Source organism: Solanum verrucosum, unplaced genomic scaffold (assembly GCF_900185275.1).
Source record: "Solanum verrucosum unplaced genomic scaffold, falcon-dt-bn FXZP01000278.1, whole genome shotgun sequence".
NCBI classification, from domain to species: domain Eukaryota; kingdom Viridiplantae; phylum Streptophyta; class Magnoliopsida; order Solanales; family Solanaceae; genus Solanum; species Solanum verrucosum.
In genome coordinates, this window is record NW_026020332.1 from 3,535,704 (window position 1) to 3,653,148 (window position 117,445).

At 31.9% G+C, this 117,445-nt stretch overlaps 9 protein-coding genes, 1 non-coding gene and 1 pseudogene across 10 annotated transcripts; 4 read left to right on the forward strand and 7 right to left on the reverse strand.

Moving 5' to 3' along the window:
• Positions 1 to 12,062: 12,062 nt before the first annotated feature.
• On the reverse strand, positions 12,063 to 13,352 carry LOC125836221 (BOI-related E3 ubiquitin-protein ligase 1-like). The gene is made up of 2 exons (XM_049515338.1): positions 12,889 to 13,352; positions 12,063 to 12,794 (listed from the first exon to the last, which is right to left on the reverse strand). Exons 1-2 carry the CDS (start codon positions 13,282 to 13,284, stop codon positions 12,219 to 12,221), a joined length of 972 nt encoding a protein of 323 aa, XP_049371295.1. The 5' UTR covers positions 13,285 to 13,352; the 3' UTR covers positions 12,063 to 12,218.
• A 28,662-nt stretch (positions 13,353 to 42,014) lies between these two features.
• On the reverse strand, positions 42,015 to 57,058 carry LOC125836397 (uncharacterized; annotated as a pseudogene).
• Positions 57,059 to 61,702: 4,644 nt separating this feature from the next.
• Positions 61,703 to 62,575, forward strand: LOC125836272 (uncharacterized). Its single transcript, XM_049515444.1, has one exon. It carries the CDS (start codon positions 61,754 to 61,756, stop codon positions 62,573 to 62,575), a length of 822 nt encoding a protein of 273 aa, XP_049371401.1. The 5' UTR covers positions 61,703 to 61,753.
• Positions 62,576 to 67,235: 4,660 nt separating this feature from the next.
• On the reverse strand, positions 67,236 to 74,003 carry LOC125836479 (cleavage stimulating factor 64-like). Its single transcript, XM_049515652.1, has 10 exons — positions 73,776 to 74,003; positions 73,495 to 73,573; positions 72,709 to 72,883; positions 70,268 to 70,301; positions 69,898 to 70,118; positions 69,647 to 69,724; positions 69,353 to 69,388; positions 68,606 to 69,037; positions 67,823 to 68,122; positions 67,236 to 67,584 (listed from the first exon to the last, which is right to left on the reverse strand). Exons 1-10 carry the CDS (start codon positions 73,810 to 73,812, stop codon positions 67,447 to 67,449), a joined length of 1,530 nt encoding a protein of 509 aa, XP_049371609.1. The 5' UTR covers positions 73,813 to 74,003; the 3' UTR covers positions 67,236 to 67,446.
• A 766-nt stretch (positions 74,004 to 74,769) lies between these two features.
• On the reverse strand, positions 74,770 to 80,430 carry LOC125836235 (vesicle-associated membrane protein 722-like). The gene is made up of 5 exons (XM_049515395.1): positions 80,028 to 80,430; positions 77,623 to 77,764; positions 77,413 to 77,533; positions 76,083 to 76,145; positions 74,770 to 75,190 (listed from the first exon to the last, which is right to left on the reverse strand). Exons 1-5 carry the CDS (start codon positions 80,218 to 80,220, stop codon positions 75,041 to 75,043), a joined length of 669 nt encoding a protein of 222 aa, XP_049371352.1. The 5' UTR covers positions 80,221 to 80,430; the 3' UTR covers positions 74,770 to 75,040.
• A 1,619-nt stretch (positions 80,431 to 82,049) lies between these two features.
• Positions 82,050 to 86,710, reverse strand: LOC125836207 (leucine--tRNA ligase, cytoplasmic-like). Its single transcript, XM_049515325.1, is given in 3 exon segments — positions 82,050 to 83,619; positions 83,621 to 85,480; positions 86,534 to 86,710. Coding segments are annotated over 2 exon segments (3,240 nt in total). The 5' UTR covers positions 85,453 to 85,480; positions 86,534 to 86,710; the 3' UTR covers positions 82,050 to 82,211.
• A 722-nt stretch (positions 86,711 to 87,432) lies between these two features.
• LOC125836208 (peptidyl-prolyl cis-trans isomerase FKBP17-1, chloroplastic) lies at positions 87,433 to 90,871 on the reverse strand. Its single transcript, XM_049515326.1, has 5 exons — positions 90,553 to 90,871; positions 90,239 to 90,361; positions 88,804 to 88,920; positions 87,933 to 88,133; positions 87,433 to 87,527 (listed from the first exon to the last, which is right to left on the reverse strand). Exons 1-4 carry the CDS (start codon positions 90,844 to 90,846, stop codon positions 88,011 to 88,013), a joined length of 657 nt encoding a protein of 218 aa, XP_049371283.1. The 5' UTR covers positions 90,847 to 90,871; the 3' UTR covers positions 87,433 to 87,527; positions 87,933 to 88,010.
• A 6,870-nt stretch (positions 90,872 to 97,741) lies between these two features.
• On the reverse strand, positions 97,742 to 97,813 carry TRNAK-UUU (transfer RNA lysine (anticodon UUU)). Its single transcript has one exon. It is a non-coding gene; the product is annotated as a tRNA-Lys (tRNA).
• A 147-nt stretch (positions 97,814 to 97,960) lies between these two features.
• LOC125836712 (uncharacterized) lies at positions 97,961 to 106,800 on the forward strand. The gene is made up of 16 exons (XM_049515929.1): positions 97,961 to 98,221; positions 98,800 to 98,844; positions 99,256 to 99,296; positions 99,394 to 99,475; positions 99,860 to 99,904; positions 100,193 to 100,249; positions 100,584 to 100,643; positions 100,741 to 100,868; positions 102,505 to 102,772; positions 102,852 to 102,918; positions 103,506 to 103,576; positions 103,650 to 103,739; positions 105,094 to 105,202; positions 105,663 to 105,754; positions 106,102 to 106,207; positions 106,389 to 106,800. Exons 1-16 carry the CDS (start codon positions 98,090 to 98,092, stop codon positions 106,511 to 106,513), a joined length of 1,518 nt encoding a protein of 505 aa, XP_049371886.1. The 5' UTR covers positions 97,961 to 98,089; the 3' UTR covers positions 106,514 to 106,800.
• Positions 106,801 to 108,131: 1,331 nt separating this feature from the next.
• Positions 108,132 to 111,271, forward strand: LOC125836714 (cathepsin B-like protease 3). The gene is made up of 11 exons (XM_049515931.1): positions 108,132 to 108,193; positions 109,117 to 109,170; positions 109,262 to 109,342; positions 109,419 to 109,575; positions 109,662 to 109,666; positions 109,758 to 109,832; positions 109,918 to 110,043; positions 110,125 to 110,343; positions 110,532 to 110,645; positions 110,728 to 110,763; positions 110,975 to 111,271. Exons 1-11 carry the CDS (start codon positions 108,134 to 108,136, stop codon positions 111,101 to 111,103), a joined length of 1,056 nt encoding a protein of 351 aa, XP_049371888.1. The 5' UTR covers positions 108,132 to 108,133; the 3' UTR covers positions 111,104 to 111,271.
• Positions 111,272 to 111,794: 523 nt separating this feature from the next.
• LOC125836713 (cathepsin B-like protease 2) lies at positions 111,795 to 116,670 on the forward strand. The gene is made up of 12 exons (XM_049515930.1): positions 111,795 to 111,799; positions 113,060 to 113,138; positions 114,219 to 114,272; positions 114,370 to 114,450; positions 114,685 to 114,841; positions 114,952 to 114,956; positions 115,051 to 115,125; positions 115,339 to 115,464; positions 115,575 to 115,793; positions 115,926 to 116,039; positions 116,138 to 116,173; positions 116,374 to 116,670. Exons 2-12 carry the CDS (start codon positions 113,070 to 113,072, stop codon positions 116,500 to 116,502), a joined length of 1,065 nt encoding a protein of 354 aa, XP_049371887.1. The 5' UTR covers positions 111,795 to 111,799; positions 113,060 to 113,069; the 3' UTR covers positions 116,503 to 116,670.
• Positions 116,671 to 117,445: the final 775 nt, after the last annotated feature.

The window sequence follows — 117,445 nt, forward strand, 5'->3', positions numbered from 1 at the left end:
AAAGATATTAAAGTTAATAGGAAAAAATTGTTAAAAGAAAGGTTAAATAACATAGAGAAAATATCATTCTGGCCAAAAAGATTTTTCCATTTCGTTTAATGATGATTACAAGTTGTAAAATATTTTCATTATGCTTTAAGTGCAATGGACAATTCAGACAAATATAATGACTTTAATTCCTAGTTCAAACCAAAAGACATGTTAGTTATAATGAAACTTTCACGTTTGGTGTGGGAAAAGAGAAAAAATTACTTACATATTGTCTCATGTCAGTCATACTTTCACTTTCGATATTAATGCATTTCCTATGAAGTTCTTGTTAGTCATAATTTTATGGTTTCTAATTTAAAAACTTTTTTCCTCAAATATATTAAATTCGAAACTCAAAGTTTGAATAAGTCGACGAATATCAATATAATATACTTTCACTTTTTTTTCTTTCTCACTTTCTAACGTGAAAAAGAAGTTGAGTTGAGATCTCTAAAAAAAAAAAGTGAAAATAAAAGGGTGCCAGCAATATACACAAATCCAAACATGCCTTTGCTTTAAGTTGTTAACCTTTTGGAGGGAAAAATAAATAAATCCAAAACAAATAAAAGTAGAAAGAATAAAATGAAAATACAAAACAAATAGTAAAATGGACTTTTTTCATAATTAAAGATGAGATATTCCATGTTCATTTATAGAGTGGATGGGTCCCAATATTTTGTGTGCATGTGTTTCTTGAACATCAATAAAAGTATACAACAGTCGAAATATGTAAATTATCTCAACCACTCTTCCACCACTTGCCTTTTGGTATTATTTATAATAAATATTAAATGCAAGGAGAGTGACTTTTCTTATCAACAATGCCTTTAATTTATGTCTCTTTTCTATAAACATTAAAATTATTTTGGTTGAGAGTCATAAACAACCTATGAGTGAAATTATGATTCTTAACCTTTCAACAAAAAAATAAAACATTTATTAGATTCCTCTTCCCTCTCTCCACCATTGATCCCTTCTTCTTTAAAGGTACTTTAGCTATATAGCTATACGACTTGACTTATTTCTTAAGAAATAGGAGTATAAAATAGAATAACATTGAGAAATGACTAAAGTTAATAATATCTTAAGTAAATGGTTGAACTTTTTTTTTAAGATCTACGATAATTAATGGTGTAATTGAAAATATCCTTTATGACAAGTAATTGTCAATAATAATATTATGTTCACCTAGAAAAACATGGACATATCATGAGGAAGGCACGAACCTAATATATTGATTTCTTACAAGGAATATCATTTCATGAGTGGAGCCTACATGAGCAAAAAGGTAACGGTCCAAGTATATTGGCCCATATTTGTGCCCAAAATCTTAGATGAAAAAGATGGGTGTGGCCCCAAGAAAATTATAAAGAAATGGAAAGGTGTGTCACACAAAAGTTGTCCACTTTGGTGATTTATCCATATTCCCCTCCCCCCCCCCTTCATTTGACTTATAAGATAAGAGTTTTTCATTTTGAAAAAAGGGATAGATGGAGGGGACAAAACTTAGCACAAAGTATGGGATACAATAAAAGAATCATTAGGGCCCAAGATGTGAAACTTAACTTTCCTTATTGTGTCAGTAATGGTTAGGGCACATATCTACTCTTCTATCAACCTTTAATTTGATGTTGCTTCCTTTGTGCTTTTGCAGCACATATGATATATACCCCTTTATGAAGTGGGGTATGTGTACTAAAGATAGGCCCTACTAATACACCCACTTGAGAGGGAGATATGAGGGATATCGTTTGATGGATGATATTTCTTCATCCTTAGAAAGTATCGAGAATCATCTTCAAAAAGAGAAATGCTTAATATGGAGTATTTTTCATTTAACTAAACTTTGCGCAATTTGTATTTGCATTAATTGAATCAATGAAATCTCAATATCATATGATTTTGATTTTCTTGTCTTAAAAAAGAAAGAATTTACTTAATAAGTGGTACAAAATCTGTCTTTAATCAAAGGTCTTGATTAATTACATCAAGCCAACTTACTAAGCTTTGCACTAGGGGCGGAGTCACCTTAGGGCTAAAGGGGGTGGGGGTTAATCAAACCTCATTTGATATACAATTATAATATTTATGTATGACTAAGATTATATCTTGTATATGTTTAACATATCTTGAACCCTTTAATGAAACTTTCGATTATGTCATTATTTTTTGAATAGTATTTTAGATTAAAATTTCAAATGTGAAATGATTATGAATCAAAAAGGAAGAGAATTTGTGTGTGTTGGTGGGGGGGGGGGGTGAAGTGGAGGCAACCATGCCATGCCACACACACACATCTAAAATAATGACACTTCCACAATATGTTTCCTTTAAATGGGAATTTTGATGACTTTGTCATAGGCATCCTTTTTGGTGGATTCGGACGAATAAGTAAAAAATATGGAGTGGAACAAAAGCTAGGTAAAGGTGATTTGTTTGTTTATACTAATCCCCTTAGCTAGTTGAACCATCAAAACCAATAAAGATGATGGATGGACTTGTTGGAAAGTGAAAAAAAATTAAAGAAAAGAAAAGAAGAACAATCCAAACTATTCTTTCTATGGCAAAAATGTGACAGATGGTTGGTGCATACATCACTTTCTCCCACTATTCCATGTGCTAAGTTCACAAGATTTCTTGCAACACATTATTTGTGGGGTTCCCAAAGTGCATTGCATACATCACTTTCACTATTACATAATTACTTAGTAGTTTAATAAAAGTTGTCATATATTTTTTTGAGATTTTATGTTGTAACCTAGTTAGCTTTAATTTGTACACCATCATTAGTTAGGTCTCTTCTTATTGTTTCACTTTAACAACTTATTAATTAAAAAAAATGAAAAGATAAAAAAGAAGAATACTTCCCATCTTGAATAACACAATTACACCTAAGCGTTTCATCATTAAGAATTATAGTGAATGGATTGGGATCCTTTTAAATTAATCAGATTTTTTGAGTTCGAACTTTATTAATAATCTTTTTGATAAGAAGCATGGATTTCAGATAAAATAAATTCAAATTAATTAAATTATGAAGTAAATATCAGATATCGAATAAAAAAAATCTACAAAAAAATATATAAATATAGCTTTTCCGTAAAGTAAAACCTTAAATTTCTATTCAATCCACTATAATTCAACAAACTAAAATATTAGTGGGGGTATACTTTTTCCTTGTTGGATTGAGAGGGATGTGATAGTATGAACTATAATATATAGTCTTGCATTGTAAGTCTAGTGGGTATCTATTACTCTCATTAAACACTAACTACTACTTTTATTATGTGGAAATATATTGATAGTACATAAAGAGAAACCAACATGATCTTGCTACTTATATTTTATTAAATAAATAAAAAAGAACACTTGAGAATTCACGGCCTCAAGGGCACTATAATAATGTACTTTTTTTCCGTAGAAATAGCACACGATTTGGAAAAATAGATAATGGCTATGATGAAAGTGACAAACATAAAGTAACTCACCACCTTACTTTATTATTGTACTACTATACTTTTTAAATAATTTAATCCACAATTTCTAAAGCTTTTAACCTAGCTACAAGCACTTTTACTTATAATGAGTAAATGGTGCAGCCATTATTGACTACCAACATATCAATGGAAATCTTTGAGAGCAACAAGCACTTAGGATCCTCATTTTGGTCATTGGACACACTCAATCAAAAGCTTGAAAATAAATAAATACCTATCATGCTTACTTATATTATAGAGGAAAAACTTATATGATAGATGGGCTATTCATCTTATTATTATAAATGCAATAAATAGGATTGCTAACACTACAAGAAAATGGTGAATTACATGAGGATTTTCCTGTGATTAATATGAAAATTTGCAGGAAAATAAGTTACCTGCGGATTTTCATACTAATTTCTAGGAAAATCCTCATGGAATTCACATTTTTTCTGTAGTGTAAGGTAATAAATTAGAATAAAATTCATAAATAGTTATTCTTTTAGTTTGTATAATTGAAAAATGGTTATTATTATAAATGGAGAAATTATTTCTTATAATAATTTTTTTATTGTGAGTTGTTGTTTGTCATGACTCATGAGTAGTTCAAAATTTTGGGGTGTGGGGTTGAAGTGGACGTGGGGTGGGGATGGGAAAACCGTGAAAATTAGGAAATAGGTTGAGAGGGAGCCATCTATTTGTACTTCTCGACAAATATCATCTGTTTTATTATTTTCAAGCGGGTATTCAAATTGAAACTATGAACATGATCAATAAACAATCTTTCTCAAATGTCATTTTCATAATTAATGAAATTAAAGCAAAACCAATTGCCTCTCAAAATTTCCAACTTATCATCCTAATACAGCCCTCCTTCACATCACTTTCACAAATAAATTGGCACAAATTATGGATAATCTTGACAATTTAATAATATAAGCATATAGTTCTAGTACTTGTTTTTTTTTTCTTCACAAAAATAATTTAAATAGTTGGGAGAAGCTATCTTATGTCGTAATGCTGATTAAAGAATATTTTGAAGTTTATTATCGAAAACCAATAATTGATTTTGTGATACCTCACATTTATTTGTTGGAAATGAAAACAATAAATAAGTTATATATTTTCAGCAACAAAATCATATAAATGGTCTCTATGATTTATCTGTAATACCTGATCAGAGATGTAATTCAAAAGCCAATAAAGCTTAAATTCTTAGAAACTTACAGTAATATAGGGAAAATTACCGATATATATATATATTCTTTGATCAACTAGTTTATCAATATGATCGAACTATATGTAATATATATATTATCAATGTATATATATGTATATTATATGTACACTTAATATAAAGTATATATTATCTTTACATGTTATATATATTTTGTAAATTAGATAGTCGAACATAGTCATCCCAATTCCCAAGTATGTACTTATCGTCAAACAAGTGTGTTTAGGTATTGCATTTGAAAGTTATACACATTTAAGATTTACAAAACTTCTAAATTTCGACAAATTAGAATTGTTTTATTAGGCTTGATACTTACTAATTAGGTGATTATGTGTGCACATATAATAGTGCTTACTTAATTAATTAGTCAAAGAAATAAGGCTATCAACACCATCTTACCCCACCACTCAACGCTCCCATAAAGTATAGAACACGTTAATCTATCTGATAATACATTTTAATAATTGATAAATATTTATTTGTAATGATTTCATTGAACGACGATATAAAACCAAAAAATAATTAGTCATTCATGTTTCACCTAAAATCAGTCTCGATCGATTACACTTTTGACACCATTGATAACAACATCCTCCAACGTTCATGAGTACGTTTATTTTTATAATCAACCCAATTTTACATAAAAATTTGATTAATCATAATTAATTATGATTTTCCATTCTTCAAGTAAAGTTAACCTCGAAGGTCCAAATTAATGTATCCTCCGAAAAGGGCTATTCAACAATCAAGAAAAAAAAAATCACTTCCATTCTCATCCTTAAAACAATCTCAAAAGATGCATCGATTTTCTATAATAAATAATTAGTCAATTTTGGCATTAGATGAATAATATACGTTACTTTGAAGTAAAACTTTTTAAAAATGGACTTTGAGTTTCGAATTAATTTAATATATTAATGATAGTCCAAATATGGTCCTTCATCTCATAAAAACGTGCTATTTATTAAAATAATAATCAAAACGTTAACTATTTTTTTTGTTTTTCACTCGATGTCCGGAGTCCACATTGAAACTCCGACTAACTTTGGATCGCGTTCTGCAGAGCCCATTCGGGGGTGACACTACCAACAGAATTTTCTCCATGTCTAGGAATAGAACCCGAGACCTCTGGTTAATGGTGAAACACTCTCACCAGTACACCACAATCCATGTTGGTGTATTAGTAATATTTGATTTGGCTTTCCCTGCAAGAGAAATATTTTAAGTATTAACGTGTAAACTACCCCTTTGCTGGTACATGTACTTCTTTTATTGTGGAGTACTCAATATGTCCAGATTTATTTTATATCAACATAAATTTGACTTGTAAGTATAAGCATCAAATTCATCTTAATTAATGTCATATATACTAGTATAGGTTCAATTAACCAATATTTACACTATGAAAAGCCTCCCGCACATGCATATTGATATATTTTGGTAATGGAGATTTTTAGTAGCTTATTTAAATTTTCTCTGCTCTTATATAATAACTTGGAAATCACATCGAACAGGTAAATTGCACTAGACAAACATCGTGTGACTAGCTCGATGCGGAAGGTCACCTACTTATTGTTTTAATGTTCACCTTCATTAATTAATGAAAATAACTATGGAAATGAAACAATCAAATTAAAACGGAGAGTAGATAATAAATGAAAAAAAATGAATAAAATAATATAAATTTTATAGTGATTATGTATGTTGGTGATAGAAGAGACAAAATTGTGTGTGATCAAAGGACCCACTCCGGAAGATCCGTCACTCCCCCACTAAAGTTAAATTAACATTAGCAGATATTGCTTTTTCATGTGCCCCACACTTTGTTTCATCATTTACCAATCTATATCTATCTTATCTGACATTTTATTATTCTATTTAATTACTTTATTTTCATATCACTATAAACAAAACAAGAAAAAGTCAAATTAGAAAAATAAAGACAAAAACATGAGTGGGACCCATAATTGATGGTCATATGTTGACACAGAACTAACAACGAGGTAATGCAGATACTGCATATATTGTTGCTTTTCAAAAATATATATTAAATAAAAAAATCACCATTTCATTTTAGTCACATAGTATATAGTAATCGCTTCGTCCACTTTTACTTTTTCAATATTTTACTTAATTTATTTGGTGACATATTTCTTAAAATAAAAAATATAAATTTCATATTTTTAAAATACATTAACAATAGTTTTACTAAAGTCAGTAATATATTATTTTTAAATTTTTAGAATAAAAAATATATTTAATTTTTAATATAATATTCAAGTAAAAGTGGACGGTAGGAATAGTATATCTGTATCATTATTATTCAATTGATTGAGGGTATCTTTGATTTCTGATATATATATATATATATTTCTCATTTGCTCGGCTTTTGTCTTCGTCCTGAGACTTAGATTTCGGCATATTCATACTTACCGTCGAGATGTTTTTAACACTATATATATATATATATATTATTTCTTTATGTTTTTGATTAACATAGAAAGACAAATGATTCATAAACTTCCGTTATGTCATGAATTTTTCAAGTTGAAAACTTAAGTTGTTGAATTTATATTTGCATATGTATTTTATTAGGAAAAAAATTCCAAAAATCTCTAAGTAAAAATAAATATTTATAATTTTGACCGAATTTGTTGTCAATTCTTAGAATCTAATCAAATTTTAAGATTGTATATTAATAGAAAACTTGGAATCTGATTAAAAACTATGTCAAACGCTAATTAAAGGTCTTGATTAATCAATTGTATTGCTATCTTACAATGAAATTTAAGTGGTATAAATTTGAATTAATTAGTGTATTTCGAAAACTAAATGATAATGTCAAAACATAATTAGATTACAAAAAAAAAAAAAAAAAATGTCTCAAACTTATTCCTATATAATAATGAATTTTGAGATAATACATGGGAGCATTAAGTACATGATATCGTGTGATGTACGCTTTAAAAATACAATAATAATAAATTATTATCAGGTACGAATATATGAGAGATGTTGTGAGTCAATACAAGTTCTCATAAAGTAAATAGGAATAAGAAAAAGAGTTGGAAATTACGAAGGCTTTAAGAATTCACGTGGAAATGATAATATAAGAACAAAGCAACATTTGTTTGATAATAAAAAACTCTTTAATAGTCGATGTCGATGGCCTTAATATATTCCAAGCAAGCCATCATTAAAGTAGTACTTATTTGATTATAACTACTACAAAAAGGAATCATAACTGTTACAAGGAAAGGAACATTATTTATTGAATAATAAGTTTCGTTCATGATTACTTGTTTATATTAGATTCGATATACATTTTTAAAAGCAATAAGAATTATTTATATATTAGTTTTGTTTAATTGAGTGAATAAAATTGGATGGAAACATAAAAAATTAAAGATGAATTTAAGGAAATTTCTTTCGTAACTTTTTCATAAATTTACTTGAAAATAATCTCAATGGAGCCAAGAAAAGCACTCTAACTTGTAACGTAATACATAATGACGTGTGTAACTCAGTAATTAATGAAGTGAATTAAGAATTACCTAATCTCAAATTTAGATTCTAATTAATCAAGTGATTTTTTTTACAATATCAACGAACACAAATAAAACAGTTTTGTTTGTATTAGGAGTAAGGCTGTTGTCCTATTTTCTTAGCGCAATTCACGCCAAATCACAATCTTCTTTTAAATGGATATTAACATCTCAAAGTGTGTGGTTTAAAATCCAAGTCCCAATATATATATAAAAAAAAAGAGTAACTGTGTTTATTTTGTGATTTCTAAACGGAATTGATTTCAGTTTTTAAAAATTATCCTTATTTTTTAATAGACAGAGTTTTATATCATTGAAGAAATGAAAATAGTTTATTAAGAGTACTTCTAAGTTAAAAAGACCACTTATTTTTCAATGAATAGACTCTTCTCTATCCTAATTTATGTAATGTAATTTAACTTGAAATAAAGTTTAAATAAAAGGAGACTTTTGAAATTTTGATTTAAATTAAATCTTAAATATTTTTATTAGCCGTAAAATGAATAAATATTTAAAAATAATATAGTGAATAACTATAATTAGACGGAGAAAAAAAAAAGGTTAAAAATCTGATAGTAGTAAAAAAAAACAAGTTTGAGGGAGGGAACATTGAGTGGAAAATAGTTGTGATTGTGAGTACCAAAACCGATCTTCACGGCTCTGACATGAAGTAACGTAGGCCATCATTATCTCTCTCCTTCCCCACCGGCGAATTTCAAGGCCACAGACACAGACACAGGCGTGTTTGATACAGTGTACGAATTACCCTCAACTCAACCACCCTCCTTTATCTTTGGCCTCACCTTTACATTTTCTCTTCACACGTGGTGGGTCTTTAACATTTATTCCCATAACCTTTTCTTTATTAAATTTGAATTTGCGCATTATTGAAATCATAACAATAACACTATCTAATATCAAATTTGATAAATAAATTGAAATAGATCTTAATTTAGTTGAGATAATTTTTAAATTATTCAATCAAACGATTCCAATTAGATAATGGTGAGATCCATCATTTTGAGTAGTAACCTCTTATCTAATTATATTTCGTTTGGTGTATTTGTGAATGTGACGTGTCAGAATCTTGGCCGGCACTTTGGGACACCATTCTGTTTACAACATGCACTATAATACTAATATATTTATAGGACTGACAAAAGGCAAAAACTATCTAAAAACACCCGTGGAATAAATATAAACAAAAGTTTTCCCAACTTTCTATTTTATTATTTTTAACAATAATTTCGATTTTTATTAAAATTCAGTTTACACTGATTGGTGCGTAAAAATTAACAGAGAATTGAAATAATCTTATGATTCTGAAAGACAGTAAACTCAATTTTAACTAATCCATGGATTTATCTTTCAAGTTACATTATCATTAAGTTATTGTCTTCTTTATTCAGCATACCTCTGATATTACTGTAAGCTTGTCAATTTATATATTTATTAGGTTTTTATTATTGTCCCACCCTTATCGGTCCACCTTTCGTCATAAAATTGGCAGGTAGTCCCAAGTAGATGATTTTGGATTTGAATAATATAAAGTATGGACAATGAAGAAAAAAATAGTGATTAAAATTTTCAAAGAAGTGAAATTGTTGGAAGATGGGTTGTGGTAGCATTAAAAGGAATGGGACGTTAGGGAGAGCCATCATTGTTGAGTAATCCTTTCGTCCCTTACCCAAACTCTTTAATTTACATCAACAATCCACAAACAAACAAACAAACAAACAATAAATAAATGGACTAGTCATAATAGGGACAAATAATGTGAAATGTGCCACATTTTCCACTGACATTTTTGTCTTTACAACACCTATAAAATTGTGCCTCATAATGGAAGATTCCAAGAAATGAACCACCCCAAAAAGAAAATCAATACACAAGCTTGTCCTGATGGCTCATTGAATCTGACCATCACCAGACTGACCACTACTCCTGCCTGCTGTCCCAAATCAATGCATTACACTACTCAACTATCTCTCTACTTTATTATTGTCATAATTTTTTATTAAAAAACTGCCTGTCCATTAACTTATACCTAGATACTAACAGTTATGCAGATATTAGTTATATAGGATTATAAACGAATAATCACATGATATTTGGTATGCTAATTATCTATATAGCAACCAAATAAGATATTTCGTTATAAATAATTAACTTCCTAAGCAACATCAGAATAAGCACCTTATTGGTTACCTTGTGCCAACCCTAGAAAGGTTAATAATAATACATTGAGCTTTAGGAGTAGCGAACGAAAAATACCAATAATGATTTTAAATACTCTATATACACATACCTATCACCGAACCAACTACTTGAATTTACAAGCAATCAATTTTAATACACACAAAAGAAATAATCATTTCATTAAAGGTGACAATAACTTACAAGGATAGCTAAGGTGTAGGAGAAACCTAATTTAATTATATAGCAAAAAGTTAGGACATAAAAAAGAAAAGTAAAGTTAAATTATTAGTCAGAAGCAGTTGTTTTCACAATCACTATATATGCCTGCAAAGTTAGGGGGATTTGCTTGTATTTGGGTCCACTTTGTTTTTTTTTTCTTGAATAGCTTTTGCTAGTACTAAGTACTAGTACACCAAAAAACTAAAATTAAGTAAAAAATACAATCTTGTTTTATTATTATTTTTTCCAATAGGTTGACATCTCACCTAAGCAAATAAATAGTAGCAGTAATACTAATAGTCTCTCTTTTCAATATATTTATCTACTATTTACTTTATATGTTTTTTAATAATTATAAATAAAAGAATAATTTTACTATATCATTCTTTAAATATAAAAAAATATAATAAAAAATGATTATAATGAAAAATAAGGTAAATAAGGAACTAGTATAAAATTATCAATTAATTTCATAAAATGAACAAATCACAAAAAGAGTGATTATATTAACTAACAATTTAAGAAAATGTTTATTTTATCCTTAATGAAATGATTTATAGTCACACAAATTTCTAACATTCATTTTGGATCACAAGAATTAAAAGTATTTTCTTCTTTCTTAAATTTCGTACCGACTCGAACTACCTCACATAAAATGAAACGAATGGAGTATTAGATAATAGGTAATGCCAAATGACCAAAAAATTTGGCTAGAAATTTAAAATGTTATTAATATTCTTTTTATTTTAAAATAAACTAATCTTTTTCCCATTTTTTAATTGAAAGATATTTAAGTTAAAAGAATAAAAATGTTCTGATCAAATTTTTTGACGAAATTTTTTTTTTCCTTTTAAAATAATATAATGAACAACTATTATAAATAGTCCATTATTATAAATAGACTGACATTTATGCAGCAAAATTCCAAAGGAACACCACACCTCTCAAATGAAAGTATCTCTCTTTATATTTATCACAATTAAATGTTAGAAACAGTCAGTACAGTACCTAATTCAATACATATACGGACCACAATGTGTGAGAAATCACTAAAGTAGGATTCTTTGGCAAAAGTTGGCACGTAACATTTGCTTTTTCTGCTCATTTCATTAAAACTAGTAACCCCATAATCTCTCCCTATCAAAGTCAAGAACTAAAAGTTACTTCATGTTTAATCCCACCATACACACCTTTAGTTTTTTTACTTCCCTTCCGATAAAATTCGAAAATAGAATGTAGGAAGAGATCTTAATGAAATTATTTTTGAAAGAACTTTTGTATACAATTGAACTATGAAATTCCAATACCATCAATATGACAATGGTGAATTAAGAACATATATGGAGATAAAAAGAATGAACAATTTGCATGTCACAATTACTAAAGAAATTTACAAACTAAAAAATTCTAGCATTTATCTCTACATGAAGAAAATTCTATGGTTTCTTTTCCTCTTCCTAGAAATTGTTTCATCTCTTTTTTTTTTTTGGATTTTGATTGATCGATCAATCAGGAAGACATGTTAACATGCACAGTGGCATTCATGTTAGAGTTGCATACAGGGCATGTATGAACTAAACTTGATCCACAAACAGCACACAGGCAAAGGTGCCTGCATGGCAATAGCAGAACACATGATTCCCTCTCACCACACCTTTTGCACATCCTGTTATCCTGCGCTTCACCGACTACAGTGCGCCGGCCTTCAATTTCGTCCTCTTCTTCCGCTGCAGCCCCGTGGTCGCTGCTGCCGCAGCAGGATTCGGCGTCTTCCTCAACTGCTGCTCCGGCGAGGATACCGCCGGCAGAGATTCGTTCATCGCCGACGTGAGCCAATACTTGTTCTAAGTTGTTGCGAAGGGAATTTGCTGTTGCTTCGTTTGTTTGTGCCAAATCCCTCCATAACTGATTTTCAACGAACAAACTTTTCACTTTTTCTTGAAGAACCATATTGATTTTCCCCATTCTTTGAATCTGTTCATCTTTTTCTTTCAGTTTTTTTGATACACCTTCTCCGATTGCTGCAACCAACACCCTCGCTTGATGTTTCTGCCTTTCTTCCAATTCCATCCTTACTTTCTTAGTCTGTAAAAACACAAAATAAAAAATTCAAATTAGCCCCAAAACACCAATAAACAGAAAACGGCATTGAAATTCAATTTTTCATCAGAAAACTTACATGAAGCGAAATAATCCGATCGATATCACACTGATATTGTTGTAGAAGTGGCAAAACGTCATCTCCAACAAACGACGTAGTATTACAAGTATTAAACTGATTAAACGAATCCCTCGACCGCTTCCTCGTCGCCGCTACAGCGGCAGCAGTGGTAGCGTTAACAGTAGTGGGAAGATTGAAAGTGAGACCACTATCAGTATTCACCGACGTTTTTTGCCGAACGGAATCACACATCAAACTCTGATTAAACGGCAAAAAACTATTCTCCGGTGTCGGTAACGGCAAAATAGAAGAACCACCCATCTGGGTATTGTAGGAAAACCCATTCCCTTGATTCGAAACCATTTGCTGTTGTTGTTGAGTGAAAAGATTGAGATGTCTTGCTTCAACTGCCATTGAAATAACTCTGCTAATGGATTTTTTTGTTGTTGAGAGAAAATGGAAAGAGAGAGATTTAGAGGTGGCGACTAGAGAAAAAGAATGGGGTTTCGGCCTTTATTTAAGCGTTTGGTTTTGTGGATAGAGAGAGAAAGTGGGGTACAGGAAAGTCAAAAAGAAGTTGTAGAGAGAGAAAAGAGTATTAAATGCTTATTTGAAAATTAGTAAAATTAGGGGATGGATGAGATTTTACATCATTATCATAACTTACCAATTAAATACTCTTCATTTACTTAATTTGTTTGAAAAATTAATATCTTACGTTTTAAGGATGCTTATTTATAGAATCACGATATTTACTCTAGTGGTAAACGAAAAATATTGCATCATAAATCGCATGGGCTTATTATAACGGGTAATATGTCTTATTTTTTTATTTTTACCTTAAAAATACATTTATATAAAAATTTATTTTAGATGAGATTTGAATGTATAAACATTTATTTTTGAATATTTAATTATGCAATTATGGGTGTTTGTATTTAATTTTAATAATAAAAATAAGTGAAAGATGTAACATAAAAATAGAATAAGAATATACAATTAAAATTAAAGTAAATTAGTTAAGGAACTTAGTAAATTTGTGCAAAATTATTTATGGTAAAATTGATAAATATTTTTCAACTTTTAGGAATAAGCATTAAGTCGACCAATTTTTCTTGTCAATCAAGAATTCACACATATAAAAGTAGAAATCGTGATAATAAGAAAGTTGAAATGACTATGTGACATATCAAAATGATAAAATTAACTAGGAAGATATTTGAAATAAGGTAAAGTGACCTTAGTGGTAACTAAGATGAAAAAAACAAAGTTGAGATGATAATTCAAATATATAAAGAGCTTAGCCACAAATAATCTAAAGAAAAATGTGACAGACTTGCCATGACGAAAATTAAAAATAGTTGAGTCCTCTATTAGTTAGTATTATTTTATTATTATATGTTATTGAGTCGTCTTTTTTTTTTCCTCAATTGATTTTAACATGTTTTTTAACTCGCACATTACCTTTTTAGATCTCTCATTTTATGGAATTACACCAAATTCATTATTGTTGTAAATTGTAATATTGACTTATAGATCTTAGTGAAACTTCCCTTCTTGTATCAAATATCACAGCTAGAGTCTTAAATCTTGTACAACCAATTTTCAAGTCAAACAACGATATTTTTCCGTTTAATAAAAATTATTCACTATACTATTATAGGATATTTAATAATATTGGTCAATTTGATTAAATCAATGGATAATATATTATATTCAAAGAAAAATATAATAAAATTATTCTTTAATTTATAATTTTTTTTAAATATGCAAAAATCAATAATGTACAAATATTCTTGAATTGACAGAATATTATTTTTTAAACTTAATTCGCAAAAATCATAATTGCAAGATCATCTTTTACTAGTTACTCCATATGTCCCTAATTACTTGTCCACTTTTTCATTTATAGTTGTCCATTTTGACAAATCAAGAAAGAACAATTTTTTTTTTATCTATTATACCCTTAATTAAATGATTAATTACTTTGAAAAATACAAAAAAATTCATCCACTTCATAATTAATAGGGTAAAATGATAAGCTCACTATTGCATTAATTGATTTCTTAATAGGTGTGTCAATTCAAAAGTTGACAAGTAATTAGGGATATGGAGTATCTTTCAAGGAAAATTTACCACCAAAAGAGTGAATGTATCTTCGAGAACAATATTTAAAAGGAAAAATTACAGAAATCCCACATTATAGTTTACTTATTACCATTATCCCCTATAAGTTTTACAAATCTCCAAAATCCCTCATTTTCGCGCATTAAATTAGTGTATCTCGCGCATCAGATTAGTGTATCATGTATAAAATGTAATGTGTCTTACTTAACAATTAATGTATCTAGCGCATCAGATTAATGTATCAGCGCTTATATTATTATATCCGTTTGAGGAATTTTTGTAATTATAAACTTTTAAGGGATAGATTGTAATTTTTCCTTTAAAATATGTGATTTCTGTGATTTTCCCTTAAATATTTACGTGTCTTACACTAAATTTTATTTTCTACGCATATAAAAAATACCTTAATATTGTCAAATTTTCCTATTTGAATGCCTTGTATAATTCCCGTGCAAAGTGTAACTAAAGAAATATGCATTAAATTTGTGTCCATCATCTTTCTACTTCTACTTTCTTGTCCTTGATTTTCTCAAAACTCCACTATCTCTCCATAAACAAAAAGAAATCACCCACTATATTTGGATCTTTTCTACAAGTAAATTTAAATTTAAATTACTAATAGGTTGGATCTTTTCAACAAGTAAATTTAAATTTAAATTACTAATAGCAGTCACTCAAATCTGCTCATTAAAATAAGTCCTTCTAACGTATCTACTTGATCAAATCTTTTCTTTTTAACTATTAAAAAAATAAATACATTTCAACATGTTACAAATATCTAATGTGAACATCCCATGTGATATGTTAAAATTTACAAGAATTACGGATTTCGATATATATTGGATATTTTTAATTTAAAATTATAAAATTTAATTTATTTATTTTTTGCGGTGAATATGAATAAAATAAGATAGAGGGTGCACTTGTCCTTATTTTCGTGGAAAGTGTGGTACGTGAGATTAATTATTAGGAGCAGTAACTGACATTTTGGGGTCTATGCCACGTTCATCAGATGCCCACGCCACCCTTACACTACATTATTCTTCATATCCTTTTTTTTTTTTGTATTTTTCCTCCTATTTTATTATGAAAATAATAAGTACTAATAATGATGATTTCGAGAGGGACCTCGTTGGGAACGTGAGGGGTGGGTTTCTTTTATTAAAATTTTTATTTGTCTTTTTCCTTTTCTCTACTCTAAGGTGCAACCCACACTGTCCCACTTGAGGTGACTCCTCTTCAAATCACTATATCTTGTATTCTACTTACCTTTTTTGACTACCGTAAATAATTAGGTTTAATTAGAATTTGTTAGTTAGAGTGATTTCTAGTCCTAATTTTAATTTGATTTTATACTTTTATAAATATGAATATTACAAGTTATTTTCAATATATAGAAAATATAGAACTTTTGAGTTTATAAATAAAATATTTTCATTCAAATTTGAGTTTATACAAAATCCTCTTTGCAAAGTCCTTGGTTATTTCTTTGCTCTGTGCCTGCCAGAAAATTCGTCCTTCGCTATGTTGGTGATGATCATGACAAGTCTGGGCGAGATGTTAGTAGATTTGCTCACCGATCGATGCCTTGTGACGTGCAACTAACAAATCATAATTAAAGTAAAAATAAATAAAATTAAACTATGATTAGGAACCGTTCTAACTAACAAATCATAATAAAACATAAATAATAAATTCTAATCAATTTAATATCCTACTCCAACATTGAATTATTATTTCCAACATTTTCCCGTAATAATTCAAAATTCTACACAAAACTTTTATCTTTTATGAAATAGCCTCTATTTTAGTTGTTTGTGTTGATTTACATAATATTTTACATGAACATCAAAGTCGTGATGAAATATTCAGTGAATATGAAAGTGATGATATGGTTGTTGATAAAAATGACGAACAATCGGCTCAGATAACAAAGTAATGTACTATGTTATATCTATGTTAATTTTAATAGTTTTTAAAACTTATGGATATAAATCATATTTCTTTAAAACAGTGAAATATATTTTCTAAATACTATGACTAAACTGAAATTTCATCTAAATTTTCATCCGAATAATATTTGTAAAAATATTTAAAAATCTATTGTCAAACACTAGCCGGATAGAAAGTGTGTTGCCACGTTTGATGGGAGGGCATTAAAAGGTAGTACGAAGTGGGACCCATTTAGATTTATATTTCATGTGCGGATTTCCCTGTTTTGCTACCTTGTCCCTAGTCCTAACTGGTTCCTGTCTCTGTACGGACCACCCACTTATTTTAAAGGGAAAAAATCACCTGCACTCATAGTGCACCATTCAGTTCGTGTTCTCTTTTTTCTTTTTCTTTTTCTTTTGTTGATTAAAAAAAAACTTATACTACTTGTAATAAAAAAGATGCACTTAATTAATGGTTTTGTAATGACATAATAATCATGATAAGAATTGGTATTAAAATTAGTGACACATGCATGGTTGTTAGCCAAGTTCAATTCTGACTTAGATGATAACTAAAAAATATATAATGTCAAATGCATATTTTGAGATAATACATTGTGCTAAGCATAATGATACATATTGACTAAACTATACAACTATTATTTTTTGAATCTTTTTCTAAAAATCAAATTACGCCATCTGATAAGATACTATTTCCTCAAATTATCTGTCATGTTTTTCTTATACACGTCTTTAAGAAGTATGTTAATTAAGAGGATTTAATGATTATTTTTTCCATATTTTTATTTTAATATAGTATAATCTTTCTTTATTAAAAATTATTTTGAAAATCACAATCAATAATTTGATACAAGAAAATAATACAGCTTTTCTATCTTTGACAAAATGCCGACAACTCGTGTAGAATTTCTATTTTTTCAATCTCTTTTCTTTTCTCTTTTTCTTTTTCCTCAACTGGTCAAGTCAGCTAGCAATAAAATAAAATATTGATCATTTTTATTTTAAGGTTTTAGATTATTTGACTTTTCAAATTCATGTCACGTTGTTTCTTTAAATGACATTATTGGTGGGCACAACTATTGTGGCACCCTATGCTAAATTTATTTGAAACTTCAAAGGTAAACGATGTTGAAAATTAAAGCTTTACATAGACATTATCTTTGCCTTGGATTTGTTGGAAGATTAATCAAACTATATATCCCACCTTTCATTTCTTTCCTTAAAGTAAAAGCAACAAAGTCAAGTAGAAGAAAGAAAAAGAATATTAATTTGTGATTTTTTAGAAAATAGATTCATTCTTTTTAAAGATATGTGAAAAGTCCATAGAGTTATTTTACCAAAGAGGCTTAATAACGATGTTGTTACTCATGGGCGGAGCCATCTTAGTTCAATCATAAAATTATATAGTGTCCATAATATATTTAATTTGGGACGCCCTTAATATACATCATTCGTTAATCCTGATTCTAGCATTATACCGTTATTATGTGTTGAGTTTGTCTGTTCAATTATTATCTTTTGTTTCTAGTTTGATTTGTAGTTCAATAAGTATTTTTTAAGTTTTGATTGCCTCCTCCAAATGACTATTCCCTAAGCCAGCTTTGACAAATTAATTAAACAACATTATACATATGTTGCATGTTGGGCACTATAATTCACTTCTCCTTTTGACAAAAGAAAAGTAATCTATTTTTTAAAAATTGTTGCTTACACATGAAAACAGTTACAAATAAATAATCAAATAACTAAAAGAATAATTTATGCATTATTAGTCAGTCAATTGCGTATGTATCAACGACCAAGAATAAAATGTGAAGAAGGCCTGCATTATCGAAAATAGTTGCTGGCTATTGTGGGTTCTAGAAAACCAAGCTACCTTATAATAAATTAGTAATACATACTAACTTTTATTTTTTATATATATGTATTAAAAGAATTTACTAAATTTTATAAATATTTGATTATGAAATCAATTATTATTATATTAGCTAGAGTTCACTATAGAAACTCATAAACTTTAGATTTTAAATCCACCCCAGTCAGGGGTGAATGTTCAGAGTATATATGAAAATTTTGGTTTGGATAGTTGGTTTTTGGATTAGATATAAAAAAAAAATTGTTTGAATCTTTAATTTTCATATTGAAGAAACTACAAGCAAAATTCGATGCACTAAGCTCGGGTTGGATTGGATTTTTTAAGTTTGATTTGAATTAACTAATTTAATATTTCAATTATAAATTTAAGCCTTTAAGGTAGGTCATAACAATTAACAACCTCAATTCACCTAATGGTATACTCCTTAAAATGTATAACTTTCTACGTTTAATAAAAATTAAGTTCACCTTGCCATCTATATTATATATTCCATATTGAAATTAATACTATAATGAATAGAGCAGTAGGATACTAATCTATTAGACCATTGAAAATTGAACTTAGTAATATTTGACACATATAATATGAATAGACCTAACTATAAGACATAAAAATTAGATATTATCTTAAAAAGAAAATTCAAAGCTCAATCTATAATTCAAACCACATATTAAAAATAAATCGAATTTAAATTTGAATTTCGTGTTTGGCCCAAACTATACCCGCCCCTAACAAGGTCCATGATAATGACATATTTGGAAAGAATATTAGAATAACTTCTCACCATTTATTCTCCATAAATCATGATGATAGTATAAGGTATCAACCTGCTGTAGGTAGGAAGGTTGGGGTTAGAGTAATTGACCCTTCACTTTAATGGCAAGCTTAAGAGAAATTAATTATTTGAAATTATATTTTTCCCTTTTTGACCTACCAAAAGTATTTAAAGACAAGAAAGGATGAATTTTCAAATAGCATAATTATGATGTCAATGCTCCAATAAATAATGCTTATCTATTTAATAAAACTAAGTATAGGTGAACATTTTTTTTTTGAAAAAAAAAAAATTATAAGTGGGGAAGGGGTATATGAACCTTTGGTTAATTAAACATTTAAATACAATTGTGCTTTATATCTTTTTGTTTCTACTTGTGCAATGTATAAATAAGTCAAATAAATTTTCTAGACTTTGTACTCAATCAAATGTTGTCACATTTAATTGGATGAGGAAGTATTATATATATACATGATTACTTCACTTGTTAATTAATTATCAGTTTATTTAAAATGAGAAATGCTAATCACCCAACTAACACCAAGATTATAAATAATGGAAAGAGATCGTCCAAGTAAAATGATTCCAAACAAGAATAAAGCAAAGAAGTCACTATCAAATCTTAAGTGAGAATATTAATAAAAAAGAATAATTAATTAATTTCTCTATCTTGACTTAAAAATTAAATTAATTCCCCTTTTTCCTTTTCTTTTAATATTATGATTGGTTAAAACGTCATATGCCATGAGCATCCTTCTTTATTAAATTAAATTATCAGGTTGGCAATCTCCAACTTAAAGGCCATGAAATTTATATATTTAAATATTAAGATGGACACTAATTAAAGATTTAGTATTAAATTAATACAAGTTCCAAGTGTGTTGATACCTTTCATGACAACATTTTTTGACATGTAAGACCAAGCATAGTTAGCTCACTGGAGATTGCACTAATTATTATTTATTTCATTATACAATTAATTTTATCTGCCTACTTATATGGAATTATTAATCTTGCATCTCTTGTATTCATTCATTTAAATAATTTGAAAGATCAAAAGAATATCCTCTCAAATTTTAAATTCATGTAAAGAGTCCTTCTTGACCAATTTTTTTCATTAATGAATGTATCGTACATAGATGTAAATGGGTTAATTGAATCCTTTACAACTTAAACAAAAAAATGTAAAAATTCTTGGGAATTATTTTTCGTCTGTTTTTGCTAAAAATATAAAACTAATCACAAATTTATAAAGCCGAAAGATAATCATATTACTTCTTATGTTATAAGGTATATATATAGGAAACATAGAGGTTTTATAAATTTCGAAACAAATTTCAAATACGTATATATGTTAAGCATCACATCATTTCAAATCAAATGAGTAAAGAATCCATAATCTTCATAAGTAGACTAATAAGTTTTTTTTTTTTGTGTTGATAATTAGAATCTTAAATGTACTAATATATCAGAAGATAAGTTGTTCCGAATTGTTCCTAAATCAGCATATAAAATGGATTATAATGCTAAGGTATATTTAAGGAATATATGTTAATGTGTCCATTTAATGTTCACATTGGCCCAATTTATTCTTTTGCCATTATGGCAAATGCACTAATAACTTCCCAAAGAAAGTTAACCACAAACCCAATGAAACTTAAAGAATGTGAGAGAGCACTTATATTTTCAAACACAGTGAAAATCAAACACTTGTTATGATGCTATCTTCTTTTATGGCATAGCGCGCTCTCCGTCATTTTTACTTGTTCACTATATTAAAAATAATTTTTATTTATTTATTTAATTTTAAAAAAATAAAATAAAATTTATCACTTAATTTCTATTTTACCTTAATTATTAACTAGAGTCGTTTCTTGGCATTTATATTTATGCCAAAAATAGATATTTCATTTTACTTATCCATTTTAATAAATTTAGCGAGTTTTATTACTTTTTCCCCATATTACTCTCTTAATATTGAATAACCAAATATAATCGTAGTAGCCAAATTTAAAATTACAAAACATCATTATTAAGATTAGTTTAGTAAAATATATATATATATATATATATATTTTATTTTATTTTTATTTTTTATTTTTTTTAAAATGGTGTATCAGGGTGACCACGTAATATGAAATGGATGAAATAAAAGTGAACATAGCATGTATAACACTAATTTAATTGTTGATGGAATCCGACCCAGAAAAAATTAATGATTTTCTATAAAAATCAATCTTAGAGACATAATCTTCACTTCCACTATATATATATATATATATATATATATATATATCACACTTTTTAGCAAATTATTTGCCGGACAGCTAATAAATTTGTACATGCACCTTCGAAGTATTTTAGATATATAATCAATGGAGTAAATGAGAAGTGGGAAAATTAGAATAAATTAAAGAATAAGAACAGAAAAGGGGCAAGAAGGAAGAAAAGAATCTTAACTATATACTATATACTATAAAGATCAGGCCCAAAGCTTTTGAGGAGAATATATACTATTGAAAAATGATTTTTTCTGACTAATATTTTATCCTATTACATGTGTGACACAAATTTTATATCAACCAAGAAGAATATTCCCGAACCATAAATCTCTATCGTTTATCCGATTTTGAATCTCAATTTATATTTTCCACAACGGTTGGTTTTAAATTTCCCATAACGATTGATTTTAAATAGATATAGTCTTATATTCGAGTTTTACTATATGTCTATTATATATCATTAAAAAAGATAAGTTTCACGTATTTAGTTCACACGAATAAAAAAAACGCGTTCTACACATTTAGTAAATATTAGCTAGTCAATATAAGCTTATATAGCACTAATAATAACAAGATGGGACTTTAAGAATCATTCCAAGACATATGTGTTTTCCATTATATATTTGTAGTGCTATTTCTAGCATTAGCCACATCCCTCCTTAATGCTTAAAAAAGGTTCAAATAGGAAAGAGAAAAAAGAGGATCAAACTTCATCATTGACACACAATTCTTCCTCAATTGACTAAATCACCACAAAAAATTAAGATTCCCACTTTGTGTCACTTCTCTATGGGAAAAAAAGGAGAAGAAAATTCCCTATTGAAGGGGTTCTTTTTTTAATAATATTTTAAGGATAAAAAGTAAAGGTAAACATTATTTCACATATGGCCATGTCATAAACGAACTAACCCTTTGATGATTCGAAAAAGCTTTAAAGTGCAAAAAAATATCAATCATACCGAAATTGAATATATATATAATATGACCATCCTTTTTTTTTTTTTAATAAAACACAAGTCGCTCCTAGACTATGACAAAAATCTCAAAAACATATCTTAACTAAACTAATGTTCTATTACCTTCGAACTCATTTTTTTGTAATTTTGTACACTTTTTTTTCTACGTGGTCCCCAAACATCTCCAACACATCTCAACGAAATGGAGTTACGAAGTGTGTCATGTAAGTAAAAAAGTATCATGTAGGACCTTAGTTTAGTTAAGGTCTGTCTATGAGATTTCAGTCATAGTCTAGGACAGTGGCGGATCCAGGATTTTCGTGTAGGAGATTCGAAAAATAATAGTATGAATGTGTAAATAAGCCAACAAAACAAAATTTCAAGGAAGTAGTAGTATATAGTTTTACACTCTGTTTGGATCATTGTTACCCGTTGTTTCATAATGTATTGTATTGTATTGTACTCTATTGTACTGTAATGCATGGTAGATACAATGTTTGGCTAGACTGTATTGTTGTTTGTTGTTTAATAACATTTTAATTGTTTGGTTTGATTGTATCGTACTGTATTGTTATTTATAAATTTACTAAAATATCTTTAATTATTCTAGGGTATGAGGTTTGACTAGAATTAAATAATATAAGGTAAAGGGTAAAATAGTATTTTGAAATATTATGTAAAAATATAATTGGAAAAAAAATTAAGTAACATTGGGAACACACCAAATTGGTTGTTCCATTTAATAGGGGTTTTCATTGTTACGTAACAACGAAATTTAACAATACAATACAATACATTTTAAGTAACAATCAAAACAAATATTGTAGGTATAGTAACGATACAATACAATACAATGGGTAACAATGATCCAAACAGAGTGTTAGTGGTGGACCGTTGAATTTTTTGGATTTAAAACCACACTTTTAGCATGTTTTATAAAATAAAAAACTAAATAAAACATGAAAAACAGAACTGAAACTAAAAAAAAGAGACTGAAACTAAAAATAGAACACTAACAGAGGGAATCAAACCCTCAACGTGTAGCTTACTTTCAAGGAGACTTGCCACTAGGCTATCAATTTCTCTGTCATTGAGGGGGTTCAAAATATATATATCCACATAAATACAGAAAATTTACCTTATATATACCGTGTAATTTTTTACCGAGTGGGTTTGGGTGAACCCCTGGAACCCATGTGGGTCCACCCCTGGTCTAGGAGTACTTGTATCTTATCTCGTTTCTTTTACCTATTTAGTGTTTTGACTAAATTTGAAGCACGCACTTTATAGCTCATTCGATAGTGACACTTCCAACAATTTTTTTTTATATTCATAATTCAAATTCGAGACCTCTAATTAAGAGTAAATTATTCTCACCACTTCAGTACATTCCAACCGATGTTTGATAATATATGAGCATCTTTCACATAAAAGGTTTCATAAGGAAAAGGTAGAAAATGAAAAAGAAAGAGATAAGAGTATCTTTTCTTTGAAGTAGTGATTTAGTTCTATGGTGCCAAACTTCCACTAATTTATTGATATGGTGGCCACAAAACTATGCTTTCTCACTTTTTTACAATTACAATTTGAGTTTTTTTTATTTAACCTTTTTTTAAAATTATTCTTGGAGTAATATTTGAGATGTAAAGAGGGGGAAAAGCAACCACCCAAATCATAGTTTTAATGGGAGATGCAAGTAAAGTCCTCATGCTTTTCCTTTTTCCAGAAAAAAGAAAAATTGTCAAAGGAAAAAGCTAATTACTTAGATCCTATCATGCTAACATTTATAATTTGACCAGTCGTGCAAAACTAGCAACATTTTAGACTTATCATCACGGGCGGCTTAATCAACTTGGTGATTTGAAGTCAAATTATAACGAAAGGTCTTAAATATTTTTCAATATATTCGTAAATATTTTTTTAAGTATACTTTCTTAATTTGTTTTATTACCTGCTTCATCCAATAGTCGATACTACTTATCATGTCAATGATTTATCTCGAACTCATATATTCAAACATTAATGATCATTAAATACAAAAAGAAATTTAACTATAACGTGGGCCCCATTGTTAAAAGAGAAGAAAATAAATTACTTACGAGTACTCATAGTTCACAAGATAATTTAGTAGGTAAATTTAAACGGCCAAAGTCATCTGCGCCCCCTCAAAGTTGTTCTCATTATTCATTTACACCTCAACTATATCTAGTACCTATTGAACACCTCTACCACCCCGAATTTGAACCATCTGAACATTTTTGCCTACATGGCACATTGTTTGTGATTCACCCAAAATAGGCGCGTTGGAGATCTTTAGTTAGGCATTTTTTTGTGGAAAAAATGTTCTTTCTTCTTCCTCCCCTCTTTGCCGATCACTTCCTCAATCACACTAGTTCACCACCGCCATTCATCAATCTTCTTCCTCGTTATTTCTCCGAATACTTAACTTCTTCCTTCATCATTGTTTCATACTAGGATTGGCGGTACATACCTTCATTGCCGCCATGGCAGCCACCACCATTATCACCATTGAATTTGTGGAGGCTTGAAGTTTGAAATTTTTTCTTTGTTGTTAAGATAGTGTTTTGGTGTTAAATTGATGTAGATTTGTGTGAATTTTGTTAACAAATTTTCTTATTTATTTTTTGCTTTAAATTGATATATATTTGTGCGAATGTAAGAGTGTTCTTCAATCGAAAAAAGATCAACTATAGAATTCGAAACAAAATTCGACTTAACTCAATTTTTTCCGACAATGTCCATCGGAACTGATTAATTTTCCGGCGACTCCGTCAAAAATGGAACGAAGAAGACAGTTAATTTTTTTTATTACCTATTGCCAACTCTTCCACAACTCATCAAAAATAGCAATAATTTTTTATTTTTTTACTTGAATTCTATGTTGCAGATGAACCAAGAAGGTTCGAAAATAGCATATTTACAGCGGTGGGTTGTCGTGTTGGGGGTGGGGCACCGTAGAGGGAGAGGAGTTGTGTGCTCTAATGGAATAGATACAGGATTTCTTTTTAAATTTTTAACTTAAAAATAATTTATTTTTTCTTTTACTTTATAACATATTTTTAAAATATTTTTTTGGACTAAAAAATACCAGATGTCAGTATTTAATTCGTCAAATAGCCATGTCATCGCGAGTGTATTTCACACACTTTATACTTTTAGCTTATTGTCAAAAAAATGTTCAAATGGTTCAATTTTGAAGGGGTAGAGGTGTTCAATAGGTACAAGTCTTAGTTAAGGTGTCTAAATGAATTATGTGGACAACTTTAAGGGGCCGTTGATGACTTAAGCTTTAAACAAGGTTTATGTTCACGTTTACTAGTCTATTGACATAACTTATATAGATATACGATACAAAATAAATTGTTTGTTACTGCTATCAATAGTGACAATTACAAATAAAAATTCATTTTTACAATTATAAACAAGTAAAAATAAACGAAAATAGTTATTTTCTGGTCACGATTACGTACAAAAGATATGCAATAAATTTGTACCTAACAAAAGGACAACCACTTGTGTGGAGAGATAGGACATAACATAACATTGATACAAAATGTGTACCTAACATATGTTTGTTTTCAAGTAAGAAGAGCTAACATCACCCAATGTAGCTGAAAATGACGTCTGTGTTATATAAACATTATAAATAGTAATTAATTATAACTAAATATTTTTTTTGAAAATATTATTTTTAGAAAAACAATTAAAAACGGAAAGATGGTGGCATGTCATTGCTGATGAATGCGAATATCAACATGACTAAGCAATTTTATCGTTTGTTAACAATATTGGAATTGTTTTACTCTTCTTTCTTTTATCATTTAAAAAAAAAAAATTATTTTCTCCATTTAAAAATGAAATTTTAGTTAGCAAACCAAATATTTGATTCTTTTCATACGTAAAATGGGGGAAACAAATATTCATTAGTGCATTTCTCAAGTGTTAGTGCCGTGTTAGAAGTTTATTTGGGTAGCTTTTTTCCTTTCTTGGATTTTTATTAATTGCAACAAAATATTAGTGATCTTAACTTAGGATGTTCATATATCAGTTTGGCTTAGTTTGACTCCGTCCTATAATATTTATCTGTATTATTAAATATATTTAGCTCAAATTATTTGTTAATTTACAAATCAAAATAGAATTGATCAAAAAATTTCATTTTACCCTTAGAATTAATTGTGTTTAAAAGTATAAAATTGTAAAATCACGATAACTTTTTTCATTGTTAATCTTGATGTTGATGGATAAGACACATAAATAGGTGTATTAAAAAAAGTTAAAGGGTAAATTAGTAAAAATATCCTTTGTATTTGTGATTTCTTGAGGGATTATAAAGGAGAAAGTGAACAAGTAATATAGGATAGAGGAAGTATCTAATTTGTAAATGTCACTCATTTTAAATAGTCTTCGGACCAATTTTCAAAATTCAATTTATCGTTAAACGGTAAAGTTGAATAATAAACTAAAATTTGTAAGAAAACAAATCCATATTTGAAAAAGGAAAATTCAAATATTAACTATACTGTGATTTTGGAGTCATCTAGATGCTATGCTCGTGAAAAACAACAATATATATATGCCATCAAACAATAAATTCATGAGCATTAAATAGTAGGACCATTTAAATTTTCAAATTTGACATACAAGTCAATATAGTTGATCAAATTTAGTAAACCACAAAAAAATTGGTAAAGTGAAATTGTGACGTTTCTATCCACAAATATAATGTGTAAGTGACTAAAATCATATGGTACATTGATTATCTTCTTAATTTTGGCCCACAATTAAAGTTAAAATTGACTTTAACCATAATAATATTCTAGATACATCCTAGGTTACATAAATTATTAACAGATCCTAGTATACTTTTCCAAATGTGAAACAATAGGTTATAGTTTATTCTTATACCCATAATGAAAGTGAAGATTGACTTTAACCTCAATCACTTTACGTGCTTCCAACTTTCAAGGCGAACAAAGGGAAGCAAATTAAAGAAATAAATATTCCTATATTACTTGTTCATGTTGTTAAAAAGTATCTATCCCAAATTAATAAAATCAAAATAGAATATATATTTTAAAATTTTTTGCCATTAATTGTTGTTTGAAAAGTCTAAATATTGTAAAGTTCTAACAACTTTTTCCATTGTTATTTTTTATATTGATGAATAAGGCACATAAATATATAGTGTATTGAAAAGAGTTAAAAGGGTAAATTAGTAAAAATAATAATTTATTTATGATTTATTGAGAAGCATGTGAACGTGAAGGTGAAAGTGACAAATAATATAGGACGGAGAGAGTAACTAACACTAACTTAGTATATATTTGATCTTCTCTCTTGGTTGATTTTCAACTTTGTTGACAGGCAAAATCAAATTCAATTTCATATATTTTTCTCACGACGAGGTTTTAGATGAATCATTTGTGTCCCTATAGCTCAATTCATCATTATTCAATTAAAACCAATCTAAACCAACACATCATAAATATTAGAAGAAGTAACATTTCTTGGTCATTTACTAAGTGAATAGAAAAAACTAATATTTTTAAATCATTTATCTGTAGAGATGAAATCTTTTGGAAAAGTAATATAAAATTAAAAAAATTTGCAAGTGACCTACAAAATCAATTCTCCTAGCACGAAATCCTTTCCTCTTTGGGGATGTGAGGAACTTCTAACAGGATATACATGTGACTCGTTTATATCATGAGCTAGCACAAAAACAAAAAAAAAAGATTTTTACATTATCAATTATCAACACCAATGATAGGATAGGATGGGAAAATAGAAGAAACTTTAATTACTTTATATATATTTTTTTCATATCATTTTATTGTTTATGATATATATGAAGTGTTTGATTTTGTTGGTGTAAATCTAATGATAAGAAATTAATTCTCCATCTGACTAATTATATTCACCCCCCATGTGTACCAATAACAATCAGAAAAGTTATGCTGCCAACTAGTATTGCTAAATAATCCAAATTTTTAAAAAATTGTTTATTTAAAGTATTATCAAAGTTTTTAATGAGTTGGAAATTGACAGGGGAACAAGATGGATTAGTGATAAGACCTCTCTTTCACTTATATAATTAATTAAAATAATTAAAAAGCTTATCGATTAGGGGCTGCTAGATTAACATGTAGAATGTAGAATATAGAAAATTACTTTTTGTTTATATATTAATTATAGCTTTTTGATTTTTGTGATCCAATAAATATCATTGGTGGGCCAATTCAAGAATGGATGTTGTACTTGATGTTGATATGTCACATATAAATACAAAACTAGTATTGTTATTAATATTTTAAAGCAAAACTCTTGAGTTAAACTTGGTAAAATTGAAAACAACAACTTGTTAGGTAACCTTAATTGAATGAATATGATGTGGTAGGTTTTTTTGTCATATTCATTGACATATCATATGTAGAATGTGATCAAAGAATACTGATAATTAATTACAAAATTGAAATTTTATTAATTTGAATTGAAGTTCTTTCCTTTTTTGACCGCTAATTATTTTGCTCTAGTCCAAAAATGTCATTATTGATATTGAAATATAGAAAATGAGTTTCTCGGTAATTGACATTTTAACTTTTAGCATTTTATTGTCATAAAAGATGAAAATTTGATCACTTCTAGAAAATAATATTGTCGATATATGCAAAAAAGTAAAATAAAAAATAATGGAAAATATGTCGTTAAATTTTTAATTATACAGCAGGAAAAATGTTTCGAATAAAAAAATAAAAATACCAAGACGCATTTTAAAAACTTGACGCACGATCAACTTGGATGGTAATAGAAGAGAAATATTAATCTTTAATGATTCACCAATTTTTGTTAATCCTCAATTCGTTATTTTTTGATTAATACATTTTTTTTTCAGTAGGAAAAAAGAAGAAGAAGGGACCCTAATTCTTTTTTTTTTAACCACCAAAGGATGTAGTTTAGTGAACGAGACTATACCTCCCTTAATTAGAAGTTTCATATTCCAGTCCTGATTTTTTTTAACATTTCTTATAAATGAGGCCTAATGCAATGTGAATAGTGGAAAATAATGAAAAATCTAGATATAATTTGAAATGACTATTATTGGTTCACACAATGACAAAGAAATGTGATAAATATGAATCCATTTTGACAAGTCATATCTAGAGGTTTATTTTATTTTCTTTCCAAATAAAAGACTATATTAGTATAAGTTATTTGTTGAGAAGCACATGACATGAACCATTGTGATTAAAGCTCTCAACTAATACTTTCAAGTACAACTAATTAACTAGGTGGATGTCATGTCAGACTTCCTAATTCAACAAAATAAACAGGATTGAGTACACATAATTAATTCATCTGGTCCACTTCTAACTAATAAAAACAAATGCCACAGTTTTGTGCCATTATTTTGAGGAGTTGGCAGGACTTTTCAGTGTCCAAATTAATTGATGAACAAATCTAGGACGTATTAATTGTTTTTTTTTAAAGACAAAAGATGCACAAAACAACAAAAAACATCAAATGTCATGTCCTAACCCATTCACATGATTTCCAGAGGAAAGGCCATTGTTTATTTTGACAATGTCATGTCAGAATTATGGTATTTTTTATTTTTAATAAAATTTAAAAGAGGGCAGGATAACTAAAAATAAATATTGTTAAAAGAATGGCATAATAATGGAAATAATATGCATAGAATTAACAAATAGGTATATGGTGTGTAAAATCTCTAGTTGATTTTGTTTTTTGAAAAATAGCTATTGTAATCGAGTTTTAAGTTGAGGGAATACTAGATGTTTGGTGATTTCTCCTCGATCAAAATAATAAATAATTTAATCAATATTCTATGGATATCTTGTTCACATAAATTGCATAGTTTCATAATTAGCCATCCATGTATTACCATGTCTCCATAAGAGTTTATTAACAAAAAATACAAAATTTTTGGTCTCAACTTCAATACATAAATATATCATATAAGACTAAAATATAATTTGAAATTTCCTTTTTATACTTCTTGGTCATTATTACGGTTATTAGTGTAATTTTATGATAGTGGCTATTTTTTCAAATTATAATAGGTATCGAATCGGCTATCAGGCTGTGAGAATTTTAGGGTTCAATGGGCCAGATTCAAGGTACAACAGATACAAGTCCAATGGGCCAGATTCAAGGTATAGCAGAAACAAGTCCAATGGGCCAGAATGTATGATGTCCGAAATGACAAATAGAGTTGGTGGACTTTTTCCTACTAATTAACAAGCCCAAAGTGGAACATCAAATAGAAACTCAATAAGTATTAGATAAAATTTCAGAAATAGCAAATATAATAGTTATAATAATCCTCTATAACTATAGTTTCGATAATTGCGCTCCATAGCTATAGTTCCATTTGTTATGGAGGTTGGGGTTGTATATTTCTGTCTATTTGTATATTTCGTTTGCAAATATACAAATAGGATAAGTATATACAAATTTTGTATTTATATATTTAGGATTTTTTTCAGAATTCCGTTGGTATAGCCAATATACAAACAGAGTAATTTATTATGAATCTTTCATAAATCGTATACAAATAGCTAGGGTAGGCATATACAAAATTCTGAATTTATAGAATCAGAAATTGACTTTTCAATTCTGATCTGCTTAAAAAATTTTTAATTTTTGCCCATAAGATAGTGAACCTATCCAATTGACTAGAAATTTTGCCTTATAGGTAAAAGTTATAACTTAGGTATGTTTCCCATCAAACATAAGTTCTAACTTTTAGCTAATGTTCAGGATATTTTTAAGAGAGTGAACTTACTCAATCAACTAGAAGTTTTACCTTAGATTAGAACTTATTATGTTGCCATCAGGCATATTAAGTTCTATCAATTTGTCCATAAGGCAAACATTTAGGATGTTCCAAGACAGTGAACCTGTTCAATTCCCAGAAGTTTCATTTTACATGTAAAAGTTAGAACTTTGGCATGTTGGCTATCAAATATAAATTTTAACTTTCGCCCAAGAGATAGACATTCATGATATTTCAAGACAATGAATCCGTTCAATAGACCACAAATGTTGCCTTATAGGCAAACGTTAAACTTGCATGATAGGCAACATAAATTCTTCCCAACAATTTTTTTCTAGTAAAAGCCATTTACTAAAGATTTTATTCAAAAGGACACAAATTTAAGATCAAACGCTTTAGGAGACACTAGACGTAATTTCCTCATCATCAACTCAAGTCGATGGATTTCAAAAAGCACACAATAACCAATTGAGTTTATATTTGTAAAATGTTATTCATTTTGCATGAAGCGCGCAACAGAAAAGATTAGTGATATTTACAGATTATTAATTAGTAAATTGCATTAAATTGCAGAATCCAAAATTCTAATAAAGGGATTAAGAAAATGTCAAACTTGGAGTTGACTATTGAGCATTGACTAAATATACAAGATATGTTTGTGATAAATACAAGATTATCTCTAACATTATTAACACATACCTTGTTTAGATATTTATTGACGAGATCTAATTACAATCAATTTTTTTCCTTAAATAGTAAACACCGGTAATATAACATTTGCTATAAAAACGTAACGTTAGCAAATCCAATAATTATAACCAAAATTATATATGGCAAAGTCTTTAGAATCCTTGTGTTGTATTCTTTTTTATGTTTCCCTCATCCTTGGTAATTTAAATCTATACGTCCACTTTCTTTTGAGATACTGCTTTTTAATTTCCACTAATATTTTATCTCTGTTAGAATTTGAATTTGATTTCACCGAACTATTTCATTGACTACTAGACAACAACAACTATGACAGCTTGATTAAGTATTTTTTTTTTTTTTTTGCAGTTGATGAAAATATTGGGAGAGTGGAAGGGAAAATTTGTTACAAAGAGGTGCATGAGATAATTTGCAAGAATGATGATCCAGAACCAGATTGCTTGCCTGCATGTAAACATTTATTTGGAGGTGGAAATGGAGCAACTTGTACACCTCAATATAATGGACCTAGCATTTGTGCTTGTGTATATCAATGTTGAATAAATATTTATTAATTAAATACTCCTATTTTGGTCCTTTAAATATATGTCATGATGCAACTTTTGATTGTGACGAAAAAGGGTAAAAAAAATATCCTTATATTATGGAAAATTGAATAAAAATGTTATTCGTTAGTGGTTCAATTAAAAATGCATTATTGTTTCGGTCAAAAAATCCCCCACCATTAATATTTTTTTGTCAAAAATCCCCTTTTCTTATAAACTTATTATTTCATTTCTTTTTTGAACACATTATACTTATAATAAAATATTATTTTGGAAGCACTTTTTTCTATTTTTCTCTCTCTCTTAAACTATCTTTAGCTAAAATAAAAGTGATTTTTTTTCTTAATCTCTTTTTATCAATTAAAATAGAAATACTGCATATAGTACTTTTTAAATCGATAATATAGGTCAGATATATAAGATTATGATAATTTTATCATTAATTTTCACAAAAGTAACAATTAAAAAGAAAACTCCTAATAAAATAAAACTTATTTTTATTTCTCAATCTTTTCGTAAGTGAAGTAGGATAAACAATTATTACTATCTTTCTTGATTTCAAAGGTGATGTACAAAAGAATTGACGATAACTCAATTTGAAGCAATGTAATAATCTTTCGTATTTTATGGCATTATAGTTGTGATATCTAAGATTTATATTAACGAGTTCTCATTTTTCTTCAATTCGAAAAATATATTAATTTTTTTTATCGTTATCTAAATTAAAATTATTGATGAAGTATTATGATCTTATATATAAAAGAAAATCAATGATGGATCAGTTTGCAACAAATTTTAAACTGACAGAAAATAAACTGCAATCACAATAAAATAAGAAGAAACATAACTTTATTGATAAATATGCGGGTAGAATTCTGTTCCTCCCTTGAATCTACTCTCCTAAGATATATTCATGATTCGAGGGCCGATAGTGGCGTATTTCTCGAACTAGGATGATTTAGATTTGATCTCTATATGAATCTTTCATGACTTTTGTGGAATATTCGAGATCTTGATCTTTTAAATTACCTAAGACTTTATGGGATATTTTGAGATGCCTCTTAAGAGAATTGTGTACCCTTTATATAGTCATAAACTAGGGTTTAGGGTTGAGTAGCCTCCAAGAATTCTAATTGAAACTGAACATACCTTCCAGAGTCCCAATTCGAATTGAACACGTCTTGTACAGTCCGCAAAATTTAAATGTCTACAAATGCCCCCTCTTCAAGGCTTGTTGGAGTATAGACTCGATGATTCTCAAAGACGAGGCTTGAAGCACTCATTCTTCCACCTTTCCAGCTTCAGATTTTCAGATTTGATTTAAGAGATGAAGGGCAGATTTGGTCCCATTGGGCGTGCCAATTTGTTTGCCACAAATTTAAACATATGGAAAATAAATAAACCACACAAATAAAATATGAAGAAACATAACTTTATTGATAAATATTCAGGTACAATTCTGTTCCTCCCTTGATTCTACTCTCCTAAGATTTATCCATGATTCGAGGGCCGTTAGTGGCGTATTTCTCGAACTAGGATTATTTATATTTGACCTATATGAATACTCCATCAATTTGCGGAATATTCAAGATCTTGATCTTTAAAATTACCCACGAGTTTATGAGATATTTTGAGATGTCTTTTAAGGGAATTTAGTATCCTTTATATAGGCATAAACTAGGGTTTAGGGTTGAGTAGCCTCCAAATATTCTAATTGAAACTGCACACACAATCTAGAGTCTCAATTCGAATTGAACACATCTTGTACAGTCTGCAAAATTTCAATGTCTACAGGATCATAATATTTTTACTAGGAAAATAATTTATTTTTAAAAGATAAGAACAATTTATTTATTAGAAAAAAAAAACATTTTTCAGCTAAAGTAATAATAAAGATATTTTAAAATCAAATTATAAACAAATGACATTTTATTCTATTTCATATAGTTTAAGATATTTTGATCATTTTCTATTGATAATAAGCTAAATAATAGGCACATAAGACGTGCCAGCAAATGGAAAATGAGAGCAAGAATGGGTGAGCAAAATTGCACAAAACACTACGTAAACTAGCTAGACATCGGAGCCTGTGCTAGCACGGGCCCAATATGTATCATTTTTTGTTTAAATTTATATGACAAAGACAAAATTAAAGAGTTAATCAAACTTTAATATTAATTTAAAATAGTTTAATTTTTAATTATTGTTAACTATGGTAAAAAAAAAATTCTATGTCTTTTAAAATAGTTGTATGCTTTGTAATATCTTTTACGCAATTTTGAAATAATAAAGGTTATTTCTTCTTTCTCAATTTATGTGGTACTAATAAAATTTCGAGATTCAATCAATTTTTTTGTCTTTAAAATATTCTATTGTTAATTACTGTAAATTATTGTGCTTTCTAAGTAATTTTCAAATAATATATATTATTTCATTTGTCCAATTTATGTGTCACCGATAAAATTTGAAGAGTTAATCAGATCTTTTACATATTTTTATATCTTTTGAATATCTAAGTAAATAATTATTGTGATTTATAATATTTTATACAATTATTTAAAAAAATTAAACAACAAACAAAACAAATTCATCATAGGAAAATTACCAAAGCATCCTTGAATACATCAATAATGGGTCCCACTTTTTGTTTAAAAAAATATGCATATTGGGAGGATATTTTTGTCCAAAGTGGAAATAGAATAAGTATAAAACATTAAAGTCTTCTAAAATTTTAAATTGTTAATTCTTATTGTATGATTTGTAATATTTTTACGTCATTTTCAAATAATAGAGGTCATTTCTTCTTTCTCAATTTATGTAGTACTAAATTTTTTTTGAGATTCAATCAATTTTTTGTCTTTGAAATATTTTTAGCTGTTAATTACTGTAATTTATAGTACTTTCTAAGAAATTTTCAAACAATATATATTATTTCATTTGTCCCAATTTATGTGTCATCGGTAAAATTTGAAGAGTCAATCAGATCTTTTATATATTTTTATATCATTTAAATATTTAAGTAATTAATTATCGTGATTCATAATATTTTATACAATTATTTAGTATAGTAAAATAAATTTAAAAGAAACAAACAAAACGAATTCATCATAGGAAATTACCAAAGCATCCTTCAATACATCAATAATGGGTCCGACTTTTTGTTTTTAAGAAATTGCACATTCGAAGGATATTTTTGTCCAAAGTGGAAATATTGTGTAAAAAATGTGTATTTATTGTGATTTTGAATGTTTTGTGGGGTAATAGGACGCACGCAAAGTTAAGGTGTTTTTTTGAAAGTCTGGGACAACTTCAACTATCACTTAATGTTTTTTTCTCAAAATCTAATTTACTTTCGTAAACTATGTGTCAGATCAAAATCAGATTAACAAATTCAAAAGGAATGAGTAATAAATAGCTCATACAATGACATATTTATTATTTAGTCATATTTATTATTTAACTAAATAATAAATATGTAACTAAAAATGTTGTTAGCTTTTGGTTGAAAGCTAACAAGATAGTTACAATGTAACTAAATACTTTATATATATATTTGCATTGTGGCTTATTATATATACTAGTGAGAAAATCCCGGGCGATGCCCGGGCCCAACATGAGCAAAGTATTATTGTAAATTTGTAAAAGGAGATACAATATGTTATTCTTAGGTTGATTTGTAGATTGGGTTGGGTGCATTTTCTTCACTAATTACGTTTAGTTGAAGTACAATGAAATGCCGTGTAATCGTCTTCATCACAGCTATAACATGTTCTCAGAGTGTTATCCACAGAGTTAAAGTACCTGAAATCAAAAGATGAAGCAAAAATTAGTTTGGTTTGGAAGGCACAAGGTGTACTACAATGTGCATATATGATGATATCTTTTGGGTAAATTTTTATTGTAGTTGACTCCAAGTGAGGTAGAAGTGAACGGACTGTTATAATGGTATAAGTTTAGTCGTATTTCTCTTATTCTCTACATTACCTGCACGTCGAAGGAATGATGCTTTGTCTATTCTCAAGCATTCTAAGATTCTCGATGCCCACCTAGAAGGGTCAATTCAAGCAGCGCTGTAGTAACTCCAGCCTCAATCCTTGCTCGTCTATCTCCATATGACATGAATCGAGTTTCTGAGACCAATTTTCCTTGGTTGACAAATTCTGCTAGCTGATAGAGGATGAAGTCAATCACGCGATGAATAAATTTCATCAGGTAATACCATAGAACTCGAAATACATATAATAAGAATAACTATGTTTCAATCCCAAACTCAAGTTGGGGTCGGTCATATGAATCCCGACTTAGCATATAACTCCATTTTAGAATATTTCAGGCTAATATTATACAAAAATTAGAACATTAATATAAATTTGAAGAATGTGTCTATATTTTGTACTGGTATATATCTTGACTTCGGACAACAATATAGCCTACAAGACTGACTTATAACTTCCACATTGAATGCCATGTTTGTTTAGTTGATCCAGTAAAATGTAGAATCTTGAAGGAGAAATCTTCACTGATCTTAAAATCTGATATCTCGAAACAAAACCATTGTAACAGACTCAGCACTTATTTGAGATGAGGAAGAAGGTTAACGAAGTAAAGAAAAATAAAAACGATCGTGATCCAACTTCATGTTCTTACAGAATTTAGAAAAACATTGCTACATGTCATATCGAAAAGGATCAATAGCATCAGTTTGTGGCAATTGGGGAAGAATTTTGATTTCTGAAAAAGTTATCAAATCCAAACACCATTGAAACAGAGAGCGTGAATTGCATATGTTTTAATAAACGAAGAATTACTAAAAATTGATCAGATAACCCAATAAGTATAATTTTGCTTAAGGAGTTTCCAGTGCTTTGACAGCAAGATGTTGCAACGGCAACCTACTTCGCAAACAACTTCTTTACATCAGTAATTCATTCCAACTGGAGATCTGAACTATTTTTGGTATTGCACTCATAATATTTTGGCATGGAAAACTAAGTCCTAAAACTACAAGGACCACACTACATCCAAAAGAATAATAAACTACAGGAATTCATGCTCCTACATAATTTTTCAGCACTTAAATCACAATAGGTAGGATTGTAAAGGAATGTACATCATATTTATTGATTGCTAAATTGCCAAAAATACAAAAAGTTAATTACCTCATTTTCGTAAGAAATATTCAACCTTTTCATCAGGTACTTTTTGAAGAACAAACTGGGAACTTGTTTGTCCTTTGATTTTAAAATTTCAATTTTCATTAGAGGACATGCGATTGTAAGTAGTGATTGGTCTGATAACATCTTGATTGAACTGCAAAAGGTGGGAGCCAGAGATGTCTTAACTCACAATATTTATTTCAATATGGAGTTTTGCATCCATCCAAACCAAGCCAAGAAAGAAGGTGCGGCAATAAGCTCATTAATACATATGTAATCGATAGTAATATAACAAAACAGAGTGATGCTTTCTTTAATTCCAAATTTACTTTTTTTAAAATAGTCTAAGAGAAAACTGAATTAGCAAATGCCTGCCACAATTCATTTACCTGAAACCATAACTAATACATGGAGCAACAACTGTTAGAAGAACAGAAGAAACGAAAAGATAAAATATCCATTGTGCCGCCTGTTTATAGCAAGAAAATCAAACGTCACCAGTGGAATCCATAAAGTCACTCATGTCTAGCAATTAAACAAATTCCTAATGACCTCGATCAAAACATACACAATCCTTTTATTTTTTATTTTTTTTTAAAAAAAGAGCAGTAACAGAGTACATCAAGAAAAACAGAATTGGATTTAACAGGTTGCAACAGACTTCAAACTCGAGTCAAAACAAAGAGACCAGAGAAGATTAACGTCCACTCCTCTTGCCCGAATCCCAATCGAACCTAAGTTTATCCAAACCTCAACCATCATATACAAAACGTCAAAGTTAAACTGTTGCATTGATATATAACTTAACACTTGTAAATCTCAATCATAAAAGGGAGCCAAGCTACTGTCACAACCCGACTTAAGATAAGATGAGGATAATCCTAAATAAAGCCACATTAAGTCTCCAAATCACATGAAAGAACTTCCATCAGACATTAATCAAAAGAAAAGTAAACTAAACAACTAATCTAAGGCAAATTCCTAACAAATTGTTTTGTCCATGACTGATGGATATGAACTTTATACCTATGATTATCACGAATTGAACTATAATCAAATCGAAGCACAAATGAAAAAATCATACAAAATAATCTTATATATTTACGCAACAAAAAACCTCTGTCCATACACGATTACAAATTTAGAATTCTGATAACATGAAATGACAACAAAACAGTAATTAAATTAGTGTTTTAGGTGCGTCATCTTTTCAATCTTACGGCTGAACGATTACAAGGTTAGTTTAGCAGATTGGTTAGACAATCATACAAAACAAAATTCAAAATCGAAGATTAGTCCACTGTCAGGCTTGTTTAGTATTCTCACCTTATCCGTAACACAGTAATAAAATCTTCAAAGAAAATTACCTGTCAGTAATTTGAATTTGAAAAGAGATTAGCGTAGTCTTAAAACAAAATTTCTCTAGCCAGCATGACAGTAACATCAGTAAATACACAAAACAACATAACAAAGCAAAAATCCTAACGACGAAACCTCAACCACCTTATACAAAAGATAAAATTAAAGGGTTGCACTGATAACTCAACATTGTGAACCTTAATTATATAAAGGAATCAGGGTAAAAAAATGACCAGCTAAAGACGTAAGAAAAAATGAGGGCTATCTTAAAGTAAAAGACACATAAAAGCTACTAAACAACTAATCTAAAGGCAAATTGGCTGATAAAGTAAACCAAACAACTAATGTAAAGGCCAATTACCTACTTATGAGCAAATGAGAAAAGTATACATAATGAACTTATATGTTTAGTCAGTTAAAAGCCTCGGTTGATACCTTTACATTAGTTGTTCAGTTGATCTAGAATAAAAAAGTAGAATATTGGAGGAGAAATCTTCACCGATCTTAAAATTTGATATCTCAAAACAAAAGAATGGTGACAAATTCAACAGTCATTTGAGATGAGAAAGAAGCTCAACGAAGTAATGAAAAATAGAAACGATTGTGGTCCAACTTCATGTTCTTACAGAATTTAGCAAAAACATTACTACATATCATAAAACTCTGTTCAGAGTTAAAGGAGCATCAGCTATTGTAAGGGTTTAACACGTATTGCAATTTTTAACGTGAAATGACCAAAATGCCCGTTGGTCGGCAAGCTGGCAAGAGAACCGAGAGGTATTTGTCAAGCCGCTTATATATATATATATTAAAATGAAAATTAAAAGATTCAAACTTGAACAAATTGCTTACAAATTTCATGTGATCACAACTGTCAAAAGTATGTTAATGAGATTGTGTGCAAATAGTTCATGAAAATTAACCATTAAAGCTATTATCACGTCAACAGCTTGGAAGCTATACAGAAACTACAAAACATATCCAAAGATGAGGAGTCTTTATAGTGATGGAAACACAAACAAAATAGTGCAAAAAATTAGTTACTATTAACAGTATATAAAATTTAAACTCAAAATATAAAGGTACATGGTGTAACCTTGTACTAATCATCTAGAGTGAGCTTTCATGAATCAATACAATTGATGATGGCAGCATACAAACATCTTAACTGCCATTCCACACATTAATTAAGTCCAACATCAAATCTTGTTACCGACTTCCATAAATAACGATTATATGTCCTGTTCTCTTTCGACTTTTCCCCTTCACCTAGAAAAAAGAAAGAGACATATGACCCATAAATAACAATCATATGTTTGTTTAGACTAGGATTATAAGATAGAATAAAAATTAGGAAGCAAGGACATTAAACTTTAAACAAAACATGGAACATGCCTTTTACAACAGCTGCCCTCCCCTAATTTTATCTCAAACTGTGATCATTTAATACACCAGTCAATATAAAAAAGTAAAACAAACATCAGTAATTGATAGGTATAGTATCAAACACCCTTGGTGCACTAATGATACTGAGAATTTATTAGTAAAGATGAATGAGTAAAATAGAAGAATATGTGTAAAATACAATAGAGATCAACAACCTGAAAGATCCATTTCAAAAAGGTTGATCCTGAATTAATTAAAAGGGCACACTATGCTACCTCACCTTACGTTACAATACTTTTTTCTCTTCCTCTAGCCTCTTCTTTTAATATCAACACTCTGTTTTTTACTGTGTAAGAAAGTAAAAGCAAGGATTGAAAGTATGATAAAATTTAGAGTATTTAAACTTGGAAGGCATTAGTAAGAGCTTAGACATTAACAATTCTTTAATAAAAAATTGTGAGGTGGCCTATATATTGCAAATTATCCCTAAAATTCATAGGAAAGTTTCGTGAGGCCCTCGACATTTTAAGTATTTCTCAAGTTGTAACTTCTGAAAAGAAAAAAGGAATTTTGCTGTACGAAGTCTTATTCTCGCACTTTTTTTCTCTTATTTCAGTTACGTCATCGTTATTGAGTTCACTAACTATTGTTCTTGAACCAGTAAGGTTCAGTTGCCTTAGAGATGAATAAGACTTTATTCAGTAGCAAGTTTCAAAGGATCTAAATATTGCTAATCTCTTTTCCAACCTCCAAACACTCTTCTTGAACAATTTAAAGGATGAAATTTGTTCTAACAGACAAAAAGATAACAACAAAAACATAAATTTCCAACCAAGACTAAATCTTTTTAGAATTTTAAACACCAAAACAATTTGTAAAAATGAAATTTTCTTGCCAATCTCTCTTTTTCAACCTCTAAACACTCTAAAGCAAGGAAACAATAGCATTTACTACAAAATTCAAATGGTTGGACTGACAAATAAGTTTACTAAAGTTACTTGTTGAGTTCCTATACCAGATGTCATAACAATCAATATGAATCTATTTGGTTGTCTTTATATGTAGTTTGAGGTCAATATAATTATAACGTGATATTAAGAATATTATATAGATATTTTAAAAACAGGATAGTCTAAAATAAAGGTCAGGAATTGTCGTTATGCAACCTTTTTTTAATTTGGTAGTGTAGACTGACCTTTTACACCTTTTTTGTTAATGTGGATGGTTCAAATTTCAGCTTCTCATTTGAGAAACCAGATGCAGTAGTTGTTTCCTGCTTCTCACCTCACTGATTCCTAAAGGCTTGATCTTTTTGGAATCCCTCTCAGTAGTGCTGGGCGTAAGAGTCTGTTACTTTTGAACGTAGGAAAGAACTGACAAAGTTGTATGTGTGGTATTTGAGCTGCCCAAAGATGACTTCCTTAGCTGAATTTGAAATAGTTTATTCGACAACATCTTATGGACATGGTTAACATGCAACAATTGCTTCTGAAAAGATCATTTAGAGAATTTGTAGAAATAAGCATATATGCTAAACTATTTCTGATCAAGACAGATGGTGTTGCAACAATAGACGTGTAGAAGTAGCTAGCAGAAAAAACATGCAAAGTATTAATGATATATGTAAATAAAAGGTCACCTTAATGCAAGTTATGTCAAATATGTTTTCTGCTGTCACGGAGAATAAGTTTTCTCCCAATACACCAGAAATGGATGTTGTGGCCGAAGCAGTGCCATCAATAAGATCAATTTCAAAGATGCGCCTGAAACCATGGAAAGTTTAATATTTGTGTATAATATATGCTATATTTTTCACGAAGTATAATTTACAAGACAAAAAGATAGTATTGAGGCACTAACGTTGTCTTCCGATTACATTTTGGGTATTCAAAATCCTTTTTATCCTTTGTGCACTTCTTTTGTTTGCAGTATGAGCATTCACGCACACAAAACTCTTGCAGCTCATTTGATATTGACATTCCTTTCCTCAACATAGAAGAGTTTCATCTGTTGGAAAAATAAAAATCACATATATAATACATTCAAATTGTATACATTAGTAATCACATACACAAAATGTCTCAAATTACTCTTGAATAAATTTAAGTTGTTTCTTTGGTTTAGCCAAAGCTAGACAACCCAAGTCATGCACAAAATTATGGGTCACTCAAATACCTCCCAAAAAAATGAAACTCACAAGTAGAATATGATAATCGAAAATATAATTAAAAATATGAATATATCATTAAGTCAAAATCAATAGAACTTGAAGTTAAAACTCATACGTCTTTCATAAGTAAATTCAAAAATCCTAATTCAAGCAGCAAACCCTTGTTAAGTAAAATTAATCTATACACCAAAAATTAATAAGCATACTCTCAAATGATCAGCTCAAAGTATGTCTTAGAGAAGCTGGTGATGAAATTTCTGCCATAGGGATAACTTGTTGCCTTACAGCTGTCACAACCATGAAAGCGGCAGATGAGTTGGTTGAGGTTTTTGCTGACGTGGGACTTAAAGGCATCATTTTGTTTCCTTTTACGCTATTGTTACACAAAATAATGTATTCGGTAGGTTCTTTAAATACAAATTAAAGCTAGAGAATAATGATGTAATGTCAGTAATGACGAAAGAGGAGCTCATGCACAGAGTAATTTCAAGCCATTTAGAGAGAACGGATAAAAGTAAGTCCGATTGACAATTTTCAGAAGCTTGTAGTCCTTCTGAGATTCATTGGAGCTTCTTTCTGAATCTTGATGTTTCATTAATGCAGGTGAAGTTGAACAAGTCCTATTACAGCAAAAATTGGCTCTCGAATGGATTTATGAGAAACGAACACGTAATGGAACTTTTCTCTTACTGTAAGCTACCATTCTGAAATTCCAATCATTTGTTTGCTTTGTCCTTAGCAATGATGAGTTTATGAAATCTATGTTGCCGGTTTCTTGATCATTTGTATTCGTTAGAACAGGTTAGAGCTTCACATTGGTCGGGAAATGGAGTGATAGTCTCTTTGGATAATTCCCATTGTGAGCTAGCGTTTAAGGTTGGGTTAGGCCCCAGAGTCATATTTTCATGTGATATTAGAGCCAAAGTTCATCCTTTTTTCAGACTCATATTATGGGTTAGGCCCAGAATCATATTTTCACGTGATATTAGAGCGAATGTTCATCCTTGTTTCAGACTCATGTTATATTGTTGAATTGAACTTAATCTACAATGACAACATTGTGTAATAAATAGCTTGTATAATGTTATGTTATTTTCCAAATTACATTGATAAAAAGTTTAATGCGTTCGTACCTTGATAAGTAGACATTCCTATACTCCTCTCAAGGATTACAATAAGATCTGCATCTTTTTCCATTCGAGCCTCAATTTCATTTCCTTCTATTTCTCCAAAATCCTCTCATTGACAATGACCAAGCAATAACTCTAAAAGAATATTACTTAAACCACCACAGTGTGTATGTGTTATGATGATCCAATCAATAAAGTTCATCGTAGTACTCTAAAAAGAAACATATGAACTTGAAATTTAAATCTAACAGCTTATCAATTTATATTCAGAAAAGAAAAAAGGACAAAAACAATAACTAACAGTTGAAATCCCTTTATTTCTTTTCCTCTTTTGGATCTAATTGTTTGAAATCCTTAGAGATGCAATTTTTATCAAAGCAAACAACTAAAGTCAAATACAAACTATTTTCAGAAATATATTTATCACCATTTATCTACAAAAACTCCAAAAAGGTACAAAACTTTCTCAAATTGTGGTTATTTACTTTGATTCAGGTTTCAGAATAACTAAAAGAGCAAGAAAATAAAATTCAAACACAGAAGAAAAATCAAAACTTGAAGCACAAAACAAACGGGCAATCTAGTTATAAAATCAAACTTTCAGTAATATATTTATCATTATTTACTACAGAAACTCGAAAAAGGCACAAGGCTTTCCCTAATTGTGGCTATTTACTTCCATTCAGGTTTCAGAATAACTAAAAGAACAATAAAACAAAACTCAAAAAGAGAAGAAAGTCCGAAATTCAAGCACAAAACAAACCCCACCATCTAGTATTTTCATATCTTTTGTCAATTAAGAAAAAAAACCACAAGAAACAAAGAAAATATAGAATCCCATTTCCAAAATTGACAACACAATATTTAAATGTTATACTTACTGATTGTCACCAATGGTAATTTCTCGACACCTATTATTACCGCGACCTGCAAATTTTAGAGGACCACAACGAAGAACGATTGTCAATATATTTGTTTATAATACATAAGGAAATGTTATAAGTCTGTGTATCAGTAAACATGTATATTTCAGCATGGTAATATCTAGTAGGAACAATATACCAATTTCAGCCATAGAATCAACAGTCATATGAGCAATGCGGTGAAAGGTTGTAACATTCAGCTTGGTTGGTGGCAGAAGTGGTTTCTCAAGCTCATCAGATGGTTTGGCATGTTGAATTACCGTTTCTTTGTCAAGAACCCAATAAAATTTATGTATTGGCTTACCGTACAAAGTTGAAGAAACTTTAACTCTTGTGGTAGAGATGAGATAGGTATCCAATAGTCTAAGCTTGTCCGCATATTGTTTAATTTCATCATCATACATAACTGCCCTAATGTGGTGCTCCTGAAAGTAAAAGTTAATAGAAAATTGAGATTATACTGCTCAACAATGAAAGTAAAGACTAACTTTCTAAACAGTCACTTCTTCAAAGTTCAAACACTATGTGTGCATCAGATGTGTGCAAAAAATAAATGTGAATTGAAACCTAAGCACTTATCGATCCTTTGTTTGAAAGACATAAAACAAAATTGCACTAATTTCAGTAGAAAAATTGAGAAAAAATGCACTCAAATAACAAACCAGCACACGATTAGGCTATCAACATGGGTAAAAATAAAAGAACAATATTCATCAGCTAATGACCTACAATTTATAAGTCAAATACATAGTAGTGAATATTTTAAACTTACCTCTTCATCTTCCAAAATCATATTTTGAAATCTAAATTTCTTATAAGGACTTTCTCGCAGGCGACTCATGTCCACAATTTGAACTTTGCAAATCCAATCTTGTTGTCTATTGCTATTCGGCCGATGTTCAATCTTCGCTCCATGTTTCTACCAAATGTCTAACCTAGCAGTAGTATCTGCAAGATAAGTTTTACAAATCGTTAATATAACATCATTATTGAGTCAAAGTTCTTTCTTTTTTGTGGTTGCATGAACAATGGCGATTTAGTAGATAGAAATTACAGAATATGGATATTTCAAACCAAATTAGGAACATGCAAGAACATAATTACCCATTAACATACTGAAAAATTAGAAAATGTAATAAATACCACCTAATTTTGCCTGCTCACTAACATAATCGGAAGGTAAATAAAGAATAGTAACTCTGATTTTCTCCTACCTAGTAAAAAATCCGAAGGTGTAGTAAAAAATAGAACTCCCATTCTGATTTTCTCGTTTGATCGCAAACAAAATCCGCAGGAAAAGTTGAAAAATGCGAAGAGGAAAAACAACAAAAGGAGAAAAAATACCTGAGAAGAGAAGAATAGCAAAACAACAAAAACTTTTCTTCAAGGGAGCAGAATGAATTTGTATGTATAAATAAATATAATACAATATATATATATAAAAGTACAGCTTTCTTCTTAGAATGTAATGAGGTTTTGATAGCCAATGAAATTGGGCAAAAAGGGAAAAACTTATTACATTTTGATCAGCCTTTGGTACAATTGTTTAATGTTATATTCAATCCAATTTGAACAGCCCTTTGGTACAATTGTTTAGTGTTGTGTTGGTACAGCCAAACTGTCCTTTCTATAATAAGGGGAAAAAGAACTGGAAACAAAATACCCAATAAATTGTTACTATCAAAAATGTAAACTTGCCAAAGAAAAAAGAGAAAATTGAGAAGAAAAAGAAGGGCAACACCAATTTTCAAGCATCCATGAGTGGTTCAAACCAATTTAGGAACATGGAAGAAGTAAATTCTGCAATAGCACATTCAAAAATCAGAAAATCTAATAAATAAAGACCCAACAACCGGAAACAAATACCCATTAGGAATTGAAGGATAAAAGTATGTATTTTAGGTTAGGATTGTACAATAAACATAAATTTTGATGAGAAAAGATAGATGTGGAAAAGGGGCAAATACAGTCGCCAGTTTAAAGCTTGAAAGAGAGAGAAATGAAAAATATGTTTTGATGAAAAGGGTGAGTTGCTTTAACTTTTTTCCACGTGGATATAAAGTAGCTATAGCCAATGAAATTGGGCCAGACTAAGCTAAAATTTAAAAGGTTTTCATGGTACACTTTAGGCCCTTATTTGTACCACTATATGATGCTGTGTTAGTCCAACCCAACTCCCACTTCTTATAGAGTAATATATAATATACAACTCTCTGATATTTTATAGTTATAACATTTAGTTTTAATTAATTTATTTAACATGGAAGGACTCCACAAATAGATAAACCCAACAATTTAAATGAATGAACGTATGCAAATTAAAGAAATTTCCTTTTATCGCTAAATAACATAACTAAATAAAGTCATCAAACTTTTGCAATGAAACGAACTAAATATACATAGATGCATAGATAGGGTAGTAAAATTAAACTCAATCCACTAAATTTGTCTAATTCGTTTAAGTTTGGACAGGTTATTAATCTCCTTATTCATTAGCTCAATTCATTTCAACCCATCAAAATTGGGTTGATATATAACTCGAATTAGCTCATGAGAAATCTTGTCAAAATATTTTTAAAAACTCTATTTTTTTTAATTTGATATGTTTTATATATATATATATATATATATATATATGGGTTCCTATATATATCCATAATAAAGAAAATAATAATTTATTTAGGTATGAAAATAGTTTAAAAGAAATAGTAAAACAATTAAGTTTAATAAAAAATTAAATTGGAATGGATCTTGACCCGATATAACTCAGTCTCTGACCCGTGTTAACCAATACAAATTTAGATTAGATTAGATTGGCCCAAATTTTGACCCAACCCACTTTGTACAAACTAAATATTGCAGTTTCAATAAACGAGCTAGCAATTTCTTACCAATGATGATAGTAGGAATAAACAAAATATACACCTCCACTCAATAGATGTTGTAGTTGAATATTTGTTCTTTCTATTCTCTATTAATATAGGTCCAAAAGAACAATTTTTTAAAAAATAAATTTTCCAAATATTTACTATGTACAATAGAACTTCTCAAATATTTTTAACGACTTGCCGTGAAAGGATTTGTTTGGACTATTAACGTTTGAAGATGTGTTGTGATTTCTAAGGTTTTGTCTCGTGCAAGTCGTTATAGTGGGAGACGTATAGCAAGTGGCTTAAATTAATTTTCGTTATAGTGACAGATTCTGCAACAACCTGCCGCTATAGCAAAATTGAACCGCTATGGTGGGGTAAGTCGTAAAAAATGCAGAAAACTTTTCAAGATAGCTCATAATCAACCAAGAACGTTTTGGGGAAGTGTAGAGGCGACCTAGAGCAATTTTCATTCGTTTTCCATCGAAATCATTGGTAGAGTTCAGTAAATTACCCCCCCCAAGTTAGAAATTTGATTTTTAAGTCTTCGAATCTATGGTGATCACTTTAGCGGAGGATTCAAGTTGGTATAAAGGAAAAGTCTTGGTTTGGAATTTGGATAGAATTATCATGAAATTAGTCTGAGATTCATAATCCAGATATATTTAGGCCATTTAGGTCTGATTATGTGTTATGTTAATTAATTGTAGACCAAGAACAAGTTTGGTATTATAACAAGGGACCACTAGAGATTGGACATACATATAATCTTTCTTCTAAAAAAACTGATTCTTATATATATCTAAGTTTGGAAAATAGTTGCAAGATCAAAATCGAAAGCCCTTCTTTTATTGTTGTTCCTCCCAGATACATGACTTACATGCCTGACTTGTGAGAGGCTTAAGTTCAATAGAGCATTTCAGGCTCGATCGAGGAAGGTGATTATTATTTGATTACCATTTATGTAATATGTGCTTATTAATTGGTGCATTAGTTTCACCTATATAACATATGGCTAGGGAAAATAAAAGAAATATAATCTGACATGTCATATTGTTATTAATTACATGCGATAATGTGCTTACTTGGTGTACGAATGTGATTTGTATTTATTATGCTTATAGATGTATGATTGTTGGTTGACTCAAATATCACGGCTGATACATGATATTTCTTGGTCAGCTCGGGTACCATGCATGATACATACTAATTGTCACGACCCAGGAGTACCCCCTAGACGTAACATGGCGTACTTGGCCCCGAAGGGGTCTCATACAACCCCTTAGCATAATCATAGTCATAAGATCATAGGAAAATAGAGTGGAATTTAAAACTTTTCTTTACAATCGAAGTCTTTTATAAAAAATGATAGAGTCTATACACTGTCTCAAACCATCTAATTACTTAGAATAAAACTCTTGAATACATCTTAGGGACACGGCCCTTACAAAATTCTAAAACATAAAAGAAAGACATAAAGGACATATGGTCAAGCCCTCGAATACAATGAGGACTCACCAATCTTCTTCTTCTTGATCTACCATGGTCCTAGTTATGATTAATATCTCCAAAACCTACACTTGTAGAAAATGTAGAAAGATGGGGTTAGCACAAAAAGTACAAGTATGGAAGCCATGCAATAAAACCATTAAAACATGCATAAAAGGGACATTTCATTTGAAACCATGCTATATGCCATTTTGAACATCATCCTTGAGATAGTTAGAGAATGCATCTTATAAAGCAACTCACATACAATTCATCATAGCATAAGAAATATCATCATATTACAAACAATCTCCCACACGAGCATAGTACATATCCCAATCTTCACAAGACAGTTCAAACACATAGTCACATTCCAAGATCATCTCATCTTAATAGAACTACCACATAAGCAACCTTAAGTTATACTTGTGCAATGCAAAGGTAGGATCCCATAATCCTATCTACACTAAGTACCACTCTTAGGTCACCATCAACATACATATCTTACTTTACCTTATTCATAGCCAACATACATAAGTAAGAAGACATTCATGTTCATACCTTATAACAAGTGAAGTCAACCTTAACATCCATACTTACCTTTCATACATAATTCATAAGTCATCATAACATAAGATAACCCACACCATAACCCCTTCATAGCTCTACTTATGCAATGTATAAGTGAAGTCCCATACCCCCACTCACACTAAGTAAAGCTCATTAAGAAGTCATAAGCATAGTCCATATTCATATTCATATTCATAATTCATACAAAACATACATTCAACTCATAATCATCATATCATAAAAGAGACATACCATGCCTACTCTCAAAGTCTACTTGTGCAATGTACTAATGAAGTCCCATACCCCCATTCATACTAAGTAGAATCTCTTGAGGAACCATAGAACATGCCCATGTTCTTATCATAATTCATATTCTTATCATTTAGGGAGATTTAGCCTTAACCGACATAGACCATGTGAGCTACATGAAATCCGGTGTCTTACCCCCACACCGAAAGAGGTGTTCTACTTGCCTAAGGTAGAACTAACATAATAGCTTATAGGTGGATCCACTAGTTATATACCTATATGGGCACATAGTTATGGGGTAAGGAGATTGCTACTAGAAACCTAGACTTTCTAACGTAGAAGGTTTCCATCTCATGAGATAACATACAATAGGAAGCCGAACTTTCTAACGTAAAAGCTTCCATCTCACTTTCATATCGTCTCGGTGCTAAGCATAATTCCCTTTAAAGGTCATATTAAGTCTTTACTTAAGTTCATGGTCATAAGAGAATGCACTAGGCACTCAAACCAACATATCGTCATAATAGCTCATATATTCACTACAACATTTTATGTCTACAACCACCTTCGTAAAGTGTGGCCTAAACTATGAAAAAGTGTTGTCTTTGATAAAAGGCCACACTTTTTGACTTTAAGCCACACTTTTCCAAGGGTGGCCGAAAGAAGCGTAACCTTAGAGTTTAGGCAACCTTATCAGTTACGCTTAAAAGCGTAGCCTAAAAGGCAAAAGGTCACACTTTGATGTACCTCAGATAGCAACATTTCTATCTCATACAATTACACTTTCAAGTGTGGCCTTTGCTTCCTTATTGGCTACGATTTTAAAGTGTTGCATTTTCTATCTAATGTATGACAACACTTTGAAGTGTAGTCCTTGCCCATGTCCATACCACAATTTACAATCCTATGGCTACACTTTTAAGTGTGGTAATATTATTTTGGCTATAAAATATTTATATGCCATAATTTCTAATTAAAAAACACCAATATTGTTTTGCAATAAATAATCTCAAGCATTAAATTAGCTAATAAGTAATTCAAATATATAGATTTGCAATGAACTTCAAAAGATTGTATGTCTTGTGTACATACACATACTTATAAAGCAATATTCTAAATATGTGTACACAATAGTTCAAAAAGTACTCTTACAATAGTTCAATATATTCTAGCAATGAATATATTTCACAAAATCAAATATAATGTATTCAAACTTTTACAATAGTTCAAAAACTCTACATCATCCACTTCAATGGGATCAAATTGACTTGCAACGACCCTTCAAATATGATCACCTCCATTTCCATACACAAATCAGATTGCAGCAGTTATAGAAGAGGCAAGAAGTTCTGGATTGCAGAAGTTATAGATCAATAAATCAGATTGCAGATTGCAGCAATTATAGAGAACAACGAATCTGCAGATTGCAGCATACAGTTCCAGATTGCAAAATGCAGATTTTTTGAGTTCAGGCAGCACAGTGTATTCTAGCAGATTGCAGATTCAGTGTATTTAACTAATAAATTGATGTTTGATCTATCAATCCGTTCTCAAGATTACAAGGTCACACCAAGTTGCTGGTCAATGAACGAATGGAAATCACATATTCTAAGGACTAAAACATGGAAATCACATATATCCTTTTACCATCACATTACAAATCAAAATTTAACAGTGAAAAAACTTGCAGAATTTTGTACTCTACAAAATTCAGATATATACACACACATGTATATAAACAAACACACACACACACACACACACACATATATATAAAATCAATTCAGACACATAACATATCTTGAGCTAAGAACCATTCATGCATTCTAAGTCAATATAGTACTTATATATAAGAGCTAAGAACCATTCATGTTTTCATCTTCTGATTCCTGATAAACAAAATCAGCTCTTACAAAGGTTTAAACACGATCAGTGCTTGTATTCTCGCAAATGACACACCTAATTCTCGCAAAACAGAGTCAAATTCTCTTTAAAGCTGACTTTGAATACAAGCAGTGATCATGTTTAAGCCTTCCGATACCGCTTGAACTCTAATTCTCAAGGTGGAAAAAGGGGAAGATGACACACCTAATTCTCGCAAAACATAGTCACAATCACACAAGATTAATGCCAACTCCAAGTACACTTCAGGCCAAAGAACATGTGCAGCAGGAGAAAAATCCAAAGACACTCTAACAACTTTGGTAAATATGTTCCAAATTTACAAAAAGATAGAAACATGATGATTCAGTTGCCTACTCACATTGATCAAACTACTCCAAATCCCCAGAAAAAGGCTAATAAGGACATAGTCCCTGAACCAGCTCCCTACACTATTATCCAATCGTTTGTTGCTCGACTAAGACAAAATCAGGCTAAAAATGATATCCCTATTCACCCTGCGACTCCTATTATCACTACCAAGCAAGGACTGCCGGCTGGAGCCACAACTACACACACAAATCAACAACTATAATGATCTTGTTGTGCAGGATCAAACCAACAGTCACTAAGAACAACTAGACAAAGTTGAGGAAAATAGTTGAGAGGTTCCAGAAGAGAGAAAAGTACAATTTAAACTTACGCATGTTGATCTGTGCTCCCTTTGTTTCCATAAACAATGTTGTATTGATTCACCAGTGAATGGAAAAAAATAATATAATATTATCACTTTAAAATCTCATAGATGTAATATCTAACGTCAAAGTCAGAAAGTGTTAGATAAAACACTTTAAAATCTGTGTTATTCACATATTCAAATATAAGACTTGGGGTCTTCGACTGCTTATCTCTGACAATATCGAGTAACTTCAAAATATTAGGTTCACCACAAAGATTCTGCAGTATCTTAATCTCACGCTTGATCTGCAGTAAGCGACAATAACAGATAAGTACCAGAGCTAAATAAATGTGCAAAGATATGCTGTAATAAATAAAAGAGCATGATTCAAAGTGCCAACAAAAAGGCAAATGCACATATATATTGCATATATATGATGGTCCATCACTCATAAGTAATCAAGAGTTACTACAGTAACATATCACAACAAAAAAGTTAAGAGATACACATGAAAAAACTCATTTGGCTAAAGAATGAAAGATAAAGAAAGTCAAAACCTAGAGATATCTGATTGAACTTGAAGAATATCAATAATACATTACGTAGCTCAGAAACATAGAACTACGAAATCACAAACCCTTTTTAAAACTTGAACATTATAAGAAACTGCTCAGGATCATAGACACAATGACTTCCCAATTTGAAGAACATCAACAAGGCTTCTATACGTTTAACAACTTTGGTAGAAAAAAAACAAAAAATATTTATGCATTTAGTAATATGACATCAAGGATACTGCAACATTACTACATAATGTGGTAAATTAAGCTCCAGAAGGTGCAAGTAGCACACATTGAGGTTAAAATGAGAGGTCGCTTGAGATTGTTTGGGCATGTCGTCAACCTCAAGAGGAGCCAATCCCTGGGTGTGAAATCATGGTGAGTGGAGACCTAAAATAACATTGAAGGAAGTTCTCTTGAAAGATTTATAAGGTCTTGGAATTCCTATAGTCAACCCCAACTTGTTTGGGATTGAGGTGTAGTTGTGTGTTGTGGTATATTAATATCTAATTAGAATATCATCGACTGATATTGTTGTTAGTTCTGGTTTTGTTCATCTTAGAAAATGAGGTTTTACGAGTTTTTGTTCAGATCTTTGATGCTTCTCTTATCCAGTTGGATCAATTTCTTCTTCTTTTTTACAACGGTACTGAGGCTAGCTTGTGTGCACCTTGATAATTCCAGGGGTATCTCCTACCTCCCACCAGCACAGAAACCAAATAACGAAGAAAATAAATTGTTGTCTCCTACACTTTCTGTATTAAGCCAAACTTACTTCACATATGGAACAAAACAGAAACTAAAACCTGTAAACCAAAATAAAACACGAGTAGAGATTAATCCTTTAACTACTTTTATTCAACATCTATTACGATGTAAAAGACTCAAAGAGGGTGCCTTTCCAAAGCTTAGCAAAAACATGTGACTGAGTGATGATAATACTTCTAGATGTAAGTGGTGGATGATGTAAATCATGTCGAGTAAAAGGGGATGTCTCTAAGAGGATATTACCTAATTAGTTCACGCAACTACAAGGAAAAATAGTTAAGTCTGCAGTAAGTTCACGAAAGCTAACTTAGGGAAAGGACTACAGCTTTGAGAAGCAACTAAAAGATCTACCTGCATGCAGATAAAGAACCCTCAAAATTTATTTCTAATTATTCTAGTGCACCTTCTGTTTGGTTTCCAAGTTTGAGTGGTAGACCACAACTTTAAAAACTCATTCATGTCTTTCTTTCTCATATAAGTTGATTCCAACATCTTAAGTGAGTACTATATTTCATTATTTACCAAAAAATAAGTCTACTCTAGTTTACACTCATATAACGCACAAGCAAATGAAATGTTCTCATCCCTCAAACTGCAATAGAAGTCGTCCAACAATAGAAACTCAGGACCTCACAATGAAAAACCTTAAATTTCTATAAAGCATCAATTTCAAGAATAGATAGAAGCTTATTAATTATCATTGAATACGGACATATAAAGAAGCAAAGAAGGAAACCAACCAACCTTTTTCTTCTTCATTGGCTTAAGGATTTTGATGAAGCATTTTCATTATTAGTAGTGTGAATTCCCTCAAACACCTCGCTATACTTCCCTCTCCCAACTTTCCTTACCACCTCGTAATCATCCTTCTCCCTATACAACCAATCAACAAATAGAGAAAGCATCAATTCCGTCTAAACAGCCTTGAAAAAACATATAATAAACAAACCATGTAGGAAATGACTTGCGCCAAATTCCTTCTTTTTTAAAAGAACTAAATGTCAGCCCAAGAAATGTTGAGGAAAGGAATCTGATACCATGATAGTTAATGACACACATGAGACAGAACAAAAATGCAGTTACAACAGATTCATGAGGCTGAACCAGTCAATATTCAACTTCCAATTTCTCAAGAAGATATCAAGACAGAAGCATTAAACAGGATTATAGTTGAGTAATACACACGGGGTGGCTTTCGAAGGGTTGACAAATGATGAGAGGAAGTCACAACTAGATAAGAAAGGTCCTGGTAAACCAGTTTCTACCCCCAAAGTGCAGAGGAATTCGAAAAACCGAGTTGAAAAACCTAAAATCCAGCTTGAATGAAGAAGTGGAAGGAAGTAGAGGGAGGATATGATAAGATGTTTTAGGTACATATGTACAATTTTTATTTTTGAGAAAAAGGTGCATCCACAATGTTATAACTATTGTGATGATTAATAGATATGAACTGGTAATTAGACTTCTAAATTGGAAAGTCAAGTACCTTCTCACGGGGAGAAAGTTCATTTTTTGGATAAATGGTAGTACTATGCAAAACAAAGAAGGTTCTAGTGGGTTTTTGGTTCAACAACAGAAGTAGCACACAGTAGAATATCTCTTCGATGTATGTGGCGGATTCAAATGTTGGCTAGTTAACAAAGTTTTGCATTTAAGTGGAGGAGGACAGAGGAAGAGCCATTATCCACTAAGTTTTGGAGCTGGAAACAACAGATTTCTTAATTAACAAAAAACAACAATCACCACAGTTGGAAGTTTGTTCTTTACTTACTACAAAGCACAGGGATTTACAACACCTTTTGGGATTCAATACAAAGCCAGATTTAGGCGTTGAATTTGGTGGAAATATTGATGATTTATATCTTGGGGAATGTTAAAGCGTAGATGGGCCGGAACAATGAATAACAAGAAGGTAGTCACGTAATTCTGAAGAGCAGGAAAAGATAAACTGTAAGAATCAGAACTAGATCCCACACGAACTATACCATGACGTTAGAAAGTTAACAATTACAGGGTACAATTCAAAAGCGTAGTTGCTGGAGAAGTGATGTCCAATGATCATAAAACATTAAAATGATATACACCTGCTTTAGCTTACAGCCTTCCAGAACTATACTCTCTCTCACACACACATGTTCTGCTTGCTAGGTGCAAGAGCAATCGTTGCAGAAGGGTAAAATGTATCAGGAAATCCTCACAAAAGACTCTATAAAAACTAAAGAACCTTGATAAAATAGGAAAAAGAAAAAAGAACAATAAGAACTTGAAACTAATTGGCAAAGTACCTTTTGAGGAAAAAAGATGATATTTTTTTGTCATACGTTAGCAAATTAACCAACTTTATACCAAACAATAAAGCAAATTAGGCGCGAGCATATACATTCTGCTTCAGAAACAATTCAGAAAGGACGCATCTTTGAGACACAAATTACACTACAAGCAAGATAGTTCACACGTGCATACCCACACAAGATACTACCTTTTCCACTGTCTGCAGATTTTGCATAGTAACCATACTCAGGAATCAGGATAACCTAATAGCAAGGGTAAAACATGTAGTGCTGGATATTCTAAGGCAGGATAATCATATCGAATTGAGAGTCACAAACATACGAAAAGTTATATTTCTTCATAAAGCTTAGGATTGTGCAAAATACTAAGACATAACTGTATGAAATATGAAGAAAAGATAAATACCTTTTTATGGCGAAACTGCAATCCTTGTACAACTTCTGCATGGAATCTGACAATATATGCATATGACAGAACCTCGTAAGCGCCATTGCCTTCGACTTACAGCCATGAACCCCACACGTATTACTGATGACCACATTCCCGTTGTTCTCTCCAATTCGTAGAGTACCATCCTTATTACTCTTATCCTCATCTTCCTGAAAAATACTCATTCCAAACATCCAGCAGTACTCTCTATGGTTGAGCTTTACTTCCTCCATTAACGACCAGTAACAACCTCTGTATATACGCTGGAGTTACAGCCATGAATCTCACAGGGCAAAGAATCAACTGATGTAGGTAATAGAACTACGAGCTATACTTCCAAATATTTAAAAAATCACATCAGCAAAGACAAGAATATCAAAACCCTAAAGCTAAATATGTAACCACGCCGCAAGCAATAAACTCAGAAACCATAAATTTTGACTTTTAAAGATAAATTTTTTACCTGATAAACTCTATTCCAATAAAATTATTTCAATGTAAAGAAAATTTAAGAAATCATCTTCTTCACTGAAGCGTTTGTTCTGTTATTGAAGAAAAAAAATCAAAAAATCATCAGGCTTTGAATGTCTACGATGAACAACGAAATTTTGAAACTATTCTACAATTTGCTTTGACTAAAATTTGTAGTTTGTGCATTGATGAAGGAATACCTCACAAAAATTTGTAGTTTTGCTTTGTGAAAAATTTCAGATTTGGAGCTTCAATGAGCTGAGATGAGCCGAGCGTTCTTTCTTCATGAAATTGGGAATTTCATCAATGAGCTGAGAGCTGAGCGTTTTTTCTTCAAAAAAATTTAGATTTGGACCTTGGAATTTTATGTTTTATGACTTATTTTATTCCCAAATAACAATGTTAGCGGGCACTGGAAAATATTGGAGGGAATATATTATTTTAGTGAAAAGTTTAAGTTCACACTTGTAATGTGTTGTTTTTACAATTATAAAAATAGCATACTTTAAAAGTGTGGCCATATATGTAAATACTTGTTGCCAATTATATCATAATGTAACAACACTTATAAAGTGTAGCCTATACCATTAAAGAGTACATTGTACAAGTGTTGCCAATATTATCGAAGCCAAAAGTCAAAAATTTGGGCTACGCTTTAAAAGTGTAGTCAAAAATATTTTAGGCAACACTTTACAAGCGTTGTCTAGATTTAGTGTACCCGTAAGCCTAAAATATTGTAGTGATTCATTAAGTGAGAATGTCCTTTCACTTTAGAATCATCAACATGTGAGTAAACCTTTCACATTGTATTCGTAGTGTGTTCATGAGAATGGCCTTTCATTTAACACAACAATACTATCATACTCATAACATATCATACATAATCTTAACATATCATACATAGTCATATCATAACGTACATAGCCATATATATGTAAGGTTAGGAAAGAAGGATTTTGCATCAATACCACAATATACACAATAACTAACACCTCCACCTTTCAAGTGGATCATCATGGTCGTGTACATTTCATGCATAATAGTATGTAAAGGTGCATATGAGAACTAGCCTTTCAATTGACACCACAAATACCTCATAATCTTATTTATGCATGAAGTGTGTATAATTGTCATTCCATTAATATAACAACAACAGTATCACAATGGACACATTATACTCAAAGTGTTCATAGACATGCATATAATATAATAATCATACATACACCCCATATCTTGCATTCAAGGGTAATATTGAGTTAACACATCTAGCATTCAATACATGAAACATAGATATAGTCATAACCCAAGTACAACATTCATCCCATGCATAAACTCATATACTCATATTAGAGGTCATGTAGATGAAGTCTTCTCACAATAGGGCCATACACAATTCAACATACATAATGGCTTCCTTCTTGGAGCCTTAACACCCTTAGCTTATTCATTTTAGCTCTTTACCTTTAAGCCTTGTGAGTCCTCTTCATATTACAAGTCGTGCTCTCAAGCAATGTCTCACATGATTATTAAGTAATCCTAGTTCTCAAGGTAACCTAACCACTTGCCTCATTCTTGATCAATTATAGTCATATAGGAACATATAACCTCAATCCCAATATTACACAAACATGCTCATTCATATAATCCCTAATCAAGTTAGTTCATGTCTACAAGTTTTACTTATAAGCAATTCATGTCTAGGTGATTTAATCTAAGGCAATTCATCAAGAAGTTCACCATTCTTAGAAGGTTACATCTAAACCCACAATTTGCCTTTTTCATGACATAGCCCTAGGCCTCATCGATTCACCTTTGAATCATAGGTTAATCAAATATACATGTAGAATCATACTTAGATCATGCAATTACATCATAATTAACTCACATCAAATCAATTGGATCAACTTGTAAAACCATCTCATAATGTAAAGAAGAACAATAACTAGGATTGGGGGTCTCATGGATTCTTGAAGAATTTGAGTTAAAATCATATAAAATAAGTCTTATATTCATAAGCAAACACAATTCACCCTTTAAAAGTGACTTTGAAAGGAATTCGTGGAGTTGAGTTGAAACCCCAGCTAATTAAGTTAAAAGCTTTTGAAAGGGATCCTTGGGTGATAGCTTCCCAAGGATGAAAACTCCCATACCTTAGACATAGAATCCCATCAAATTCATATGAAGAAGCCTCCATCTCCACGCCTTAGCTTGGTCCCTTCTCTTGGTCTTCAATGGAGTTTCTAGAGAGAAGATTTTTGGAGGGGAAAGTAGTTGAGTTTTGATTTGGGGTCTTGGGATATAATGAATTAATGACTTAGTTTATGGTCTTATTAGCTTATATAGGTGATTAATTTACTAACTAACCGACCTCCTTTAACCCCTAATTAATTACCAAACATCTAACTAAAACTAAAAATCTTAAAAACTGGCAGCACCTACGCCCCTCCACTTACGAACCGTAGGTGAAGTTACTGGACGTCAATCACCTCCGTGGTTTGTACCTGAGGCTTAGCTTTGCAGGCCTTGACCTACGCCCATGACCTACGGGGAGTGAATCAATCTACTGGCAGTAGATGGCCATCGGTAGGTCACATATTTGACTGTTTTTTGTGAACTTAGGCAACCTTGGGGTTTAGGCTTTAGGGTCCCCCTCAAGGACCCTTGGTTGGTCTTTGGGGGGTCGTACCTTGACGTCTAACCCCTAAACACCTCAACCTAGGCTCGGGACATCATTTTACAACCTCAAAACCTCATGACAACTCAAAGACACACAAGTTAGGCTCTAGTTTCACCTATTCGTTTCCGTTAGACTCTAGCTTGGGCTTACTAGTTTTCCAGGTTGTTACACTAATAGTTGGCTCGGGTACCATGCATAATAAAGAATATTCATATATATAGTTGGCTCTAGTACCATGTCGGTACATTCTAACGATTGACTAAGGTACCACGCCTGATACATTGATTGTTTGTGTGTGGGTTTCGTGAATGAACCATATTGATTTGTTGCATTGTTGTTTGTCATGTTATCACATTTGTTATCTATTTTACTAAGTTGTGGTTGCTTTTCATATTTCGTATATTTGGAGCCGATAGATGATTCTATTAGTACACTGTGAATTTTGTGTACTGATGGTGTACTTGCTCTTTTGTTGTTGAGTATAAAGTATTTTGACGGTTACTTTGCAATCTAATTCTGACATTCGCGTTTCCTGAATTCAACGGTGAGTTGCTTCTTTTGGGATGCTACGGATTTCTCTTCTCTCTCTGGTCCATTTCCAGACTTAGATTGCTTTGTTCGAGGTTGAATCCTCATTTCTAGACTAGAGAGATGTTTTGGTACACGATTTTCAGTTTTTAAGGAGGTTATCTGTGAGTGATTGGTAACAATGGCTTTTTTTTATGAAACTTGTTTGAAACTTTTGAAAACAATTTCCTTATGTTGTGAAACGTTTTGCATGATATTAGATAGTGGTCCTCCCACCATAGGGGTTTAGGGTGAGTGTCTCTCATGACGATTTGGATCGTGATATTTTGCATAATTGAGTTCATCGCTAAAGTAAACTCTTAAAACTTCCTTTAAATGTAAAATCATAATTTTACTTTAGGAAATGAAAAACTTGAATCCCATTCAATTCACCTTCCAACATATGGTTTCATTTTCCTCTTGATTCATGATGCTTGTAGTTGAACGAAACCCTCATATGTCGGGATCAGTAACAAGAAGTTGTTTATACTTAATACGTTCAATTTGATCTGTATCTGTCTCAATTCGATTTCTTATTCAAGTATTTTCTTCGGCAAATTGTCCAATCCCTATATATTTTTTAATTCAATCGTAAATATTATGCCAGTCATACCTCTATTCCTTTCTCACCCTTTTAGTAGAAATGGGCCATTTCAAATAGGTTCAGAGCTCCGGCCCAAAATACGATTAATCCAGCATGGGTTACGTAAACCCTAGTAAGTTACCATATACATAGTCCACATCATTTTTCATTACATTGCATTTTCAGGATAAAATCCTTTTTATTGAGCAATCACCTAAGATAAAATCCTCTTTATTGAGCGGTCGCCTCCACTCGCTGACAAACATCTTGATGTGTGTGTCTCTTTTGTTAGAGTGACTTGTTTTTCTTAAAAAAATGTTATACTTATACAATTTCTTTTAGTTCTTAAACAGAAAGAATTTGGGAAAATTCAATTGGCTGAAGTAAATTTCTAGATTTGCAGATTTATCGACCTCAAGTTCGTACAAGGTAAATGTCTCTCTCCTGTTTTTTAATTAAATAATGTAAAAAATAAAAACAATGTACTATTAGATTTCCTAGCGTACTGGTTTGCAGTTTATTACTTTCGGCAATTTAACGGCACGAGTTCGAGCCCCCACTCTGCCTCTAAAACTTTCCAATGAACATCTAGGGTTTTTGTTTCAGGACTCTCGAAGCAGAGCCGCCCACATGAGTTCAAAATCAAATCGCAGCCGTCCTCTGGCGGCAAAGGCGATTCCTCCTCCGTCCACGCCGTTATCGGAATCCGATTACGCCTTCACCATAACCAGAACAGCAGTAGCGCAGATCTGCAGTTCAATCGGATTCACAGCGGCAGAAGGTCCTGTTCTCGGAATCCTAACAGACATCGCCGTCAGGTACCTGAGAACAATCGCTAAGTCCGCCGCGGATTCAGCCAACTCAGCATCCCGTACCCAGGCAAATCTCGTCGACACAATCGCCGCCGTGGATGAGCTGAGTTCCGTGAGTGGATTCCCCGGAGCATGGAGAGCTACCGGTTGCTTTCTCAACTCCGGCGCGGTGAAGAAACTCGATACATTTACGGAGGATTCCAAGGAAATTCCATTCGCAAAACCGTTGCCTAGGAAAATATTTTCAGTAGGAAGCAGAAAAGGTATGAGAAATGTAGGTAGTAGTAAGATTGAGTACATTGGAGGAGAGAAGAAGCATATTCCGACATGGCTACCAGTAATGCCGGTGATTGAGAATCACGAGAAGGAAACTGTTGAGAAGAGAAGAAGGGAACTTTGGGGATATTGTGCTAAAACTGAGGAACCAGAGAGGGAGAAGAAAGAGGAGAAAAAAACTGATAGTGGGGAAAAGGAAAGTAAAGGACTTGAATTGCCATTGAAGAGAGGGAAAGTGAGGTTTAAGATTGGTGGTGGTGGTGGGGTGTTAGGTGTGTGTAGAAGTGGTGGAATAGGTAAGAGAGTTTTGTGTGAGAATTGGAATTTTGATGATGAAAACTCATCAAAACAAGAGCAGCTTTGATGAGGTAATACAACAACAATAGTGATTTCGAGAGTAGAATATATGCAGATTATATCATACAGAGACTATTTCCAAAAGAAATTCGGCTCGACTTGATGAGGTAATAGAGAGGAACAAAATGAGATATGAAGAAAGAAGAGGAGTTGCTAACTATACTTGACTGTATTTTTTTTGGTTTTGAAGTTAGCAGGAATTGAACCCTTGACGTGTTGTTCGATAAAACAAAATTTTCTCCCCCTATTTGTAGACCATCTTCACTCCGGACTAAAATGGAGAGTGCAGCATCTATATTGATTATATTCTATGTAAAAGTGGTCATGAATTTCACTAGTTAATGTAACAAACAGAAACTCATTTCAGATTTTCAGTTTAAAGATGTTCATTTACTTTTATTTATCTGAATGGAGTGAGATTAGTTATGTTTTACTTAATTATGAGCTGATTTTATCCAATTAGGGGTTGTTTTGAAGGTGAATTATGCAGACATTAAGACATTAAATTTTGTATAAATAATGCTATGTTTAAGCGACTAGTTAGAATGTAAGTTATTTACATATAAAATTAATATAATGAGAAGTCGGTGTTTGTTCAAACTTTCGCGGTAGTCCATTCATTGCTTGTGTTGAATGAAAGTGAATAAAAATGTACTTTTCTTTAGTGCAGAGCCGAGTTCATGATTGTGGATTGTCCGTGTTTGTTCATACTGACTTCTATGGTAGCTCAACCATAGCTTATTCTGGATGAAAGTGAATACAAATACACCTTTCTTTAGTGCAGAGCTGAGTTCATGATTGTGAATTGTCAGTGTTTGTTCATACTGGTTTTTGCGGTAGCTCAGTCGTTGCTTGTTTTGAATGAAAGTGAATGCAAATGCACCTTTCTTTAGTGCAAAGCCAAGTTCATGATTGTGGATTGTGAATGTTTATTTCATATTGGCTTCTACGGTAGCACAATCTTTGCGTGTTCTGAATGAAAGTGAATACAAATGTATCTTTCTTTATTGCATAGTCTATGATTGTGGATTCGCACAAATTTACTTTTGATTTGAAACTTAGAAATTCGCATAACTACTATTTGTATAAGTTATGAGAATTTATAGTTATTCTATGCAGAATATAAAGTGGAATAACTAAATCTTGCATAAAATAATTAAATTCCCTCATAATTAATCTATGCATTACTAAGAGCATCTCCAACCCTACACTCTATTTTACTCTTCAAATATAGAGTTTTCTATTTTATCAGACAACCAACTCCAACTCAATTTTCTATTTTACTCTCTAAAAAATATATTTTCCTCTCTCCTCAATATTATATTTTTATTTTTATTTCATTCTTATTTTCTTATTTCATAATATAAATCCTTTATTTTTTTCCCCAAATAATTACTTTATATAACTAATTTTTCAACACATGTGTTGCACGTGATTACCAATTTAGAGAATATATGGCATAGTAAATAATATTGCTTATTTAAGCGAAGATTTGAATAATAAGTTTTGCACAAAATAATATTGCAGATTCTATTGTGAATGTTCTTTTGTTTTGAACATCAAAAAAATAAATCATGACAATTATCTAACTCTTAAGAAGTCTAATAATTTTGGAAATGGTTATTCGGAAGCATATATCTACATCACAAGAGAAATTGTTAACAAAAACAAATGTATTTAAACTACATCATGTTAACTTCTTATTTTGAAACATTACATATTAATGTATATATTAAGTAAAAAAAATATTATTATATCATCAAAATTGTTTTCCTCAAGTACTCGTGGTTATGGAATATACCTTCTTAGGATAGAACGATTTACTTCATCAGAATAGTGGTATCTCATATTTCGCTAAACTTCAAACTCACTCAACGACAATAAATCACACGAAATTTTTTAAAATGCAAGAAGAAGAAGAGCAGAAGATTAAAAAAAATTGTGGTTGAATAATGAGAGGAAGTCCCTTTATTTATAGTCAACAAAGGGTAGTATGAAAAAATGTTTTTTTGTATCTTATCTGAAAAGTCATGACATATCCGAGAAGTCACAACCCTTTGGAAAAGTCACAACTTATTGAAAAAGTCACGACTCATCGAAAAATCACAACCCTTTGAAAAAAGTCACAACTTATCGAAAAAGTCAGAACTCATCGAAAAAGTCACAACTCATCGAAAAATCACAACCCTTTGAAAAAAGTCACAACTTATCGAAAAAGTCAGAACTCATCGAAAAAGTCACAACTCTTTGGAAAAGTCACAACTCATCGAAAAATCACAACCCTTTGAAAAAAGTCAGAACTTATCGAAAAAGTCACAACTCATTGAAAAAGTCACAACCTAAGTTAAGGATATTATAGTAATTTAACATTCAAGTTAGGAGTTCATGTTTTTAAGGTAATATAGATATAGATAGATATATATTTGCATTAATGAAATATTTATCTCATAAAAATTAGTTATTAAATAAATAATAAAAATAAACTAATACATACTATGTTTATGTAATAATAACTATTTTGAAGCAAACTTCCTGACAATCTAATTCACAAAAGTAAAATTGATAAATAAAGTCATTCTTTTGTCTTGAACATCAAAAAAACAAATCATGACAATTATCTAACTCTTAAGAAGTCTAATTATTTTGGAAATAGTTATTCAGAAGCATATATCTACATTACAACTTATTGAAAAAGTCACAACTCATCGAAAAATCACAACTTATCGGAAAAGTCACAACTCATCGAAAAAGTCACAAATCTTTGGAAAAGTCACATCTCGTCGAAAAATGACAACCCTTTGAAAAAAGTCACAACTCATCAAAAAAGTCACAACCTAAGTTAGGGATATTATAGTAATTTAACATTCAAGTTAGGAGTTCATGATTTTAAAGTAATATAGATTTTCATGTGATAGAAAATTTTATTTTTTCAAATTTTTTATTTAATATAAAAATATATTTTATTCTTAATTTTTAAATAACACAAATTGTAAGAAAATATAATATAATATACAAATTATTGGACAAATTCAAATAAAAGTGAAATACAATACATAAACACTCAATTTTCAAAATTATTACGTTGCTCCCATAAATGTTCAATTAATGCATTATGGAGTTCAAAATGTGCATTTTTGTCCTTAAATTTTTTATGTCTAGCTAAAAATTATTCAAACCGGGGATTTTCATCTACCATAATTTCTGTCGTTGGAGTTGGAGCCTCTACGACATCTTGAATTGGTGCATTTTCACGTTCATCCTCAATTATCATGTTGTGCAGTATAATACATGTAGTCATTATGTTATGTATTGTATTGTTGTCTTGTATTTAAATTATCATATTATGTATTGTATTTTAAAATTAAAATTTTCATCTTATCATTTTAATTTTGTGTCTTTTTTATAGTGAAAATTAATAATTAAATCAAATTATAGTATTGACGAAAATTAGAAAAAAATAAAATACTATTAATTCGGGATGAAAGTACTAGTATATATTAAATAATATATTTTTAAAAATATTATATTACATTTTTTTTAATGAATATTAGATATTTAATTAATGACATTATATGTAAAATAATATGTTAATTAGAAATAATAATAAAGTTTTGAAAAAGTGAAATAGAGAGTGTGAATAGTAGTTCTCTATTCTCCAAATTTGGAGAACTACTATTCAACGCTCTAACTTTGAAGAATAGAGAGTGATATGGAAGTGGGTTGGAGTATCCATTCTCTATTTTACTTTCCAAATATAGAGAATGAAGAGTAAAATAGAGGAGGGTTAGAGATGGTCTAATACTTACATAACACTAACCAGTTACCAAACGAGCCGTTAGAACCTGGCTTTGGCTTTCACCAGTTACATGACTCAAATGTCCATATAAGGGTAAAGGGCAGGAATGACAATGAGGCGGTGCGGGATGGGTCAGTTTCTCCCTGTTAAAGTTTTGCTTTGTTCTACCACGTTTGTCTTGTTTAAATATAGCCTTGCCCTCTATTTAGCTTTGTTTAGCCGCGCTTCATTCAGTTCCTATTTACATATTCTTTATTTTCATTATCAAAATTTAGTATTTCTTTCTATCTAATCACTCTAACATTACATTTTCATTTCTTGTTTTAGTAATTTTTTAGATATATTAGTTGTTGATTACTTTTGTTACGGTAAAAGCAGTAGATCTATTATACTATATTTAAAGATCAATTAATTCAAACTCAAACCTTTTTTAACGCATTAATAAAAAATATCAGCAGTAAATTGTACATTAACTATGAATTAATTGAAAGTTCATGTGGCTGCTAATTACTTCAATTTACCCGTTGCAACATTAAATTGGACAAAATTTAATAGTCGCTAAAGTAGTAAGTGATAAACTATTTCTAAAAGCTCTGATCCACCCTATACCATCCCCATTTGTCATCCTTATATGAGAAAGCTTTGACCCTCCCTATCATGCCCCAATTGTCATCCCTATATGAGGGTGACATCGAGTATTACACTTTTATCGGGTGCTTCCCGTTTAATTTTTGAAAATAAAAGCTTTGACCCGCCCTATCCTGCCTCAATTGTCATCCCTATATGAGGGTGATATCGAGTACCACACTTTCATAGGGTGCCTCAGAACAATAATAGGAATAAATATTTAATGCTTGAGTACAACTGGAGCTACAAAACTCTTTCCTCTTTCTTTCATTTAGCTTGTAAACAGCCTGCTTATAGTCATTACATGAATGTAATACACCCAAGTGCATTTTAACAATCCTTTGGAAATCAATCACTTTACAATATGGTAAATGATCCAAAAGACAACATGCCCTTCTGCACAAATATTTTGGTGGGGCAAGTATCTGAGGTCCTTGTCACGTATTAAAGTTTGGCTATGTTGGCCGCCGAAGCATCTGTTGGAGCTGAATGACCTGCTGCTGTTGATCTGGTGGCAGTGCACTTAACTGCTCAGGAGTGAGACTCAGTACTTGTTGCAGCAAGGCAGACTCAACGTCCGAGGGAAGCTGTACCTGTTACATCCCATGCGATTCTAAATAAAGTATCAAATCAAAACAATAAGGGGTATTTAACATATTCACATCGAAGATTGTATGCATCGGATGTATTAGTTATGCATACTTTCAAATCAATATAGCAAGCAATAAAACAAATGGAAGTAGAAACATCTAAATTCACTTATCATTTGCAATTGATCTATCTTAAGTTCCTTCAATTGATTACAAAGAAACCTCAACACTCTAAAATTACCTGAGTAGCTTGTTTATCAGGGTTTGACATTTCTGCTGCAGCTAAAATTTGAGTCGAGCATCCTGACTGGGGCGTAGATACACTTGCATCAGGTAAGGCATAACTTATTCCATCATTTAGCCTTGTCGTTTTTGATGGCCGACTCAGAAGATCTAGATTATATGCTGCCCCTCTCTTCACCTCAGGCAAACCTGAAGGGTAAGCTGGTCTGGTAATCAAAGATGAATTATTAGGAGCCTGGGGTCGTTGAGAGTCTTTATTCGTATTATCCAAGACACCAGACACTACTGAAGGATTTCCCTGTTAATAAAAAAATAAAATTATACAAGTTCACATTGATGTCCCTTTGGAAGAAACAAACTATAACATCACTGAAGGTAAGTCTCTTGCAGAAAGATACATACTGTTCCATATAGATACTATCCTATGGACTTCCTATATTTTATTGTGTTTGGGAGACATCAAGTAAATTTTCCATGAGTAGAAAAGGGGTAAGGAGCGGAGCTTGTATTATAAAGCAACCTTTTGCATAAGATTCTAGTCATCTTCTTGTTTCATCCTAAATCTATTAAGAGAATCCAATATTTAAGCTCTCTTCCTTTCTACGGAAAATTTATTCTTTGGAAAATTACTTACTCAACCATTCAAGCATGACAATCATCCAAAGTAAGTTATATTGTCCTTATTAACTTATTTTCAAATCAATGTTCCCATAGATTTTATATTTTGCCAGCTGTGTTCGTTTGTTGCAGTTGTAGACTAACAGTAAATAAAGATATACACCTGAGAACCTTGTTCCAATGATGGGGTACGCATTGATGAAGGAGGAGGAGGATATCTTGTCTTTTCTGTCCCCAGCTGACTATTATATGTAAAATTCATGGAAGCAACTGGCCCAGCTTGTTGTAAGAAAAAAGGCTGCATTTGCTGCTTTACAGCAACAGAAGTTCCCACCTGAACTGTTGGATTAATTGACACATTGACTTGGGTTGCATTGATGGAAGGATTTCTAGAAGGCATAGGCAACTGACTTTGCAAAACTTGGTTCTGCGATTGTGCTAGTTGAGTCTGAGGCTGTGCCTGGGGGAGTAAACTAGGAGGAAGTGGGGGTAACCCAAGAAGAGACTGAGTTGACAGTTGTTGACTTTGCTGACTATCTAGAACCAATGGCTGCAGCTTAGGTGCAGCCGATTGCTGAATGTTTGGCGTCTGCAACTGCAAATTTCAAAGATTATCAGGTGTGGCTCTTTGACAAACTGATTCCTCAAAAAACAACTAAAACAGCAGCAGCAGTAGAATGCCCTAAATAAAATGAAGACGATATATGTGTGTCTGCTGATTTTCAAATAAAATTAAGAACTAGGCGATCCTTAACGTGATTCTGATACCAAAACAATAGGAATCAAACTCAAAAGAACAATAAAGGAAAGGAAACCTATATGAATTTTGAAAAGATACATTTTGACAGCTTATCTATATAAGTATATATGAGAGAGAGAGGTATTAAAACAAAGGAGCCAGTGAACGAACCATTGGTTGGGTTACCATTCCCAGTATTAGCTGTGCCTGCATTGGCAAACAAATACAAACTAGTAACTGTGTGGTTTCAATAATCATGCAATGTAAAAAGAAACAACAGTGATATTCTGATGCTGAGAACAAGTAATATGACACCCTTCATGTTGCAATAAAGCATGCTCAGCACTCCAGAAAAGAAAAACGGTTATGCAATTTGCAATGAAGAATAGATGATTGTTTTGAAGTCAGCAATAACAAAAATACTAAACAACAGCAGAAACTTGAGCATCTACCATAGGTTAATACCAGAAAAAGAGCTTTTGACAAATTTGGAATTGCTAGCAGCAATTGGCGTGTCTGTTCCTTGTTTTGTGTACACATTGCCTGTCATCAAAATTACAATAATCATGTCAAGCAGTTATCCACAAGGCTAGCATACTTGTGGGATTACACTGGGTATGTTGTCTAAGTTTGTTGCTATTTTATAATTTTGCAGCAATATTCAAGCAGAACTAGAAATATCATGAGTTGGAGACGTATGCAATCAACATCCTGACCTTGAACTCAGACATAACATCTTTCAGTTGGCTCCTAGACAATTTGGACATATGTAGTGTTAAAGGATCTATCCCAGACTGGCTGAATGAGCAACTACTCTGAGCAGCTCCAAGAGCTCCTGCCATAACGGCTGCAGCAGTCATAGCTACTGACATGCCTAATGGCTGCTGAAGTGCAGAATCCACAGGGACAGCTGGTCCCCCAATGTGTTTTTGGGGATCTGATAGACATTACCATAGAAAATGTTAGATTCTAATTTCAAAGAGAATAAAAAACAATTGATGATATGAGCCCCCCCCCCCCCCCCCTTTCTCTATTTTGCTTATTGAAAAAGAAAGGGTGAAAAGCAGAAGTGAAATTGAAACATACCAACATTCGCAGTCATACCAGGTCCGCCGCGACCCTGCCGAAAAGACAAACATGGTCAATTGAATAGATGTTATTAAAAATTAGAGAAAAGAAGCATTTGCTTTCCTTACATGCTAATTTTTTGTTCGTTTCTCTTTTCTCATTTGGTGGGGTTCAACAAAGTATTTGCTTGAGTTGGAAAAATTGACGTCCAGAAAAATAATGGTAATACGTCACAGATGAAGTTCTCTCACAATATTTATGCTTCTGCCCTTCTCTTCAAGAGGGGTTTGAATATTAAAAAGTGCTAGTTGCATCCTAATTTAGGAACAGTCTTCTGACCGGGCACAACTTTTAGGTAACAGTTGGAGTTTTGATGTATTTAAATGAAAGTGGATTTAACAATGTAGATGAAGCTAACTTTTTAGAGAATTTACATTTTAGAATAGAAGTTCGTGAAATTGCACCTTTTTTATAGCAAGAAAAATGAAAACTTAAACATTGTAGCAAATAATTCCTCATTTCAGTCAAGGAAGTATATTGCTGGCCTCCTCAGGTTTACACATTAACATGAGCAAGAGCCTTCTTTATCCAATTAATGCTGGGGGAAATTCAGTAGTTAATTATGATTTTGGGGTAAAAAACAGGACAATTTCCTGCTGCTTACTTGGGTCTACCAGTGTTTTGGACGGCGAAAGGCGATAAAAGGCAACAAGGGTCTGTCTCACCAGTCACCACAAGGCGAGGTGAGCGGCGAGGCGCTCGCCTTTTTAAAGTGCGGCACCATTTAATACCAAAAAATTAAAATATTTAATTGCATATGTAAATAATCAAAATCTCAATAGCAATAACATATTAGCAAATATTTCAATTCAAAAACTGAAAATAGATAGTACATACTAAAAGTCTAGAACTTGAATGAGAAAAAAAACATAACAAAAAGTCAAAACAAAGGTAGAAGTGATTCTAAAGTCTGAAGAAGAAGAAGGAAAAAGAACCAGAGGAAGAAGAAAAGAAGAAATATGTATTGATTTAGACTTCGGAGTTGCTGGAAAAGTCTGGCTAGTCGCCGGAGGAGTCTAGTTGAAAACCGTAAAATTACCTTTTAACTTTTAAAATCCTAAATTGGTCGCCTTTTCTTAAGAAAATACAAAAGGTGACACCTTTCTTGCCTTTCTTGCCACTTGCTCGCCTTTTGTCATCATGCTGTCGCCTTTTGAAGATTGCCTCGCCACAAAGCTAAAAGGCGATGAAGGGTCACCTCGCCTCTCTCCATTGGCGACGAGGCAATTGCCTTTCACAACATTGGGGTCTACATTTGGAGGTAAAATCATAGAGCGTCTGATGCGTGGCAAGGAGCAATAGAAGAATAGGGAGGAAGTTGGATATGTGGAAAAGCAGTACTTATCCATGGAGGAAGATTACCACTGATCAATAATGTTTTGGATAATGCCTAGGGGATTGGTCTAGTGGTAAGAACCAGCGCATGATGTTTTGAAGAGAATTCAGTGACCATTCCAATGATAACATGCTAAACACCTTCCAAACCCTGTTTGTTGGTGAAATCATGGGGAAGTAGATACCAGTTTTGAAAAATAACAAACATAAAAACATGAGGAAGTAAATGATCCAAGTTAGTTTTGGACATCATCGACTCCCTGATTCAATATAGGAGTCGCATCATACTTCTGTAATTTGAATCTTCTGTTGACTCTGTCAATGCAATTATCTTACTTCATCAAAAAGGTCTTAATTTAATTCAAAATAGAAAGTAAGACAGTTAATTCAAGATTGAAGGGCATCATAGATTCTTCCAACTGAACAAACTATATATCTGAAACTGTCATGATGAATACTTTACTTCAACAAGTTTTATGCGCTAATGACTAGTTTAGATGTCCAGATCAAGATAGGGTATCAAACAGAAAAGTTAGAGTAAGATGTGATCCCCAAAATCTACGAACGACTACGAAGAAATCGACATATGCAAGTCAGCTAGGTGAAACACTGTAGAGGCAAAAGTAGAATAAGTGAGCAAATTGCAGGTAGCTAAAATGGTTAAAGCACCAGATACCAATTTGTCATTAACCAGGATAGAAGCCAGTCACATTAATGCTGGATACCTTAAAAAAGAATAAGTTCATCACGAACCTAGTGAGATGCCAACACCACCTTCATCTCCCACAGAACCTAATGAGATGCCAACACCACCTTATATGAAATTTAAGCATCTCCACAACTCCACTAACACTGTCATGGTTTTGAAATAGCCAGACGCCAGTTGTTGAGAACCATAAAATCCAATAACTTTAATAAATATGGATATTTTGGTTGAGACAAGCAGGAAAATGGATGTTCACTCCAGGGACAAGAAATTAAAAAACAGGTAGAGAAATAAACAGTGTAGTAGTTTTTGGTAAGGAGTAATACAAAAATTGTCCAAGGATATTTAAATGTCTTACCTGTTCACGATTTCTGTCGGAATTTTTATCATTTTCAGCAAAATCAACTCTTAGCTGCCGACCATTTATCTCGTAACCCTTAAGGTTGCGGCGAGCACTTAATGCAGTCTCTTCATCCTTGTATTCGCAGAATCCATAACCTTTTGGTTTCCCAGTTTCTTTATCAATCACTAATCTGAGGAGGAAAATAGAGTGAATAGAAAGATGAGAAATGCTAGGTGGACTCATCCAAGTAAGAAAAGGAGGAGGAGGAAGAAATCAGCTCCTATCAGATGAAAAAGAGTCTCCTTCAGTCAGTCATCCTCCACATAATTCCCTCTAAACAGAATTTAAAAATCCTTGCTGGTGATAAGTTTCCGACCAGCTGCGATAAAAACTTCAAGCATTCATTTTTTATTTATTTTTTGGAACTGGACAAGCATTCATTTTTATACAAAAGATTAAATGATATTAGGTATTCTAGCTGTAGAGTTCACTTTGTCCATTAGTCACCTCAAATCCTCAATCAGCAAACTAACATCTACAGGGATGCATGACCAGAAAATCAGCATTACAAAAAACACCGAATTTGGGATGATCAAAAGGTTAAAAGAGTATTTGTTTTATCATCTTCACTATTTTCTTACAGATACTATCATGTTAGTGCACTTGTAAGTTGGAAACTTGCAAAAGGACAGTCTTTTATATCCTCCTACGGATAACAAAATCAGCTGCTTTAACTAAATAAAACAAAGATAAAGCAGTCCCTGAGTCAATTAAGGGAGAAGGCAAAGAAAATAAACTGACCTGAAGGAAACAACTGGTCCAACTTCCTCACAGATTTGCATTAGTTGCTCCTCAGTAGCATCATATGGTATATTCCCAACTACATCACCCACAAATAAATTTAAATTACGTTAATATCCTACTATCAGTACTAATATACACACAAAAGCAACCCAGTGTGTCCGATTGGTTAAAGTTCTAATCTTTTCAACTAATTAAGCAACACAGTTTGCATAATTACAATAATCCAAACAGAATTTCATAAAACTGAGAGATACAGAAAATTAGGGGGAAATGCTAACCAAAAACGCGGCGACGCTGAGAATCAGAAGTGGCCATAATTGTTATAAGTTGAAGAAGAAGGTCCAGTGAATCCTTTCCCTCTTATAATTCGTGTCTCGCACATTCCTTTTCCTTTTCAAACTGGGATTAAGCGGAGACGGCATTGCCAGAGCTCGATGAACAGAGGGCAGGAAAACGGGTCAGCCGACCCAATCACGGCAGCCCATTAATTTTACAGTACTACTGCCTCCGTCCCATTTTAATTACTTCGATGGAGACCAAGTTTAAGAAATTAAAAGGAATTTTTGAATTTTTTTTTTAAAAATATTGAATAGAAAATTACACCTTTTGGTATAGAATTGAAAAGAAGTAAGATACTTTTATATTTTAAAAAAATAAAGTGAAATAATTTTTCGAAAACATGTAAAATGTTTGTTTGTTCCTAGATTGGTACGAAAGGATAAATGCTGATACATATGTATCAAGAAACACCTTCTAACTTCAACTATAAGGTTTAAATCCCGGACTTGGAGTTGGAGGGAAATTAAAAATGGGCAACTATTGACGACCTTCTTCTTCAATGAACATTAATATACTTCAAATAAAAGAGGAAGGTTGACAAGGATCGATTGGATATAATCTCTACCCTGATAAAAATAAGAATTAGATTGTGTACATCTTACTCTTCTCAAATCTCACTTGTAAAATCACACGCATTTGTTGTTGTTGCTGTATAAGATGATTAAATTCCACGCCTTACAATCACCTCTCCATTTGCCCTTCCTCATCCCCCAATTCTTAGTAATAATATTAAGAAAAAAATATTTTAAAAAGTGCTGAAAATTTTACGAAGTTGGAAAAAAGCTTTGCTACTTGAATAAACCAGCCAAGTGCCCTAAACAAAAATATATTCTTCAGCAATGCTTAAGGGTACGTAGGGTTACCAACATATAAAATGGTCAAAGACCTAACGCAAAACCAACTGGATGAAAAATTGAATATCATTGACAAGAGTTTCTAGCATTGCAGGTCTTTTTCTTATAAAAAAGAACATATCATTAACAGCACAAAATGACCTCTCAATGGCGGCATCATATACTACGACATTTAGACCAGAATATAAAGAAGAGAAAACTCAGATCCTTTCTGCTCCAACAAACAGAAAAAAAGTGAGTAGGCTAATTAATACATACAGAACATACACCGTCTCTATTCTCACAGAACTGTAAATGCTGATATAGGACAAAGCTTTTCATACAACTATAGCATCACAATAGAAACATCCTCACTTTCCACAATTGAATCCCTTGCAAACTGAGAGAACAATGATGAGGATCAAAGCTATCAGGATACCTAACACTATCAGCTTGATTTTCATGTTTTGCAACCACATCTTCCTCCGTATTTGGGTTCCCGTGTTCCTGAAGTCCTGTGCCTGTTACAATCAAAGAAGACACTAGCATTGGTTGGTGCTTTGAACAGATGGCACAAACTTCTTTTTGGGGCAAAAGCAACATGGAAACAACAGCCACCAGAACTCTATACAATAATGATGGTTAACTACAACAAAGTTGCTGCTTAAATGAAAACTGAGGCTAATTAATATCACAACAAATCTTTTTTTTTTTTGGAGGGGGGAGGATAAGTTGTCAACTAATATTATAACGAACTGATCAATTTGACAAGGATAAATATAATATCTTTAGACGTCAGGCGGATATTGCCAACCATCAATGGTAGTCCATCTATACAGCACTAGAACACATCTCATTACAACATACAGAAAGGGGCAAGCAAACAGGTAAGCTTCTTTTACTCCTTTTTTTTTTTTTTAAATGAAGAAAGAAGTACAAGCTTAATTAACTCCTTTTGTGTAAGTTGAGGATATGAGCACCATTGTCTCCCAACATCATAGGGTTACGAAAAAGTCAGACTAATGGAAGAATAAGGTAGGCAACAATCAAGCAAATCAAAGGCGACATCATCTTGTTGACAGGGCAACCCACCTTAGCCTAAGTTAGAATCCCATGCAATGCAAAAGGTAAGGATGGTGGGTTGTTCACTTGTAGCTCACTTATAAACCACATAGTAACATTAGCTAAGAGTAACCTCAAGTTGAGATTAACATGCAAAAAGTATTAATGAAATCCTATGAAGAAAGTTTGTCCATATGAAGATTGAGCACCAGTAAGAGTCAATCCCATTCCCAAATGGTAAGATAATACAAAAAGCAAACTGTAAAATAAAATTGAAACCATCTGATTTAAATTGTTCTCAATAGAAGGATTTAAATGCAAGTTTTAAAAAAATAAATATAAAATGATAACCTGGTGATGAAGGTTCTCTGTCTTATCAACAAGAAGCTCTATCTTCTCTCCACGATCAAGAACCTAGAATTTCGAACAATGATAACATACCACATCAACTCTCATGATGTCGACCAGTAGAGCGAAAACCATAATAACACATGAAGGAAAGATTTTGAAATGAGAAAAGCATTAGACGTAATCACAATAATCATTTCTAAATGGAATTTATGATTTGATAAGTAAGAAATCCCCCTGACCGCAAGTGACGCAAAGTTCAAAACTTGGGTGGATATTGGGGCCACCCCTCTACCCTTCTCCACTTGGATATCAGGCTTTTGTTTGCAGCAGAGTTGGAACTCGTAACATGCACCAAACCCGCACATCACTTGTTGTACTGTTACCACTAGACCAACCAACACCCTTGGGAGGGGGGGGGGGGTATGTAGCTTATGGATATTAATAATGGTTAATCGTTTTTGATATAGAATCACTCTCCAGACAATCAATCCTATACTTAATACTGCCTTCTAGTTTACTGACCTATCCCGTCTACAAGAACCACTTTCTTCAACTTACAAGTTGAGAGCAATTGCTAATATAAATAATCTTTAACATTTTCCACTCTTTTTTAAATATGACAAACATTAAAACTCCAAATATATTGATGCTTCAGACCCATCCTTGTGATCACATTATAATTATAACACTATATAATTGGGTTGACAGGAGAAGACTCCCTTCAGTCTAATAGTTTATCTTGTAGTAATGCACCTAAAAATTATTCAAGTGAACTAATTAGTAAGATTGTATGTAACTATGTAATGAGTTTATATAATGCAATCTTCAATTCTAGGAAATGATGAAGATTTGAGAAGTTCACTCTTCACTGACGGAGCTTGCCTGAGATCCCATTCCGATGTAATCACTTCCCCTTTGTTAGTAAATATTCCAAAAACTCCATAATTACAAGTTCTGAGCAGGTAGTCATTCTGCATGAATTGATCAACTTGCGCTCTACAAAATATTAGTGTTCTATACAAAAAAGATTGAGCTAAGAATGTAGTGCAGTGGAATGGAGTGGAGTAAAACATCAGTAACTATGCTAATGCAAGCTAGTTAGGTTCGGCTATATGAATCCTCAATATTCATTTCCCTCCATTTAGAAGTTAGCGTAATGATCAAAGAAAAATTTACAAATTTAGCTCAAGTATTTCTACAGTTGGCAGAAGGAATCCTCAGAACAATTATGAATCACATAGTTATCCAGGATATGGGGATTCAATAACAACATCACATAAGGAAGTAAGGACTAATCAACCATCAAACGATAGATGAAGAGACATTTTACCTTCTCAATGTTTTCCATCATAACACCCTTAACTTCTGAAACCTGTGCTTTCACTTTGGCAAGTTTGCTAATTTCCTCAGGATGTTCAGCACAATACTGCATATGCTCCTTCAACTTAGGGCTGCACTTAAAAGAGTACTGCAGTTAGATGACTCAACAGAAAGCTCTGCCTTCACATACCACTAAAATAAACTTTCAATATTAAATTACCCAAATTCCTTGTTCAGGCTATTAGGAGGAGCTGTCGCAGCCTTCCCACTCCCATATTTTGACATGAAATCATCCTTAATGCGCTCCAAAAACGCTATTGGAATTTGTCTTCCAACAGACTCCTCAGCAACCACACAGTATGCTGTAAGGAGAATTATAAAATTAGCATAGGTAAGTCCACTAATCAACTAAATGCAACATTGGTATATTTCTGGAAGTGCAAGAGAGCAGAATAACAAACAATTTTCTAATATCACTCAGATTCTCCTCTCATAATAGCTATTTAATTCCATAGGTTAGACACTCAGATATGATGCTCTTCACTTGAGGGTAAATATAAAATCATCAGATCACAGTAAAGTAAGAAGCTAAGGAATTGCATTTTGGAAGGTTAAACATTCTCTTAGATATACATCTAGTCTCTTTCCAAAAAATGCTTTCCAGTTGCTAAGAATTAAGAAAAAACCAGTTTGACTAATGATGATCACAGATTTCACATTAGTGCCTTAAAGGCACTATAAGTAACTGAAAACAGTTAACAGTGCAACTAACAAAAACACAACTGGGACTTCAGTTCCCAGTGGCATGACAAGCTGTAGAAGAGAGTTGGACACAAGACGACATGGAAATTAAAAATATCAAAAAGGCAAATTAAATGATCTTGACCACCAGTCTCTTCTTTCCTCCAGTGGACAAACATAAAACATCCAAGAAATGTGATCACAGAAAAAGTGAAGCCAGTAAAATATGTGTCATCTGTGTGTGGGTAGGGGATTGGTTTTTAATCTACTACATGAACGTAGTAAACGTTTTGCTTCTCTTCACTTCCTCCCCCCCCCCCCCCTCTCTGACTCTTTTTTCCCCTTAATCTTGAAAAGATTCAATCCACCAAAATTGTTCTTCTGTGCTAATTTTAGTTTTTGGCCAGAAACCTCTTTCTCCTTATATTATTATATTATTCTAATGCAAGTGATTTCTGGATCTGTGGAGGAAAGAAGGACAAGAGAGTTTTGAAGCCGGGAAAATAAATGAAAAGAAATGATTAGTTGAGTTTGGTTTTCTTATTAGATAAAAAATATGTTATTTCAGGAGAATAAATGGAGTCTAAATTGTATTTGGCTGAATCAATCAATTGATGTTGAAGAAAAAAACTGTGTTACAGAGAGGGTGGGGTGAAGAGAAATTGTAAGGAGAATTGAGAGGGGAAAAAAAGACAGAGTGACAGGGAATGAAGATACCAAATGATGCTGGACAGTCGGGTTATTTTGGTGAAGAGACCAAGAAGTCTCTTTATTATGCAATGTAATAAGCAATTAAGGGTATTCAAGGAAAATAAAAAATGAAGACATTGCTAATCTACTACCTTGGTGCAGTAGGTTAGCAAAACCATATAGGTACTGACTACTGATTAACTCTTCCCAGTGCCCACCAAGTCTTAGACAGAGGGAAAGGAATCCCCTAGCATTTTATGTATCTGTTGCGATTTGAACCCTGCTGTCCCATCACCCATGGTTTTTATCCTAGCACAAAAATATTACCTAAAGTGATGAATTCAGATGTATTTGATTATTCAGTTTCACTTTTGCATCTCAGACCAGTATAATGAAACAGAACTCCCAGAAGATCATAAATCTGAACCAACTCTCGAATCTAGTACACTCCCTCCAAATAAGACCTCAATTGAACATTTTTTTAAACAAATTGAAACCAAGTGATGCATAACCAATCGGTACATCTTATTGCTTATCAAGCAAATATAAATGAACCGAAGTAGTAAACTCATCCAACTTCACCAACCAGTCAGAGAAGTATGAAAAGAAAGCACTAATAAGATGATAACAATTATAATTTAAAAGGAGCTATTCCACTTTACCACCAAAGAAAACTGAGAAATACCCCTTACAAGCAAAGAACAAACAGTTGACACAATCGTTCCCCTCCCAGAAAATCCTGAAGTTCACGGTAAAATGGATACACAAAACTTAATCCACAGAGGGAACTGAACTACAAATCCACTGATCCCTTTCATTTCCCCTAATTTCAGATGCAACAATAAAAAATTCGTCCTAGCACACAAAATCCGGGAACCCCCAATACAACCAGGAATTTGGGTGAACTTCACTCTCTCTACAATCAACAACATATAATGGTTCACAGTACTAGAATTAATTTTAAGATCAATTTTAATCCCAGTACTAGAGTTAAATCATCATATTTCCGGATAAAGAATACAAATTAAATGAAGTTAATACCATAAACCACGATTTTCAGAAACAAAAAACACGGAACGATAATTACTCAAAATTTCTTCGGTCCCTTTTATATCTACATCAATAGAAACAAACCCAGAAACAGAAACAAAAACATCAACAGAAAACAAGAGCTTTATGGGAAAGAGAACTGACTGAATCCATTATCAACAAGGTAGTTGAAGGTATGACCATCACAGTTATAAGTGAACTTGTTATTGGAAGCAGGCAGCTTCTGAAGACACTGATAAGCTATGGAGTTGAAGTTACCACTGAAATCTGTGTATTCAGCCAATATAACATTCCCACGACCGACAAACGCATAGATCAAAGCTTTCTGTTGACCCATTTACAACCGATTTCTTGCTTTTCCGGTGGATCGCCGATCTGGTTTTGTGGGTTTTCTTCGATTTTGCTTAGCAAGCAAACAAAGAAGAATTCAAAGGTGAGAAAAAGTGTAGACTAATGGACTCCTCTATATCCTTGTGCCCTTTTTCTCTCTCTTGATTTTTAGAGAGAGAAAGCGAGTCCACCACTATATAAGGCAAGTGACCGAAAGTAGCTCAATATTATATCGAACACCATTTTCTAATTTCTACTAAATGAAAACTTTTTTTTTTTTTTTTGCAAATAAACCATTATAAAAATGATGAAAATGTTATTATTATAAATTTAAAATAATTTTTTTACACGTAGAAGAACGAATGACAAAATAAACATGAGAAAGAAGTTTGGATTCCATTTTCGAGAAGGGTATATATATCAAATATTTTTAAAAATATTAAGTAAGAATAAAGCAAAAGAAAATTTGATCATATCAAAAGTAATGATTATAAATTAGACATATAAGCTGAAAAAGCAATAATTGATCAAACAAGGTCTTAATAAACCGACAATATTTTTAGTTTTGATCCCTATTAGAACCTAAACTTCATGGAAATTTTTTTATATGTATAGATAAATTTCTTAAATATACTGATAGAATAAATATTCATGAATAAATAAATATTTTATTGATTTTTAATTTTTTGGAATGAAAAAGTTCATCAATCCAAATAATCATTCTTTTATTTTCGTAGCGCTACAAAATCCATGACCTTCCAAAAGAAATGTATAGTCCATCCTTCGAGGAGGCTCAATGATTTAGGCTTGGGACTTTCATATTGAAGATTTCAAGTTCGAAACTTCTTGCTGTAAAGGATTCGTCTTCTAGGTCGAGCTTGTCACACGAGCTTGCTCAGTCTGGGTTAACTCTCCAGTATGGTTTGCAAGATATTGAATAAGACCAGGAGTCTGTCTCTAGGTCGAGCTCGTCACACGAGCTTGCTTAGTCTAGGTTAACTATCCAGTGTGGTTTGCAAGATATTGTATAAGACCGTGAGTTTTACCTTGTGCATCCCTAAGGATAGGGATGGCAATGGGGTGGGGTGGTGCGGGTTGAGCTTAATCCGCAAAAATTTTAATCCTCCCCGCCCCTCATAGACTCGCCCTGCATGAACCTGCCCCGCATAATTTTTTTAATATTCTCTTTTTCTAGTTATGTTTGATATTAAAAATAAAATTCATAAAAATAAATTCATTTTTTCATTAAGTTGTATTAATTTAATAGGATGGTGACTTAAAATCTTATTTTTTAGAGGTCAATTGGGAAACATGTAAGAAATTGTATTATTTTTTATTGAAGAATTTTCACTTATTATCTTGAATATTTTAGTAGTTTTAATGAAACTATCTTAATAAATAATGCTCTATCACTCTTATAACATGTAAAAAGTTAAAATTAAGTTTGAACTCACATAATCACATATACCCGAACCTCCCCCCTGCCCCACAATAATTTTTAAAAAACCTACTTCAACCCGCCCCACACAACCTTAAACCTGCCCCGCCTCATATAGCCTTAAACCCATCCCGCATCCGCCCCGCCCCATTGCCATCCCTACCTAAGGATAGTAGCTTAGAATTTCCCTTTGTCATTAAAAATTGTAAAAAGCTAGAAAAACATATTCATAATAGGAAGGCAAGGAACACTGCCTTGTTTATCATATTTTTCAAAAGGTTTCCAAGGAACAGAAAAGCTAACAAAATCACAATATCATATACCTTTACATTAACTCATTCACTGAAATAATGTTATAGATCCACTGAAGTGAAGGTTACATAATAAGAAGAAAAAAATGGGAGTAGCAAATACAAATTTGGTCTGAACAAATGGAAGGCCTTAAAATCTGAAAATTGGCTAAAACTCTAAAACCAAAAAACATAACCATACTTGGACAAGTTATTAGGCAGGATGCTGGGACAAAAATGTTCATAACTTGTACTGCAAAAATGTTCTACTCAGAGAAAGATTGCAGTTGGATTGCCTGGTGATGGTGGATTCTGCCTCACTACTGCAGCATGAGGCCCTGCTATCTCCAGGGCATCATCTATCATAGATAAGATCTCCAATTTCTCGAGACCAAGCTGTCTTTTGATCAAGTCTGAGTTCTTCTCAAGGACTTCAATCTCACCAAAAGGAAGCCTCAGGTCCAACGCTTGAACCCCAACTGACAATACTTCGTCTTTCTTGAACCTCAAGAAAGGCATACAGAGCTTTTGTATTTGTTTGAAATTGCCTTGCTGTGCAATATCACTCTTCTGCAATTCGGAGAGGATTTCTTTATCAGGTGCAAAGGAGCCGGTTGAAGTGTCAAATTTCCTCTGCAGAATCCCCAAACATTCCTTTTTCCACCCACCATACTGCTCATCCACATATATCAGCCCCACAGTAGGTTTGTTTTGGCTATTCAGATTTACATTTCCTTTCTTTGAACCAGAAACCTGCTTCTGAAGTAGCTTCCTCATCGAGATAATTGTGTCTTGCAAATATTTGTTGGCCTTCTTAAGGGTAAGATCTGGCAAATCAGCCTCAGGCCACCCAGCTTTTATGACATAACCATCCTTCTTCAGAAGCTCTCTCCAGGCATATTCAGCATAGTGTGGGCAGATTGGAGCAATAAGTCGCGTTTGAACATCCATAAATTGCCATAGCAAATCCCGGTTCATGCCTCCTGAACCACAGGAAAGCCTGTACTCATCTCTGGCAGACTGAAGATCATAAAAACCAGTTTTCAGAGCTTCCCGAAACATGTATTCACTATAGTTCTTCTCTGCAGTCCTAACTGCAATATTAATTTCATTAGCAAACACACGGTCTGCATATGTGGATGGTGGCCCATTTCTTAAAGATGGCTCTGCAGAAAGAACCTCCTGCATCCATGCTATTTCTTTTGTGAGACGTAAGATGGCAGCATTAGCTGTTTCAAAGACAAAGTTAGCATCATCCATCCCATCACCTGCATCTGCAAGAGCAAAGCGTGTTGCATCAGCTGAAAACTCTTCAATTGCCTGCCGGAGTGTTCGGAAATTTCCAGTAGACTTGGACATCTTCTCAGAGTTGAGCATTATATGCCCATTGCATCTGAATCCACGCGGCCAGTGATGTTTAGGGAACATGGCAGTGTGGTTATAGATGCAAAAGGTAAGATGATTCTGAATAAGATCCTTGCCAGAAACTCTGAGATCGAACGGATACCAGTAGTCAAATTCCTGCTTCATCTCCTTGAGAAGAGATGAAGATATAGAAGAATTTTCAGGAAAAGGTCCATTACAGAACAAGAATTCCCAGATCTCATCGGTCAGCTGCTCTGGTTTCACTGAAGAATGATCATTACCATACATGTCCCCTTTCTGCAAGAAATGTGCCAGTGTAATATGCCATATAAACTGTGGAATCAGACAAGGACTCAACTAAGAAATCCTCATCCCAAGGAATACGAGTTCCCAGCCCAAAATTGCGAGAGCAAGCCCACTGATTAAGCCAGCTAAGAGTGTGTTCAAAACCATGCCGTGTCTCATCAGAGTAGAGATTTATACTGGCCAAACACTCTTCTGCAGCTTTCCTCCATTCTGATTCTCCATAAGTGAGATACCACTGATCAGTTAAAGCCACAACACACTCATCCCCAGATCTCGACATGACCTTCTTCTCAGGTTCACTATATATCACTGCTTGATTCATCTCCAAAAGGTTGCTCCTGATCAGACCTTTTGCTTCTTGGACTTTCATACCAGCAAATTCTCCAACAATCATGGTTCCTTCGTAAAACCCACCCTTGTAAATTGTTTTCTTTGCCTCATCAAGCTTATCTCTCTCATTCTGGCTCTTGATTTTTTTTTCAATACAAATTCTCTCAGCTGACCTGTCTCCAAAATCTGGATGGTTGATAATTGGGACTATCTCAAACGGCAAGACCCACTCATCCTTCACACCAAATTTGGCCCTGAAAGCTGGCTTTGACTTCAAATCATGTAGGGCCATATAATCATCGGGGGAATCACTAGGAACACTAGTTACAATTCCTGTACCTTTTTCAGTAAGGACAGATAACATGGGCAGAGTGTATATTGTCTTATTAAATGCCAAGGGAGACCTCAGGGGCAAACCTATAAGATCTTGACCAGACAATTCAAGCAAACAACTCGGCTTCTCAGGGATCCGAGACAACCTCTGATAGGCTAGATTAAGAGCTGCCTTATAAGTCAACACAAAAACCTCGGTATCATTAATCTCAAACACCCCATATTTTCCTTCAGGCAAAACCCAAGCATTTGTTTGCCCATACATGGTCTCTGGTCTCAGTGTAGCTGCTGCGAGATATACCTTTTTCCCCTCCAGAACACTCATCTTTGGTGGAAAAGGTGGGAGAACTTCCATCTTGATAAGAGTGTACTCCTGAGGGATAACTCCTTCACCAGAAGCGCGGTCATGGTCGGCACATGGCTGACCATCTAGGGGCGAATATACGGTGTACCTGAGATCTTTAACAATTTTTCCAGACGCTTTCAGCTTCCGCATTTGCCACCGTACAAACGAATCAAAGTACGGATTCATATCAGTTGTAATAAAAGTTCTACGCCAATCACAACCCAAGCCAAACTCCTTCATATCCTCTACAGCCAGAGGTGGAAAGTATGTTAGCCAGTAATATGGGTCTGTAAACCTTGCAATTTCCTCGTCAGACAGACCATAACTCCTCATTATCTCCCACTGGCACTTAACACCCCCAGTCTTTGCAAGAACCTTTGATTTCTTTCCTTTAAAGTTTCCACCCGGCAAACCCTGATTTCCTTCAGCCACAACCTTCACTTCTGTTTCAACACTCTCCTCTTCCTTCACAACAGGAAACACGGGTGGGTTCCCAAACCTTGATATCTCCCTCGAAAGCTTATCAGCAGATGCCTTTCTGGGCATTCCTGTGCAGTGAAATGCAAAAGGCAAAAGAACCCTAGCACCTCTTAATCGGTGATATGCAGCTGCAAATTCAAGCTTTGACAATGAAAAAGCATGGCCCAAATGTAGATATCCATTCATATAAGGGAAAGGGAAGTTCCCAAAGAACTTTTCACCCACTTTAGGAGGCGATTCTTTAGGTTCAGCTCTGAAAACATCACCTTCTGTCCACCACTTATGAACCTGTTTCTCTATGTCTAACAATTGGTTCCTTCGGGCAAAACTTCTGCCACCTTCTTCTGCCATCACTTCTCTATCAGCAAACCCACAGAATCTGCATAAAATAGGAAAAATCATATCAAGAGAACATCTTCAGAATTATATCTTCACAGATCATCAAGACAATTTTGAATAGATAACGCAACATCTTTGCAAGAAATATGCACACTGGAAAAAATGTACAAAAGGAACATCATGTTCTTGTAGGAAACAAATTACACGAACCCCAAGCTAACATCGCATACACAAATAAATATGATAAACTAACATAATGGAACACTACGATAACCAAAATAAAATCTTAGGTAATAACAAGTGATCTGATACATCAATTCCATACACTTCAGAGAATGCCTGAGTCGTGAAGTGATCTAGACCGCGTCTTCCTCAGGAAGAACAATCATGGAACAGAGCAATAGTAGACCATTTACCATCTCCTTCAATAAACCAATAAATTGCTAGGAAGACACAACAACCAAACAGCTGGAACACAATGGAAAGTGGAAACTGCTTATTCTGTGATAAGGGTATTAACAGCAATCAATTATAATTCATGAAAAATGAAATTACAACCAGTACAAACATTGGATAACAGCTTGCAGAAACTTATAAGGAGAGTAGTAATTCACGCAATGTTAGAAGCATGTACAGTTTCAATTAAGGCCCTATATGCAATGGAATCAACTGAAAAAATCAGCAGAATATAATTAGAAAAAGGAAAAACTTTACAGGCCACCTCACCATAAAATGCAGCTGAAAAATCATTAGAACAATTAAGTAAACGAAATACTTCAAAAACTAATATGAACAATGAAAATAGAAGTAACTCATCAATGAACACACCCAAGATTAAGGCTTTATGATTCAATTCCGCAAAAGGATGATGGCTATGATATACTCGCTACTATAAAAGTAACTTATTCATGAACCTACCAAAGATTGGGACTTTATTATTTGTATTCAACCTAAGAATGATGGGCATTTGGAAAATGACAGAAAATCAAACATATCGATCTGATTCAAGAAAATTAGCACAATTACTAACAAAAACTACTATAATTCAAGAATTGAGAAAAAAATAGTGACAAATACGAAAAAGTTTCTTTACCTTGATTTGCTTAAATTCAAGGGGAATATAACATATGATGAAAATTGCTTAGGCTGAAGTGAATATCGTCTCAGTATATGAGACGCCACAGTGAAGAGTGAGGATCAAAGTAGAAGAATCACGTTTAATAGGGTTTTTGCATTTTCTTTCGTTTGTCTTTAGTTTTGCCACTGTAGTCTGTATATTCTAAATGGTCCCACCAAAAGTAGCATTAGCCAATTTGGCCCCACTAGATTCTGTTATCGACGGCTGCTTATTGGTTAGTTGGTTCCAAATCAATAAGATATTCGTTATTAATTTTTTGTTAATCAGTTTATAGTTCTTAATGATTTAATTTTTTATTTAATCAATAAAAATGTTCCTCTAATTTTCTTTGTTTTCTCTGATTTTCATGATTTGTTCATATATGCACTATCTTCATGCATAAAAGCCTATGTGAATTATAAGAGGAAGCAAATTCAAATAAGTTATTCCTAAAATAAAATTGTTTTCTTCCTAGTTAGGCAACAAAGTTGATGCAATAGCTTGGTAGTAAATAGTAATCTTTCAAAAAAAAATAAGGTCAGTTCACACGGATGGGTAGAACCCCGTCAAGCCAAGAATTATAAAATGGAAAAGAAAATAGAGTTCGTATTTAGAATCTAAAGCCACTATTATATAATTAGGGATAAAAAGGAAAGATTTAGTATAATCTAATTTGGGTTATTGATTTAATCATTAACTAAATCTTAGAAACAAAAATCAAAATGATAGACCAATAAGAGAAAATTACAAAATCTTTAATTTAAGATCACAAGATTCAAAAGTCTTATTTACTTTCTCAAGTCTGCATCAAGTTGAATGAACATATATACATGTACTCTTTCGTCCAAGAGTTCTAAAAACTCCCTCAAGCTCTCTCCCCTTTGCCTTTGTTTATATGGCAATACACATCATAGGACCAAACTCTTCACTGAGGTTTCTTTAACCAAACACCATTTCATCATCTGTAAACCTGAAAGAACAATAATGAATTGACTAAGAAGGAAACATCTTTAACTTGCTGGTATTATAATAGGCCACTAGTATACTATACAGTATAAGCAAAACTACAAACAACAAACTTTGTCGAGCAGAGAAACAAACAACTTGCACGACTTAAGAGGCTAATGGATCTCCATTATACATAACTGCGAGTTAGAGGTATTTATGTCATCTTAGCGCTAAGTCCTCTATAAATCATTCAACAACTATACATGCATGTTATGTTGTACTAGTTGTATTGTCAAGAATATGTGCAGCCTAAGTAGAGATTCAGGACAGACGTTCTGATGAAACACATTTTCCAATACTAGCTCCATGTAACTAGGTGATCAGCATTAGTAATGTGTAAAACATTTCCTATAAACAGTAGATTTACCTTCCATCATCATCGAACTGACAACAATTGCTCCATACTCCAGTAAAGTGGAGAAAAATGGTTGCTAAATGATCGAGATCAGAGATGCCTCAGGCTGACCAATTCAATATCAAATATGACTGTCCCCAATGTTGCGCCTTCTCCATTTGCAAGACGGGTTGGGTTGAAAATGGTAGTAAAAAGTCTTTGCCGATCGAAATACTGAAAGAGGGAGAAAATGTTTACTAACTTGAGTCCCAAATGAGATTAAAACTTTTCCTAGTCTCTTCCTAAAAAGAATTAAAAGTAATATTAATCTTGGTTTCAACACCAAATAAATACAATCAATCAATTTTAAAGACCTTTGTACTGCAGATATTATGAATGACTGAATCATCCAACCGAAAAAGGCTGGCACAGTAAGACTCTGAAATCACTTCAAGACTCTAACAAGGTCGACTACATAATCCCCAAACTAATCATGTTTGACTCGAACCCGAGAACTCTGGTTAAGGATGAAGGAGTGCTTACCACTCCACCACAACCCTTGTTGGTGTAGAATTATGATTTTATTATGTCTTAAAGAGTAACGTAATTCTTGAACAAATTTCCCTTCTGATAACTAACTATTAGAGAAGTAATACTTCTTCTTGAAAAAGTGTAACAGTTCACTCACAGAAACATACATCAAACATAAAAAGGAAATTAAAGACATGATTCCATGCCTTTTGCTTTCCAAAACCCAGGCTCAGTAGGTACCCCACAGCTTAATTTATGCAGAAAGAGCTCTAGTATTAGAAGACTAACTACACTTCCCTGCCAAATCTATCCAAAAGAATGCAATTGAGAAGTACTAAATTATGATTATAAAGGAAGAAGAGCAACTTCACACATTAGGTGGCAGGGGTTCTTGGGATGTATTCTGATATCCTTGAGATGGTGGGATAATAACTCGGCGAAGGCCGCCTACTTTCATCGATCTCACAGCAGTTTCAATCCCTGATATAACCTGCAATAAATACATAGACAAAGACATAGAATTAATTGCTACAATTTATTTTGCTATATAATTTAGTAGGTTCAGATTAGTTGAACAGATACTACTTCAAAGTAGAAAGAATTTATGTCAGAAAAACTCAAATGATGATCGAAGCAAATTGAAACAACCAAAACAAGCATAGTCAAGCACCTGCTCTGAAAGACCAAAAAAGTAAGGCAAACCAAAAAAAGGAAATATCTCGTTTGAAGGTTCACTACAATGACTGTATGAGGAAACGTATACGAGATAGGTAGAGTTGGATATTGACAACTAACATCATCTAGGGATTTTTCAATAATAAAACAAAAGTGACAAATTTTGGTACTATAGTGATAATCCAAATTACTGAAGAAGAAAAATAACATTCAACATCTTCCTTTATTATCATGTTCTCCTCTTGGATACACCTTACCTTGAACCTACATTTGAACTTTTCCATAGTTGTAGTCCTCGCCTACCCACCAATGTTCCTTCATTCCTACCTTATGCTAGATTGTCATTGTTCCTGCATGCAGTCTTGGCCCAGCACCTTCTTCCTTTCATTTTTCTAAATGCATTTACTTTTCTTATCTTCCTTTATCATTCTTGTGTCAAGCATATCAAAATAACTTTACTAAGTAGTTTGCTTCCACTGCCGTAGATGGTGCCCGAACTAAAGGTTTTCCCACTTTTGTAGGTGATGTTAGAAACTGAAGGACCACAAAGAAGAAAAAACCTTGTAACAGCAACAAAGGCATAGAATCAAGTAGTCTACTCTAGAAGCATCATTTAGTTTACTAACCAGCCTAAATGCAAACTCACTCACTTAGTGCTTTCACCAATAATCTGAAGGATGATAGCAAGAAACAATAACACAGAGGACTGCATACTCCCACATGCTGCTCACCACATTCCTACATGATAGCAAGAAACAACAACACAGAGGAATGCACATTCCTACATGCTACTTACCGTTGGTGGCAATATGCTACCTTTTCCACTCTGGTCGTCTCCCTATCAAGTCACCACCTTCCCTGATCTACTCTTAACTTTTAAAATTTGGTAAATCCTACCCCCAAAATCCCCTTACCAAGAGTCAGCAGTGACCGTTTCCTATTTTGTTTCCTTGGTAACCAAACTCCCACTCTCTTGGTTGGAAGCTGAGAGGAGCATCCTCTATTCTCCTACCATCTAGCTTGTCTTGGGCAAAATTTCAATCTTTTCAGGTTCAACAAATTACATCACGTCCTCTTTGCTCAGTTAAAAAAAAAAACTTCAATGGACAAGTGTAAAAGACAGGTTAACTCACTTTGCCCGAACCAAGGACAAAAGAGAAAGGAATTGGTTCACCAGTTTCATCCTTGTGATCATATGTTGAGTCAAAGCGCCATCCTTGCTTTGCAGCAAGCCTCCCGTAATAATGAATGGCAACCTGTCCAATTACAGTGAGAAGACAAGTACAGTTCTATGTAATGCTGATGACAATGTGCACGAACAAACATATTTCACTAAAAAAATTCCAAGAATCAATTTTTGTTACCAAAAAGTTCCTAACTTTGTACAAAAAATAGTGAACAGAAGAAGAATAAGAAAGTATCACAGGGAAAAGATAAAGAGGGGTACCACGTCACCATCAATGGGGGTTTCTCCATCACCAATACGAAGGTCCAAGGCCTTGACACCGCCCGAATTGGGTAGCTCCAAGAACTTAGGAACTTGAGGATTGGCCCAAGAAATTGAAGTAGTGGGTCCATTTCCATTAGAGAAGACAAGAGCAGAGAGTGAAATAGAAAGCGCAGATAGAGAAAAAGCTCTTCTTGATTTCTGGGTTGAAGAAGAGGAAGCTTCGATTTTGTGTGGATGAGGTATATATAGGTATGTTGGACATGGTAATGGAACTACCTTAATCATTCTCATCTTCACTGCTCTTCAAGCTTCTGGTTTTCTTTTTGTGGAGGGGAAAAGATTTCATTAATATTTTATTTATTTGTATTAAGTAAATACTTATATATATATATATATACTAGATATGAGATCCCGTGCCAGCACGGGACCCAATATATGTTACTGTTTCTGTTTTAATTTATGTGGTACATATGAAATTTGAAATTAATCAATTTTTTAGTATGTTTTTATATATTTTAAGTTGCTAATTATTTGTATTTAGAGTATGTTTTACGTAAATATATTAGAAATCACAATAATTAACAAGTTAATATAAAAAAAAACTTATAAAAAATTCATTGACTTTTGAAATTTCATTTGTATCACATAAATCAGGACCGAGTAATATATATGAAAATTACATAAAACGTACTATAACTCACAATAATTAGCAACTTAAAATATCTATATATCTATATTTCTCCCAATTTATGCGGTATAGATGAAATTTTGAAAGTTAACAAAAACTTTTTATATGTTTTGAAATATTTTAAGCTATTAATTATTATGATTTATAATACTTTTTACATAAAAAAATTATTTATATAAAGTATAAAAGAAAAAATTTAGAAAAAGGAAACATAAATGTCAGCAGGAGTCCAATCTATGTTAATTTCTATGTTTTAATTATTGTAATACCGATTGAATTTGGAGAGCCAACTAAAAATTTTGAAAGGATTTTTTTTATAAATTTTAAGTTGTTAATTATTATAATTTATAATATTTTTATTAATTTTAAACCAATATATGTTTTTCTCTGTCTCAATTACATGAGACATATGGAATTTGGAGAGTCAACTAAAATTTTTAAATATGTTAAGTTGTTAATTATTATATCTTATAGTACTATTACGTGATTTTCAAATAAAATATGTATTTTTTAATTTCAATTTATATGTCATTGATATAATTACATATATTAAGTAATGAAGAATTAATGTGTAAATTATGTGACACCTATGAATTTTGGAGTGTAAATCAAATTAGTTATATGATTTAAAAAAAAACGGTTAATTATTACAATTCATAATACTTTTTATATATTTTTTAAATGATATATATATATCTTTATGATATTGATATTAGTATTATAATAAATTAAATTTTATTATTTTAAATTTATGATCTGAATTGTCAGCCTATGTCACATTATAAAATGTTCCAAAGTAGATATCAGATTTACAAAAATGTCGATGCTAGCTAAAGTAATAAAATAACATCTAAGGGCATGAACCTATATATATGTATATATAAAGTTGAATATTGACAATTTGATGTGGCATCTCTCTATGACCAGTATTTGTATTCATATTTTTTTCCTTTTTTTGACATTTTATCTTTGTTTTGTATTTTTTATTTGTACTTAAAAAAAATGTATTTATGTCATACCCGATTAATTATGCCCTTTATAACATCCATTACACTAATATAAATTTAAGTAAATGAAAATGGAAGATGAAAAGATAAAAACTATTCATTTTTTATAACTGTTTATAATTATTTAGCCTATAAAATAAAAACAAAATAGTTGAGCATTTGTAACAAATAAGAACAAATTTCTTCACTTTGGTTCTTCTTCTTCTGACGATAATGATCAATATATGGTATCAACTTTTGTCGCTAAGATGTCCATCAAATTTCTAGGTCATGTGACTTTTTTAACAAAAGAGAAAGAGAGAATATCTCATTATTCTTGTGAAGACATTGATGTAAAGAAAGAGATTATGTAACAAAAAATTCTTTTCAAAATAAAAGACATTTTGAAAAAATGTTTATTCCTCCTACAAGGAGAGAAAATTCATTGTGATTGAGAAATTTATAAGAAGCCTGATTAGTGTTTCAAAGGGTAAGAAAAATTATTTGGAGAAAAAATCATTCTATTTATGAAATTCGTATCAAATTAGGAGGAGAACAAACAAAAATTTATTTTGTGACTTGAAAAGAGAGAAAATTAGATATTATTTCTTTCAACCTCATTATTCTTCTAATTTCTTTCTTCTTTTATTTTGTCTTGATTTTTTGTATCTTTAATTAAAGTTTTTTTTTCTTATTTATCTTTAATTAAAGTTTATATATATTTTTCTTAAAAAAGAATTTAAAAAGATGATCATATTTAGTTCCTTTCCTCATCAATGCTATTAATCTCATAATTAGTGTTATTTATATTATTTTCTTAATTACTTTTTTTTCTTTCATTTAATTATTTATTTGAAGAAATTAGTTATTATAACTTTATAAGAATTACACATGTATTTTTACATAATTGATTTGTTATTTTTAAAAATTTTGGATCATTCTTCATCTTAAAGTTTCTATCTATATGTAATAATAAAGCTAAAATAGAAAATGTGGGGTGACACCTTCTTAGCAATAGATACTTATTTATTCTGATCAATGTTTCTGACATTTTTTGTTATTTTTTCCTTAAAATAATTGTTGCCTCGATTTTTAGTTTTAGTTTTATTTTTGTAGCATTTTCTAATTTTAAAAGACTGAAAAATTTATATTGAAAATTTACAAAATATAAAAAATGATTTATTTAACTCCTATCATCATCAATATTATTATTAATTTGTTTTACTTCTTTTCTTAATCTTCATTTCATCATTAATGTAATTTATATCATTTTCTTAGATATATACATATATATATATATATATTTGTGACATTTCTTAGAAGTTAGGATTACTATTTCTATAATTTTTAAAATTTTTGAATTCTTTTGTCATACTAAATACAACATGTTTTATTATAATTACATTTAATATATTAATCAATATGTTGTACGAATGAAAAGAAAATTATCATTTCACAAAAACAAAGGTTAAAATATAATTTATTATGATTAAGGAAAGATAAAATTATTATTCCAATATCCATAAGCATATATAATACATTAAAAATTAATTGAAAAGCTGTAAATGGAAAAGGAATCACCATTTAAGGAATCATTATTTTTAATTTTTTGGATCATTTCTTCATGTAAAAGTTTCTATCCATACGTAACAATAAAGTTAAAATAGAAAATGTAGTGACACCATTCTTACTAATAGATAGTTACTTATTTTTATATTTTTTTTTTGACAATTTTGGTTATATTTTCTTTAAAATAATTATTGCCTCAATTTTTTTTTTAAGCTTTATTTTTAATTTTAAAAGATTGGAAATTTTATGTTAAAAATTTTAATAATAGAAAAAATGATTTATTTAACTTTTATCATCATCAATACTACTAATTTTTTTGACGTTTTTTCTTAATCTTCATCTTATCATTAATGTTATTTATATAATTTTGTTTAATCACTTATTTTTTCTTTTTTAACTCTTTTATATATATAAAGTTGGATATGTAAATGATGATGTGACATTTCTTAGAAGTTAAGATTACTATTTATCTAATTTCTCCATTTTTTGAGTTCTTTTGTCATACTAAATACAATATGTTTTATTATAATTACATTCAATATAGTAAACAACATGTTCTAGGAATTAAAACAAAATTATCATTTCAGAAAAATAAATATTAAATTATAATTTTATTATGATTAAGGAAAAATAAAGATATTATTTCAATATCCCATAACCACATTCAATACATTAGAAATTAATTGGATATAACTGTAAATGGAAAATGAATCACGATTTAAGGAAAATAAATGTTTGCAATACCATAATAATTAAGGAGAGAGTAAGATATTATTTTAATATCCTAATTCGGAACTTTTAATCTACTACTCAATTAAAAATAGAATGCATTTAATAACATCAAAAAGTTATTAGTTTAATATTTTTTCTCATTGTACTAATTCAATTCAATGAAACTTAATTTTAAAGATAAAATAACAGCTTCATTTTAATTGTTGTCAATATATTTGAAAAAATTATTGTGAAAAGGCTTTTCTTGCACCTTATTTTAATTTTCATATACTATTATTATTTTTTCTGTCATTTTTCAATGAATTTTATTTCAATTTAAAATTTAATGTTTATTCTTAAAACTCTGACGGTACAAATGAAGGTGGAGTAAAATATAATAAATGATGATTCTTTTACTAAATAAGAAGATATAACGAAATTGAAAGGGTGACGTTTTTTTTTTTGTAAATGGATAGGAAATTCTATTAAGGTATCTTTATGTCATTATTCAATATATTTTAAATATAAATTTCATTTGTTGATGCATTTGTTTAGTACTCCCTCTGTCCCTAATTACTTGTTTACTTTTCCTTTTATAGTTGTCTCTAATTACTTGTCCATTTTGACAAATCAAGAAAGAATATTTTTTTACCTATTATACCCTCAATTAAATGAGCAATTACTTTGAAAATTGCAGAACTTTTTATCTACTTCATAATTAATAGGGGTAAAATGATAAACTGACTATGTCATTAATTGATTTCTTAATAAATGCGTAAATTTAAAAGTGGAGAAGTAATTAGGGACAGAGAGAGTATTACAGTCTTATTTGACATTATGAGATATTTCTTAGACATTTAAGGAGAATGGTAGACCGAAATATATATTATATATTAAAGGATGAACTTCATGCAATGGAAGAATTTGTTATTAGCAAATATATTTTAACTTATTTGATAAAAAATATATTCTTCCTCATTTAATAGATGTAAAATTTGTGAAGCTTTATTTTTTTTCACAATCTTCATATTATTAAGACAAATAATAATATTACAATTAAACAACAAAGTAAATATAAAATTAAAAAAAATTATTTAATTTAAATGATCGCGCGAAGTGCGGCCAAGTTCTCTAATTTAAAACGAAAAAGTAAAATTTAAATGGGTCTACTATAGAATTCCTAGAAATCCAACTTGAAAAATTATGCTAAAAATGGAAAATAAAAAGTGAAATAAATTTAATTGAGAGTTATCCTTCGTCTGTCCCATTTTATGTGAGACTTTTTATTTTTTGAGAATCAAATAGTTTAAGTTTAACCATAAATTTGCGTATGATATCTTCATTTTTTTTTTTAAATTTGGACAAATTAGATAAATAGTAATGTTAGCTTCTAAGAAATGTGACATCATCATTTACATATCCAACTTTTATATATATAAAAAAAGAGTTAAAAAAGAAAAAATAAGTGATTTAAGAAAATTATATAAATAACATTAATGATGAGATGAAGATTAAGAAAAAACGTCAAATAAATTAGTTGTATCGATGATGATAAAAGTTAAATAAATCATTTTTTCTATTATTTAAATTTTTAACATAAAATTTCCAATGTTTTAAAATTAAAAATAAATGTTAAAAATTAAAAAAAAAATGGAGGCAATAATTATTTTATTAAAGAAAAATATGTGTAGAAAAAGTAGAAGTAGATGAAGCCAAATGAGTAATAATAATAATTCTAATAAGGACTAATGAGTAATAATAATAATTCTAATAAGGACTAATGAGTAATAATAATAATTCTAATAAGGACTAATGAGCAATAATAATAATTGCAATGTTAGTCCTTGGTGTTAGTCCTTCTATTAATGTACAATTATTTTTGCACATTGTACAACTAATTAATGCATTGAAAAGTTAATGTACAAAATTGTATGCATGTTGTACAAGAGTATTAATGCAATGTTGGTCCTTTCCAACTCTCACTTCTAAATAAGAAGTAATATATATATATATTATCTGAGTTAGTTTTACGGAGTAAATTTTTTCTATTTTTGGTCATATTTAAAAGTTATATTTAATATACTATCAAGAACATATTTTAGGTTAGAATAATAATAATAATAATACTAAGTCATTACTCTTTTAAGAAAAAAATTGTCATTAACTATAATATCTATCGGAGTAGGGCGGTTCAAAATCGAACCATAATCGATAATTTGAATAAAAGTTATTGATTTATCGATAATAAGTTATTGGTTTACCGATTTCAATAAGGTTTTGTTTATTTTTGTTATCAAGTTATCAGTTCTTAACGGTTTGAACTTTTTTCTTAACGTGTTAATTGATAACATGATAGTAAATTAAAGAATTATATTTACTTCATTTGGCATATGACTTAGATTTTAGTTTCATACTTTTAATTCTGATAGCCTCAAACTCTTTGATTATTCTACAATACATCGGTGCCTGTTTTGAGCAAGATGCAACTTGTCAACTCATGTGCACAATTTTGATTTGTCACTTTGTTTTAAAGTAATTTTTAACGTTTTTTTTTGTGTGTGTCAAATCTTAACGGTTAAACCGATAACAATAACTAATAAGTCAAACTGATAAACTTCAAAATTGAACCGACTGATACGTAACCCCGTACGAGGGGAGTCAGGGTACTAAGAAAAATAATTATCTACCTCCATGACGTAAGAATAAGACTTTTAATACTCTATTTCAAGTCCCATTTTATAAAACGACACTTGATATTATTGTTGTTGTGAACTTATAGATAAAGTAGACATCCCATCTAAATTGACTTAATAAATATATAAAAAAACTTAAATTAATAGAAAAACTCGATTAAAGATAAGATAACTTTTAGCGAGAATTTATCAAAAATAAAAATTATAAATAAAACTAAAAAGTGTTGATATTATTAACAAGAACTACATGAATTTATCAAAATAAAAATTATAAATCAAACTAAAATGCAAAGATGAAGTTGATATTATTAACAAAAACTACATGAATTTATCAAAAGAAAAGTTATAAATCAAACTAAAATGTAAAGATGAAGTTGATATTATTAACAAGAACTACTTGAAGTTTATCAAAATAAAGGTTATAATTCAAACTAAGTTGTAAATATGAAATTGACATTATTAATAAGAACTGAACTGTAGTTTTTTTTTTTTTTTTTTATCGAGGCAAAAAGGTTTTAATAAGAACAAAAAAATGCGACCGCCGTCTGTGGGGATCGAACCCACGACCACGTGGTTAAAAGCCACGCGCTCTACCACTGAGCTAAGACGGCTTACGTTTATAATTTTATAAAAAACTTTTAACTGATAACTGCTCCAGGTAGTAGTCTCTGGTTACTACTCGATTCTTCCACAGCCTTAACCCAAAAATTTCCAGAAGTTATATTTTTCCTTCTCCGCCACCATTGGCAAAAAAGCTTAACTTTGCTTTTTCTCGAAAAAGTATTAAAGAGCAGAAGAGAAGGTTGATTGGAAAATAACAAAATACCCTCTTTTTTCTGTCTCACTCTTCAGTACTAGTATTTCAGTACAAGTAGTAGTTATAAAGAATGGCGGCGCCAAAGGAACAAATAATGGATGTGAGGTCGGTGGTGGAAGCAGTTGCAGCAGGCGGAGATGATGTTGAGATTGATACCCCACTTTATGTGGTTGAAAGCCTCTGTATGCGATGTGGTGAAAATGTATGTGCTTCTTGAATCTTTTTGTTTTTTCTGTTTTCCATCCTTACTTGAGGAACAAAGTTTATCTTTTTTTTATTTGTTAGAACTTGTACTATAGAAAAGATGGAAACTTTGCTTTAGCTGAAGAATGTACAAGTTTTGTTGGTTAATTTACTTTTACTGAGTGTGTATGCTATGAAGTTACAATTTTGATGAGATGTTGTGTTTCTTAAGTCTTTTTTCTTTGGGTGTTAGTCGGGGTAAGGACAAGTTATAGCTTTTTTCTTCTTGAAAATTGCTGTAGAAGAGTTCTAAAAGTGTAGTAGCATGAAAGTGTGCTGAATTGAAGAACTCACATGCTTTGGTTAGTCTCTTTATTTCTTATACATAGTATTTATCTGAGTATTTTCTATAAAGCTAGCTTTTTTGGTTATAAATTGTGGTGCATTAAACTCCCTTTCCCCCTTTTCAATTTTTGTTAGAGCTACATTGGTGGGAAATCTATTGGGTTCTTGGGCTTTATTGCTTTTGGGTTTTGTATGGAAACTATCAGCAGGATACGACTCTTTGTGTAATGGTCTTATTGTTTCTTTTGACAGGGTACAACAAGGTTACTCTTAACACTAATTCCACATTTTAGAAAGGTACGCCGCTTCCTTGCTCTTTGCTTATAGTTCTAAGCAAAGAGTTGTGTACAATTTTGTTTTTTCAACCCAAACCAGAGTTTTGATTAATCAATATTTCTATTTTGACAAGCATAATACAAATAATAAGATAATTCTGGTCAGAAAGACAACTCTTATTGTCTAGTATTGTTGCATTTCCCAGAATTTAGATCAAATCCTAATCAGGCAATATTTTGACCAGAATTATGTTTGACATTTGAAAATTAAAAGAACTGCATGATGTGGGATAGGAGTCCTAGCTTCTTGAAAATTTTGAAAAAGATAAGCGTGTGAGAAACCTCGTTTTCATTTGTGTATGACCAATGTTGTCACACTCTCTGTTTTGCATCAATGATCGTCATTCTAAAGGGAATCTTAATCTTCTTACAGATATTATTGTCAGCATTTGACTGTCCACATTGTGGTGAAAGGTAAGGCATTTCATCTCCAAAGACACTGGAAAATGGAGTAACTTATCAATTACCTACCTTACCTTATTTTCCTGCCCTTTTCATTTCCCTTCTAAAGAAATAATGAAGTGGAGTTCGCTGGAGAGATTCAGCCTCGAGGATGTTGCTATAGCTTGTGTGTTCCATCGGGTGATAAAAAGGTATTTTCTCTAATACATCTGTTGGCATTGCTATATGCTGTTAGATGAAGCACTAGGTTGCTATATACAATTTACTACAATAGTTTTACTACATCTTTCAATGAACCCAGACTATCTTTTCTCCAAGAAGTTCTCGGGTTGTTATTAAAGTGGAATAATGTCTTGTTGTTTCTATGCGGTGCGTAATTGCATACTTATCATGATTCTTTTTTACTCATTTCGTGAGGAAAAAGATATCTTGCCAATGTTAGTGAGGTAGTAGGCTGCTTTATGCATATTTTTGTGAAATGAAGAATTTTGTGCATCCAGGAGTTGTTTTAAGGTAATGATAATTTTGAATTAACTCTTTGCGAATGTTGACTTACTGGTATTCTGAAACTGCAGTTGCTCAACAGAACAGTTGTGAAGGCTGAGAGTGCTACCATCAAGGTACTCTATTAAACACTCTTGTTATTTTGTTAGGAGTCTCACCTAAACCTATTAAATCTCCATGTTTGATGTCGTTGTATTCATGAGATACAAGAATAGAAGATAATGTGTATTTAGATGGATGCTTGTACTTCTTAGTGAAGGATCAACAAATTTTGACTAAGGTCCTAAGCGAGCTACTTTTTCTAGAGTTACACTTATACATATATTTATTTCTTGATTGCTACATCTTTGCTTTTATGGTATTCAATATTCATTATCTTACTAATTTATGGTTGTGCTGTGCAGATACCCGAACTAGATTTTGAGATCCCCCCTGAGGCTCAGCGTGGATCATTGTCAACGGTATCTGCCTTTTTACTAGCTTGCCTTTCAAAAAATTATCCTTGTGATTAAATGGTTTGTTTATGCCTTCATCTCAATGTTCCACTAATGAAATTTTAGGCACGAGTAGTTCAGAAACCTTCAACCTTGTCATCAAAATTTTCTTTTACATTCTGATGTGGTGTGTGTTAGGATTTGGAATTTATGGTTTTATGGGAGATTCAAAAATAAAAAGGATGTAGGAGCAGTAGTTTTTTGTTCTCCCAGCTGCAAATAAAGAAAATTTTAGAAAGGGAAAAAGAATACTCAATTGCTTGCCTCTTGTTCTAATAAATATCTCTGTGCTACATTACAGATAGAAGGCATACTGGTTCGAGCTGCCGACGGTTTGGAGGCTCTTCAAGATGAACGGAAGGTGGAGTGTTTCTCTTGGTTTAGAGGCTCTCTTGCATTGGTCTTGTCTTTTTCTCTATATTTTCTCAGTCTGATATTTCCTTCTACGGCGCTTGCAGAAAGTGGATCCGAAGATGGCTGAAGCAATAGATCAGTTCTTGATAAAACTGAGAGCATGTGCTTCAGGAGATTCATCCTTTACTTTTATTCTTGATGATCCTGCTGGTAACAGCTTCATTGACAACCCGTAAGAGACTCATTTTTTTTACAATAGAAATGTTATGACTTCTTCTGTTGCCCTATCTGTATATTGGAGTGCTTCATGCCTGAAACAGAAAAAAATATTATTGTGCAATCATATGATTTATCATGGTAACATCAGCAGCATGCTGGACACTGTTACCTGAAATTTTGAACTTTTCGGGGATGGATGAGTAGAACTAAAATACTTTTGGAGTTTGAATTTGGAACCAGTCGTTAATCTTCCGAAAAGGAAATCGCATTACTAAATGTGTATATGTAGGCATAACATATGCCATTAATACAGATCAAGAAATGCTCACAATAAAGTGTTAGAAGAATATTAGAACACAAAAACGACTTAAAGATTTGATTTGAGTAGTGGCATATTGCTGTCTCTTTTTTCCTTTCTGATCATGGTTTTTGAGTGCAAAGAGGTTTCTTTGCTCTGTGTGTTTTGATTAGTGATTTAGTGTATTTAAGATTTTATCTTGTCCTTCAAATAACAAAGTTTTTATTCAACTCACATAAAATTGGGAAGTGAAGTACCGAGTACATTGTACAGTAGTGTGTAAAGCAAATGTTCAAACTGGGGGTAACACCACTCTACATAATAAAAATTATGTAGATAATTAGGACCGTACTTGCTAGATGATAGACTTGTTCAAGTGGTACTGCTATTGGTATCCCGTATCGGACTAATTGTCTCGGATACAACAACTAAAACTAGCCTTCTTTCTTCATTGGTGAATACAGGGTAGGAAAAGTAGCAATGATGAAAATGATGTATTGAAGGGGAAACAAAATAATCTTCCTATAAGAATTGTTGAAAACATACTGTTAGAACGGATGTTATAGGAAGGATAACTCTTATCAAATAGGCGGAGCCAAATTCAAAATTCTGCATGTGGACCTTAATCACTTAAAATATGGAGGTTTCAGGTGCAACAATTACGCTTAATAACTTCTTCATCTAAAAGTCTGAATTAAGAACTTCTTCATCTAAAAGTCTGAGTTAAGTTGTAATGTGGCTGATCTTTTGCTACTACTTTTCTGAAGGCATCTTTGTCTGGATAAAAATCCTTTTCTTTATTGGTAAACAAGAAACAGAATTGTGCGTAGCTTGGTTTATGCAGACTGTCTTTGTTCATAAATCAATCAATCAATTAACTATGGCTCAATGCAGGTTGACTATATGAATCCTCAGTATCCAATCTGCTCTTTTCATGTCCAATTCTCAAAACTCTGTTTGTTAATTTGACGGCAAAAAAAGTATAAGTTAGGTCCATTTCACTTCAAAAGCGTCTTTTTTTTGAGATAAGGGTAACTTTGTCTTGGGTGATGAGTTGGAAACTTACATCCTACAGGGTGGTGGGCTCACCCTCAAAAAGCCATACAGAATTACAAGTTTCCTTTAAAATCGACCATCTCTATGCTTTCCCCTACCAACTCTTGCTTACACCAAAAAAATAAAAGACTTGAGCATTTCATTTCTATCTTCTGAAAACTATCATTTTGTCCTTCAAAACACCTAGCATTCCTTTTGTATGTGATATATAAAACGTATGAGTAGTAGGCTTACTTTAGCTACTCTCTGTTTTATTATTGTAAACCGTATGCTCAGGTGAATGCATACATGACAGGTTAGCTCCATCTCCTGATCCCTCATTGACAATCACATTCTATGAGCGAACTCCTGAACAGCAGGCAGCTTTAGGGTATCTTGCTGACCCATCACAGCTGGGAGGACAAAGTGATGAGGTATCCAGTGAGGGGATAAATGATGTTCCTCATCGACTGCTAAATGAACCACATGGATCAGTTGGAGCAAGAGCGGGACGTCAGGCTATTGCTCAGGGTAACAGTGCAGAAATGGCTGAAGCTCTATTTCGATATTCAGCTCCTGAAGAGGTACGTCCTCCTGCTGGGGTTTCTTACATATATCTGTCCCTTTTAAACTTTCTTTCTGATTGCTTGTTCTTTTTGACAGGTGATGGTGTTTCCATCAACTTGTGGAGCATGCATGGTGAAGTGTGACTGTAAAATGTTTGTTACCAGTATCCTTTTCTACATTTACACAATAGAAAACCTCATTTCTGCATTCCTCCCCATACAGCCCCTTGCTGCGAAATAGAAGGGATTACTAATAGTTGCAATTGTTGCCCCTCATTTATTATATTTGTTACAAATTTGTTTTGTTCTATGAGGACATCTTCTTCTAATTAAACATGAGAATTTGTAATCATTGACAATTGTATAAGCTTAATTATAAAATGTACTAGCTTATGATTTTCATTTCTTGGAGGATCCCTATACATCTCTGTTATTAAATCTCCGTAACAGGGACATCCTAGAACAATTAAAAGAATCTGGATAGGATTGTGAGCTTCTTTTCAGTGATTAGATGCAAGTAAAGAGAATTGGCCCCATTTTATTAGTTTTTTTTTTCTATACATAACTTCTTCTTTTTTACAAAGGTAACAGTTTTCTGTACATAACTTTTACCATCTGGTATTGTGTTGTTTTGTGTAATTTGGTTTGATTAATTTATCTTTGTGATTTAGCATTTTCTATAAGAATTGCTACTGTCATCTGCTGCAAGCTATTCTGCTTCTATGGTATTGTTGAACTTGACCACTTAAAGATATTCCATACTTTCAAGAAGTAATAGTTATGGCATCCTCTTGTGATGCTTGTGGTTATCGCAACTCTGAGGTAATCTCTGTCATGTACTAGAAGAGAATAGCTTCTGGAATTTTTGTTAATGAGATTATGCCCGTCTTTGCAGCTGAAACCTGGTGGTCCTATATCTGAAAAGGGAAAGAAAATTACACTTCATGTGGAAAACATTAAAGATCTAAGCCGTGATGTGATTAAGGTATAACTCTCCAGCCTATATTTGGCAGAAATACTAGCTAATTATCTTTATTTTTATTTATTTTTGTTGATCATTCATTTGTTACCTTTCTCCAAAAAAAAAACAAAAACTTTTTTGTTTACTCTGTTATATTTGACTTAAGAAGCACATTTGCGTACTGCTTTCACATGTGACATGTACTTCTCAAACTTTGAAGATCACTATCTGTGAAAGCAAAGTTGTGCACGGATGTAAATATTCAGCATGTAGGCATGAACGCCAAGATTTTACTTTTTTTGTCTGGAAGTTGGGACCCTTTTGTTATATTTCTTTCCCTTGTGGATTTGTAAATACAGCATTTGAGAACATGCTTGAAGAACAAACACGACACCGTATCTGCAAATGGAATACGTTTCATGCTTATAACCCAAGATTATATTACTTAGTTTTAGAGTTTTACAAGTAAAAAGCGAAAGAATAACATGATGGGTGGCAAAGAAAAAACTAATTTGTACTTTGATGTAAAAGTGGCCTACTAGTGAATCTGAATCAGTATATGGACTTCTTAGACCTTGTTAGGAAGGAGAGTGTAGTAGGCTGTGCTTTATTCTCTGTATTTTGCTCCTTTCTGTACCATCTTGGTACTGCTTAAATAAAACTTTAAACTTGTCAAAAAAAAAAAAACAAAGAAAAACTAATGAACAAACAGTATCAACTTCCAACATTCCAACATTTCAACATCAGATCAGAGAGTTATTTTTTCAAGACCAAAAAAAAGACTAGCAAAGCACCACAACATCTAAGGGTAAGGGTGTGAAGTGGTCAATGAAGTGGGTGAAAAACTTGATGAGCAGGTTTCAAATCCCAACAGAGATAAAAACAGGTGATTTCTTCCCATCTGCCTAAACTTTGGTGGCAGATTATCTGGTGTTTGTGGTGGTTGGAGGTTGCAGGTAGGGTTATTCAGGATTTTTTGTCCATTTCCTTTCTCCTTATATTAGTGGTTTTGTTGTGAATATTGTGCTTTAATACTGGTTTGATTCAACCGAGACGCTCATAGTTTAATAAAAAGAATAAGAAGAGGACAGACAGCATCAAGATCATGTTCAAGAGCAGGCATCTTCTTCTGATGCATAAAAAAAATAAAATTGAAGAAGCACAACTTCTTTAACAAGTTCTACTTGACAGTATCATACTTCTACTATGCAGTACCTTCATTACAACTGTTGAGACCTAATTATCTTGAATCTGCTTGATATCACACATATTACAAATAGGAAAATAGTTTTTTTTTAATGGCTTGGAGCCATTTAACTGTTTCACCCACTTTGTTTGTTTGCATTCCTGACCCAAATTGTTGTTTTATATTTACCAGTCGGATAGTGCTGGAGTAGAAATTCCCGAGCTTGAGTTGGAGCTTACTAGTGGCACTTTGGGTGGAATGGTGACGACAGTTGAGGGTTTAATCACAAAGATCAGCGAAAGTGAGTATCTTGTTTTACCTACTTTGTCAAAAAAAAAAGTATCTTGTTTTCTCCTCCTTTTCCTTGTTTCTGTTTCTTGGATGATAATCTGTGGATGCATATTCAGTGCATCGATTATTTCAGTGAGGCATACTTGAATTTTCAAGCTCATCCAAAGGTCGAGCTTCAATTGAACTACTGTGAATCTACAGTCGTCGTATTTAAGTCTCTTGACATGTTTCTGATTTCTTCTTTTGTTTATTTTGTGTCTGTTAACTGAATGATTTCTTGTCTCAAATGGCATTTGTATAATCAATATCTCAACTCTTGAGATGTGCAAATACTCTATATTAGTTCACATGAACTACTGAATCGTCTTTTTCAATCTGAATGAACCTTATTCTTTTGTGGTATCTGCATTTGGTCTTTTTTAATTTGTCATTTAAACTTCTTCTTAAGTGAACCTTTTGTTTTAATGTAGGTCTTGAGAGAATACATGGATTCACATTTGGTGACAGTCTTGAGGAAGACAGGAAGAGCAAGTGGTTGGATTTCCGAGCAAGACTAGACAAGGTAAATGTGGAGAGATACCTCTTACTTGCTATATCATATATTGTTTAATCTTATATGTGATTTCTCCGTTAAGAGTTTCATTTCTATTCAAGATTATGAGATGTGAATCACCTGATTCTACGAAAATGTTTGTGGAAAATAATTACACCAGCATTCCCCAATTACCCCTAACCTTCTTCAGAGGAGCTATTTTAGGTGGTTATAACCATTTTTGGTACCATGACCGAGATGTAAAGATACAATCCGTATTTTCAAATACAAGTCTCCTTTTAACTTCCTCCATGTAATTCCATTCCAAATTTATTTATTTAATATATTTTTTGTTTTTCATTTCAAACATTCCACAGCTTTTGAGCTTGAAACAACCGTGGACATTGATCATCGATGATGCACTTGCAAATTCTTTTGTTGCACCTGCGACTGATGATCTCAAGGATGACAAACAGTTGAGATGTAAGTCATTTTTGCACTTAAGTACGCTCTTACCTTCTTCAGACCCCTTGCACTGGGTGTGGTGTTGTTAAAGAAGAAACCCGAAGTTTGTGGATCTTTTGCTTTCCCTCTTTTACACAAACCTCCTTTAATTGACAATAAGCGTGTTAAATTTTGCTCATTTGTGAACATATTTCACCAGTTGAAGAGTACGTTAGATCGTGGGACCAAAACGAGGAGTTGGGTCTTAATGACATGGACACCACCTCGGCCGATGCTGCTTACAGTTCAGCAGATGCTGCACCCAGCAAGAGTGCTGGCGATTGATAATTTTGTGTATTCATTTATATTGCTCTGGATTTAAAATTTAATGCACCTTGATTAGATTTTGTGCTTTTTAGCTTCATAGATGTAAAATTATTCCCAAGCGATTGTTCCCTTTTTGCCTTTGGACATGTACACCTCGTTCCAGCAGTGTTGATTATGAATCATGAATTATTATATACTGATTTCTTGTATTAAACGTTAAATTTAATATTGGCCTAAATAATTTTGCAAGAAACAAAGCTTTACACTGTAGAAGGGTTTTCCAACCATAAAAAGTTGCCAAAGCTGCAGCATGCCTCCATGGTGCCTTGCAAGTATTGTACTATACTAAAATAGTAAATATTCATATCAGAGTGTACTTTTTTCCTTCCAAAATAAGTGCTATATTTAATTTGGACACATCTCTTAAAAAATTATTCATTTCTAAAAAATAAGGAGTAATTTTACTAAATTATATTTTGATCAAAGAAAAGCTAATTCATAAGTTTTAGCAATGCAAGTAAAGGTAATTTTGAAAAAAATAAGATTAAGTTCTTCAAATTTTATAACACTACTTATTTTCAAATAAAATGAAAAAATAGAAAAAGTATGTTACCAGTGAAAAAGAGACAAAGATAAGGGTACGTGTCACTGTTTTATTCGTTATGGCACGTAGATAGCACACTTTTTTTTTTTTTTTTTTTTTTGTGAACTCACCAAAATTGTGCATCTGAATCACGTTTTTTCCACATCCTTCCCATTGGAGCCAAAAAGAAGAAGAAGAAGAAGATAGTAATAAATAAAACTAAAAATAACAACAATTAAAATATTAGGTGTATTTCAATTGATTTCTTTGGCTTAGGAAAAGTTGAAAATGATAAATTCTGTTATATAGTGAAGAATATATCTTCAGTCACATAATTATAGATAAGCTATATTTGTGTTATCAAAAATATTTACCCATTATAATGTGTCTTATTGCATAAAAATCAAAATGGTTGTTGATTGACAAATTCATCTTTTAGTATTTGTTTCTTAAAAAACAATTTATTATTACAATTCATTCGATTATCATATAAAGCAGATGATGGTTTAATTTTTTTACATTATAATACCATTGAATTCTCAATCCTTTGAATTAGAATTAGTAAGTTTTATTTCTCAATGGGGCACTGGGGAGACAACTATTAGATTTGTTCCCCAAAGTAAAAAAAATTAAATTGTTACAAGGTACAATTAGCTACTGGGAAAGGTAAAAGTAAAACTAGCTAAATTGATTCCTTCACTACAAAAGCATCCAAAGGAAATATCTCAAAATCTTCATTTTTTAATTCTTCACTAATCAATATCATCTAATATGGTGAAGTGGATAAGTTACTCCTCCGTTAATCAGAGATTGGTAGAAAACGCTCCCTCTAAGCCCTACACTGTGCGAATTTGAAATAATCGGCTCTAATATTAGTAACAGAAAATATCATCTCTACTGCTAGCTTGGTATATAGTCCAATAATTATTGTATGTCAAGAGTGGGCCACTACTTGTCTTTCATTCCATGTTTTTCTTAATATTTTGTACTATCTACTACTACATATTTCTTTGAGTTTCCAACCACTATTGGAACTCAAAAAAAACAAGGTGAAAATGGGCATGACCGTAGCAACTCCATTGCTTTTGTGTGCTTTCTTTATCTTTATCCTGCAGGTTTGGTTCTTGCTTCTATTAACCTCTCTATAGTATTTCTCACTTCTTGCATATTCTTTACTATGGATTTTAGTTTATACTGATTTTGACTTAAGGCATCATGATCATAGATTAGTGTAAAACAGAAATATTGACTTAATTTTGCAGCTTCAGGGATTATGCCTGAGCAAAGTCAAGGTTTCTTTTTTTTTTTTGGTTCAATACCAGTCCTCTGTATTACAATACTAAAAAAGACAGTTCGGTGCATGAAGCATCGTGTTCATGTAGCAGCCCAGGAGGTGCTGCACTCCTATTGGTGTAATGTAGGTTGCCTACCCTTGATCCATGACTGGTTTTACGGCTTGAACCTCTGATCTATAGCTGACATGGAGACAATTTTAGGCTCTCCTTCTCCTCTTATATAAAACTATAATTGAATAAATGTGATTACATGTAACATTTATGACTAATTGGTAGCTGATTAGTTGTAAGACAAGACTTACTTCCATAATTCACTGCAGGCTTTGTGGCTGTGTGCTTAATGAATCTGAGTATTATGACTAGGAAATTAAACTAACCTAGAGTGAGAACAGTTTTCTGCTGTGATATTTGATTGAAAGCTGGCCAGTAGGAGAAATAGGAAAAGGGGAAAAAATAGAAGAAATAAGTGGACTATGTTTTTTTTAACCCTTTCCTAGGAGCTCCCACCTTTTTGCTCCCTTGGTGACTCGAACTCACAACCTTCGGGTTGGAAGTGATGGGTACTTACTATCCGAGTAGCACCCTCTTGTCGTGGACTATGTCCAAGTTCTGCTTGCTCAGCTAAAGAGATAGTGTATGAAGCTTTTGCAAGCCTATTCTCAAAAAGTTTTTATCTTTTAGTGTTGTTCATTGATGAATACAATTGCTAGATCTATCATTTGTTCTTATGGAAATAAAAGCAGGTTTTTGCAGAGAAGCCAATATCTGAAGCTAAAGGTGAATCCGTAATCCTTCAGGTATATTCTTCTTTTCATGATTCATGTTATAGCTTACTGTCCTTGCTCCTTCAATTTTAAAACTCAGAGAGATTTTTGGATGATCATATAGGAATCAATCATCAAAGAGGTGAATGAAAATGCTAAAGCTGGATGGAAAGCTGCATTCAACCCTCGGTTCTCGAATTTCACAGTAAGATCTTTATATATTTATAACTAGTAACAGTTTTAGAGGGATATCTCATCCTTCATGGCTCCTATTTTCACAGGTTTCTCAATTTAAGCGCCTGCTCGGAGTTAAGCCCCCAAGAGAGGGTGATCTTAAGAGCATCCCTATTTTAACTCATCCAAAACTTAAAAATTTACCAAAAGAGTTCGATGCACGAACAGCTTGGCCTCAATGTAGCACAATTGGAAGAATTCTTGGTCAGTTTCTTCATCTTATTGTTTGGTCCTTCTATGCTATATTCTGATTAGTACAATGCTGATGTTTTCTGTACCTTACATTGCAGATCAGGTGACTGCTCTTGCTTACTATTTATTCTCACTCTTGAAAATGCTAAATGCCCTTTCCAGATTCTATAGTGGTCTTATCCTTTATATTCCAGGGACATTGCGGTTCTTGTTGGGCTTTTGGCGCTGTTGAATCACTTTCTGACCGTTTCTGTATTCATTATGGCTTGGTAAATTCATGTTAATCAAAGAAACACTTGCAAGGTTTCATTACAACGATGATCTTTGATGATTTGCTTTTGATGTGTGATGTAGAATATATCTCTATCCGTAAATGATGTAATAGCATGCTGTGGCTTTTCTTGTGGGAATGGCTGTGATGGTGGATCTCCCATAAGAGCATGGCATTACTTTATCCGCAAGGGTGTGGTCTCAGAAAAGGTAAATAATATTCTTTTCGACTTAGTCACCTCAGAGGGATATGCTCAACGACTCATACGTTAGTAAAACTTGTTCTTGCAGTGTGACCCTTACTTCGATAATATTGGATGTTCCCACCCTGGTTGTGAACCTACATATCCCACCCCACAGTGCAACAGGAAGTGTGTTAAGGAGAATCTACTCTGGAGTAAGTCCAAGCATTTCGGTGTGAATGCATACATGATCAGCTCCGATCCATACAGTATCATGACAGAAGTTTACAAGAATGGACCAGTTGAGGTTGCTTTAAATGTTTATGAGGTAAGAATGAATGATAAGTATTTGTATATTCTGTGAACATTGTGTGGTATTTACTGGCGAAATACTTTTAGGTACAATGTAGATTGCTTAGCACAGAGCAGTAACATAAGTTACTTGGTTATGTAAGGGTTAATATTTTCCTTTCCTAGAATAAGGATTAATTTGTTGAAGTTTTTCGTCGATCACAGGATTTTGCTCACTACAAGTCAGGAGTTTACAAGCACGTAACAGGGGAGTATATCGGAGGCCATGCTGTTAAGCTCATCGGATGGGGAACTAGTGAGGAAGGAGAGGACTATTGGGTATGTTGTAACTATTAGTATCTACTTAAGATTATGTCAACTTATCAATAGTTAATCATCATCTTCTTCTTTTTTTCTGCAGCTTCTTGTGAATTCTTGGAACAAAGGCTGGGGTGATGTATGTCCTTATTGAGTTTATATGGTTGATTTCTCAGATGGTCACTCAACTAATTCTTATAATCTCATATGAAAGCGACTTCTTGAGATAATAGCGGCTAGTTGAGTGACTATATGAGAAATCAACTCCCAATTTACATGAGCGAAAAAGTTAGTAGTATTATATTTCTATAAGCTTTTTGCTTAAGTGTATTTGTGTGTGTATATGCCAGGATGGGTACTTCAAGATCAGAAGAGGAACAAATGAGTGTGACATTGAATCTAATGTAGTTGCAGGATTGCCTTCAGCAAGAAATCTAAATGTGGAACTTGATGATGATTTCCTTAATGTATCAATGTAAAATGCTACTTCATCAACAGGACGCTAAATAATACTACTACCAAAGTCTATGCAATTTATGAAGTCCTTTGGTAGTGTGTATAAGAATTATGTTGAATATGATGTATTAGTAATGTTTACATTAATAATGATAGTATTAGTTATGATTGTATTGGTTATGATAAGATTATTTTTGGTGCATTTAAAATAACATGCATTGTATACTTTCTAAAATAAATTATTTGTGTACAAAAATACCATCCACAAACATGGTAGAAAGGACATGGAAAAAGTTTTGAGAGACAAATAAAGTATTGAATTAGTTATACATAGGGTGGAAAAATGTACTATGAAACATGATCCTAATAATATACATATTGTTAATGCATGCATTATTTTTTCTAATGTATTTTACCAAATGACACCTAAATTGCATTTTCATCTTGTGGATTTAATTAGATGTACAATTCAAAGTTTCCACTATAAATTACTTGAATCTAGATTAAGTCAGGCCTCAATAATGTGGATATTTGTCTATCTTGTGAGAAATTCAAAAAACATAATTGTTCCTTTATTGAGTAACATTTAATAAGGAAAATTTTAGTATCTCAGTTGCTTAGTTACATAAATTTATCTTATTGATGAGTGTACGATTCTCTACCTTATAATCACCCCCTTATTTTTCCTTCCTAGCCCTAATTTTTCTTTTTAAAGAAAGGGGAACATCCGATGCAACACCTCTATAAATAAGTTTTCCTACAAAAAGATTTAGCTCTTTATAGAATCTACAGTTAAATTAGACAAAAGGTGCTCACCGTAAGATATGATATTTATTTAGATCTTTCTCAATCAATCAAAAGAAAGAGGAAAAGAAAAAAAAACATTACTGGTGGGAAAAGAGATGAAAAGTAAGGGTGATAATTTGATAGAAAAATAACATTTTAAATTATTGATAGAAATTTAATGAAATATGACAATTAATTTAACACGATAGAAGTAGTTTTTTTTTTTTTACACACTTTGTGGAGGAAAATTGTACACCTGACTAAACAAAAAGAAAATCTAAACAAAAAATTAGTTTGAATTTTACTTTGTAATATCTCTGGCTTTGGATGAAACGTGACTTAATCAAATTCTATTATGATTCTGTCACTCACAATTACATATTGGTCCAAAACTAGTGTTATCCCTTACAATTTCACGATATTGATTGATTTGGAATAATTTAATTATACTTCAATAATACAATATCACTCCAATTTTCAAATTAATTTTTACGTTTCATTTACTTTCTCAAATTGTTTATCCAGCTTGTTACTGCAATTAAATTAAATATGAATATCGACTGTGGTTGCACATGTAAAGTCTGTTTCCTCGAGCAATCTGACATGGAGACTTCAAAATTTCTATAAAAAAAATAATATATTTTAACTTATAAGATTTTTATTATATAAAGAATTTTTTTAGAGTCATTTGGTAGCTAGTTAAAATTATACAGGTATTAGTAATATAGAGATTAGTTGTGAAAGAATTTATGTATATACGGGTATTCATTAGGCAAAGATTAGTTATATATGTATGAGTTATTTCATTTTATATCGTGCATTATACAATTCATAATAAATTTCTAAATTATCAACCAAACATCGTATTCACATGAATAACTTATTTCTTATTCCCGTAGGGTGGGGCAGTATTGCTTGTGATATAGTCCAACTGGAATACCTAACATACCAAGTTGAACTAGACTTTTGGGAAAGGTAAAACACTCAAAATTCTTTAATCCAAAAAAATATCTTATAAAACCAACCACAAGTAGACATCATCTTCTTGTTTTATAAAGCCATTTTTTAAATATATTGTCAGAGAATGGGCCAATAAAATTGGTTGTTATTCTCTTTATCTTTTTTTCCTCTTTATTTTATAAATACCTTTGAGATTCCTCCATTTCCACAACACAATTTGAAAGCTTTAAAGAAAAAAAAAAGATGGCCTTGACTTTGAAGTCTTTAATAACTCCTTTGCTTTTGGGTGCTTTCTTTATCCTGATCTTACAGGTTTGTTTCTTCAATTTTAATGAACATGTCTATAGTACTATCTTTTATGATCTTTTTTGGATTGTTCTTGCTTATTAAATTGATGGTCTTGTTTAGATCAGAGACGTAGCTAGAAGTTTGAGTTTATTGGATTTTTAGATAAATCATTTGAACTAGATTGAATGAATTTTTCATAAACAACATACTAGTGTGATTCCACGAGTAGAGTCTGGGGAGAGTAGGATAAGATAAGATGTAAGCAGAGCTTACTTTGACCTTTGTGTCATTTGTGGGATAGAAAGACTGTTTCCAATAGACCCTCGGGGCCATGGTTTAGATGGTCTAGATTGTTAGTTTTTGATGATTACATGGAGTAGCCTTTTGCTATTTCTTGAGAAAGATCATAGATTGTTGAGTATTTTGGACTTCATATGCTTTAGTTCAACTTTGACTTGAAATGAACATAAATGAATTTTTATGATTTTCTGATTACATAATGGAAAAAAAAGAAAGTAAAGACATGTTTTTGCTGCTTCAGCATATGGTTTGATGAGAAATTCTTATGTATTAGTTAACTTACATGTTCCTATATAAGTCTTTATACATAAACATACACTCAAACTTGGTCCCAGCAAGTAAGCCCTATAACCTCGAGTATGTACATCTGGACACCTCAACTCGTCTCCAATGCGTTAGTTGAAAACTCCAACTTACAAAATGATCACTTGGACACCTCCAAAACTCATGTGTCATGTCAGATGTCCATGAGACGCAATGGGTACGAGTTGGACTGTTTTGTTGCCAATTGAGACCAAGTTGAGTTGTCTAATATGCACTTTCAAATTGGAGTGTTCACTTGTCAGCTGAGGCCGTGTTTGAGTGTCTGTTTATATATTATGTCTTCTATATATACATGAGTCTACATGAGAGGAAGTAGAAGAGAAGAAATAGTTGACTAGTTACAACTTCTGCTTGCTCTATATTTCGTCATAATTTCCCCATGTTGTAGTGTTTTAGTTGTATGATGTATTAGCTACATATTTTTGTCAAAAAGAAATATTCAGGCTAAGAGTATTGTAATGCTGTCTTCTTTGAAAGCAGGTTGCTGCAGAGAAGCCAATATCTGAAGCTAAACTTGAATCTGCAATCCTTCAAGTATGCTCTTTTGTTCATGATTCAAGAAGATGTTATTGTCATTGTGCTCAGGTTGAATTTAAAATTGAGACACCTTAATTTTTGGATGATAATGTAGGACTCGATCGTCAAACAAGTCAATGAGAATGCCGAAGCTGGATGGAAAGCTGCATTCAACCCTCAATTATCGAATTTCACGGTGAGACCATCATATAGCTAAATACTAAAACTTCTAAACGCTAACAGTGTAAAAGTAAGATAACTACCCCTAATTTCCTGTAAAAAGTGGGATCAGTAACCTTGAACATATGACATGTTAACCAGTGACAGTTGCATTTTCTTTTAGTGGGATGTTTCATACTTCCCCATTCGATTTTGCAGCTATACACCGAAAACATGCATTTATAATTATGTCGATACTTGGTTGTCACAGGTTTCCCAATTTAAGCGCCTTCTTGGAGTTAAGCCTGCAAGAGAAGGTGATTTGGAGGGAATTCCTGTTCTAACTCATCCAAGACTTAAGGAGTTGCCAAAAGAGTTTGATGCACGAAAGGCTTGGCCTCAATGCAGCACAATTGGAAAAATTCTGGGTCAGTCATTTCACTTCCTTGCTCCGTCCTTCCTAGCTATAATTCTATAATAGAGATTCTAATGTTTTTCATCTTTGCACATCAATCACCGGGACAAATTTGCATCACAGATCAGGTGATTTTCTGCTACTGGTCTAGTTTCTTTCTATTAAATGTGCTAAATGGCACATTGTAGGTTCTCTCTAGTGATCTAATCCTATATTTTTCAGGGACATTGCGGTTCTTGTTGGGCTTTTGGTGCTGTTGAGTCGCTGTCTGATCGTTTCTGTATCCATTATAATTTGGTAAGTTCTGTTGAACTATGTGACTACCTAATTTAAACTGTTAGAAATGATACATTTCACGAGCCTAATTCAACACGCCCTCTCATGTGTGAGCCTAATTCTATGTCATGACTATGAGCCAAGCACGTAACCACCACCTCATCTTAGCACACAAACTTGTTTAGTTTGACTGTAGTTACAGTTACTGATGTTAACTTTTAATGTGTAATGCAGAGTATCTCTCTGTCTGTAAATGATCTGTTAGCGTGCTGTGGCTTTTTATGCGGGAGTGGTTGTGATGGTGGATATCCTATAGCAGCATGGCGATACTTTAAACGTAGGGGAGTGGTCACAGAAGAGGTAAATGGTGACTTATTGTCACCTCAGTGAAATTACAGCTTTCTGTAAAACACCTAGAGTAGTATGGCTCTTTACGATCAATCACTAACAAATTGAGCATATGCTGGCAGTGTGATCCTTACTTCGACACTACTGGATGTTCCCACCCTGGTTGTGAACCGCTCTACCCCACTCCAAAATGTCATAGGAAGTGTGTCAAGGGGAACGAGTTATGGAGGAAATCAAAGCATTACGGTGTCAATGCATACAGGGTCAGCCATGATCCCCAGAGTATCATGGCGGAAGTTTACAAAAATGGACCAGTTGAGGTCTCTTTTACTGTCTACGAGGTAACAAGGAGAAGGATAATGTCATACAGTTCTCAAACAACACATTGTCTAAGCTTAAATAACCTTTGTTGTCTCTTTTTACTAGCAGCACTTCCCGGTACTGAATAACTTGAAACTTTTCGTCAATCACAGGATTTTGCTCACTACAAATCAGGAGTTTACAAGCATGTAACAGGGGGAAACATGGGAGGCCACGCTGTTAAGCTTATCGGATGGGGAACTAGTGAGCAAGGAGAGGACTATTGGGTACGTTGATGTGTTCTAGTTATCATCTTCTATTTACTATCTAAAACCATACTTCATTTTGTCAAAAATTTAATAACCTTCTTTATATCTTCTTGCAGCTCATTGTTAATTCTTGGAATAGAGGCTGGGGTGAAGTATGTTATATCCTTGATTTTCTCCTTATGCTCTCACCACTTCTTGTTGAACATGCACTAACACACACATATCTATACAACTTTTAACTTATATATACTGACAACGTAAATAGTATATCCACCGGTTAAAGCAAGTTATTTATTACAAATCATACATTGTCAGTGCAAATAAGTTCAACTCTATCTCTCCATGATGACAGGATGGATACTTCAAGATCAGAAGAGGAACAAATGAGTGTGGCATTGAACATAATGTGGTTGCAGGATTGCCTTCAGCAAGAAATTTGAATGTGGAACTTGGTGATGCTGTCCTTGATGCCTCAATGTAAAATTGATATTTCTTCAACAAGTACATAACATAATAATACTAGCAATATGATACTGGGGACAAGAAAAACCTTATGAATTGCATATTTATCTTGTTGATTTAATCTGTATAATTCATAATTAATACTTGTTCTAATAGTCACTTTTCACTTTTCAATTTTATGACTTAAAGAATACTTTTGTTTGTTGCACTTACTCCCTCAGTTTCAATTAGTTCCTATTTGACATGGAGTTCAAGAAAATAAAGAAGACTTTTAAATTTTGTGATCTTGAATCGGGGTGGATCTAGGGGTTGTCATGGTGTTCGCCTGAACCCCCTCAACAAAAATTACACGGTATATGTAGGGTAATTATTTTTAAAGTGTTTATGTATATATATAGATTTTGAATGTCGTGGACACAAGACTAGAGATTGGATAAGTAGTTAAGAGAATTCAAAATTCACTTTGAGGTTGTGTGAACCTAAATTTAATTGGGGCATCCACCTAAGAGCTTTTTAAATAAAAATTAAAAAAACACAGCTCAACACCAAAATCGATAGAGTTATGCACAACTCGTTTAAATATGACTCGGATGAAAGTTGAATATACTCTTTTCATTTTGTATTACTTGATCCCTATTGACCGAACACACTCCTTGAGAAAATTTTAATTAGAATTGTGTTTTACTAAACTAACTTTACTAATATACTTTGGAACTCTAAATTTAACTACTACTATTTTATATGTAGTTATTTATACCAAGGATAATATGACAAAAAAGTAAAAAAAAATCTCTTTAAATTGTTAAAATGTACCTTAAACGCATTTGCGAATGCATTTTTATCTAATATTCATAAAAACCATGCAAAAAACCTCCAAAGGTAGCTTTTCAAGACCTTAATTAGTGTCTATTTATTTATTTTAATTAGACACCCTTTTTGAGTGGAAAAAGATGACAACATTT

Coding starts and splice junctions, on each gene's coding strand:
- LOC125836221 (XM_049515338.1), bottom strand. CDS start 13,284: ATGGCAGTTGAAGCAAGACATCTCAATCTTTTCACTCAACAACAACAG. Junction 12,795..12,888: donor ATCGGATTATTTCGCTTCAT/GTAAGTTTTCTG, acceptor GTGTTTTTACAG/ACTAAGAAAGTAAGGATGGA.
- LOC125836272 (XM_049515444.1), top strand. CDS start 61,754: ATGAGTTCAAAATCAAATCGCAGCCGTCCTCTGGCGGCAAAGGCGATT.
- LOC125836479 (XM_049515652.1), bottom strand. CDS start 73,812: ATGGCCACTTCTGATTCTCAGCGTCGCCGCGTTTTTG. Junction 69,725..69,897: donor ATGTTATGTCTGAGTTCAAG/GTCAGGATGTTG, acceptor TTTTGATGACAG/GCAATGTGTACACAAAACAA. Junction 69,038..69,352: donor GAATGGTAACCCAACCAATG/GTTCGTTCACTG, acceptor TGAAATTTGCAG/TTGCAGACGCCAAACATTCA.
- LOC125836235 (XM_049515395.1), bottom strand. CDS start 80,220: ATGGGTCAACAGAAAGCTTTGATCTATGCGTTTGTCGGTCGTGGGAAT. Junction 77,765..80,027: donor CCTTGTTGATAATGGATTCA/GTCAGTTCTCTT, acceptor TTCTCCTTACAG/CATACTGTGTGGTTGCTGAG. Junction 75,191..76,082: donor CAGAGAACCTTCATCACCAG/GTTATCATTTTA, acceptor TGATTGTAACAG/GCACAGGACTTCAGGAACAC.
- LOC125836208 (XM_049515326.1), bottom strand. CDS start 90,846: ATGAGAATGATTAAGGTAGTTCCATTACCATGTCCAACATACCTATAT. Junction 90,362..90,552: donor CCCCCATTGATGGTGACGTG/GTACCCCTCTTT, acceptor GTAATTGGACAG/GTTGCCATTCATTATTACGG. Junction 88,134..88,803: donor AAGAACCCCTGCCACCTAAT/GTGTGAAGTTGC, acceptor TCCCTCTTTCAG/TATTTCGATCGGCAAAGACT.
- LOC125836712 (XM_049515929.1), top strand. CDS start 98,090: ATGGCGGCGCCAAAGGAACAAATAATGGATGTGAGGTCGGTGGTGGAA. Junction 100,644..100,740: donor CTCTTCAAGATGAACGGAAG/GTGGAGTGTTTC, acceptor CGGCGCTTGCAG/AAAGTGGATCCGAAGATGGC. Junction 103,740..105,093: donor TAAGCCGTGATGTGATTAAG/GTATAACTCTCC, acceptor TATATTTACCAG/TCGGATAGTGCTGGAGTAGA.
- LOC125836714 (XM_049515931.1), top strand. CDS start 108,134: ATGGGCATGACCGTAGCAACTCCATTGCTTTTGTGTGCTTTCTTTATC. Junction 109,833..109,917: donor TCTGTATTCATTATGGCTTG/GTAAATTCATGT, acceptor TGTGTGATGTAG/AATATATCTCTATCCGTAAA. Junction 110,344..110,531: donor TTGCTTTAAATGTTTATGAG/GTAAGAATGAAT, acceptor CGTCGATCACAG/GATTTTGCTCACTACAAGTC.
- LOC125836713 (XM_049515930.1), top strand. CDS start 113,070: ATGGCCTTGACTTTGAAGTCTTTAATAACTCCTTTGCTTTTGGGTGCT. Junction 114,273..114,369: donor TTGAATCTGCAATCCTTCAA/GTATGCTCTTTT, acceptor ATGATAATGTAG/GACTCGATCGTCAAACAAGT. Junction 115,126..115,338: donor TCTGTATCCATTATAATTTG/GTAAGTTCTGTT, acceptor TGTGTAATGCAG/AGTATCTCTCTGTCTGTAAA.